The sequence below is a fragment of the Frieseomelitta varia genome, unplaced genomic scaffold (genome assembly GCF_011392965.1).
Source record: "Frieseomelitta varia isolate USP_RPSP 00005682 unplaced genomic scaffold, Fvar_1.2 scaffold_607, whole genome shotgun sequence".
Lineage (NCBI taxonomy): Eukaryota > Metazoa > Arthropoda > Insecta > Hymenoptera > Apidae > Frieseomelitta > Frieseomelitta varia.
In genome coordinates, this window is record NW_025110376.1 from 1 (window position 1) to 143,823 (window position 143,823).

General features: G+C 41.0%; 7 protein-coding genes across 16 annotated transcripts; 2 read left to right on the forward strand and 5 right to left on the reverse strand.

The window, feature by feature from the left end:
• Window positions 1-793: 793 nt before the first annotated feature.
• On the reverse strand, window positions 794-10,091 carry LOC122534508 (DEAD-box ATP-dependent RNA helicase 20-like). Of its 3 annotated transcripts, XM_043665206.1 has the most exons (5): window positions 9,989-10,091; window positions 9,721-9,849; window positions 8,540-8,990; window positions 6,499-8,211; window positions 794-5,138 (listed from the first exon to the last, which is right to left on the reverse strand). In XM_043665206.1, exons 2-4 carry the CDS (start codon window positions 9,750-9,752, stop codon window positions 6,520-6,522), a joined length of 2,175 nt encoding a protein of 724 aa, XP_043521141.1. In that variant the 5' UTR covers window positions 9,753-9,849; window positions 9,989-10,091; the 3' UTR covers window positions 794-5,138; window positions 6,499-6,519. The 3 variants fall into 3 exon arrangements, with proteins under 3 accessions (XP_043521141.1, XP_043521138.1, XP_043521140.1); XM_043665203.1 differs by having other exon boundaries at window positions 794-8,211; XM_043665205.1 differs by having other exon boundaries at window positions 794-8,211; window positions 9,935-10,006.
• A 4,436-nt stretch (window positions 10,092-14,527) lies between these two features.
• LOC122534509 (intracellular coagulation inhibitor 1) lies at window positions 14,528-22,871 on the forward strand. The gene is made up of 6 exons (XM_043665207.1): window positions 14,528-15,000; window positions 19,269-19,483; window positions 20,332-20,664; window positions 20,763-21,019; window positions 21,108-21,237; window positions 21,352-22,871. Exons 2-6 carry the CDS (start codon window positions 19,271-19,273, stop codon window positions 22,336-22,338), a joined length of 1,920 nt encoding a protein of 639 aa, XP_043521142.1. The 5' UTR covers window positions 14,528-15,000; window positions 19,269-19,270; the 3' UTR covers window positions 22,339-22,871.
• Window positions 22,872-23,893: 1,022 nt separating this feature from the next.
• Window positions 23,894-44,938, reverse strand: LOC122534510 (GTP-binding protein 2). The gene is made up of 8 exons (XM_043665208.1): window positions 44,832-44,938; window positions 27,737-27,984; window positions 25,869-26,147; window positions 25,499-25,789; window positions 25,107-25,367; window positions 24,650-25,040; window positions 24,280-24,565; window positions 23,894-24,205 (listed from the first exon to the last, which is right to left on the reverse strand). The coding sequence occupies exons 3-8, from the start codon at window positions 26,143-26,145 to the stop codon at window positions 23,921-23,923; spliced, it is 1,791 nt and encodes a 596-aa protein (XP_043521143.1). The 5' UTR covers window positions 26,146-26,147; window positions 27,737-27,984; window positions 44,832-44,938; the 3' UTR covers window positions 23,894-23,920.
• Window positions 27,994-48,890, forward strand: LOC122534507 (BTB/POZ domain-containing protein 7). Of its 6 annotated transcripts, XR_006307918.1 has the most exons (13): window positions 27,994-28,722; window positions 30,595-30,691; window positions 31,682-31,942; window positions 32,137-32,501; window positions 32,654-33,204; window positions 33,336-33,499; window positions 33,591-33,975; window positions 34,054-34,206; window positions 34,568-34,724; window positions 34,844-35,022; window positions 45,730-45,942; window positions 46,191-47,472; window positions 48,036-48,890. XR_006307918.1 is itself a non-coding variant. In XM_043665198.1 (12 exons), exons 3-12 carry the CDS (start codon window positions 31,701-31,703, stop codon window positions 46,476-46,478), a joined length of 2,697 nt encoding a protein of 898 aa, XP_043521133.1. In that variant the 5' UTR covers window positions 27,994-28,722; window positions 30,595-30,691; window positions 31,682-31,700; the 3' UTR covers window positions 46,479-48,890. The 6 variants fall into 6 exon arrangements, 5 of the variants coding, with proteins under 5 accessions (XP_043521133.1, XP_043521136.1, XP_043521137.1 ...); XM_043665198.1 differs by having other exon boundaries at window positions 46,191-48,890; XM_043665201.1 differs by having other exon boundaries at window positions 46,194-48,890.
• On the reverse strand, window positions 35,633-42,796 carry LOC122534511. Of its 2 annotated transcripts, none has more exons than XM_043665210.1 (2): window positions 42,772-42,796; window positions 35,633-37,293 (listed from the first exon to the last, which is right to left on the reverse strand). In XM_043665210.1, exon 2 carries the CDS (start codon window positions 37,284-37,286, stop codon window positions 36,045-36,047), a length of 1,242 nt encoding a protein of 413 aa, XP_043521145.1. In that variant the 5' UTR covers window positions 37,287-37,293; window positions 42,772-42,796; the 3' UTR covers window positions 35,633-36,044. The 2 variants fall into 2 exon arrangements, with proteins under 2 accessions (XP_043521145.1, XP_043521144.1); XM_043665209.1 differs by lacking the exon at window positions 42,772-42,796 and adding an exon at window positions 37,387-37,634.
• Window positions 48,891-53,313: 4,423 nt separating the features above from the next.
• LOC122534506 (apolipophorins) lies at window positions 53,314-84,476 on the reverse strand. Of its 2 annotated transcripts, XM_043665196.1 has the most exons (28): window positions 84,470-84,476; window positions 77,748-77,750; window positions 74,771-74,803; window positions 74,484-74,668; window positions 73,714-73,896; window positions 68,787-73,325; window positions 66,524-67,030; window positions 65,381-65,567; window positions 65,080-65,296; window positions 64,660-64,952; window positions 64,201-64,395; window positions 63,893-64,119; window positions 63,120-63,612; window positions 62,834-63,018; window positions 62,527-62,747; window positions 62,095-62,136; window positions 61,356-61,929; window positions 60,752-60,993; window positions 60,109-60,352; window positions 59,766-60,002; window positions 58,917-59,050; window positions 58,074-58,231; window positions 57,775-57,958; window positions 56,796-56,934; window positions 55,875-56,063; window positions 54,673-54,918; window positions 54,361-54,552; window positions 53,314-54,008 (listed from the first exon to the last, which is right to left on the reverse strand). In XM_043665196.1, coding segments are annotated over exons 3-28 (10,041 nt in total). In that variant the 5' UTR covers window positions 74,772-74,803; window positions 77,748-77,750; window positions 84,470-84,476; the 3' UTR covers window positions 53,314-53,981. The 2 variants fall into 2 exon arrangements, with proteins under 2 accessions (XP_043521131.1, XP_043521132.1); XM_043665197.1 differs by lacking the exon at window positions 62,095-62,136 and having other exon boundaries at window positions 53,314-54,013; window positions 54,360-54,552.
• Window positions 84,477-104,930: 20,454 nt separating this feature from the next.
• Window positions 104,931-108,134, reverse strand: LOC122534505 (opsin, blue-sensitive). Its single transcript, XM_043665194.1, has 8 exons — window positions 107,714-108,134; window positions 107,036-107,227; window positions 106,538-106,753; window positions 106,331-106,461; window positions 105,835-106,007; window positions 105,588-105,745; window positions 105,419-105,514; window positions 104,931-105,316 (listed from the first exon to the last, which is right to left on the reverse strand). Exons 1-8 carry the CDS (start codon window positions 107,773-107,775, stop codon window positions 105,205-105,207), a joined length of 1,140 nt encoding a protein of 379 aa, XP_043521129.1. The 5' UTR covers window positions 107,776-108,134; the 3' UTR covers window positions 104,931-105,204.
• Between the last annotated feature and the right edge of the window lie 35,689 nt (window positions 108,135-143,823).

The window sequence follows — 143,823 nt, forward strand, 5'->3', positions numbered from 1 at the left end:
ATAAATATTTGACTCGTAAACTGCATTTACATCGCACAGTTTCGTAAAAGTTTGCACAGTAAATTTTGTTGTCGTGCAGTGTGCAGTGTTCGACATTCATGCATACACTAACAAGTCTACATTCGACGTTAGGAGAGAAACTAAATTTATTAACATTAATTAATTAAAATGAAATAAAAGAAAACAAACGATATCATCGTTTATAACGAACGATATTCGTAACGAAACAGTTAATAAACAATTTCCACACATATTTCGCAACATCAACAAAACAGAAAGCCATTAATAATATTATGAATAAATAAATGTGGTTAGTGGCATAAATTTAGTTTTCCTAAATTTATATTTTTTATGTTTGCTTCTCCATGTTAAGAATCAAACTTTCGAAATCAGCGAAAGAAAAACATACTTTAAAGATCGACGATCTTTAGGTTAGTACATTTCTCGAGAAACTGACGAAAGATGATTAAAAAAAAAAAATTACAACAATCGTGACACTGTAAGCCGCAGAAATAATAATTACAGACTTGGCAATGCACACATGTGACAACACCAATAACATATTGGCAAGTATCATATCATCTTTTTTTCTTCCTTTCTTTTCTTCTTCCAAAAATCAAACGGAACAAATACGCAGAGGAAATGTATGAAAATAATGTTTGACTGATCTCTTAGCGAAATTTAAGCTGCAATTCATCCACGTTACAAAGAAGAATGCAATATAGGAACTATCATGAAACGGATTGTACTGTTGTTGTTGTTGCTGTTGTTGTTGTAATGTCCCTTTTTTTTATTATTTCACGAACGATCTAATTGATAAATCGAAAAGCGAAAAACGTGGCAAGCGATCGTTGGAAACCAGGTAAGCGATTTCTCTTTATTTTCTATCTCTTCCCGATCGAATCTCCTCCCTTCAATTCCGATCGAGAAACGAACAACTTGCAAACAGATACGGAAGAAAGAAAACAGGAAACAGGAAACCAGATTCGTGCAACCATTCCAACACCTACGAAAAGTGAACGCGAGAAGTCTGGCGAATTTCTTGTCGCGACACACCGAAGAGATCGATTGATTCTCGATTCAGAAAAAAAAAGAAAAAAAAAGAAAAAAAAAAGAAGAAAGAAAAATGCACAATACGAACACGCACCCGTTATCGAACTATAACATAATAGTACCGCGTCACCTCAATAGTCCCGGCACTACCCACGTAAAACATATTGTTACAATTAATAATGTACAAATAGTCTATCTGTAGTCTAGACAGTATACGAACGTATCTGCGGCTGGCTAAACCTGTGTATAAGTTGGCGAGATTCAGTCTTCACATATAAAGGAGAATAGTACTCTTCATTTTTTTTTCTTCTTTTAACATTACAATATGCACATTTACGTTTATCATAATAATAAAAATGTTTATGTACGCGATATCACAGCGTTCAGCATTAATCATTAAAAAGGTACTCGTGTTCCCGAGGCTATATGCGCGTTAGTGTCATCAACGATCGTTCCGGCACGCAAAACCCGACACCATATTGTTCATTCGTCGGCTCGGACAAATCGCGAAGAACTTCGTGCCAATTACCGTCTCTCGTTGACCCTTTCTTTTTTTTTTTCCTTATTTTTATTTCTTGGGTTTCCTTTTTTTTTTTTTTTTGTCGAGGGGAAACAAAAACCGACAGATTAGTACGCAAACAAATGGAAAAATTGCAAGTTCGATCGGTTCGACTAGCACGATTCTGGGCCGGAGTGTTTTTTAATGCAAGCGTTAAGAAGATTCCACGATCATATTTCTTTCTTCGAACCATTTGTTTTTTTTAAATAACAGACGGAAGGCGTGTCAGAGATATCTTCGAAAACTACCCATCCACCCTCTCTCCCTCTCTCCTACACCTATCCCATCGTTCGACCTTTTACTACCAGCGTTGCAAACTTACTTAAAAAAATATACACGGATCGCTAGAAATATATCCTAGACCAAAAATTGTTCGAGTTCATCGATATTGCAAGAGTTTATCGAACACGCTACGAAAGTTCCCTTTGACGCTTTTCCCATCTCTGTAACGACGCAAGAGAAGCAAGATTTTCCCCGCAAGAATCTCCCGTTCATCGACGAAGGATGACTGGATCTCGTTTAGAAGTTCATATGTTTAAAAAGTGTACGATTCGATGGACGTTTTCCTATAACAACAAGACGAAATGGAATTATATAATACAAAATACGAACGGATGAACAATTGTCGACTAGTAGAAAGAAAACGATATAATTCCACTTTGCTCTTTAGAGAATTGAACATATACCACATGTCCTGCTACTCGAAAGGTACGCATCCACGTTTTAGTCTCTGGAATATTGTACTTATATGTAGTTAGTACGGATATAAGTGAACATAGAATTTATAACTGCTCGTTGACGCAGATAACAAAGAAAAATAGTACAAAAAAAAAAAAAAAAAAAAAAAAAGGAAAATTAACAAAAATACTCATAGACTGAGCATCACTCAAGTTCCACAGTTTCTTTTAATTAACAACACGTAAATATTAAAAGACTATATTCTAACAAACAAACGTACAAAACAAAATCAAACCCTGATAACTCGAGGCTAAGGAGAAAATCTTCGAATGATGATGGATGGTTTCGTTTTATCGAGTGATAAATGAAAGTTGAATGTTGCTATGCTATATATAAACAATTGCAGATCGCAGAGCTGTTAGTCCTATTAGATCGAGTTACTTGGTTTTCGCAGTGGAACGGAAGGAAATGAAGAAATTGTTCACCTTACCGAGATTCGAGTTACCGAGGTTCGATTATAAAAAAAAAAAGAGAAAACAATTTCACGATAATCGAAGGAAAAAAAAACACATGAAAAATATCATCACGTTTATACTCGCGTAGGAGATGAGTTTGTCAGACTACACAGTGAAATGAAAATAAAAAGTAAAAAAAAAAGACTTGGATATTCATGAACAGAAAAACGCTCAGAAATAATACACGTTTTCATCTCCCAATTTCTTTTGCCCCGTTCTTTAGCCTGACAATACACGAATTCGCATGGCAAACGCAAAACAAAAAGATTGAAATAAAAGAAATACTGATCTTTCGCTTTTTCCTAACAACTTTCGTTCCTCTTTTCTTAAATAGACAGCGAGCTCTCGCAGTACACGTCGTTTACACATGATTTGTATACCATGTATAAAACTGATAAGATACGTTCCTTATTTTAATCATGATGCACGATAGGTAGATCTATAAATATGCTACATCTTACATATCACAGAGCTACGCGTACACCCACTATCAATTTTCAAAATGCAAGCTGCATTTCGTTAAAAAAAAACAAAAAAAAAAAAAAAAAAAAAAAAACAAGAAAAAACCAGAAAAAAAAGAAAAACATTTGTTTTGCTCGGGAGGAACACAAAAGCACACAGTTCGTCATGCGTCACTGTTAAATGTAAAACGTGTTAACCCTTTGCTGCCTAATGTTTTGGTCTCGGTGTTTGCTCTGTATTCATTTCGTTTGCACTTCGAGCCAAGTGTAATGTAAAAGTTCCTAAGTTTTTACGATTATTCGTTAGAGATTCGGTTGTACAAAAGATATGCATGTTCGATGATCATCGATTCTTACTCTTGCCTTCATCCCATTGCAATTTATGCAAACAAACGCAGCACAGCTTAAAGGGTTTGCAATCCTGAGACTTTCTGAAACACTTGGGAAGAATCTGTATATTGAAATCTGTATGTTGAAATGATGAATAGTTGACAACATTGCTGACCTCGAAGGATGGAGGCGAGATTCAGATTCAAGTTACAGAAGACTACTGTTCGACAGACAAGGATTCTCAATCGATTGAGCAAATGCCCATCCTGATCGGACTTACTCAGAAGACACTGAGAGGAATTGCAACAAGATCTTCGATTTAGAAAGAAAAAACGAGAATGGCCAATTTCAATTTATCTGATATTCGAATCTTCATAAAAGGACAAGGTTTATCCAAAAGCCTCAGTGATTCGTAAATGCACGAAGGATGCATCGCTTACGACATAATGGAATTGAAAAAGACGAAGTTGCGCTAGAACAACAGACAATATGCTCTAACTTCTTTACGAGGAAGCTATCATCGCTAAAGGAATAAATAAAAAAAGAAATGTTAATACATTTTTCACCGACTGCGACGAAAAGATATAGAATCTGAAGAAAAATAAATTCAAAGCGACAGGGGATGATTTAACAGAGGGCGTACGCAATGTATGAGTATTCAGAATTGTCCAATACTCGTAGCATACGCGTTCCTATTATTTATACCGCTATTTGTTCCGACAACGCAACGTGTTGCAGTCAGATCAACACAGTAGGAGCGTAAGCATTTACAATTGTTCAAAAGGGCAAATACAACAATATACCGCGAATGCCTAACTTCTGTTCGCGACCCCACCACACACATTTTGAATGTATCCGATGTCTATCAGCTCAGCGAAAGAAGAATATAAAGACTATATCACGTGGAAACTTAGAAACGAATCGACAGAGTTCTTTTTTTTTCTCTCAACCCCTTTTTATGTCGAGCAAAATCCGCTTGAAGTATGCGTGTGACGCGCGGTTCGAATGCTATTGTGCATACCGTACTGCTTCACAACATTTTCTACTGTGCGTAATTAAGTAACGAACTGTGAGACCATTTCACAAAAGCGTTACGTATAATTATCACATTATAATGTCGTTCGCAAACGAGTCCTTGCTCGAGTGTATATTTCGAGTCTTGCATTCTTCTCTGTTGGCTCTTTTTTTTTTATTTTTATTAGTATTATTTTTTTTTTTTAATGTCTTCGCTATTCGTTTATTCGAGTAGTGACGTGTACAGAGTAATCTGGAGGCCCGCAAAAAATCGCTATGCGCTGTCGATAAACGGTTCCCGTGGTTTTCATCATCACGGAATGAATTTGTAGTTTTTCGTATAAGTTAATAGTTAAATAAGTTAAAGTTCGTATATAAGTTAAAAACTTTCGTTACGCGTTTCTTATTCTTTTTTTTTTTTTTCTTTTCATCCTCCTTCTTTTAAATATATGTTCACGGCAGCGCATTATTTCTTACAGATTGAACGTTTCGATAGAAAAATGTCTCTCGGATAATCTGAATCGTTCCCTAAAAATAGCAAGAATTTCAATGAGTGCGAACTAAAAAACAGGTACAACTAAATTTCATTCGATTCGCGGCCAGCCTGCGCGTGCACCTATACATTGTACACAGACGCGCAAGGACAAGACCACTCAGTGGCCAATTGCATAAACATCAAACAACAATGTTTCTCTTATTTTTTTTTTATCTTCGTATAATCATTCGTTGGTTTAACAACAAATTACTTTCGATATATATTATAAAAATAAGGTATCAAACTTTGCGCCAAGGTACACAGCCATTGTGACTACATGCTTAATTTAAGTTGTCCCCTAAAGCCCAAGTTTTCCTTTCTCTTACCCGTTAACCGGCTTCACGCTTTGAATTCATTCCAAAGACACCGGTGACCAGGATAGTCTCAAAGTACTCACTTTTGTACGCTATATAATTATGCTGGGATTTATCCTTCATCAAAGTTCTTTAATTTAGATGAGATTTAACCATTTCACTCCCCTATTATCAAAGAGACACAAACATCCGGTTCTCATTACAAAACAGAGGACACGATGTTTTTTTAATATTTGTCGTGCGCTTTGTAAAAACGGATGTACGGCTTAATTTTTATGCAAAAGGCCTTACATTTTGAAGAGCGTTGCCTGTACACACGTATTTATGTATATATGTATATATACATATATATACATGTATGTGTGTATATATATACATATACATATATATGCAAAATATAAATAAATTATCAAATATGAAAACATTAACCACCCCCCTTCTATACGTTTCGTGCATTTCGGGAAAGCATTAAATGACGTTTATATAGTTTTATCGCAAGAAGATTAATTACTTTTCTTAAGGATATGACCAATGGTTACAAGCCTACACATTTACTGGTCATATTCTACATCCAGTAATGGTTATATCAATGCATCGGTGCTAAATAACTACTGCTACTTCAAGAAACTCGACTGGAATGTGCCTTGTGGACTATCGACAAGTAATCATTCTTTCTTTCTTTCTTTCTTTTTCAATTTCTCTTTTCTCTTCTTTTTCGAAACATTTCACAGTATTATTTAAATTTTTGTTCTCCAGTCAAAAGAATAAATCATTCGACTATTTCTTTTCTATTTGTTTGACTGCTTCTCTTTCTCTCTTTTTTGTTCTTTCTTTAAAACAAACTCAAGTAATTTTTTATTTCGTTTATACGTTTTAACCGGCACCATTCCAGAAAAAGATAATAAATGACAAAGAAAAGAAGAAACATTATGTTACTTATATATTCAAAAGAGACCCAACCGTCTACATAAATCGTAAATATTTAGTGGGCCCGATATAAACAGGAAAAATTGATTTTTTACTTAACCTGCACTCTTACCGATTTATAGTCTGAAAAGCCTTACTGCTGCACCGGCGTGGGCGGATAAGGATAACTATACGGCGGTACAGCTTGGAACTGGCTGTATCCCATCGATTGATATGCGCAGGCGCCGGTATTTGGTGGTGGACGATTTGTCTGGAAAAACTTGTTGTTAACGAGGCTTTGCATTCCTGAATCGGTGTGTCCACCAGCAGATGGCATCATGAATGGAGGTGGCATAGAATATACATTTTGTCCTCCAGCTGTTTGATTAGTACTATATGCATTCTGACGATAACGATTGCCTTGAAAGCCGCTTGTTCTTCCATGATATCTAGGTATATTTGCATTCTGATAGCTAGCTTGGTAACTGTTGCTAGTTTGACAGCCATTGGTATAGGCATTCGATTGCCGCTGATGTTGCTGCTGTTGATGTTGATGTTGCTGCTGCTGCTGCTGTTGTTGTTGCTGCTGCTGCTGCTGCTGCTGTTGATGTTGATGCTGCTGATAATTAGATTGAAAGCTATTCGGACGACTGGTCTGGTATCCATTTTGTTGGCGTACAACAGTCCTTTCTTGACTGTTACCGTTACTATGTTGAGTATTTTGAACATGTTGAGTCTGCCAGTTGTTTGAAATTGGACTGCTGCTATTGTTCCTTGGGCTACCAGTTGAACTATTGTCCTTGTTAGAGCGTGAATGACTCCAACGTTGACGGCTCTTGCCGTACGCAGACTTTATCGAGTTTGCTAAATCGGCCAGTTGCGGATTTATCACCTGACCGGCTTCTTTCAAAACAGAAATTAATTCCTTTGCTTGTCTGGCATTGTTAGGTGTAAAATAAGCATATGCTGTGCCTGCACTTTGGCAACGTCCAGTTCTTCCTATTCGATGAATATAATCCTCGGAACTGTTCGGGTAATCAAAGTTAATTACATACTTCACATTTTCAACGTCCAAACCACGAGCAGCAACATCTGTAGCAACAAGAATCATTGTTTTCCCATTTCTGAACTCAGATAATACATAATCTCTTTCAGGTTGCGATTTGTCACCATGAATAGAGATAGCCGGCCAACCTTCTCGTTTAATAGCTTTGGTGATATCATCCACCTTTTTCTTTGTTTCAACGAAAATAATCGTCTTGCTTCCTCTGTCCTTGCCAATCTGTCTCAATAAACTTGAAAGTTTCGTCTCTTTCTCGTGCTCCTGACAAATCTCTATGATCTGACGAATATTGTGATTGGCGGCCAATGTAAGAGAACCTATGTTAATTTGAATGTAATCTGAGAGAAAATCTTCAGCCAGTGCCTGCACTTCTTTTGGCCATGTCGCAGACCACATTAGCACCTGTCTATCAGGTCTAATTTGTTCAATGATTTTTCGGATTTGCGGCTCGAATCCCATGTCTAACATTCTATCTGCCTCGTCCAATACGAGGTATGTGCATCTGCGCAAGTTCGTGGTTCCCTTTTCAAGGAAATCGATTAGTCTACCAGGAGTTGCGATACATATCTCAACGCCGCGCTCTAGATCACGAGCTTGAGGCCCTTTCGGGGAACCACCGAAAATGCAAGTGTTACGAATGCACGACGAGGAACCAAACTCCCTAGCAACAGTCTGAATTTGCTGAGCTAGCTCTCTTGTAGGTGCGAGTATTAAAACGATCGGTCCGTCTCCCCGGTTCAAACGTGGTTGATTGTTAATGTGTACCGTTGCTGGTAAAATATACTGAAAAATACCGATAACAAAATTCGCTCAATTTGTTTGACCAAATACATTTTGCCTCGATTTTTTATGTAAAGTGTACTTTAACTTTCAAAAAGATAAAGCTCCATGTTTTTTTCAACATGTATAAAAAAATTTAATATCTTGATTTAATATCTTTTATAAATTTTAAATACTTTAGATGAAAAGTAAAATATACTCAATGTTACAATAAATCTTAAATACTACTTTTCTGTTTTTTCTTAATGGGCAATGTAATTGAATCATAATTGTATATCAAAAATTTACATATTTGATGTAACACATGTACAATGTACGTTAAAATACGTACAGCTAGAGTTTTTCCAGATCCAGTTTGAGCAATTCCAACTAAGTCGCGTCCACTAAGTGCAATGGGCCAGCCCTGTGCCTGAATTGCTGTTGGTTCAGCAAAACCCTGCTTTCTAATCTCTTCCATCACATAATCTGGGAAATTACTTTCTTCAAACGCTTGAATTGGAGAAGGAGTATTGTTTCCCTTCACAGTGATCTCTTTGCCAATGTGATATTTGTGAACATCATCGGTTGATCTTTTCAAAACATTGATATGTGGAATATATAAATTTTTTGTGATCACCGGTAACTTGGCCAAATCCCACATAGGCTTTTTCAATGAATCCCCAGGAATTCTCCTTTGGACCTGCTTCTTAAGGGACTTTTCCTTTTGTGTATGCTGCTGGCTGTTCCAGTACGTTCCTCCTCCATTACGACTGCTACAATTTCTACTTCCCCTGGGTCTATAACTAATTAATCAACTAATTATATTAATTTTTATTACCTTTAAATGATATTATGATATTAACATTTATATTGAGTATTTAAAATTAACGGGGTCTTAAAACATTGATATGAAACAATAAATTGTGGTATCCAGTATGATATATTTTCTAAAAAAATATGTTGAATTTTAAATATTTGAATTCAATATTGAATTTTTCAAATTAAAAATTGTATTTGATGAAAATCTGTTCTCAAAGTGATATTAGAGAACACATATATATGTACATATGTATGTACATATCATATGTAACAAGATAATAGCCTGATGTAAAAAAAATCAATAACACGTAGCTGACGTAAAAGTATCAGGTAATGCAGATTTTTGCAAAAATAATTTTTATTCTTTGACTTTACGACTGTGCGTAGCTTTCCATTAGATAATGATACCGCCATTTTGCTTTTTTTATGACGCATTTAATTCCATAAATATGCATTTTTAACGTACGCAACGTTCCGCCCTGCCATAATTCGGAATAATGAGCTCTCGTAAGACGTGAACTCGTTAGTTCAACTTCTAATTAGGTGATTCGGCAAAAGCTACGATCAAGAATGTCCATGAATAAAATGGTGGAGAACACGATATTGCAAAAAAAAAAGAAAAAAAAAAAAGAAAGATTTCTCCAGTTTCATTATTTCGCATCGTATGGTATTGCCATACTGGACATTTAAGAGGCTCAATTTAACACAACGTACCTGGTATGATTGGAATACGTATTGTTATACATGTCGGCGAAAGTTCAGAAGAATCTGGCTGACACGCTAGTAGGTCCCTAGGAACGGTCTTCGATTTTTCGGAAACTATGTCAGTTGTACCAGTTATACCTGCGATCAAAAAAGCGATTATGCGAGAAACCTAGTAAAAACGAATATACCAACGTATATATGTGTTTCGCAATAATTCTTGTACCGAATGACAAAAATATTCGTGTGGCAGAAATTAGGAATATCTGGGCGAACTTACCCTGCAATACCCGGCGAGCAGAGCAGTAATGGCTGACAGGCACTTGGAAGACGGAAACGAACGACTGGGCAACGCTTCCGTTTCGTACTATACAGGCTCCGTGCACACACAGAAACGAAGATCGTTCATTGGCTCGTTCTTCTATAAAGTTGTGACGCTAACACGTAGCCCAATCGCAGCACGCCAAGATAAATCAATAAATTCTACTGTGATATATCTATCGAACGTGAAGGCAAGTGCTTATGACAAGGATGAAGTGAAAGCTAAATCGAGTTGCTATGAAAACGGGAAAGGCATTTTCATCGTATAAAAGTTTTGTAAAAATATAATAATTTTAGAAGTAAATTAAGATTATATTTGTCATGTATTTATCAGTGATTTGAGGTTAGATGGTATATCCATGAAGTAAGAATTAGGCAAATGAAAAAACGAAACGATGAAAACCAAGCATTAATTCAAACGTTCATTGCGGAAAGTATTAAAATCATATTGAAATCATATCTTAGAAATAGCAAGTAAGTGTAATTATACATAATAGAGATGTTCATCAAAGCATATGTTATAAAACGTTTTCGTGCATGCATAATAATAAAAGAAAGAATTCCACCTCTTTGCATATAAAAAAAATTTATATTTAACTTTCAAAAATTTATATTCACTTTCTTTAATTTTTTCACTTCTTTCAAATAACATTCTTTTGATCGTTTCAACGATGTAAGTATTACTGATATTCGTCGATAATTAAAAGCCTACGTTTAATGAATAAATTGCGATCGAAATCCACGATCGTTCTCTCGAATAAATAAACTAGTCGTTTAAAAATATTCTGGTTTGATCGAGACAATAAGGCAATAAGAAATGAAACTTGTATCGATAATAGAACATTTTTATCAATTATGAACGATGATTAATCTTCACTGCATAAGCGTCGTAATAACAAAACTTGGTATTCCCAAGTATTTGTTTTCAAATTCAGGCACGAATGAAATTATATCTAATTTTTGTCAAACGTACATTTGCATACGTACATCGAATACTTTTTATCATGTAAATGCAACTTTCCTGTTACTTCCTGTAACGTTCGATTGGCCCATAATATTTTACGTAAGAATGTACCATTTCTCATATGTTCTTCTTCCTCTTTTTCTCAAAATCGGACAGCTTCCATCGAAAAGAGGAGCTTTACTTGTTTCCCATTACGTAGATTTCTCTTAAATCAAAACCGATTCCATATAATTTCAAAATTAGTATCGTAAATACGGTAAAGTTTCGCGTAAAACGCGAGTGTTAGAAAATTATATTTTAGGAACTGTATTCTTAGACTACGGATCGTCACACAAGTTTAAATACTTATGAATATCATTACGAGTATTATAATATCAAAATAGAGATTTCTTCCCTTCTCTTTAAAAGTCATAATGATTAGCTACATGGAATTTGGTATATTCATTTCACAGATTAGAAGATCGAAGAGCAGATAAATATTAATTTCCCTCGATCTCAAATGTTAATAGGATAGTAATCCAATTATTATTTTGTTAAATAATAATAGAAAAATGAGAAACAAACAACTATTCTAAGAACGAACGTAAGCACGAATGACTAGCAAATAATTGAACAAAGGATCAAAGTTGAATAGTGAATGAGATGAATAAGAAAATTTGAATAACGCAACCAATTCTGACCAGGGAGAGTAAAAATTGAGTGAAAAAAATCATTTGCATCATGAGTAACGGTAAAACTATCGATATTGCTACGTTGAGAGGAATAGAGAGAGAGAGAGAGAGAGAGAGAGAGAGAGAGAGAGACGTGCTGCTGATCGATCTTTTATTTATATGCCTGGCGATCAGTTATTATCAGTAGAATCTTTTCTGCGAATTTCTTATCTAAGTTTTATCGATTGTTGCGGCTGAATTCGAGATACCTGGATAAAACCATGTAACGCTGTATAATAGGCATGCATCATTGAAGATATAAGTGGTTCCCGTGGTTCCGGTGACCCGCGTAATCATCGATCGTTCGATTTTCTCGATAATATGTAATTAGTCACCTGACCATGAGACTTTCATTCACATCTTATTTTATTAGCACGCAGTGTGAGTTGTATTTTGTTAGTAATAAGTGACGAAAATTAATAATTCACGAGTATACTGCAGAATTTTTATCATTTAAGTATCTTACATTGTACTGCGACGAATTCCAAAAACTATGGAACTATTTTTAAAATATAGTTGGCCTCCCGTCAAACTTCGGGAGGCCAACATTGTTTGGAAGGTCATTTTGAGCAAAAAATATTATATGCATGATATATGGATTGATTCGTCTTTGTTTTCGAGATGTGAAAAGGAAAATACATAAGCATAAGTGACAAGCAATCGAATATTTAACTTTTAATTGTTATACTGATTTATACTAATTTAGACTGATTCTATTTTTGATGGAAACAGCAGTCTTTCTGATTTTTGTTATCAATTTATTACGTGTATAAATAGGTTTTCCATTTAAATAAATCCCTGATTTCAACCTCATATAAAAAAATTACATACATTTCAATGAATATGGGGATAATGCTCAAATTTGACAACTATTAGTAATATATCTTGAAAGAAAATAGGGATCAATCCATGGTGTATGTAACATTTCTTGTTCAAAGTAACCTTCAAAATATCTGACAATTGAAATCTAGGACACCCTTTATATATTATATCTTATAATCTAAAACTACATAACTTTCGTCACACAAGTCACGCAATTCTTCAATCATATCAATTATTTGCTGCTAATAAAAGAGGTCTGATGACATAATATTTGCTCTTTTGTAGCTACCCTACATTTTTTAAAATCAATAGTGAATATTAAACTTTATTTTTATTCACAGTTTATTTATCTTTAATATAACGTAATGCAACGTAATAATAAAAATTTTTCGTATATAATGTGTATTTCTTTTCGCATAAAATTTAACTATGTTTTTTGATTTCGATGCGTCACTATTCTCGTCACTGCCGAACCTAATCAACTAAAGTCTCAGAATTTATTTCTCCAAGAAGGTAGTTCATTCATCACTAAGGTGTATCACTATTGATCGATGATATCTCTTTTGTTGAATTAATGTTTAAGAAGTTTACGGTGGCGTGAGTCTACACTTTAAGAATTTATTTCTCAAGAAAATGATTTGCAACTATTGACAAATACGATTCTAACGAATCTCCTCGTAAATTACCCACCCTTGGGAAAACCCATAGGATCGTCTAATATTTTTTTTAAGTTATCAAAACAAATAGTACCTACTTTTCAGTGATAATCCATCTACATACATATATATATAGAAAGATAAGAAAGAAAGACAGAAATTACATTGCTTATGTAAAATTGAATAAAAAATTCAGCGTAAACTATATTTAGAATAATGAAGAATAAGATTATATTAGAAGCTTTTAGTGAAAAGTAAATTAAAAAGTTTATCCACTATGTATATGTGAAAACAGGTTTCAATTGATTGTTATTCTAAAGATCATTGAGGTCGTTTACGTATTATTTTTATATCCAAACAGTAAGATACAACTCTATCTTAATTTATGGGCGTTTATAATTTAATATAAAATTTCGTTGGAAATCCCACTGAGATACGTGACATACGTATATATTAGATGGTAAAAGTGTTCATTTCACTAAAACATACACTCTATCTTCTCTCCATTATCTTTACTTTTTTTTATTAACTTTCGTCCTTTATATTGTATGATTGGAGACTTTTTATGGGACCTGTATTTCAAACTTGTCAGTATTGATTGATTTAATTAATTATATTTCATAATAGAAATGTAAAAATTTTCTAAATAAGTGAAAAATAAGAATAATAATAATGATAAATAATAACAATGAAAATATTGAAGAATCCCTTCTTCTGTTATATTTTGACAAGCAATTTCTCAGTGAATTATTTACTTTTTGAAGAACAAATGAACCAATTAAATTATTACTAATTTGAAATTGGAAAAATATTTTTCATAGCTTTGAAAATTTGTCGCTTATGCATACACATACCGATATACGTAATTATATTCATATGTAAAATACGGTACAATGATATTGTTTCTACGTGAAACAATGACCGTCTACGCGACTTTTATAAATTATTAGATTCAAAGGAAAAAGGGTACAAAGAGTACTTTATATTCATTAATTATCATTAATAATATCATTCTTCTCAAAGATCGAAACATGAATGAAAAGAAAGAAATTCATTCCACATTCATCATTTATTCTTAAGTCATCATTCGACTGCGAATATTTACGCAAATTTATACTAAGTAACTAAACGTTTATTTATAACAAATACTCTATTCTATTTCTATAAATAATCTGTTCCACGTATTTTTACATCTGCCTATTTACATTTACATTGTGTATGTGTCGGCGTAACCCCCGATTCCGAGGAAAAGATATACAAAATCATTGACTCTCACCCCCCCCCCCCCAAGTTGCTATCAAAACATGCAGTGTATATAAGTCTTGCTGCAAAACGGTTACGGCCTGGAAACGTAACGTATTGGCCGGAAGTCAACGTTATTCGAGCTGAAATCTCGACAAGTCGACCGAATCTAAATAGAAAAGTGTCTCAGCGAAAAGGCTTGCGCATCATCGTTTTTGTATACTCGATCTGCAACAAGCAGTCGCGTGACGGGAAAGCAGTAGAGACGACGAGTCCGGTAAATACAACATAGTACAACGGAGACCCAGTCGGCGAGTCAGTCGTCTTGTAACTGTTGATCGATTCGCACGTCGAGGATCGCGTTTCTTCACATGCCGGCGGAGACGACGCATGCAGGAGAAGACCTTGCCCTTTTCGTAAAACGCACGTGACCATTTTCTGACGACACTTGACGGTACTTGGTGAAGAGCAAGTCGATCTACCTTGGCAATTTCGACATCGACTAGAACAAGACGACGTTCGGACAGAATCCGCAGGAGAAGAAGACTCGTCACCTCGAGGAGAGACATTTGACAAGGTATGTAAGAGAGTATAGTTCATGACGACGGGAGGAAGTTGAGGAAGGTCGGAGTTTTCATGATTGGAATGCGGAGATCAAGCGAGGTAGACACGACGGCGTGTGTCTATTTTGAAGATAGAAACGGGCGCTAATAAATCTCAAGTATCGTGATAATTGATGATAAAAATCTTATGGAAATTTGAAATTTAAAGGTATACTTTGAAGGTTTTGGTAATTTTTAGCAAGATAGTGTTGGAGGATCCCCAAATGATCTCTCACTAGATTATTATAGATTAGATTTCTCCAATTTTCAATTCTTCAGTTCCTATAATTCTGTAGATTTTCCGTAGATTTTTCAGTGTGTTTTACAATATAACTGAAAATGACTAAAAAAAAGTAATGTTTCGCGTTGAACGATAATGTCGTGAAACGACATAGAGACGTGGTAGTGGTCAGCGATAAACCGGCGATAGTAAACAGAAGTAACCGTAATAATGGTAATTCATCACGTTTAATATGAATCAGACGACGCGAATTCTGTCAGATGAATGCAAATTCCGCGGAGTTTCCGAGAATTTATGAAATTCCAATACAGATATATTGTATTTGCAGAACCAGTTTGAAGAGGAGCAAACGTATCAGCGATGATTGTAGTTTTATGTAGCAGAACGCGCAACGATTATTTTGCTCTCAAAGTTTCAATTCAAGGGCATCAAACAATTCGAAACAATTTGGTTGTTTATTATTCTCAAGCGACAATTATTCTCACCGTTCGTTCTTCGAGTTAACTTGCAATGAATCAAAAAAATATACGCTCTTTCTATTGAAATATCTTTACCACATCAGAGTAATGTATTAATCTCTGTTTCTCTTGCATAATTGAATTATTATTATTAGTAAAATTTCACAAATGCAGGCGTAGTAAGCGACCGAAGAGAAATCTACATATAATCTATGTACAACTGTTATTTGAAACTTGTCAATATTGTCGATTGGTAAATTATTGAGTATAATTTGACTGTGGAAAATTCTAAAGTGAGAATTTCAGCTCAATTTTTTGTTTTTGCAATTACTGCAAATATGCGCGAAATATTTTTGATAAAATTGTTTGTTGGCTTTTGCTGACATAGAAACATGGTCTTACATATGGAAGAAACAAATAATAACGTTTTAGCTTTTTTGCAGTATTCCGATTTTCATATTCATATTCATATTCATATAGTGGAAACTGTTCCTTGCTCCTTCTAGCATTTCTTTATTGTAGCACACATCGCAATTTTTTTATCTTCTTATATGAAACATATATTCCGAACACTCAATAGTGTAGTTATAAAAGATAAAATTGCGAAAGAAAAATAGTCGATAAAGTTTGTCATTATATAATTGGGCCACTTAGAACTCAGACTAATTAATTACATCGAGGTTAATCGTTTAGGTCAGGATATTTAATAAAATAATTGTGTGGTCCGACACAAAAATAAAAGAATTTTCAGAACGAGCGTAGAGTCAATTAATTCGACATTTTGGTTTTTTTTCTCAGTCGACATTGACATTGAAAGTAGATATATATAATTAAAAATTTAAGAATCATAGCTGGTAATAAAACATCATACGTGTTTCATAGGAGAATACGTAAATTATAAATAATTGATTACGATGGTTAAATTGTACAGTGCACTTGATTGTTTCATACTTGATCAAGGATAACAATTAGATTCTATCGACTGATTCTTCAACAACGACTAGGAACAATCCTTTCCAATAGAGATTTTTAACCAAGATAGATAATTATGGAGAGTCGTCAAGCTCAAGATAGTCGTAGAGTTACTTACAGTCGAGTGTCAGGGTGCGTTTGTCATGACTATACACGGTAATAAAACAGAGAAAGAGATCTAATTGGAAAATCAAACTTCCAAGGAGTATAAAGCTCGATCATCGACGTAATTTTAAGATAGACACCTGCTTCCAGGAATGCAGCCACTTGATATCGAAGGTTGAGCCATTCTCTTTTTAAGAAATCGATGTTTTTCTTACTGTTTCAATTATTTTAATTAGTCGTCATCTTATTTTGCACGAATTGCATCGAAAACAACGTGCAACACACCTCGAACGTAGAATTTTCAAGAAATATTCTAATTGAAAGGAAAGTTTCTAAAATATTAGAAAGCATTACCTCATCTTGTACGAAATTATATTAGTTAATATTTTATATACTTGTAGCATAATATAGCATATAAATTTGCGTATTGGTTCTATTTATAAACTAATCATAGACAGGTCATCAAGTATTTTAAATCATCTCTTTTCCCTCCAAAAAAAAAAAAAAAAAAAAAAAGTAAATTAAACGTATGAAGCTTTGCTTGATACCATATAATTTTTTCTCATTTAAACGTGTTTTAACAACTTAACGTTTTGAAACATAAAGCCTCGCGAACAGTCGAGTACATTTATCTTTCCTGACTCCCCGGAAACGATCATCTGTCAGAGGCAATTTTTATCTGCCTGTTAATACAATTTTACAACGCGTCTCCGCGTTCATGTATTTTTACGCATTCTATGCTGAATGTATTCTGCCCTCTTCTATTCCGCATCGCGCATTCTCATTCAACTTGCAGCCGAGTAAGGATGACACTCGATGTGGGTTTTCCCACTGTGTCCACGAGATTGTCGCCTCCAATTCAATGACGCGAGCAAAAATCTTTCACGATATAGCTCATACGGGTCGATACTTAATGCGACCTGCGTGTGACAAAGGGAACACATTAGCGTCTTTTATTGTCTTCGTGTCAACGGAAGAACGACGCGACGTACTCGTTGAACGATACAACGAGTTTGGATCTGAAATTGCTACCGTTGCTTTCACAGTCGCTTAACGATGATAATAATTTGCGATTAATGTTGAACACTGAGTACAGTAAATATCTCATAGCCATTAGTATCGTTAGTAAATGTTTGTATAGGACACTTGCAAATTCTGAGATCAATACTTAAACTGAATCCTTTATGAAGATTATCCTATTTTTTTTTTTTTTTTTTTTTTTTACACAACCTCTGACGATTTTATTCGAGAAAGAGAATAATAAAAATGCAATAATCAATTGAATCAATGCACTATTTTCAACGCTGGATGAATTAAACTATTTTATACCGCAAGTTTGCATCAATCGATAATACATATCATAACCGGATTTTTATTTATGATATTTATACAGATTATTAGTAGGAATATGTAGATAACGTATGCAAAATAGGAAATTTGCACGATTATTTGTACCGCAATGGAACGATAACGTTCAAATTAATTGCAGCATATCGTCACAGGAATACGATTAATTAAAAATGAAACTGACCGTCCAGTTTCCTTTTATCAGTTAATATTCCTGACTAACTATAATGTCGAGGATAATGTTTTTTAATTAGCATCCTTTTCCCTTACTTTAATGTGCAGAGACTGAACAAGCTCTGCATCTTGAAATTTAAATTTCACTTTCAGAAATAGATGGATTAAACGAATGGGTAAATAAAGTTGGGTGGTCACATGAATTTTATTTGCATAAGCTGCAGAGAGAGAGAGGCGCGTGGATGTTAAACGAGTTTTTCGAATGAGTACATACTTATGATTCAGAATCTAGTTTATTGAGTATTCTCATTTTTCTTTGTCTTAATTTTATCAAATATTTCTCATTCCCTCTCCATTTTTTAAGAAAGAACAAAGATGAATATTTTAAGTTGAAGTAAACTTCTCTGAATATCAGTGATATTTGACTGTAAACTAATTTTAAATTAAAATTAATAAATTGGTAGTGAAGCAATCGTTAACTTTTTGGGGAATATTAGCACAGGTATCTTGTTTGATAAATACAAATGTATTTTATCGAATCTTAAAGTTTTACTAGAAAAAAAGTGATTTATAATAATATAATATAAATATAATACTTCTAGAGTATCTAATATATTATATTACGCATATAATATATTATATACATACATATATGAACGTATATTAAACTGGTTAATAACAATAAAATTCTAAAACCGGTTTTTCTCAAAATGTTACAGCTCTTCTCTCGTTATAGGGCAGTTTGTAAACGATAGATTATCCTTCAAAGCTACGACTAGGCTGCAGATATTCATGGAAATCTATATATTTACGAATGTAATTCAAGAAACAGAAATTAAGTTCAATACGAAATTTCAGTGATATTTTAACTTCTAATTTTTGCTAAAAATGATTACACATTTATCACAAAAATATATGTAATTACCATTATCTATTCTTCTTGCAGCAATGGCAATTACACTTATAATCCTGAGCCTCATAGCTACTTGCTTTGGTCAACTGATATATCCAGATGATAAATTACTCCAGGCTACAACTGTTTCTCCAAACTATTTTGCCTATTCGCAACTACAAAGTAGTAGTAGTAGATTACGACCTCTTGGTGCAGCTCTAGCGAGTCAGCCTGCGACCCAGAAGACGTTGGAAGACTGGAAGAATCATGTAAGCATGAAAATATTTCTCTCTTTAATTTCAATCGGGAAAAAGACTGTCAATGCTTTAGAAAAAGTTGAAACGAGACTGTTGTCCTTAAACGTGACACTTCAACTTTATGAATGTATGATGCGTTTCATACAAAACGGTTTGAAATTTCGTTGGCATTGTGGATTTCGCAATGATTAGTTATTTATTAATGTTTAGCAAAATCATTCTCAAAAGATGAAATTTGATCGAAGATGAATATAAAAGCATTAAGAACAAATTTAGTGGAATTTCAACTTTTAACTTTTAACATCCCGTTGACGAGAGTTTCGAGCGATTACAACTTGATTTATTCTCATATAAGTCATGAAGAACTTTTTAAATTGTGAAATATACTTGAGAAATTTTGCAATGAAGAACGCTATCAATGATGCAAGTTGGCCGGTAGATATTGGTAAATGGGTAAAATTTCTTCATAGAGACACAGTAATCTGCAAGTTTGCATTTTCTTCTTTTTTTTTGTTTGTAAGAATTATGCGAGGTTTTCTGAAGTGTTTCTGAATTTAATCGTTTTCTGCGCGTTGCACAATACACACTAATTGTAAGATAGAGGAAGTTCATTAGTAAAGGCGTCATTATCCAACTTTGATTCCATGTTTCTCCTTGTTGCCACTGATGACGCATTCACATTCCAATTACATTTATTTAAATTAAATATCCAGTCTGTTATCAAACAATGTTTTCACTTAAACAAACATCCATTCTTATAAGCAGCCATCAGTTATAAATTTAACTGTTTTTTTTCTTATGTACTTGAAATATATGTTATTAATGAAAATGGATAATAGCCATGTCTGGAACGATTACAGGTAAACGATATCATCGTCAATGGAATACTGAAATTTACTCTGGACCTAGACCGAGAGATCTATAAAACTCGAAACACATCCTTGATAGAGGAACAGGACAACATAGTTTTCTCGCCAGTCAGCCTTACCGTAGCATTGGCACTCGTTCTCGCAGGCTCTGCTGGAAGAACCTTCAATGAAGTGTCTAAGGTCCTTGGATTGGAATCTGGAGTTGACATCTCACGAAATTCTGAGATTGTTCATCAAATGTTTGGCATGCTTACGAGCGAGCTTCAAAGAAAGAGAGATGCCGAGATACCACGATTAGACTTCGCTACGGCGATATACGTGCAGGTAGAATTTTGTTTCACGAGCGAATTGCATTTAAAAAAGACAATCGAAAGGGAAATTGAATTTTATTAAAATCTGTAATTTGAACGGTTATGATTTAGGATGGGTATCCAATACTGCAGCAATTCAAGGCTCTTAGTGAAGGAATTTATCAGACTGAGGTGTTTAACGTAGATTTTGCTAGAAATAGTAAGGCAACACAGGATTTAATAAACACGTGGGTGCAGCAAAAGACGATGGGGAAAATTTCGAATATCCTTGGTCATCCGCCGGGACCAGAGACCACGTTGATTCTTTTATCAGCGCTTTACTTTAAAGGAGAATGGAACCAATACTTTATAGATGGAGCTACGAAAAGGTACCATCAAGATCAAGATTTTTAAATCAGGATAGAAAGTTTGCGAAAATTTAAGTTGCAACTACAGTAACGCATTGTTTTTATTCAGGAGACAATTTTTCATTGAACCAAACAAAGCAATTGATGTCGACATGATGTATAATGGAGGAACATTTCCGTTTTACGAAGACAAGCAATTGGGCGTGAAAATTCTTGGTCTGCCATACAAGGGTCGTGAAGTAAGTGTTTAAAAACTTCACATTAAATGCAAGGTTTTAAATTGTTCTCCATTTCCCCAATCCTCTAGAAATTTCTATTACATTTTATCAAATTGTTCCATTATTCGTTTTCAGGTGTCAATGTACGTTCTACTTCCAACAGAAGAGGGTGCGAAAGCACTTCGGGAATTCGAAAACAAACTAACAGTCGACATAATCGAGAATTTGATTAAGAATACGAAGAACGAAACTTGTATCATCGCTTTCCCACGAATGAAGCTAAGCAGCAGTCTAAGTTTAAAAAGAACGCTCGCTGCGCTGGGTCTCGAGTCTTTATTTGACCCAGCAACAGCAGATTTGAGTCTCATATCTCAACCAAATATAAACAACATAGATAATAAAAATCCCATGAACATGGGATCGTCAGGATCATTGGCAAGACCAGCCATGCAACCACAGTCTGTTGCAAATGGCAACAAAATGGTCACGCGAAATCCACAGTCATACAAGGACATAGTGTATTTTCCTCCTCGTTTCGATATTAACGAAGGCCGTATGGTAAAACGAAATTACTTCATGTACGAAGATAAAGCTCGTAATTACGCAGTGGATCAATGGGCGAATGGATTTAACCTTAGAAAGATTCGTGACACCCATAACGCCAAGGGTAAACAGGAGAGAAATTCGTACACGATGGATGACAAATCTGAGGGAAATCACGATAACACGAAAATTGTAAATCTTGAAGAAAACAAGTATCGTTTCCAAGGGAAGAGACAAGCAAGAAGCAAAAGACAGAGCAGGCCAATGGATCAGAATTTCTTAAACCTCATGAGACAACAGAATTTTCCGTCATACGGATTGGATAATCTTAGAAATAGTGCCAATCTGGTAAATCCGCATCTCTTTGCTGCAGATGTCCTTCAGAAAGTAGAAATCGACATCACGGAAAAGGGTACCGAGGCCGCAGCCGTTACTTCTGTTGTATTGGAGCGTGATGGAAGTCAGAAAAAATTCATAGCAAGACGACCCTTCATCTTCTTTATCAGACATGATCCATCGAGACTTGTGCTCTTCTGGGGCACGTTAAACGTTCCAACTCCAAACTACCCGCTCACGTAATCTGAAACATAAGTTTTCTTCAGATTTGTGACGAAGACAATTGCCGAAGACAGTGATTATATTGAACAATTACACTAGCTTCTTTTTTCCTTCCAATTTATATTATTTATCATAGCTTATCCTCGTAATAATAACCGTGCTCGCGTTTCTTTATGAATACTGCTGAATCATGCGGGTATCATTCTCGAATGAGTTTGATGGATCGATAAAAGAAACAAACTGAGCCGAAGGACGCACTTTTTCCTTTCCATGTGACAAGTTGATATTCACATGCTATTTATTTATACAATTCTCTTGCTGAATCCACCTTTATAGATTGTTACTGTACGTGTAATTATAAAAATAATCAAGAGATATATATATAGATGCTAAATCTGTATTTTCTAATGGAACAGTATTTTCCTAGAATTTAATATTATTTTATTTCCAAGTGTGATTTGACATTACAGTAAGTTGCATGCTGATAGTGTAGGATTAAATTATTGAAAAATTGTAATCGCAATAAATAAATATTTCCTTTTTTATATATAATACATGTCAGCTATTGCTTTCTCTGATCTACTTATTTCTGGATAATGTAAAAATATAATTTCATTATTTTAAATTCGCTTAGACAGATGTGTAAATTTTTCTGTTTTATTCAAAATATTTTACAGTTTATAATACAATGTTACATTTGAGATTTAACGTAAAACAAAATCTTTCTTTTTCGGACGGTTGCATAATAATTTGCATAACACAACGTTTTAACATGTGTTTCACAAGATATGTAGCCTTACGCAATCTTGCAAAAATCATTTGCAATTTCGACACATATATAAATACAACCGTCTTAAGTAACATTCTTTGACACACAAAACTTTGTATACATGAGATATAACATAATTTTTTTTTTTTAATCCTAATGCACTCGATACTTATCATGACAATAATCAATTACGAAGATATCTATTCTGCAGTTAAATATAATCTTTTGTTTTTTAGTAGCAGAATAAATAGATACGTAGTCAAGATAGAGAAACATTGCATTATTATAATGATTGTTCTCACAACGAATTTTTAAACTTTCGTCACACACAAAAAGATGACACTAAAGAGTTAAAAGGATCTTTTATTTCGTAACACGAAAAAAAGGATAATTGTCAGTAACTTCATAAATATTATAATACTATAATTTAATTTAAAGTAAATGAAATTTTATGATTCTAAAATCTCTTTCTTTCTTTCACTCTTTTTTATAAGAAAACTTACTTCTGTTTGTGTCTGAACATTCTTAACAGATAATTTACATTTACTATTACTCTGTATTGCTTCGTTTGTTATTAAATTTTAAATAATATATTTTTTTTAACACGAAAAAAAATATTCTAGAAATCAACTGATCTTTACTTTTTTTCAGATAAAAAAAAATTTCATTTTAAGAATACGGAGAACTAAATTATTCGAAATCTGACATATTTTACAACAAATACCGGTATTTTTAAAATACTAAGTGCATGACGTAATTATATCTAATATTTAAGTAACTAAATTTTTTATTATCTTCGTGAAGATATTATATATTGTAATACTTTTATTTAATTTATTGCATACTGTTTTGCTGATCTAATAGTGGAAATATCTGTGTTATTTTACCAATTCCTTTTGTACGACCTTCTCGCAATAGTAGTCGCATACCGACATGTAAATATTCTGGATGATTAACAAATCTAAACAACACAGATGCCGTATCGTTTGTTTGCAAACCTCTGTCTTTTGCATCCATTATTCCTTTAATGATACATGTTTGTCTTACATTTCCCACATGTACGGTTGTTTGAAAACCAGAGTATATTGCCGTTGCGTGGTATACTATTAATACAGTAGCCTATAAAATATTTATTAGTAATTCATTTAAATTCTATATATATTTTATATCAGATATCATTATGTTAAACATACTTGGAAAAAAAGTGTCGCATGAGGTTGATCCCATAACGATATTAAAACCATTCCAGGTCGTAGATGAGGCAAAGGAGGACTTCGATTTGTTGGTGGTGCTAATGTTAGACTAGCGCTCTGCGATGCTCTTACTAAACAACATGGAGCTTTGTTTCGATGTAAACTAACAACTTTAACGGGACTGAATTCGCCATCTGGTAAAGGGCCTACCAATAATCGAGTTCCAGGAGCAATTGCTCCTTTCACAAGCAATCCTCCTAAAACAGGTTCATTCAACCCTGCTACTCTATACGAAATAAAAAAAAAAATCTTGGCTTTATACGATTACTATAATGATCTTTCAATTACATTTTTAGGGAAAAGTATGTACCTGAAAGTTTCATCAATTTGAAACAAACATGATTCAGAATCTGAATCTGTAGAGTTTACGTCATATGGTGATAAATTCTTGATGAAATTTGTCAAATCTTCTAAACCTTCTCCAGTAACGCAACTTACATTGAAAACTGGTATTATATCTGATTCATAATCCCATGACATTTGATTTTTATTACACATTATTAATTGTTTAGAATATCCCTGTGCTTTAATAGCGTTTTCTAACTGATTTATTGTTTCAGGTATACTGTAAAAACCGAGATCAATTTTGTTTACAACTATAAAAAATGGAAGTCCTAATGTAAGACACAATGCCATATGTTCTTGCGATGCTTCATTCATAGGCGGTGCTACGACTAACATTACGTGATGAGGTGAATATCCTGAGAATATAAATCGTTTTGGTAAGTAAACTTGACGATTTAGTAAGGTAAATCGAGTTACTGTACCTGTGAGACCAAGTACCGTAGTCCTTAAATATTTACGATGGCCGGCTAGATCTATAAATGTAACAACTTTTGATGCATGTTCACATATTTCTTCTGCGGTTGCCATTTCCGCATAATTTAGAACATGTCCCTCGTTATCAAAGCCTATAATTTCATGCGATATCGACGATGTACGACCTGTTTTTATCTCATGAAGATGTCGTAACATATTCAACCTTGCTCTCCCTCTACCGTTATCTAGTTCGCCCTGGGTTAATACTCCTACATACATTTCAGATACATTAAAATTTACATTTCAATTGAAATTTTATAAACTAGACGAGCAACAAATTTAGCAGAGTAAACTCTAAGTATATTTCTCTACCTTAAATGTCCTCTGCTAATCCTCTCACCTAAGAGAGTTGATTTTCCAGCATCCTGTGCACCAGTGACTGCAAGTCTCAAATCAACAATGTCCTGATCCTCTCTATCACCTTTTCTTAATTTTTTCACTAAAACTTCTGCTACTTGTCTTTCCTCTCTATTGTGACACGCGGTCATATCTTTGTTTTTAGAATTAGCGTGTCGTTCACGTAGTACACTTGTCGTCGCGCCTAATCTAGCAGCCATATCATTTAAAGTTTTCAATGATGCTTTCATATCTTCTCTTGTTAAGCCTGTTAATTTCCCATTGTCTTCCACGCCTAATAATTCAACAGTGATTTGATAAATAATGTAATCATTAAAAATAATTATAGTTTATGATTAATTATAATTTCATACCAATTTGATAAATAGCTTCTCCATGGCCTTCTCTGAGACGCCATTTCATTTGTGTTACAAGGTGTTCAAATCTTTGACTAGACGGATTTATTAATTTTAATTTGTATTCAATGTTACCCTGTTCGGGTTCTGGTGGTAGCCTTTCTTCTTGATCATCATCGATACTTGAGTTTTCATAGTCTGACATTCGATTACCTTCATTTTCTGAATCATTCCAAGTATCTCTCCTAGTAGCTTTGTTATTATCTGAATTAAACAATTCCAAGAACGAGTCCATATCTGTAAATAAAAATTGATAATTATCATAAAATATACTTCAAGACAATATTTTTTAATCAATAATTAACAATTATATTTAATATTTGAAAACAAAATAAATTGTTTTATATATGTTATATATAAAATTATTTTGAAAGCTTCATAATTATAACATTCTTCTGTTATTGTGGCCAACAAAATGTCTAAATGAAATCTAGTTACCAATTCATAAATTATAAATTGCATCACATGATATTGCATCATATCTTGAATCACATATATTTTATGTATAAAGTACAATATTACAGCAATCGGTGTTCATATATATTATTCATTCACATTGTCTATTATAAAATTGTGCTTAATTTAATTTGCCACATGAAGATAATAAAAATTATTTTAATAGAGAAACATTTTAATTGTCGTTTGTTGTTTTTTTACAATTCTATTATCTATCTAATGTAAACGTATAATAAAACATATTTAACATATTAGTCACTAATGAAAACGATTGAAACTTGTGCCCTTTGGTCTTAAATTTCAAGTCCTAACCATTCTTCATTTGTTTATGTTTGTATAAGATACTTATACAGACATAAACATATCGATTTTCGATTCAGACAACGAGACATTGTTCTGAAATGAAGCGATAGGACTGATATATTCATTTCTATATAAAATCGATGTAAATCCGATGTACTATCGCTTTTGTGAAATCAAAATCGAACCTGGTGTGATTCAAAATCTTTTTCATTCATAACTCATAATTATTTCAAGATTATTACGATTATTTTAAAATTGTTTGAGTCAGTGTTTTTTTCAGTGAAAAAGTTAAAGTTTTTTTTTTTTTAAATCGTTTCAATCCTCAATAATACTTAAAATACACAAATAATTATTAATCAGGCAACAACTAGACAGTAATTATTAATTAGAAAACAGTAGATACAATTTATTTCTTTGCTAAAATAATTTTATACATCACATACCTATACACAATACATATTGACCAACATATAGAACAGTATTAGTCAATAATTGTTTAATCTACATTCTGCAAGTAAACATTACGTATAAATTATGTTATACGTAGATTTGTATTTATTTTATTTGTAAAATAAAGTCATATAATTATGTAAATGATATATTTTCATTACAAAACTAATTTTATACAAATAATGTTTCTCGAAGCACGTGTTAATCCACATTTGTATTCACATTTGTGATTTCAAGGTTTGGCAGCGAGTTTAAAATATATTGTATAAATATTCAAGCGCGCCAAATCAATGAATCCACACTATGACGCTGTAACAGCTGTACATACATGTATGTATGTATATATGCAATATTGCTTGATGCAACGAAAACGAAAACAAAATTACACGCGAGTGAAGCGTTCGTGACGTATAAGCGAGAATGTGTTTGCAAATTGCGACTGGTAGTTGCATTGATTGCCAATTGATTTTGCCAAAATCGATAATTACGAAGTTAGATGTTCTCGTCGAAATAGCAGCGTATTGTAAAATTGGAAACGAATTATGTATATAATGTAGGAAAACGTCATGATTGTACACCGACGATAATGCGACGAGAAATGTCTCAAAAAAACTTACTGCATTTTACAAACAGATGTTTGCTTTTGAAATCGAAATCACGCTCGGCACCCACGTCAAAGTTGAACAACACAACATGCAAACCTCTCACTTTCTCTCCCGCTTTTTTCCCAACACTCGATCGTGCACGATTTACTCAAGATTTGTTACTAGCCTTGCCAAACCATTCTTCTGCGCTTGAAACGTATTTAGTTCCAACCACGCACTTTTCAGAGATGGCGCCGCAGTCGCCTTCATTGTGGCTCCACCTTTAGGGTAAAGAGTTCATTAGTTCCATGGAAACGCAGGGTAACAGTTCGTGACAACCGTTCCGATCATGGAATTCGCTTGAACGAAAACAAAACGCGTTGGCTCTTCGATAATAAATCGAAGAAATAATCGCCACTGCCGCCGATCAGTAAACCTAACCTCACGAACGCCCCGGCCCTGTCAGGATTCGGTCACGAAGCGCTTGATCGCGGAATTGTGTATTCGCGCATGATCAGATGTAATATAAATCTTTCTGTGTCAAAAGAAAAATTCCTCCGCTGTGTGTATGCCTTGAACGATACTGTTATCTGTGAAAGCGTCGCGAACGTAAACAATACTATTTCACACGTTATTTTTAACATTACGCGTTATTTTCGTTTCGCCTATTGTCGAGCCTGCTACAGTTAGCAATGATTACCGTCGAGGTTTGTTTTCGTGCGACCAGACGTACCTCCGTGTTCTCGATAACGCGTCGTCGTCTGCATGGCTCTATTTACCTAACGTGTCTAAATACCCGTTCCTCGTAAACCACCCCCCATAGATTCCGTTGATGCAGAAATGCAACGTACGAGTGATACATATCGCGCGGCAATTAAGTTTTATTTACATGCAGACTGAGCTGACGAGCATAAACATGGCCGTCGCGTTTTGTGATGATTACTCGTGCCAGTTTGAATTCAAGGAAGTCCTCCGAGAATGAAAATAATGGATGGAACGCGTGCACCCGAGATATCCAGGTAACAAGACACTTCCGTGCTTCGTAGACGTTCACGACGCACCCTGCGATTATATCCCGCTTTCTGATCTCATTGTATCTCGATATTATCGTCATACACCACGTATACCTGCACGTTCGTTATTAGATATGTGTTCCTTTTTCCTTTTTCATTCTCTTCTGTTTCTGTTTTGTTCTTTCATTCCTCCTTATTTTTTCCCTCGCGTAATCGTGGAGGTGACTGAACTTGCTAGGGCGTACGTCATACGCTTGTTAAACACGCAACGCGATCGCTATCATAGCTCAGCTGACTACTATTGACCTATTGATGCGTTGCTGTCAGTAGAAGTTTTTTTTGGCTCTGTTTTGTAATGGAATTACTGAATGCTCTGCGTTCCGATTTTCTCGCGTATAGTGTCTTCCATCCTTGTCTCGTCGAGTCAGCGATTTTTCAATACATTTTGCGTTATATTTTTTTAAAAACAGCAATTGAATTTGATTATACTCTCAATTGCAAATGCTTTATCTTCATTTTGCAGTACAAGCAATATACGTATTTTTATCATAATCCATATATAATTACAGTAATTCACGTATAATGTAGAGTTATCAGTAGTTATTGCTTCATCACGTTTCTCATTTTCGTTGCCCTTTTCACTTATATATGTATGTAAAAATTAGAAGCATATATTTAAATGTAAAAGAGCTATATCTAAAGATATACTTGTTTTTAGATCATTTTTATTGTATGTTATAAGCTTTTTTGTAATTATGCTTATGTAGATATGAGGTGAAATACTTTGATCCATTTTGATATTTGCAAATGCTCCACTTATATTTTGAATTTGTATTTGTGCTAACCAAGAATGTATTGAATGTATGTTTATAACAAAACTGCTTAGTAAGAGGATATAAATGATATTAAACTGAATAAGTAATGCATATTATAAAAACCAAATCTCACTGTAACAATATATTTAAATTTGCATTTCTGTTTTAAATTATAGTTCAAATCATGTTTTATAAACTTTTATAACACTCCAGTAAGAAGTATTCATTGTTTTATAATGATAATAAGTTTTGCTCCTGTTGCTCTTTATGTATAAACTAGATTAAATGTTAAAGGTCATTCAGATATTTATAAATGATATTATAAATAAAATTAAACCTAAACTTTATTCTATATTCTTTCATTTATTCACTTTAAGTTTCAAAAGGGCAAAGTGGATTAGAGTTGTTATTAACATTAGCATTTCATCTGTTGTGTTCATAATGAATACAAATTTCATTTTTAAAGATGTAACTTTATTAATGTCTTTATTGTTTAATATGGATGGTTAATTTATTTTTTTCTTTTTTACCATCTGGAAAGAATTATGTGTATAAAGAAATTTCTACAATGATTATAGTTTTTATTAAAATGTTATGTTTAAAGATTTCTCACAGTCAATAAATGTTCACGATTACCATATAGCAGAATTCAGATGCTATGTATAGTATTTGGGAAAACCAGTTTTCATCATAGAGCCGTATTTGTCACATGAAAGTTATCAAATAAAGATTGCAATTGCACTAGTGCACTTGTGACGTTATATAATAAAAGAAACTAGTCCAAAGAGGTCACAAATACATAAGTGTTATCACTATTCTGCTACCAAGCCAATCCAAAGTATTCGTTTCATTGCACTTGCCTGCAAGCAGTTACTTTTAATAGAAATTAGTGCTTATTTTTCAAGCTTCCGCATAGATAAGGTAAATTGGAGAGTTTTAAAAAGGAATCTTTAACTCCCAAAACAGCTTGATAAAAGTAATCCTTGTAAGATTACTATACACATGACTGTAACAGCGTCATAACAGCGTCTGATGTGACTTTCAAAAATTTGTTCCTTTCAAGCCTCGATAATTTCGTCGGAAATGGGTGAGAAAAGTATCGAGCATTGAGCGTGTCCATTTAAAAGGCGCTACCGAATTCAATGCAGTGCACTTTCTAGGTAAATATCGTATGTTGGCTAAGAAAGTGAAAGTTTAAGATGCGATCAGCAACTTTCGTTATTTTTACGTAAATCTTTTCGTCACGTGATTGCACGCTCTTTCTTTTTTTCTTCTTCTTTTTTTTCTTTTTTTTTTGTCAATGAAAAAATTGGAGCAACATTCCGAATAAAATTTGAACGATACACTCGAAGGTATTTGAAATAATTCAAGTAATTTTTCAGGCAGTAAATTCGATGAAATGAATTTTTCAGGTAGTACATAGAATCGATCGTTGTGCATGGTAAAAGTTTTAATTGTTTACTGAAAACGAGACTGCATCTGGCACTGTTCGTTTGAAATATTGACCTTGATATGTGTTGATTTTTGGCACCGTCATAAATATTGTATATATGGATAGTGAACAGCGTTTACAAAAAGAACAAAAAGAAAGGGAAAAACGTATTTTAGAGAAAGGAAAATAAAATATTTGAAATTTTTTTTTTACATCATTATTCGATATGTATAAATTGCATATTTGGTCAATGTTTAAAGCGACCCGTCTGGGTGGACTTGCAATTAGATAAGAATGAGACCGGAAAGTAGTACTTTAACAAACATTTGTCCATCGCAGACGTTGCCAACTTTTTAACAAAAGTAACATCGAATAAAAGGATTTTGCAAATGTTATTTTCGTCTCTTATCTTCGAAGCATTCTTCCGTGGTGAAATGAATGTTTAATATGTTTCATGTCGCTCGAGTCAAAATTCCTTGTTCATGATAAAAAATAAAAAAGAAAAAAAAGATAAATTTAAAAGAAAATTTTCAATGGAAATGTTATTACGGCGTAAGACATGTTAATATTCTGATAAAAACGAAACAGTATCTATTAGTCATCGAGGAGAATCGTTCGAACAAATTTACAAAATAATATTTGAAGACGTTCAAGCGTGGTACGATTACGTTCGATAAGCACGAGTACGGCATGTAAAAAGGCGCACAAATGATTTCAGGCTGTTGTCTGGGTGAGCAATGAATGTATTCCGAATTTTGACACCGTGTGTATTGCAACGTAGACGACCAAAGGAGGTTGATAATTCCGATAAAAGGGATTGCTGGTTCGTGAAAAGACGGCGTGGAGATGCTTCCTACATGATACATAGAATGGGTGCTTCTGCATCGTCAAGCATTACCAGTGTAGGTGGAGATTCGGTCCAAGCAGCTAGACTTTCATCCTCTGGTAATCCACCTGATCAACATGGCATTGCTATCAGGTATTTAAACATTTAACATCGGATCTTGTTATCTGATTCACTGCTTCGTTTCCTTTTATCAGCCAGATCTGCACATTATAGAGACCACGCTTTAACGATGCACAGCTGCGAGTATCTTTAGCAGCATTTTAACGAGCTCTTTGATCGCGGATCAACGATTACGGAACTGATAAAAGCCTTATGTCTATTTGCAGGGAAAAGAAGAAGAAAATGACGGGGTTCGCGACGTTACGGAAGAAATTTATTCGAAGACGTCGGTCTTCAAAGGCCTGCGACCATGGCAGGATAATCCGAGATTTGGTCTCAACATGGAGCCATTTAGAAGCAACGGCGCTTCTGGAGGAGTACGAGGCGTTGGCTGCATTAAAGGATCTCCATGTCCAAGCCGAATTAGCTAGACCGCCGGCCGCCACATACAAACAGGATTTGTCGATGTTGTACGACTATAAACATTGTTCTGATGTGGATCTCGTCTACCGAGGAGCGTGCTTCCCCGTTCACAGAGCCCTGTTGTCAGCCCGTTGTTCCTACTTTAGGGATTTGCTGGCTGGATGTCCGGGTATATAATTTCTCTTCTCTCGTTACAATCGTTTAACACGTACGAAAATAATACGTGGAAAAGTACAAGCTCATTTTTTTTTCCTTTCTTCAATTTCCTGACATTGTTGTGTCGTTCATTGAAAAGTTAATTTTAATTTTATTGGATCGTAGGATACGGTGCTAGGGTATGCTTGGAGCTGAGAACACCAAATCTCGAAGTACAAATGTTTTCGGCATTATTGCGATATCTCTACACTGGTGATATTTGTCCACACGATGCAGCCCTGGAAGCGAATCTTTTGCGGCGACTGAGCGAAGAATTCGGCACGCCAAATCCGCTGGAACACGATCTCAGATATCTGTTGGATACCGGTGATTACGCGGACGCCGCGTTAGTGTTCACATCGGACAGTGATTACCAGAGACCAGATAGTGGAAGTTCAGAATATGGATTCCGGCCAAAGTTAGAACTGCCATGTCATAAAGCGATACTTTCTGCGAGATCTCCGTTCTTCAGGAACTTAATACAAAGACGGACTAGATCTGGGGAAGATCACACAGAAAGAGCGCTTCATATACCCACTAGAATAGTTTTGGATGAGAGTGTAATACCGAAACGATATGCCAGAGTATTGTTACATGCAGTGTATTTAGATACAGTTGATTTATCGTTAATTATGAGAGGTAATGGTTGCGGGAACAGCGCTGGTAGTCTCGGCGAGGTAATTATGTTATTTCCCATATATTTTTTTGCAGCGGTTGCACTATTTATTAATTATTATTTATTAATTAATTTCAGAAGAGATGATTTATTATTCACTTGCAAATTATTTTTGTCTATATGTTTGTTCAGGTACAGGCTCTTACTCATACTGGACGTGTTCGACCAAGCCCCTTAGAAGAAGCAATGGAATTGTACCAAATCGGCCGATTTTTGGAGCTAGATATATTATCACAGGGTTGTGAAGATCTTATTTTAGAATACCTTACATTGGAATCGCTTCCAACCGTTTTGAAGTGAGTTTCCGACAATTCAAAGCCTTGTTAATTAAAGTGCACTTTTCAGAAGCACGTTGTTCTTACCGATTTCTAATCATGTTTTTTACAGGTGGGGCAGTCAACCTCACGGATCGGCATGGGTACATAGACAAGCGTTACATTATTTAAGGGAAGAATTCCAGCCAGTCGCTTCGTCTTCTATTCTCCATCAACTGGATCACGCGCATTTAGCGAATGTCTTGCAAAGCCATTTCTTGCAAGCGAGTGAACTTGAAATACTGCAGGCGGTACTCAAGTGGGGGGAACAAGAATTGGTGCGTCGTATGGAAGATCGGGAACCAAATTTGCTCAGTCATACGGTGCACTCCGTGACAAGAAAGGGGTTGAAGAAGAGGGATCTAAGCGACATAGAGTTACGAGAGATACTTAGCGAACTTTTACCACTTGTCAGAATGGATCACATATTACCTCCAAATAGTGAAGCGCTGGCTCAGGTACGGGACATTAAATTCGTTCAATTATTATAGATATCTATCCTCGTATGGTACTCAATGAAACTTTTACATATTTAGGCTATTAGAAGAGGATTAGTTTCAACTCCACCGAGTCATATGATAGGGGATGAGAGGGAAAATTTACGGATGAATGCATGGATAAGGGGAGGGAAGAAAAATGGATTTTTTGTAAGGCCACGCCTGTTTATGCCTTATTACGAAGAAATAAAGGTAAGTGTAAGTTGCAAAGAAAAAGAAAAAAACAAATAAACTCCGCATGAAAATTAATTTCATTGTCAAAAGTAATAATTAAATAATAAACTCAAACTCGTTCATATTGTGCAAGATCAGTTACGATGAAAATGACGATATTGTTTGCTAATCTTATCATTTAAGTTCATTAAGAATTGTATTAATTTTCACGTCGAGATAATTAGTTGTGAATAAAATTGTTAATTTGGAAGTATTATAACACGAATGAAAACAGAAATATTTCTTCTAATTAATTTTCTGTTACTATCTAATAATTATCATGGTATAACAAAATTGGTCCATGCTGATATTTTCTAATGTTGACTGAATTTCTTTATAGTCTTTAGTTGAGGAACAAATGGTCCAAGAAGCAGATTTAGTGAGATTACGAAGGCCACGATATGTGGCCGATATTCCCGATGCCTTGTACATGGTTGATGAGAAACCAAGACCAATAGGTACAGCCGGCGTGGATGTTTTAGCTGCAGCGTTTCCAGGTATTTTGATCGTTATTTCCTTATCAGGCTGTTTTATAGTTTTATTGCGTTTTCACAAGATATGAAGAAATTTACTCTTCCAGAAAAAGATTGGGTATTTGGTATGCGTTCTATTTAAGTTCCAGATTCCGCGACCTTGGCAGCTATGATGAAGCGAGAGCAGAAATTGAGGCAGTCTCCTAGTTGTCAGAGAGCTATCAGTTTGCCGCTCTCATCGCGACACGAAATTAATAGGCAAGTGCGACTACGTGTTGTGAGAGAGTTCAACTTACCTGATACGGTGGCGGATCTGCTGGAAGTGAGTACTTTTTTTTTTTATTTTTAATAGCGTTATTTGTTTAAAAACAACTTACTTCGATAAAGTATTCTGAGAAACATAAAAATGTATGTACACTTCATATTACATATGGCAAGCATTTGGCACATATTATTGCCAAACATTATTCAAACTTTGTATTCATAATAACAAATACATCTGCAGTTATTATTTGCTGCTTTTATCATTTTTCATTCTTTAAACTATCAACGTGGATATTCTGAATTACTGTTTGCTGTTTTTATTTTTCTCAGTTTTATTAACAAACGTGATTCATGTAAATACAAGTCAATTAATGTTTTCGTGCAATCAAGAAGCTGATTGTTATTGTAATTGACTATTTAGTGTTCCAACATAGTTAACTCGATTGATTAGGCCCGATTGGGAATAAATAGTTGTGATTGATGCATTTCAATGTCATGTTACATAAAATACGTGCCATTACATCGGATATCTATGGGCGTATGTCGAAACGAAATAGGACCCTTCTTGATTTACATATATTTCATTATACTGTGAATTGTCTTAGGAACATAAATCAGGAATTTTACATAACTGTCACTATTCAGGTTCAGTAGAAAATAAATATGAAATTGTGTTTATATAATAAAATAGACTCTTTATTTCGAAAAACAAGTATATGTACAAAGCAACGTGAGGCAAGTGTCTAAAATTATAGAATGAATACCCGTGCTATGTTCGAATTTGACTTTTAAACAACTATGTACTTGTATTTTAAAGCCTAACAATATAAGGTTCTCATAAGAACGTATTTGGTGTTTCTTTGACATTAAATTCTCATACTCTACAAATCTCTAACTTTTTTAACGTAACAATTTATATACACTTTTGTATAAAAGTATCTTACACAAATTCTAACATTGCATCATATATTAACATTCATGTATATAACATTCATTCAACAAAATATTTTGTACTTTGTGACTTCCATGAAAACTTCTACTATTGAATATTTAATAAGATAAAATACTACGGCGATAATATTATTTTAGCAGCCAACCTCTTTTATCAAATAGAGTCACAATGTGCGTCAATTTTTGCCTATATATTTCATCGTCAGATATATTTACGAAAACGTCGCTGCCTTCCATACTTTTCGACTCTGAGGAATTTCTTTTAGGCGCTTGAATTACTTGGACCATCATGACGCATTGAGAGAATTTTTCAGGCCCACAGCGATTGAGAATTTCGTCGAACTTCTGCTTTGAAAATCTTTCCGTGTCCACATTCAACTTCTTTAACATTTTAATGAAACAGGAATAATACAACTCGAACATATCGTCTAAATTGTTGTCCAAAATCTCTTTATTTGCGCTTGATATGAGAAAGAAGATGAGATCTTTCATACCGTAATCACGTAAACACAATTGAAAGTCTACTATCTTCATATCGACTGGTTCTCCTTTCTCATTGTGTCGAAACATCATGTTGTTCACCCAGAAGTCGTTGTGAATCAATGTCGGCCATGGTTCTTCGAGTTTTTCAGGATTATTCTTCGCTTGGTCATTGCGCTCTATGGTCCTGTTAATTCGATCCAAATACGGTTTTATTTCCTCTATACTCTCAAAGTTCGATTGAGTTTTCTTCACCATGTCGTTCACACATTTTTCTGTCGTCTCGTTTGAAATCTCCACCAACACCTCCGCTGCTATTCTTTCGTACAATTGAGGTTTCTTCATTCTCAATGCAATGGTGAGAGCGTGTAGCTTGGCCAGGTTATCGATTGCAAATTCCGTGTGCTTCCTGTCCAATCCAAAAATTCGATCCTCCGTGTTGTAGCCACTGAATTTCAGGTTCTCCAAAATGATGACTGCCTGTTCGTCAAATTCTCTTGGATTTTTCAAGCCTATCCTCCCTGCAATGAACTTTGGCACGAGGCTGTTTAGGTCCTTCTCGCTCAGACCATTTTCTATCTGAAGATTAATGAACTCCTTTGCCATCATGTCGTAGAAGTGTAGCTCCTTCTTGAACGTCACTGGACTGTTGAACAAGTCCAATAAATAGGCGGAAGTAGGTGGAAGTTTCGCCACTAGAGTCAGAGTCACCGTTTTGTTGCTTGGTCGCGTTAGAGTGACAGTGATGGCCAGCATGACGCTTCCAAAATTTTCCCCCGGCGCGGTTAGAGGTTTCCATTCGAGGTGCTTTATTCGAAGATCATTACCAAGAGCTTGCGCTAAGAGTGTGTCCAATTTCTGAATTGGCAACGGTTCGACCGACGGCGACATTGTCTCTCTGAAAATTCACAAAAATTTCTATAACGAGATCGTGCATAATCTATCGCTATTCAATCGATATTCTTTAAAGCATAGATAAGGACACACATACATATAACTTAAGAAGTACGACCTGCCGTTCAGTGCAATGGTAATGTTTCTCTTCTGTCGGCGAAGGTGTTACTATTTTATCGAAAACTCGCAAGATTTTATCTTTGCAACGTTGAAGCTTCCTTAAGCCTTGACTTATCTCGTCATATCGGGAGTACGTTACTCACAAAACCATTGTCGTAGAACTATTTATACATACAATACTGCATCACATTAGTCATCTGTTTTGCGATCACTTGCGACGTCTTACACTCAGAAGTTACTACGTAATTTTTAATGACTCCACGCTGTAATGGGTGATAGCTGTTTTATGATAACTTACTCTTTCTTTTTTTACGGCTTCCGTTTTTATTTGTCAAGTAGAACAAGCAAGTTTATTGGAGTAAATATCCCAAGTTGTAATATTTCATAGAAAATGGAGACGGCCAAAGCCAGCCGAGCAGAAATGATAACACTCTTATCAGTAATATTTTTCTTTTAGCGTAAACATTCGCGATTTAGCGATTACGCGTAAGGACTGTACGTGTTGTATTGTCATTAAATTTTAAAACCGATTCGGTTTGTCAAGCGAGTAAATAACAAATGCAAATAACATGAGAAGTTTCAGAGAAGAATAGATGATTCAATCGCTGTTCATTATATCAATGCGGATATTAAATGTAAATCAACTTTATAGTTCGAGTTATTGATACCCGAGACAGATAAACGCGCGAACGTGCGTGGCTTTGCGTGTTGGTAATTTTGAAAAAAATTGCATCATCGAATTGTCATGCATGCGCATGTGTTTCCGCGGCAAATTACATTGTTTACAGATTGTCTAACGTGATACAGGTAGAATGAACAACGAGTGAATACGTCAAGCGTATGTCTTTGCTGCTTAAGTATAAATAAACAATTTGCAATGACACAATTTTATTTAGACAATATAAAATATTTGCACGTTTAAATGTTTCTCTTTTATTTATGGCTGTTTGCAAATTGCAGTTATGTAGGTAACATTTAAGACTTGCTTCATTTTATTAGTTGCTTGAGTGCTTTGTTTTATCGAAATTTGTACAATTAACTTTCCACTCTATTATTATCTGAACAATTACTTTAAAACGCTATATATTTCTTATTGGCGGGATACAACGGGATATACTGGCGGGATATAACTTCTACGTACTATACAAATAGAGGTTTGTTTGATGCCGAATTCGAACAATCTAGTTAGCAGACTGAAATTCAAAAGGCCAGAAAAATAATGATAAAGTTACCTATTTTATGAAGTAAATCACTTAATTTTGGAATTGATTGAAAAATGCGTATTCGAACAAAAACGGCTATTGTTCTTCGAATTGTGTTAAAAGAATGAATTTGAAAAATTGATATTTAAAAGGAATACGAATATGACAGGGTGAGGAAAAGAAGAAGGAGATGCAAGATTTCTATTGTGTTCATAAAAATAACATGCAATTCAACATCTATCCAATCATCCATTCAAGTTGTCCATTGCAACTCGTTGTGATATGTGAAATAAATTATCGATTTTACGACCAAGGAGTGTGACTATCCGATGCGAATTAAACGCATCGCATTTTCATCGACTTAACTGTAGAAAGTATCGAAAACTGCAGTCACTTCTTTTTTTTTTTTTAACGCGATTCCTTCAGATCCCCGAGGAGGCCAACGAAAATTGATTTTCGAGCTCGTTACGTTGTAATACTCGGTGGATGAAACTTCATCGCGTTCCGAAGTTATTATCAGGTTCAATATTTGCGTATAATTCGGAGTAAGCCAACAAATCTGATGTTATCGTGACTATGTTAAGCTGTTAATTAAACAATTCGTTGATGTAGCAAATGTGTTTGGAAATAGTTCAGGGACCGATGTTTGAAGTGTGTTACGTATCTTTGAAATATTGTACAAATCATCGTTTGATGACTCAATGTCCACGTTATTAATTTATAATAATGTTTAGTTTACTCGTTCGTCGCTTTATCCTCTTCAATCTTCCACTTGCATTTAATCTTCCACCTGTCTGTTTCATAATTTATCTTTTATCAATTGTATTGTATCTCATTTAAGACGATATTTATAAAATACGGATATTTCTGGTTACAGAATTATAAATGATTAGTTGCTGAATTTATAATCTCTCAATCAATCCTCGTTCATTCCATTTAAAAATATTATCGCCTCCAAGCAATTGATAAATTTTTCGCTCGTTCCCCCGTCGCGTAACTTCCTTATTAAATTCAATTGAGCTTGCCCGTGGTAGAACGTAGCAACGAATAGATAGCAAATATGCCGCATACTTTTTCTTGGAAATTGCTAATTCAAGAGCAAATAGAAGTTATCTTTGAAAAGTTTCGATCACGTATCGCTCATTTTGCATAAATTATACGATTTATATTCATGATAATATGTAAAAATGCACGATATGCATTCGGTCGTCATATCTATCTCGTAAAATACATTTGACATTTATCGAATTCGCCGAGAGAGAGGCAATATATGTCAATTGAAAGCTATTAATTAACTCATTAAACGACGTTTGAGGAAGTTGTGTAATGGACACGAGTATATTTTATTACTGTTCTTTGACATATTTTACGATGGATAAATATCTGTATCTCATTTGTTTGTACTACTCAATTTATTTAATGTATCCACTAATACAGTAATATTCGTCGTCCGATAATACTGGAAAACTATGCACGTGTGTGTATGTGTGTGTGTGTGTGTGTGTGTGTGTGTGTGTGTGTGTGTGTGTGTGTGTGTTCTCTTCATTACCATATTGCTTGTACCGTGACAAAAGAGATCCTCGCCTTCCGTGTTTCGTGTACGCGAGAATTAACTTTAAAGCGCGGCTGTGAAACATCGACGCCCCGTTTCACGACCGATCTCCACCGAGTTTTTCCACGGGAGTTTCCGGGACACGGGCTTCCGTTACACGCGAGACGTCGAGCGCATCGCAATACCCGCGGGACGAAAATTGCAACAACGGCGATAATCATCGGGCCGGTGTTTTTCGGACGCGAAACGCTCGCGACACAAATTATTTACTGACGGCAGCGCGATATTTATCTCGAATGACTTCCGCAACGCTTCCCAAATGGCGTTCTCGCACGCGAGTGTGTACCGATTAGAAGGAATATCCGGACAAAATTACTGGGAATCCTCGTTCCTCGGCTGAATTCGTCATGCACGTGCACGTCTTCATTGTATTGTCAACGAATTTTCATTTTTTTTAATTTTTTTTGTCAGCGTTCAGAGGCATATTCGTTGCGTAACGCGATGACACGCCACGGGGCAGACCGTGTAATTACGCTCTTGTGCTAAGAGATCAATTATCGTCGGGCCACGAGATAAACCGCTCGCGGCTTAAATTCGACGAGAAAATGAAATTCAGAAAGGAAATCGTGTTTTATGTATGTCTGATTTATCCACCTAAATAACGAACGATTAATTTACTCGTTGCTTGGAATCATCTGTATTATACTCAAGATTCTGTCACTGGTAGATTTTTCTGAATTAATGATACTAGCTTTTTGAAGTACTGTTATAATTATCATTGGTAGTAATAACAATGGTAACATTATATTTGAGATTTTCTAAATTAACGATAGTTTTTGAAGTAAGTTTTGGTACTAATTATCATTAATAATAGTAACAATAGTGATATTATTGTTGCAACGACCAGTTGTAATTAAATTAGTTCACCAATAGTAATTAAATTATCACGGTACGACAATAACGTATAATTTTTGGACTACAATTTTTGTGACGCTGCGTTCGTTTTAAGAGATTAAGGGACGATAATATACATAGTTGTCTAACCTAATGCGCAAGATCGAAACCCTATTTTGTATCCTATCACGTCTTCTTTCCAAATTCTTCGCTGTCGCGTCACGTTAATTGTTGTCAAAAGTATTTCGATTTTGCATCTCGGGAACAGATGCTCGAAGGAAATTAGAGTTCGTAGTAAAAATAGTAGAAGGCAGAAGTGATTGTTGCAATTTTAAGCCCATTTAGAACAAAATTGCAAGATAACACGCTCGTTATTGTATTATACTTGATTTTACGTAAGTTCATGGTACGTCTATAGAAAAGAAAACTGAATAAAAAAAGAAATGAAAATTCTCTTTTGACACGTTTCTGTCTTGTTAGTTTGGAAATTGCCGACTAATAATTGTTTCCTTCACGTGTGCGTGTCCGTGAAACATTGCTATCGTTTTCACTTTGCTCGTTATAAAAAATTCATTTCAATTGGATAATTACTTCTTTTTCAACACTAACGAGCTATTTAGTTCAAAAATAGTTCGTATTGTCGTCAAGGTGATATATTCCCTTAAGTAGAAAAGCGATCGGTAGCAGCAGGCGGCAGTTTCAGATTCAATCTTCAACTCGATCCCTGGTAGAACCCGAGGAAACGTGGTAACGTAAAACGAACGACGAGTCTCCATTAAACGATATTATCTTGCATATTTTCTGCAAACGTTGATTTTTCAAAAAAAGAAAAAAAAAAAAAGAAAAAAAGAAAAGAAAGAAAGATCGTTTAGACGCCCGTTTTCACGTGTCTTGCGCACGATCATCGGCACAATTTTCAACCTTGAATTTTAATACAATTATTCTTTCACTTGAAAAGAATTTCAAATGAAGTTGGAAGCAGTCAATCTTCTTGCTCGCGTATCGTATACATCTACTTTCCATTGTATTAACTGCATTTCCCTCGTATTCGTTGCGACATTTCTCAACTTACATTTCATTCAGCATTCCTTCATCACAGGCAACGATTAAGTTATTAGAAACGGAACAATCACGCGGTGTCCATTTGATTTAAAGATATTGTTAAATCTCGATCGACGTTCCAAGTTACGCATTTCTTTTTTTATGCTCTCTCAAATTTTTGTAAAACAATGTTAGATACCAGACACTGGAAGATTTTTTTTGTTATAATTATCAGCTGACTAAAACTAAGCTAAAACTGAAACTTTCGGTATAATTTATGTACTTTATCACACTCTTTTCTTTCAAAAATCTCCCCGATTAATTTCTCTCTTTTCTACGTACGTAACGCATTTGCGTGTGTTAAAAATCTCACGCAGAACGCACGAAATATACATATATACAACAAACGCACACAGTTAATGGCATTTATTTTTGTCATTATTATTTTTGAAAAACAAATTGATTAAAAAACAATTTTCTGTAAAAACGGATGCATCCGCAGTAAACGTGCAAAACGTCTGTAATTATCTGTTATTAGATGACGAGTGCAGTGGTGGCATCTTTTATCAAATCTTATTGAAATAAAACTTTTTCACTCACCTGCGATCAGTCGATCGACGAAATACAAGAGGCTCTTTATTTTGCGAAAAAGGAAAAAAAAAAGAAAATATTCCTTTTGAGCTTGAGTCGTTATTCAAAATCGGTCGCACTGTTCGCGTTCGATGTTGCGAATAAATGAAATGCAGCCACGCCGAGTGCTCAAAAAACACTGTTGAACATTGTCGTTTGGATGAGATCAAAGCCGTTTAAAGTGGACTCTATTTATAGTGTGCACAGCGCATCAAGATATCCAACGTAATGCAATAACTGTCGCCGGAAATGATAACGACATAATATTCTTTTCTTTTATAGGTGTAATTTGCAAAAATGGGAAAGATAGAATATATAAGAGAGAATGATAAAGGAAAAGAGAAATATATCGAATCGCTTTTCAAAGTCGCTGTCGAAACGAATTGATGGCTGCCTTTTGAAATATTTCCACAACATGGAACGACAATCGCTTTACCGATGGATCACCTCGGTAATGTGATTTCTTTTCTTCCATGAACATTTTCAAATTTTCTCTCTTCTCTAGAATCTTCTTTTCTTCTAGTTTCCACGTATAAATAAGCGAAAACGTTCGGAACAACTCTCGACGCGATACAATAATAGACGATCGTTTCACTGCTTTGCAACTCGTTGAATAAACATAAAAAGCGACTCGCTGATTTCCTTTTCGCTGCACTCCTCTAATTATAAAGATATTGGACCGAGAGAAAGTGTCCGGACAGCGGAATTGTGACAGTTTTTGCTATTCGATCGATGTATTTTCTCTTTTCTTTATTATCATTCTCATTCTCTGTTCGCGTACGTTTGCGTTTGACTTAGTTTCAGTTTCCTTACGTCAGCTGTGTGTGAATGGTAGGCAGCTAAATTTAAGTTTCGAGGTTGGTCACTACCGATCGCGCCGCGCTTTGTACAACAGTGTTTTTTCTCTACTACGTTGACATTTGGGGTAGTTTCTTGGTTTTTAGGGGCTTTGAGGCTTCAGGCGAGATTTAAACGTAATGAAGACATTATACTCTTTAATTAGATTCGTTCTCCAGTTTTCTTAACTCGCTTCTTGTCTTTAAGTTAACGAAGCGAAGACTTTCCATCGCCTGTATCAAATTATTCCTGGTGTAAAATCACTTCACTTCGCTTCCTGCTAAATCCGTAATTTTTTATTAATTTACGAACGCTCTGACGGCCAACATTTACGGCAAGGAATAATTTTTAAAACGCGATCAAGAAATCAATTTGTACTTGAATTTAATTTAAAATTAATAAAGTTAGTTTTTTCTTATTTAATTAAATTCTCTTAATTTAATTAAATTTTCTTGTTTAATCTAATTTAAAATTAATAAAATTAGTTTTTTCTTGTATTTTGATGTTTTATTTAAAAAAAAAAAAAAAAAAAAGAAAATAGGTAGGAAACTTTGGTCCATTAAAAAGAAATTTCATTGAATATTTCTTATCTCGATCAGTCGAGCAGAAAGGGTTTGTTATTTGTTTCAAGAACAAATTTTCACTCGCGAGGAACATCGCAAAAGATCAACCTCTGTTCGGGAAATTTCTGTGTGTTAAACGATATGCATTTGCATGCACTTGAAACACGGCTAATCAATATTCGTATGTAAATTTACCGAGCGTAATCTCAAAGATTCCGACGTGGCGTCGTGTTTTTACAGACGAAAATACGGAAGTCTTTTCCGCTTGCGCTGCCGTCGGTAATTTTCCAATCGATCATTTACCTATCTTTGTATCAATTTCGCAATTACGCAGTCGCGGTCAGACAACTGGTGGTCACACGATCTGCGATTACGTCGGTCAGCATCGATCATTCAATGTGTAACGATATCGAGAGCGAGAGGTCGTCTGAAAGTTTTCGAACAGCTTTGGAAAGACGTGATAAAATCACCGATGCTCCGAGAAACTCGCAGACTTCGAATCTTGGGCAACTCGTTGCAAAAATTCTCGAGAAGATGAATTCAGGAAAATTTAGCAAAGCGAGAAGCCTCTATCAACGGTAGAAATATTTCAGGAAATAACTGAATCGTGTTTTCAGTTTGAAGAATTTTTAAATTCCTAATCTTCCCCTTCACGTTTCACTGACAAGAGACGAATCCGTCCTGTTAGAAACAAGTGAAATACCTGTTGCAGCGTCGAACGAATTGGCCGGATGATAGTCACAGGAGCGGCTTAGAACGCGGCCGACTGTCTCAGCGAGGCCGTGACAACTGAGCCGAGCTTCGTTACCATTTGACTTTGATCCCTATTCTCCCTCTTTTCAACGCTCATTGATGGTATCCCCGTCTTTCAGCTTCGATAAGAATTGAATTCGAATGATGTTGCTGCGTGTTAGGAGGAAACGTGGGTCACGCGTAGAACCGCAAATCGTGCATCATGATCGACAGATTTACTAATGACCATTTTCGCTTCGACGGAGCTTCCGTCCTCACGGGATATTAGTATTATTTTGAATGAAAACGAACAATGAAACATACATTGTATATGATTAATTATTTATTACATTCCGCGTGGCATTATATCATCGTTTACAGGCGAGTGACACTGCCTGGTTGGACGTGTTTAGCATGATTTTCTAATCTTTCGAAAAGGTTAAATAAGAACGGCAAAGCTTACGGGAGTAATCTAATAACGCAGCACTCGACGTTTGACGTCAGGCTTTAGAGGAGCTTTTAAGTCATGGGATTTCGTAGACGGTCTCGCCTGTCGTTGAAATACCTTGGATCTCGGTGATTAATGAATGTCGCTAAAGGTGTAAGCTATCCTGCGTTCAAGGTTCTAGTTGGGAAGTTTGTTAAGCCCCGCCGCTACGGTTTACAAATTAAGCCCGCTTTTGGACCCGTCGTAACTTTCGACCTGTCCTCTTGTTAGGGAAACACGATTTCGGTGGTTTCAAATCCGGATGAACATCGTTCAGCCAACAACGTTGTCAAGAATAGAGATTGAAAACTTGATGAACATTTTTTTTTTTTTTCTCTCGTTTTCTTATCAAAGTAATTTTTCTGTCTGCTTCCATTCGCAGAACACAGCCGCGTACAACGTGAAGGAGCAAAACGAGAGGCTGACCGACATCGAAGACATGGATTCGCCGGGTGTGGGGATCAACGCTAGAACAGCTCCGCCATTGTGCTACGGAAGGAATATGACGTTCCCGCGGCCAGCCTCTTCTTGTACCCACAGGCACGAGCTTCCAGCTATAGTCACCGAGGGTGAAAGCTGCAGACGTCTTGCGGAGGTAGGGAAATAGCTATACCTTTGTGCCCCGAAGAAGATTATTTGAAAACAAAAAAAAAAAAAAAAAAAAAAAAAAAAAAAAAATGACGAAAGATTCCGTACAATTGATCTTCGATAGGCTCCGAGATTAAATGTAGAAAGAAATCCCAAACCCTACAAAAAAGAAAATTACCAATTAACAGTTTTCTCAACTATTTCTGATAATTCATCGTTCTGTTTCTCCATTTTTTTTTTTCCATCTCGATTCAGCAACAAGAGAACAATTCGTGTAGCGATGGACAACTGTCGGGTGTGATGCCAGACGTGGCGATGGCGACAGCGTCTTTCGGTGCGTTGCAACTGATAGAGGAACAGGAACTGGAGTTGGATCTTGGAGACGGAGCTTCTCATCTCCTGCAGCACGTGTCATCGTCGAACGGGACAATGGGTTCCCACAGGTCGTCGCTTCCTCATCCACATCAGAGGCACTACACCGGCCCGCCTCCTCCACCGTACATGTACCATCGAGCTGGCACTGCCTTACCAAGATTTATTTAAGATTTCTACGAGATAAGAGGACTGTATGTATGGCAACTGTAACCAACCCCTTAACCGGGTCGTTCGTCGCTCAACGAACGAAATGGAATCACCAGGTGTACTCTTCATGTACTGCCAAGCTTGTTTTCTCAGCAGTTAGACTAGCAAAAGAAATATCTCTTGGTTGGTCTCGCCGAGGATTCGAATGAAATTCGATGAATTTAGAGGTTGGATATTTTGATTAAAATCACGCTGCTTTCCGCGACCGTGTAGAGAACGCTTCTAAAAAACGTAGTCGTAAATTAGTTTAGAATTATCATTCTGTACTCAATCAGATCAGAGAGTACGTGTGTTACGAATTGAAAGGTTCATAACAAAAAGGACCCTTGTCCACGTTTATCTTTCTTCGGGATAGCAAAAGAATACTTTAGCCCATATTTAACATACTTCGAAACAGCAGGTCACTTTGTTAGCTCCTCGGTTAATACAGTCGAGGTTCCATTGTATTCAAAAGATCCGTAACCTCTTACTCGAAGCATTCTACACACGGGTCGCATAGTCAAAGTATGCATTAAAAATGGAATATTCTAAAAGCAATTCGTCCAAATTTCAATTGCAATCTTCGACACCAATCTCAGGGCCTTTTTCTTCGCTAAAGAAGTTCAAATATCCTAGAAGTATTTCATACTTCAGCGAACGCGAGTACCCGGCCCGTCACCTGCGCCAAGTGTTTGTCTTGAATTAATTTGTAAACGCCTAAAAGGTGAGACACTTTGTGCAGGCGTCGCGGCGGACATTCGCGCGACGTGTGCGAAATTATTTACGGTCAACGATTGACTCGTTGACGCGTTCGGTATTGGTGGGACGTCTGCCTGGAGGCACTTCTGTGATACACGAAGACGTACTTCTTGTGGTTCATGTCGCGGCAAAGATTAAATCGCGCAACGTGTCGATAAAAAGGAAACTTCGTTCTCGCGGGTACAAATTTACTGATACGACGAAGAAAGGAACAATTGTACGTACTGTTTTATTTAAGCGCAGCTTAACGAACGTAGAGGACCCCTTGATTTCCACGATACATATACATGTACATGTATATGTAATATATCCATACATGTGAACATATTGTATATAATATATAGATGTACATAGATATGTATCTATATACAGAGTGTCTCGGGCTTAACAGGCTAAACAAATTTTTTTCAATATTCTATGGCTGCAACAAGGATATTACACATCTGTTTGTTAACACTTTGTTTCGAAAATTGAAATTATTACCTTCTGAAGCCCGTTTTGATTTTGCTTCGTCATGTCAGTTAATACTTGTTCAATCTGTGTCTATATCCTTTGAGGACATTTAAATGTGAGAATCCAGTGGCGCGAAATTTTATTAGAACTTTTTAACAAAGGCAAAGTTTGGGCGTTAAATCTCGAGACACGCTGCATATCTATAAATATAAATATATATATATAGTATATATATTTATAACTGTAAGCCGGATTCGGGAGACAATTCGATCGTGGAAAGTTCATGCTTGTTAGGTACAATCATGTAATAATAAATGTAACTTCTAGGTGCAGACGCGTGCGAGATGCAGTTATGCAGCTGTGGTTCATATACGTACGGACGTCGTGTATGCGCATAGGCGTGAATACAAATTGCGTGTGACTGTGTATGTAGCGTACACGAATGCGCGAGCTCTCTAAGTACCATATAAAGTGTTAATTAGACGATTATGTCGCCGATGTTGCGAGAGCGAATGAATGAATTAATTGCCGAATAAAACAATACGATGGGATCGAAGTGTGTGTGAGAGAGAGAAAGAGAGGAACGAATGAATCTTTCGAGGGAGAACGAGAGAACGAGAGAAATTGAGAAAAATGAAGTATATGAAGTTGTGTATCGTGATGGAGTGGAAGAGAGAGTGAGGAAGAGGGAGAGAACGAAGGCCACACGGAACGTGCAGGTATATATGATCAGTGTTTCCGAACAGTCATTGTTCTTTATTTAAAAGGAGACGCCGCTACGGGGTATGATCTTTGCTAATTCATATTACCTATGATATTCAATAAAAATTATTTAAATATTAGTAGATGCACTTTATCTTCGAGCAGCGTTATCGTTAATAAATTATTATTTTTTACGAATCGATTTCCGGTGCGTGATTTTTGCGTTTACAGAGAGGCGCGCGACAGGTCTCTGAACAATCCTTTTTTTTTTTTCCGTCGATTTTCCCTGTTGTTGAAACTTATATAAACGTAATGTTTCGTATTGTCTCGCCCGCTGTACAATATTTCGAACATATCGTGTTCAGATAGTAGCCAAGATACGTCGATCCCTTGTTTTTCAATGATAATTCGATAGTTTGGTTCGTATTTTGTCATGGAAAACAACAAGACAGAAATAAAAGGACGTTCGTTAAAAAAAAAGAAACAAACAAAAACGGCTCCGTTATTTTTACATGATTTACTCACAAATTGAGTCAGAGTTCTATAATCTTTTTCTTTTTCTATTCCATTAAAATTGAAACTGAGGATAGAGAGTCAAGGACGTGCAATGGTCTTTCGCGCGACACTGCAAGAAAATTGTATCTTTCTCATTAAATCAGTGAGTCTGTTACGTAATATCGAATTGGAATTAGAAATTATATCTATACGAGATCGACGAGATCGATTTGTGGGTCTATCATCATTGTATCCACGTCCGTTTTATTCGCTGGATGACATAGTTTTTCCATAGTTAGCTAGTTGTTTCGTGTCTGATTTTTTTTATTTTATTTTTTTTTGGTCACATTGTCATTTATCTATTTTTATCATTCTGCAGCGAAGACACGAAGTTCTGTGTGTTATTTTAATTTATAAATTACAAAATCGATTTTCGAAATTCTCGGCGTTCTGTAATCACTCGGTCCAAATCAAGTTTCGTTCAGATTAATTGTCAAATTCAATTGAATTCAAGTCGAGATAACTTCTGCCCTAGCCTCAGCAAAATCTCAAGCTTCGCTTGGAGTTTCAAGCTTAAACGGAAATTAATTGAAGTCAAATGTAAAAGAAAAAAAAACTTGAATAGATATTTCAAATTTACGTTCGACGATCGCAAAGAGGTTTCAAGTAATTTGAATTTAAATAACTTGACTGTTCTAAACGATGCTTGAACGTTCGTCTGTCAAACGTATAAAGACAGTTCATTACGGAGCATGAAACATTGCTAACATATCCAGCTACACGCTTCCATAATAAGAATTCCACAAAAACTTGTAAATAAAGTTTCGAAATTTATGACTGCGTCAATCATAGTTTCGGAATTTATGACTGCGTCAATCATAATTTCGAAATTTATGACTGCGTCAATCATAGTTTCGAACGCATCGAATTCATATCATTTTGATCTACGACGTTCTTCCTCTTCGATCATCTCGTCTCGGTTGCAATGGTTGTAAATAAATTTCTTACAGTTCTTCCTTTCGACATTTGTCGTGCGATTCATTCACAGTTCCACAATCAAGCGTGCGTATTTTGCGTAATTTGATTTGCACGTTACTATCTCCTACTTTGATCCTCCTTTCTTTCGTCTTGTCCCAGTTTTACCAATTGTAAATGAGTTTCTTTGAAGTTTTTTTTTTTTTTCGAAATCTCTATTACCAGCGATCTACTCGTTGATCAATCTCGTTTCAAACAGTTTCGACTACCAGAAATGGCCACTATGCCATTTCGATTCACAACGTTTTCCAACATTCTCCTTATAACTTCACTTTCCGTTCTATTGTTTTCCCAAGTGGATTTGTCCGTCGAATAATACACGGAGACAGTTCTCTGTTGTGAAACGCGAAGAAGAACTGCCGACGTATCATCTTATCCTAGTTTCAACGGGTTGTGAATACGCGGTTTCTTGCATTATTTTCTTCTCTGTTTTTTTTTTGTCTTCTGCGTCGACTCGAGCTCGATACGGCACGCGCAGTTACGTATCGTAAATAGAACAAGCAGCTCTAAATGGTAAATTTCAATTTAACTCGTACACAGCCGCGAAAGCGTCGAAGATAGTTGCTGTCGGCAGAGCTAATTGCGAACGTGCAATGACAGCGCCCGATAAGCTCGAGAAAGCAGAAAAAAGAGCAGAAAAATTTAACACCAAATAAGAATCGAGTAGATAACATCAAATAAGAATCCTAGAATCACTAAGAATCGAAAAGACGAGACAAGTTTCGACGCTTATTCAGTCGGTTATTCGTTCGTCCATTTATTTAATTTCTGTATTGATAAGATTTTTTTTGGAAAAACGATCTTATTAAGAATCGATCTGCCACGTATGTATATCCCGCGTAATAAACGTGGAAGTTTTATTAAACGAACAGAGATACCTTTCACTCAGGTTCGAGAAGATTCGTCGTTCTTTTCTTACCAAATACATCTGGAATGTAATTTCTTCGGTGCAACCGAAACGACCGATTCTTTTTCGAAAATTTAAACTTTGTCGCGGCCTATGTATACACATTTGAAAAAAGTATAATCTGTTGCGTGGCAGAGCGAGCAAATGACAAAACGGACTCGCGAGGCGATTGGATTTACTCGTGAATAGTTTGAATCTGCAAACTGTGTTCATCGGTGGATCCCGGATAATTTCGTTGAGAACCTAGTATGTAGTTGATCCAGGCGATCGAGAAGTTTTTATTAAATTGCCCCGTTACTTCCTCTCGCCATGAACTTTCTTCGGCTTCGCAGTGCCGAATGCAAACCAATTACAGTCACAGTTGCCAAACTTTTGTCACCTCCTGTTTTCACTATGTTTCACAGGATCTTTCTCTGATCGCATAATTTTGACGATTATTCGGGAGAAATTTCATTTCGTAAGTTATCGGTAAACGCGTTTTTCTTTTCTTTCCCGTTTTCTTTGAAAAAAAGGTGAGAAATTGTGCGATGCAAAATTGCTGTTTCCAACTGGTAGAAATAACTGCACGGATCCATAATGTGTGCAGAAGAGAAGGTTCGCGCAAGTTGCAGTGGTGGTCATCAAAGGGTTAAGTAGTCTCGCATTAAACCAAGTAGGTCAGCGAAGTAGATTCTGTCTGCCGCGGATTGCACAATGCGTATCTTGTCCAGCTCTATTTCTCTGTCTGCTTTATCTGGAAGTTTCTACCGTCGCTATTTCCTCCCCCCCCCCCTTCTTTTTTTCCTTCCTTTTAATGATAACGAAAAGGTTGATACGCCAGACCTTTCCTTTCGTCTTTCGTAATTGTTACTTTGTCGTCGTCGTAGAGCATGTTGTATGATCTCTTCAATTAAATTTCGCTTGACTTTAGAAGAACAACGACGAACGATCCTTGAGGAAATATTCTTTAATCACGCGTTAAAGTTATTGTTACGATTTACTTTTCACGCGTGTACAAAATTTCAATTTAATTGCTGTTGATTTTTCAACGAAAAGCGGACACAGCCGAAGAAAAGTATCTGATGGTGGTTTGCAAATAATTCGATTTGTTACACGACGTATTAGCGTAGGGTTTCTCGAATTGAATTGTCTCGAGTACACTCACGCTCCATTTCTCAATTTTAATTCGCGCTTAGTGATACGCATTATCGCGTATATATGGGGTGTACGTTGTCGCTGTTGGGTCAGTAAATTTTCTTCTGCTACGATCAAAATGCTACAGGATAAATAATGTAGATAGAACATTGCTAATTTCGAAAAGACTTGGGACAATAAAATGAAAATAAATGAAGCAACTCTGCTGTCATTTTCATTCGGATTAAAAATAAATGAATTTGGTAAAAGTACGATCGAAGATTTTTTTTTAAATAATTAATCACGTCGCCAAGAGGGCGATAAATTTTTCCTTATAAATTTTTCAAAATATTCTCATCGCTGATTGCGAAAGAGCAATTTACAGATAATTAAGGCAAACATTTTAAAAATAAACACACCACCGGTTCGGTGGTCGTTGGGAGTTATCTGATGAACCTCCCTCATTAACCAGGCAAGGAATTTTGATTTCAAATACAGATACACCACGGCGGCAAACGTAAATAGTGTGTGCATGCACACTTCGCTATCGTGACCGACGTGGCATTAACGTCATCGCGAGAACGATACGTATAAAAAAGCCTCCTCGATCACGTGAATGTGTCTAAAAAAGAATCCGTAGCCTCTCCGCGGCTGGTCGCTTGGTTTTGCGACATTGTCGAAATCGCAATTTTTCGAGTGTGACGAAATAGACATTTTGGAGAGGGGAAAAAAAAAAAAAGAAAGTCACGAACTATCGAGACAAGATTCTGTACAATGCGAGCGTGACGGTAATTGTACTTGAAACTTGGGTTACGTTCAACAAATAAAATCAATGACAAACGAGAGCGGAGCGTTTTATTCGACGAATTCCGTTGAAACGCGATCAACCCTCCCGGGTTTTTGTCTCCGAGCCCGTTGAATATTCATTAACGTGACTCGATTTCCTTCGTTTTGATAATCGTTGCCCTCGGCCACTTGCCTTTTAGCCAATTGCTCCTCAATTTCTGGCATTCGCGATATATTTCACATTGCCACGTCTCGATTCGATGGAAACGCGAAGCGAAATTTCATTCCGCGAGATGAAATTAAACGCGATCGTTCTTGTCTATGATATAGTAATTCGGGCGAATGTCTCTTAAAATTAAAAGGAGGAGAGATTAAATCGAAAAATCGAAGGGAACATTCCGCGGGCAATATCGATCGATCGATCGACTCCAATTTTGACGATAATCTTATTATTTCCCTGGCTGGAAATTTTCGCGATTGCAGGATTCAGCGGAGAGAGAGAGAGAGAGAGAGAGAGAGAGAGAGAGGTTTAGGGGCGAACAAGAAACGTCAAACGTCAATAATATATACAAGAACAGTGTACGTATATTTCTTCACAAGCCATAGTATTGTTTAGCGCGTATGATCGTTTTCATTCGCATCGACGATAAACGGTACGTCGGTCGGTATTGAATTCAGATTAGCCTCGAGTTGTACAGCACCGGTATCTTAATTTAATAAAGGTAAGCCGTACAAATCGTACCGTAAATCGAATCGATGTTGTTCCGGTGTATCGTTCGCGGTGTCGGACGTGCAGGTATTACGGTTGCGTTATTCATTGCGGTTATTATTTCCTTTTCTTTTCCTTACATTGTCACCCGTCGAAACGTTATTAAATACCTGATGCGTTTGTAAAGGCCGTAATAAGAGCTGATTTGCCAGCGAATTTTCAACGTTTACACATTACACAACGTATACGTGATAACTAGCGAAGAAATATATAAAGGAGAAAATAGGGACGATCGGTGTCGGACGAGCCTCGCCAGAGAGCGAATCTCGACCCAGGGAAAGTGAGTTTCTCGTGATAATTGTGGCCTTCCCCGTCGCTGGGAAGTACCGTCGACCTTAATTTGCTTACATAGTATATCGAAAAAAAAAAAAAAATAAAAAAAAATACGACTGCCGTATCATAACAAAGTAACAAACACAATACACCTAAATTAATTAGTAATGATAGTCTGCGCAACGAGCTCGCTTTAATCCTTCGCTCCTCCCTTGGGTCTCTGAAACATAAATACACGGCTCCGGTCATTCATCAGGCCAGAGAAAGATTCAACTCCGGCTTCTCACTGGGGTGACGCGAATTACTCGGCTCAATGGTATAAATTCCAATTCGCTCCAAAGCGCAATTAAAACGCGCTGTGGATTTTTCGAGTTGTGTTAGATTTTTCGATTGACTTTATTTTACTTGGTCTTGTTGAACGCTTCGATTCGATAGAGAAACTAGTTGGCGCGATTATGAAATTTTTACAGTCGATTTAGAGATGAAACGTTAGAGGAAAAATTCAAATGGTCGCAACTTCTAAATGTCTCTGATTCTCTGCTTTACAGAAATTTGTGAAATCTGCTACTCACCTCCTTGCGTGCTACGATTTTGCACTGAGCACGACCGATCATACCGTACTGGTATTCGCACGAGCAATCCTTCTCCAGCTCTAAGTTAACGAGTCCGTCGGCGACTCTCTTCGCGGCCACGTGGACGAATTGCTTCTTCTGGTTCGGCTTGGCGTCCAGGAAATTGTTCGAACTGAACGCTGCACCACCAGACTGGAAACATGATTCTCAGGTAAGCTTCTCTCTCTTTGCTTGTTACCGTCTTTCGAAAACGCTCACGGAATACGAACTATACAACTAATAATAGACGAGGATCACTTGTTGAACACTTACGGAAACCGCGAAGTCAGCGCAGACGTCCTTGATCGCCGGCGAGAGATTGCTCTTCATGTCGGTGCTTCCGGTGAGAGGCTTCTTCTTGCTGTCAGCGAACGTGTACACGCTGTCCTGGTCGTAGCCGACGATGTTCTTCTGAGCTTTGCCCGAGACAAGCAGCTCCTCGGGGTACGACACATGGTAGTAGGTGAGTCCCAAATCACGGTATATCTTGTGACCGAGTAGAAGCCTGATTTGTTGCAACTGAAACAGTCGGAATAAGTAATTCTAGTATTCTAGCATGATTGTGATAAGTATGCTTCTTTGCGATACGATTGCCACGGTTTTGCTTTTATCAAACTAAAGGAATGAAATCTGAATCGGGATAATTGAATGAAAGGAAATTATAAAAAGAATGTATCACCTTCGTCTACACTTCTACAAACAATCACAAATAAATTAGGAATATAAATAGAAGTATTTAGATTAGAATACTATAATTTTAAATCGATTATCTATTCAGTATCTTTATCCACCCTTCTACAAACAGTCACAAACAAAACAGGAATATAAGTAAAAATATTTTTTTATCTATGGTATATTACTTGTTCAATACTTTCATCTACATTCCTATAAACAATCACAAACAAACTAGGAATATAAGTAGAAATATTTAAATTAGAATGTTATAATTTCAAATCGATTACCATTGTTCAATATCTTCAACCATACTTCTACAAACAGTCACAAACAAAATTGGACTGTAAGTAAAGATATTCTTTTATTTGTTGTATACTAGTACTGTAAATTTCAAATCAATTACTTGTTCAATACTTTCATCTACATTCCTACAAACAATCACAAACAAACTAGATATATATATAGAATATAAATAGAAGTATTTTAGATTAGAATACTGTAATTTCAAATCGATTACCTATTCAGTATCTTCATCCACCTTTCTACAAACAATCACAAACAAAACAGAAATATAAGTAAAGACATTTTTTTATCTATGGTATACTAATACTATAATTTCGAATTAGTTACCTATTCAATACCTTCATCCACACTTCTACAAACAAATGGAACGTGTACAAGAGTATAGATTTCGGGCAATTTAGATTTTGGAAGCGTGATTGCCCCTGATTCTAGTTGATCTAAATTAATTACTAACACAACGCTGCCTCGTTGTTGAAGATAGTAGAAATCTAGCTTACCGAAATAAGGAACGGGGTCTTCTCGCAAGGGTTGGCAATCACTCCAATTACAGCCTTGGCTGCGCCAGGTCTGAAGGGATATCGAATTGCCGCCTCGTAAGCGTCGGTCAATTTGAATGTACCCAGCTCGACGTCCAATTTCTGGTGTAAATAATCCAGCTTCGTCTTTGTATCGCCATTCTTTGCTTCCTGGAAGTCATTATCCTTTTTACTTGGCGCATGCATGAACGACGCCAGTTGCAAAAGAAAACAAAAAAAAAAGAGAAAAAGAAAAAACGACGCGACTTCTCGTGTCTCTATGAAATTACGATAATAAATACGTTCGTAATTGAACGCAGCGAACGTGTTACACGAAACAAAGAACATTGAGATATCGCACGTAACACGCGTTTGATAGACACGGATTTCGCGTTTTAATCGCGTGAATATTCATCGAGCAGCAATTTGCCACCGCGAGTATGTTTCGTTGTGCCGGTCCACGTGAATCTATTTTTATTTCCTGATTTATCTAACGATCGCTCTTTACGTAGCTAAATGATTGCTATTCCGATATATCCGTTAATATCCAATGTTTTACAACGAGGAAAATAATGAGCAGTGAATCAATTTCTCACTGCTGTAAAACGCGCGAGGCGCCAACTACGTGATTTACACGCGCGAGCGAAGAAAAAATGTTGACGAACGACGCGCGAAAAAATGCTCGTTACGTCAATCGGAGGTGTAATTGAACTTTTCAGTGATCTTGACACTTTTGTTACGTCAGCTTGTATTTATCACACCGTACTTTTTCTTTTTCTTTTCTTTTTAAATGAGCGTCGCCACTATTCACACGCGGAGCAAACGAAAGGATAAACTCGATTTCGATCGAGCAGTCGTAACGTGATCGTGTCGTTTTCTGTGTCGACCAGAAAGCATGGTTACCTGCAGAGTAATTGTTGGTTTCTTCTCGTCGAACTTCATGTTTTTCACCTCGCCCTCGATGTTGGTCTCGCCGTTTAACGTGTAGTGCAACGGCCACTTCATCTTCTCGCTGTATCCAATAAGTCCGATATGCACGTCTCTGTGAAATGAATTGTAACAACGACGGTAAATCCGATGTAATCCGATAAAATGGCGGTACTGTAGACGTATTCTGAAAGCTACTGCGAACACTGTACCACTGGCGATGAAATATCGTCGATAATTTAAACTGATGTAACTTCGTAAAGAAAGGAGAAAACGAGCCACTTGGTTTCGTTTAAAACTTTTGACAACCGTGATTTTGTTCCTTGCAAGTCGCGCAAGGATACTTTCTTTTTGGAACATTGAATTGTAAAAATTCAAGCGTACGAGACAATTTTTCTTCGTAACTGGGTCTATCATAATTTTAAGAATTAAAATCCGATCAAACGACAAAAATTCAAGAAATAACGCTTTGTTTCAAGTTCAATAAAGCGGTCAAAAAATCGTGTAGCAAGTTTTAAAGAATTCTTTGTAAACGAAAAATTTCAATCTTCAAAACCATACTGTTAATTAATTTACTGGTGAAAAAAATTTTTCAACATCCTTGCACGCGTTTGAACTTTGACGATTTTCGAGAGAAAAAGTATTCTCGTATTTTCCTGTATCTCACTGCATGATGTGAAATCACTTAAAGAAAAAGAAAAAGAAAAAGAAAAAGAAAAAGAAAAAGAAAAAGAAAAAGAAAAAGAAAAGAAAAGAAAAGAGAAACGGACTCACGTCTGTCGAGACGTTTAGAAGTTTCACGCTTTAAAACGAGACCAAATTGATTGTTTCACGAAGTTTAACCGCCGGTTGAAATTATCGACAATTTCCTACTGTCATCGGTACAGTTATGGTCTTCACTGTACGTGAGCGAAAAGCCAGATTTGTTCCACGGTGAATCGAACATCCAACTCACGTTACTCCGTGCTGTTTCAATTCCGTTCTGAGTTCGGACATCAAAGGTACAACCAATTCCTTGTAAATTTTCTCGTTCGGCGTTTGCTGCTCCACCACGAAAATAACGTCGGCCTCTTTCTTCGGGATTTTCACGCTGAACGTGTCGCCTACGTCGACCTTGTTAGCTCCAACTTTGCAGTTCGCTGATAACAACGGGAAAAGTATTTAGCTTTATTTAAGCTCCGTCAAAAAAAAAAAAAAAAGTAAACGCGTTTAGTATCGCGCGTAGCATCGAAATTAAGTTCAGAGAAAACTCACTGCAAGACGCTGGGATACGGGTGCTCATGACGCCTTGTTTGTAGCAAGCAGTGTGATAAGCGCTGGCGATTATGCAAGCGCCTGCTGGTGTATTACCGGCGACTGCATGATCGCAGGCATCGCGATACTGTGCCGGATTGACGATGTCGAAGCACGATCTGCAATCGTATTTCATTAGAAGCTAGAGGCATGTATCGTTTTCACTATAGACACTGAAGAATGTATCATTTTTCAATATTTCGTTAGATATTAGAGGAATATATTATTTTTAATAAATGCTAGATAATATATTATTTATATTATTTAATATATTATTTTTAATAAATACTAGATATTAGAGGGATATATTATTTTTAATAAATACTAAACCATTTTTGTATAATAATATTTTCGTATAATAATATTTTTGTATAATAATGTTTCGTTAGATATTAGACGAATATATCATTTTCATATTTCGTCAGATACTAGAGAAATATATATTATTTACAAGTATATTATTAGATGGAACATTATATCATTTTCATTAAAAATTAGAGGAACATATTTTCAATATTCGGGTAGAAAAGCGCGCGTGTAATTGACAATGCGATTGGAAAATTTGTATTTGACACAGGGAAGAAATTGAATTCGAATTAACGTTAACAGAGAGGAAAGTTAAATTGCTCGATATCAGGGAGTGTGTTGATCCTTGAAATAGTAACTTGGTAAAGAGAAAACGGAGTTGTAATGTTTTCCAGCTCCGGCACAAGTCTAATATTGTTTCAGTAAATGTACGTTTTTCGAAAAGATTTGCACAAGTAATGCAAGTAGTACAAAGTCTATTTAAAAAGAGACACGTACTTCAAAGATGTTGCGGTGCCGGTGAAGTAGTCGGTACAGACCGGAGCACGCGCTGTGTGGTCGACTGCAGTCGCTTCTGAACATTCACCCTTCAGCTTGTACGCGTTTCCAAATTCTGCTCCACTTTCGGTGATCTAAAAACGATAAAAAAAAAGATCCTCCTTTTCGAACTGTTCGTAAAAAAAAAAAATCGCTATTTGTCGACCAGTCGACAGACGTTCGTCCAAAAGATTTCCATTAACCGCCTGCGCTGGCAACTGATTGCGGACCGTAACGAGTGACCAAACCGTAATACAATAATTCGTCGCTTTCTCTTCGAACACGTCGCCACGATATCACCGGATAGAAATTATTGAGAAGTAATATATTTATTGTTTGTCTCGCCTATTTCGTTTGACTCTAAATATACTTAAAACTGAGAAACTATTACAATTTTGGGACAAAGAATCCGCGACGTGCGTGACACGTTGTTCCAGCGCGAGAGGTTAAAAGGAAAATATTTGATATGGGGCGACGAAAGTTTTAGTAATGTCGCGTGTCTCTTAGTCTCTTAGGGGAGTGTTTTTCAATCTCTTCGACGCGAGTCTCGTGAAAAATTCCGCGCGCGTAGTTAACTCTTTTTCCCCTGGAAATATATTCGACGGGCTGGAAGCTGCCTCGGAAAAAAAGCCGCCGAGTCGACGCGCACGCTTGAGGAAGGAGCGTTACCCTTTAAAGATCGAACGATACTCCCCGGTCGGCGAGGCACGTGAGCGCCTCGGTGTCCGGGCAATTTCCACGAACGCCCCGCTTCCGTGAGTAAACGCGGGAAATACCCTTTAGAAATCTCGCGATACGCGAGACGCGTACCTTTCCAGAGGGCAGAGTGAAGTCGTCGTAAGGCTCGTTGTTCGCGTCGCCGAAGATTCCACGGAGTTTACCCAGGTAGAAGCCGGAAACCTGGACGGTGCAGATCATTGGCGCTTTGTTCGTGCACGTGAGCCAGACACCGTAATCGGACTTGACGTTGCCGAACGGCTGGATGAGAAAAGCGTGCAGGTTGTTCGTGTTCGCTGGGTAATCGGCCGGCTTGTTGTTCACCAAAATCTGAAAGAAACAAGACACAGTTACCATTTTGCGACATTTGTCAAAATCGTTGCCCTTTGATCCGATCGAATCGTCGATCGGAATTTTTCTCTTTTGTTTCACTTACGTTCCCGTTGTTCTTCAGCGTGATGCTCTCTTTAGGCTCGGTGATCGTGATACTGATCAGATTCCCGTTGTTGAAGTTCGCCACGACGGAGAAGTTCCCATCCTGCATATCCTGCGCCAGAATGTAGGTGCAGGTGCCGCTCAAGCTCAAATGGCGTCCGTCGAACGTGAAGAAGTGGCCTCCGTCGGTGACTATTCCCCACTTGCTGAACGGTGGCACGATATCTTGCACGTACAGAGTCGGTCTAAACGCCAAATTTAGAGATTTAATCTAACGCAACTTGGTCGTCTTGGTTCGTCGATTCTCGAAATTGTTCAAAAAGTCTCTTTCAGTGTTAAGTATTCTCTCAAGACTCTTCGAAGAGTCCTTTCCTTCAAGCTATGCTATGTAATGTATGGCTTTCGACTGACGCTCATAGAAGGCGACTCGTCTTTCGCGTAACAAAACGATTGTTAGTACATAATCGCGATCAAGAGCGAGAAAAATTGAAAACGTGATTTATATCTGTCACTTTGATTTATCGTGTAATTGGTCGTGCGCTGCGTAACGATTAATTCAAGCCTCGCGGAATCTTCTTTCCTCACAGACAGATATTCGAACGCAATTTTGCAAGATTTCATCCGTCTCGGATTGGCTTTATTACCTGTAAGCGTGGTACAAGTCCAAAGGCGTCGGTAGCTCTCCGTTACGCAAGAGGTTCAAAACGGAGAATCTAACGGTGGGAATGCCTGGAAGCCTGTACCACAGGCTGAAGTCGAGTGGTTGGAATTGAACGTAGCTCAACAAATTGTCCAACGTTGTCTGTTTCTGCACGAGACCCAGGAGCGATTGGATCGCGGCAATCAAGTGCGAGTAGAGCCTCTTCAGTTCGCTCACCTCGTCCAACTGTGTCGTAAAATAAAATCGTGTACATTTTCTGAGCTTTCGGACAGTCGGATCTCTCTTATACTAATATACAACGTGACAGATAGTATTGACACTAAGAAGTGGTCAAAACGACCAATCTATAATTTTTGTAGAATACGAAACAGTGAATTTTTAGAGATTTAAATTATTTGTGATGGAGATTGGACACTCTGTTAATAATATTTTAGATGCACTTTCGATTTCTGCAAGAAGAATACTTTTGTTTCAGAGAAATAGCATCCGCATCCTTGTCAAACACACTGTACATTTTTCTTTTCGCGTCAATTTGCGTCAGGCATTTCCCTTCGTGAAAAATCTTTCAACCGTAGATAAAGACGTACCTTCTCCTGTTTGAGATGCTTGACGACGTACTGGCAGCCAGCGTCGACGAGCTCGCGAAGTTCCTCAGTAGGCAGAACGGTCTTCGTGATCTTGCACACTTCCTCGAGCGGGCCCAAAACCGTTTCCGGCACCTCGAAGTTCTTCAGTTCCTCCAGCTTCTCCTTCAGCATTTCGTAAACAGGCAGGGCCTTCAGCTCGTTCACCAGCATGGTGTAAAACTCGCTGACGTTCCGTTTGATCTGTTCGAACGCCACGAGCACGACCTTGGCGAAGTCTTGAGACAGCCCGGTGACCACGTTGATCACGTCTTTTATCTCCTTTTGGTGCTGATTGATCAGGTCGAGGACCGCGTTGAGATAAGTGTTGGCGAGTTTCACCGCGGTGTCGACGATGTCGACGACGTGACGGAATATTTTGTCGTACGACTCCTTTAGTTTCGGGTAGATTGACCTGACAGCTTCCTTCAGTGTGGCTGTCAGCTCGTTCAGCTGTTGTTGAAGCTTCTCGACCCCTTTCGCGACCTGTTTCATCGTCTCGGTGATGGCTGAGATGATCGCGCCGAAGTATTTGTTCCTTCACAACAGAAGAACGAACGATCTTTTCTTTACCAATTTTCGCACATCGCTTTCTCTTGCTTTACTTTCGTATCGTCATGACTGACAGTCATCGCAATACACGTAGATCTACGTAGATGGATATACACTCTATGTAACATGGAATACTACAACGTATACGTACACGATGTCCAAGGACTTTTCCGCCAAAGTGCGCCAGCATACTCTATGTGTAAAAAAAAAAAAAAAGATAAGAAAAATAGTGTCATATAAACATAGGCTCAGAAATGTTTTCTTTATTTTGTAAGATCATATCGAGTGAGTACGAAGTGAGGACGAATATAATCGGTATAACATTTTTGAGTCTGTGCTTGTATGTAACAGTTTCTTTTTTTCTTTCTTTTTTTTTATTTTTTTTTAATTTTTTTCTACCCATAGAGTGCACTAGCGTTATAACAGTCCCATCTAACCTTTCCCTTGGACTGGACATATTACACGCTTAAACGTAGAAAAGGTGTCAAAGTAATTTTTCAAGCATGCTTCCGTTAGGTGTCGTTCCATTACTAAAGGTAGGAAAATGGAAATCCCTCGGGGGGGGAAAGAGAGAAATACTCACAAGGTGGCCTGAATTTCTTTGATGGTCTCGTCAGCGCTGAGCTCGTTCTTTATCTTGTTCAGTTCTCCCTGATAGTAATCCACGAGCGGCTTCATGTTCGGCTGTGCCTTCTTCAGATGCTCCACCAAGTCGGTGCCTTCCGCCTTTACTTGCTCCAACGCGTACTCGTTGATCTCCTTCAGTCTGTTTACCAGCGCAAGATTCTTGTTTTTAACGACTTGCTGTGAAAGGATATTCAAATCAATTTAAACAGATCAATTAAACAGATTTTTATCGAGCGTGAGCTTGTGTGACTTGATCAACTTACCAACAGTTCGACAATGTTCTCTTTGCTGTAACCAAAGTCGGGCTTCAGGAACTGTTTCTCGTCCAAATGGACCAACGCGTGGAACAGATTCTTCTTCGTCCCGTCTTTCAAATAGTCCGCGTGGATCTGCGCCAATTGACCGAAGACCATTTGACCATTGACGATCACTTTGTCCTTGGGGATGTCTGAAACGAAGAACACGGTTGATGAAACGAACCTCTCGAACGTCGACAAGTTCCAACCGCGCTTCAAAATCGAATTTCATCTCATTAAACTGTAAAATCACCTTTCAGGTAGACTTCGAGTTTGAATTTGTTGAAGTCACTGGCCTCCAGGGATAGAACGCGAGGAGCGTCGCCCAACAGAGACAGTTCCCTGTCGATCTTCTGCTTGTTCTTCGAGATATCGAGCTTCCACTCGTCCCTGATCAGCTCCCGATCAGGCAAAGTAACCAGCAGGGAGACGTGGCTCGCGTCAGCGGAGAACAGAGCTCCCAAGGTCTTTGGTTTCTGCTTCACGTCGTTGTAAGTGAACAAACTACCGAATCCTATTTGCTTGCTCGACACGGTCAAGTGAGATTTCAAGTCGAGCTTCAGTTGTTGACCGCGGCTGTTCACCTCGATCAGGCCGGTCACGTTTCTGCCGTCTGGGATCTCTTGCCTCTGTAGATTCGCCGCGATCGTGATCTTCTGGGCACGCTTGGCGAACACGTCGACGTCCAGATTGGCGTTGAACAGTTGCTCGCCACCGTATTGGAGATTTCCTTTCACCACCATGTCCTGAAAATCAGATTTGGAAAATTCAATTCAGAAAAATTTTTGGAAAGTTCGAAATTTGAAAGTTGAAACATTTAAAATTTAAGAATTTGGAAAATTTAGAAGTGTAAAATTTAAAAATTTGAGAATTTTGAAAGTTTAAAATTTAAAGCTTTGGGATTCGAAATTTAAAAGTTTAAAAAGTTGGAAATTTCGAGGTTTGTAAGATGTAAAAGTTTGAAATTTAGAAGCTTCTCAAAGATCTTAAACGCCTTGTACAGAGATTAGGAAAGTTATATTTTACCTTTGGCTGCGTTGGATACGTAAACTTTGTTTCTCCACTGAGAGACACGCTGTTCTTTTCGACGTTAATGTCTCCGATGACAGACAGGCTGGTCTTGTCGGATGGTTTGTTCTTTCTGTCCATGTAAAGAGACGCGTCAATCTTGTACGCTGCTGTCTGCTTGCTCTTTGGCAGATCGTATGTCAAAATGGTGGCGACCTCGCGAGAAGGCAACGTTAATATGGAAGCTGTAACCAGAAATGTCGTAAATAAATCAACCCTGTCGACGTTTCAAATCACTTCGATAATCACGTATCCCTTGTTCTTACCTGCTTCTTTAGGATGAATGTACAGTTGATAAGTGTATTCAGTCTTGTCCTTGGAGGAATGAAGATAAAGGTTCGTTGTGTGATCGAAGATCGGGTTTTTCAGCTCGGTACTGGTCTTCAGGCCAAACTCCACTGGCACGTTGAACTTCTTCAAGTCTACTTCCACCGTCACTTGATGTTTCAGTAGAGCTTTCTCTGGAAAGTAAAGCGAAATTTTGCGTATTTAAGCGTATTTTAGTTGCCGCAGCGTTTAGTCGCGATGCTCAATGTACAATATGCTTCGATATGTCGTATCAGTATTGAAGCTTTCTCCCCTAATTACGTGAATGTGCTTTCGCCAAGTTGTGCGTCAATCGTTGCACTATCCAACACTATTTTTGAAACAGCCGAACTGAAACAGCCGATCAACAGATATCGCGCCAGGTTGAACAAATCTGAACGTCACTTCGCGTTACTCACGTTGAACGTTGACGATGGACTGCAGCTTGAACAGAGCGCAGTCTTTGTTCTGCTCGCAGTAGCTGTTGAAAATGTGCAGCTCCTTGTTGGAGAGTTTCAGTTCGCCGACGATGGCGGACGGGCCGAAATTCGCGTTCAACACCATCGCCACGCCGACCTCCCCGTCCTTTTCACGGCTAAGTTGCTGACGGGTGTACTTGAACGAGGAGCTTCGGGTGTTCTCGCCGATCTTCAAGTTCCCGTTACCCTCTACCACGATCTTCCCATCTTCGTCGCGTCGTTTGTAGTTCGTACTGGATATGTAATACAATATTAACCTATTGTGTTTATATCCTGATGGGGTATTAACCTACGCTCACGTCCTGGAATACTTTGAATTTTCGTCTGATCTACTTAGTTAGATGTTTAACATAATGGTACCTTCCGGTCACGACGTTCTTTCCGTCGCTTGTCACGGTGACGGTGATGGTTTTCCCGCTCTTCGCCGTTGGCTTGTTGGCAATCTCCGCGTGGATCTTGCGGTGCTTGACCTTGTCGCTGTCGAAATTCGCGTTGATCACGAAATTGTCGATACTCTCGAGGTTCAAGTGCGCGTCCGCCTTTACGAATCCTTTCGGAGTGTCCACTCTCCACTCGCCTGCGATCATCAACGAAATCAACGTAGTCATCAGGCATGATTCTCGCGGGAAGGCACACTGTGTCGAATGTCTCGGGTACTCACCTTGGTACTCCTTGTCGTTGAGTTTCTGGAATTTCGAGAGCACCTCTCGTTTCCCATTCGGGCACGTTGCTATCACGTGGAACAGGCTGTTCGTGTCCAGATGCTGAATCTCGCTATTCAGGGTGTACTTGTTGCCGTCAGCAACGACTTTGCTGTCGATCGACACCTTGTTCTCCTCTTCCGATCTCTGTAAATACAAAGTTTGTTAAGGGCAGTCACGATCGTATAATCACTTGGGGTTCAATGAACCATCCACTGTTGCAGAACGTCAATAACTATCGATTGATCATGCCTTGATTTTATATCGTGTACCAAGTACCAACGTACCGTAATTATTCAAGCATATGTTTTTCAATTTTATTAATATTATATTTTAATGAATCAAATTAGTATTTTATAATGGAAAAAAATTTTCCATTTTTTTTAGTTAAAATTAGACCATGACCAATTATTATATCAATAAATTTAATAAATTTATTAATTACAATTGTATTATGAATTAATTTTAAATTTATATTTTTAATATTAATTATATTTATAAATTTAATTACAATTAAAATTTTTTATGATTTCGAGATATTATTCGTGAAAGAACATTTATAGGATATCATAGATTTTATATTAAAATAATATTAAAATTTAGAATAATTATATTTATTATTTCTGAATTATTTTCTTTTTTATTTCATTTTTTGGAACATTTTCTCATAGATCAATTTCTCCTTCAATTGAAATTAATATAATATGACCTCCTAAAATAATTATTTTGATTTGAAATAACGATTTTGATGGAATTTGGCATAAACGTAGCTTTCGAGGAAACGTTTGACCTGTATCTTTTTTTATCGTCAATCAAAGTTGGGCGTGCGAATCATATTTTGTCAGATATCTCCGAAATTACCGAGGAATTACATTTTTTTGCGTAGATCGATAAAAATAGTGTTTTTTCCTCACGACGAATTTAATGGCGTATACCATTTTGCGAAGAAACAATTTACTCAAACAATACGTTAAAGAAACCCTTGATCTTAACAAAGGCGAAGTGAAATGAATTCTCATTGAGCAAGGATATTAAATCCATCTCGCGATTTTCATTCTTCACGTCTGTCATTCTGAAATGGCAATATTTTAATAAGAAAGTACCGTGTAGAGGAGCTGCAAGTCAACGTTGCGCAGTTTCTCGTGGAGCAAATTGCCTTTGGCCTTGATATTGATGGTGGACGATGCGGGCAGGTACTCGCTGTCGGACCTGAACGAGATCGCTTTTTCTCCGTACTGGACGTCCAAAACGCTCGTAGCCGTCTTCTTCTCGGACGTCGGGTTGAACTTGTAATTGCCCGACAGTTGTACGCGAGGAAGATCCAGAATGTTCACGGCTAGTTTCCCTTGACCCTCGCTGGGATTCGTGATCGTGTTGCTCAGTCCTTTCAGCTCCAATTCCGAGTCCAGTTCGATCTTTTTGTCGTTGTTGTACGTCAGTCTCACGGTGTCCGTTGCTTTCGTGATATCCGGCTCGTTGGAGTGCAACAAACTCGACGAAACTTCCAGTTTCAAGTTACTCAGCTTCTCGCTGGGTAGTTTCACCTCTAAGACGCCGTCTGCTCTCCATGGTTTGTCGACGTTGTTCCCTTCTCTTAGATCTACGTTGCTCTGTTAAAAGTTGTTAACGTTAATCAGCTGTTGATTGTCTCATTGATCGTTAAACTGTTGAAATTTTATGAAACAAAATTTTTCGTTATGACAATAGACCTGGTTCTGGAGATCGTTCGAGGCTTCATTTTTCATCACGTGGGAGGTGAGAAAATGAAAACATCTTTCTTCTCGAAAATACTATAAATTGTCAACAGTGTGTAAGGAATTTTTCACACGATTGAATCTCTTCACAATCGGACTTGAAGATCGAGTCCTTTTCTTTAGAGCGACCTCCTAAAACTTGATGCATTCTTGTATCGTTTCGTCATTTAAACCAGCTTTGAACATTAGAAGAATATATTTGCGATATTTGCGTCGTTGTGTGTTCGCCTAATGTTCAAAATCCGACAAAGTGGCGAAGAAAAATCGTACATCGAGTTTCAAAGAGTCATTGTAAATAGGAGGCAAATCTATGTCACACGTTCATTTGTGATGTAAAAACATCTTGGAATAAAATACAGATACAGTTTGAAAATAGAGGCTTCGAGTTTTAAATGGAGCTCGGGTTTATTGTCGTACGACTTTCACGAAACTGCAACAGTTTGAGTAATTACTGTTTGAATATTTAAGTAAATTTAACACTGGATTAAAAAACTAGAAGAAAAAGAAAGAAATAGAAAAACTTTACAATACAATAGAACACCCAAACTTCCATTCGTACACTGCTTTACAACTACTTAAAAATTTCCAAGGAAAATTATAAATTAATTACTTTGACCATTTGGACAGTGTGTTATCAAACACTATATAAAATTTAAAAAATAATATAAAATAATTATAATAAAAAAACACTATATAAAATTATAAATTGATTACTTTGACCACTTGGACAGTATATTATCAAACACTATGTAAAATTTAAAAAATAATATAAAATAATAATGATAATAAAAAAATACTATATAAAATTATAAATTGATTACTTTGACCACTTGGACAGTGTGCTATAAAACACTATGTAAAATTTAAAAAGTAATATAAAATAATAATAATAAAAAAACACTATACAAAATTATAAATCGATTATTTTGACCACTTGAACAGTGTGTCATCAAACACTATGTAAAATTTAAAAAATAATATAAAATAATAATGATGATAAAAAAATACTATATAAAATTATAAATTGATTACTTTGACCACTTGGACAGTGTATTATCAAACACTATGTAAAATTTAAAAAATAATATAAAATAATAATAATAAAAAAACACTATACAAAATTATAAATCGATTACTTTGACCACTTGAACAGTGTGTTATCAAACACTATGTAAAATTTAAAAAACAATATAAAATAATAATAATAAAAAAACACTATACAAAATTATAAATCGATTATTTTGACCACTTGAACAGTGTGTCATCAAACACTATGTAAAATTTAAAAAATAATATAAAATAATAATGATGATAAAAAAATACTATATAAAATTATAAATTGATTACTTTGACCACTTGGACAGTGTATTATCAAACACTATGTAAAATTTAAAAAATAATATAAAATAATAATAATAAAAAAACACTATACAAAATTATAAATCGATTACTTTGACCACTTGAACAGTGTGTTATCAAACACTATGTAAAATTTAAAAAACAATATAAAATAATAATAATAAAGAAACACTACATAAAATTATAAATCGATTACTTTGACCACTTGGATAGTGTGTTCCTTCTATGAAAGAAAAGCTGAAAAAACTCGTACCGACAATGACAGATCGTCTCCCAACGACGACTTGACGTTGTAAGTTCTAGCGCCGTCGCCCTTGACGGAGTCAGCCTGCAGTTGCAACTTCCTCGGGACCCTAGTTCCGTCCACTTCAACCCTCAATTCCGTCAGCCTCTTCTTGTCCGGTTGATCCAGGTTCTTCGCGTTCCACGCCAATCGCGCGTCCTTCCCCTCCCTGTTGACGTACTTCACGTCGCCGTTGGCTTTGAAGGTCGCGACGATCGGGTCGAACTCCAGCATATTGAAGTTGGCGGCCAACTTCCTCGACGGTCCGCCCTTCTGCTCGTACTCGTTCAACTCGCTCGACACCTTCACGTCGTATTTGTTCTCCCTCTTCGCGGCGTCGCGTCTCCCCTTGTACACGAGGTGTCGCCCGCTTGGCAGAGTGACGTCCGCGTCCACTTGCAGCTGACCTTCCCTCAGGCTGCCCTGCAACTGACCCTTGACGTTCGCCTCCAGCTTGTAGTTCAACACATCGATCACGTTCTTCGTGTCGAGGGACGTGGCGGTAATGTCGGAGACGCTGGACACCTTGACGCGTTTGCTGGGATCCTTCTCAGCGTCGTAGAGGAGCTCGAGGTTCAGCACCTCTTGGGTACCGGAACCAACCAGGGAACCAGTCGCCTTGATCTTGCGATTGATCTTGGGAATGTTCACGTCCAAGTTGGCGCTACCTTTGCGGTCCTTGTAAGAGAACTGGCCGGTGGCTATCAGCCAGTTCCTCAGGTCGACGTTCAGAGTGCCGCTCGGATTCGGGACTCGGGTGGTCTTCAGATTAAAGTCGACGTACGTCACGCCGTCGATTTTCGCGTTGACGGCGGCGTTGAGAAGTTGAGGATTCGCCTCCAGACCGGCGCCGAGCTTCGCCTTCTTCCCGTTCAGATCCAACTGTCCGTCCAGTTGCAGGTTCAGGTTGTTCCTTTCAACGACGTGGGTGACGACCGCGTCGGCGGTGTATTTGCCGCCTGGTTCCAGCCGAAGGGAATTGGTGAACTGGCTCTTGCGTGCCTCGAGAACCACGCGTTTCGCCTTCAGCTCGACGCTGTTCTCCATCAGCTCGGCCTCCAGTTCGATCTCGTAGTCGCCGGGCTTCTCCGTGTCCTTCTTGGCGGACAGCTCAGTCCCGTACTTGAACGTTTTGTACTTCGCTTCGAGGGACGCGCTGACCGACTTGCGGGTCAGTTTCCCCTCGCCTTTCAATTTCAAATTGACCACGGGGTACGTGAGCTTGCTGGACGCGCTCAGAACGAGATTCTTGGGATCCAGGTTATACACTGCCGACTGTATCAAAGACAGGCGATTGGTCTCGGAATTTGGATCGGCTCCGTGAATGAACACGAACTTGTGATCAATGTTGTTCTCGCCTCTCTTCAGCTCCCAGTTCAAATTGAATCCAATGTTGGGATCGCTGGACGGCATGCCGGAAACGGAGAGCTTGAAGTCGTCCTTGCTCCACTTGCCGTCCAGTTTGAAGGCCAAGTTCTTGTCGGTGTAGCCGACAGTGGTGTCCGCCTTGACGCTGCTGGGCGTCCACGCGATGGTCCCGTCGACCACCAACAGCTTCTGATCACCGGCGACCAGGGCCACCTTGTCCAATACATACTTCTGGCCACCTTCGTAATTCGTGACATCCACCGAGCCCTCCACGTTGTACTGTTGACTCGGCCCGAGGCCAGTTCTCGCGCTGGCCAACTGCTGAATGTGCTCGGGTAGCTTGTACTCGAACACGGGCGTGTACTTGCTGCCGCTGGACAACAGTCCTACGCGACCGCGGAACTCCAGCTGATCGTGATTGATGGTAACAGTGAGGGTGCGTTCCTTGGCTGTGTTTTTGAGTACAGCCTCCGCCGCGGCGGTTTTGATGGGCGAGTGGAACGCTGCTCTGACGTACACGTTCGGCTCGAGGCCTGCCTCCACGTTCAGCGCCACGCGTCTGTTAGTTTTGCTGTTCGGCGTGTCCAGAAGAATCTCGAACGAACGTTTCTTCTCGTCGCGCACGTTCAGATCGACCTTGAACCGATAGCTGGTGACGTCGTTGTTCTCCAGGCTGACTGCGAACCTCGCCGGTCCGTTCAGAGGGAACAGTGGCCTCGGATTGCCGATGCTGGAGTCTCTGTGAGGGTACGAAACCTTCCCGCAGACGGTTATGCCGAGAACGGTGGACAATTGTTCGAAACAGTCGGAATATTCTTTGCCCTTGACGAACTTGGGAGCCACGTACTCGTTCCCTTTGGCGCCAGATGAGAGCAACACCTCGCTCTCCACGTTCACGATTTCCTGCTTCTTCTTGGGTATGCCAAAGTTGACGTCGATGCCGTGCCCGTTCAACACGGCGACGGATATGTCGGAGCTGGTGGCCGTGTGAAGAGTGGTGACGATCCTCATGCCAGATTCGGCACCAGGTGCCTGCACCACCAGGTTCCCGGCGATTCTCACGGACACGCTCGGCTCCATCGCGACTCTGAAGTTGGCGTTCCTCGGGTCCTTGAGGATAGCTTGGAGATCCAGTTTCCCGTAAGTCTTCAAACGAAGCGCGCTCGTTCCAGTGAGACCGAGGCTCAGCGCGCTTCCCAACCCGGTCGGATACACGAGGTCGCTGTCGAGGAACTGCAGGTAGTTCTCGAGGTCGTAGTTGAGATTCTTGACGACGTTGAAACCCTTCTCGAGGTTGCTGAACGCTTTGTCGATGATCGCCTCGGGGTTCAGTTTGTTTCTGTCGCCCTGGTAGCTGAGGTAAGCGAGCTCCACGCCGAACAGTTTGACGGACAGGTCGACGTCCAGGTCTTGATCGACCTCGTTGTGATTCAGCTGAACGTTTCTCGCGAATTTGTCCAAGTCGGCCTGCTTCACCTCGCGCCTCGACCTCACCAGCCTCTCGTACCGTTCCTTCGCGTACTTACCGAGCTTGCTAGCCGCGTTCGCGCCCGTCTTCAAGTCCTCCAAGTCCTTCTCCCAGATCTTGCCTTTCGGCCCGAAGTACTGCTCGAGCAACCGGTCCAGATTCTCCACGCGCGTGTTCACCTCGAGGAAGTTGAAATTCCGGCCGAACAACTCCACGGTCATGTTCAAGTTCGTGGAACGCGGCACGAAGCTGTTCTGGCTGTATATCACGTTGCTCTCGAGAGTCGAGCCAACGCCGAGCGAGTCGACCTTGTAGGACAGCTCGTTGTTGAAGGAGAATTTCCGAATGTCCTCGGGGAACTTGCCTCGAGGCTTGATCTGTCCGAGGTGAGCCTTGGCGTCCAGTTTGCTAGGGTCGGTCGAGGCTCTCAGATTCCTCAAGTGACTCTGAACGAACGATCCGACCTGATTCACCGTCTCTTTGTCCAGTACCTCCTTCAGCTGATTGGCAACTTGCGGGCAGGGGCAAGCGACCAATGACAAGTACGTTTTGATCCTGACCTCGCTGTCCTCCTCTCGATCGGCCAGCACCTTGAGCAAAATGTTCTTCCACTTCATCGTGCATCTGTTGGGCAGTGCCTCGATGGCGGCCACTCGCACGCGGTTCCGCACGTTCTTGTCGGCGCCGATGTTGGCCAGTTTCTGCAGAGTCGCGTCGTCCAGGAACCGAGTGTTGCCCAACGCCTTCAGGGCAGAGATGACCGTGTTCTCCTGCTCCCTGGTCTTCGTCTTGCCGTTGCCCACCTTCTCGCGGATCTTGTGCACCGCCTGCTTCACCTCCGGCACGTTCTCGCACGAATGCTGCTGACAGTACTTGCCGATCACCTGTCCGACACCGAGGTAGCCGAGTCGTGGCAAATTGGGCTGGTCGAGAAGCGTCGCGACGACAGCCACTGACGGCAGATTCACGTGACGAATGGTAGTCAAGCCCGCGTAGAACAGAAGAGTCTGCACGCTCGAGAGTTCCTTGTTCTTGATCAGATCGACGCCGACCTCGGCGGCCTCGCCGCTTCTAGCTCGGAACAAACCGTCGAGGAACAGCTTTTGCTCGCTCTTGTCGGGACGAATTTTCTGGTAGACGGAGAGGATGTCGTTCTTGCTGCTCAGCCTGAGCACCTTCACCAGCTCGGTGAATTTCGCAGCGGCCGCTGGCTTCACGCCTCCGGCCACTTCCGCCTTGGCGGCTTTCAGCGCGTTGTTGATCGCTTCCGGTGACGATTGCAACACCGGGTGCGGTGCCTCGAAGATGAGGGACTTGGGCTGAGACACCTCCGCCGCGGGACTGTCGCCCTTTTGGTCCTTCAGAGTCAGGCTAGTTTCCACGATCGTCTTGGCGCCGGCGTTCCCGTTGCTGAACGGGAGCAGATTGTACACCTCCTTCGACACGGCCTTGTTCAGAACGCCGCGCTTGAATCGTTGCTCGATCGACTGCTGGGACGCGAGCAGAGGGACGGTTTTCACGCCGGCCGTTGTGTCCGTGTTGCCGGAGATGAGCGCATGGTTCACGTTCTCGCGGAACGCGCACCCGGCCAGGTTTCTGTTCTTGTTCACGATCACGGAGTCGCCCTCTTTCCGGAAGTTGAACTGCGTCGGACAGGATCCCATCACGTCCGTCTAGAAACAGACGAACGATCTATTTCGAACTGCGATCGCGACATGTTATCGCAATATCGAACAAATGGCGATAACATCGAGACTTAAATTTCGAAAACGACTTCGTTTCCTTGTGCTTGTATAGGACAGCTTAATTCAGGAGGAAGCACATTTCTGACGATGCATTTAAATTATAATAATTGTTGAGTTAATTAGAGTTAATTACTATATATTATTCGTCTTGTCTTTTCCTAATCTCCTTCTTATACGTTTACTATTTATAAACGCCACTGCTTCTTGTCGTTAAAATAATTTAGCGGCGCGCCGAAGCTCAACCGAGAGAAAAGAATTGGCACGTAGTGCTACGAAAGTTTGGCTTAATCGGATAATTGTTTCAGGTTTCACGAACCTCGTGGCGTGTCGTCGAACCGCTATCCTGCACAACGGTCGACTGGAACAGGGAGACGACCGCTCTCTTGATGTTAAGAGACGCTTGGGAGTCACCTGGTTCGGTGCAGAGCTGGGTGTCGATGTGGCCATCGTGGTAATTGAATTGGACCGCAAACCGTTCAACGTCTGGCGTCGATGGCGGCTGGGAAATGTATGTTTCTTCGTCAGCAAGTATTGTAAGTACGTTGAACAATGTTTTAACCTCAATTTTCCATGAAACTATTCTAAACGTATATCTCTGCGAGACATTCTTTGTTACAAGAAATTTATACATACCTGGGAGACAGGTACCGATATATAACTTGAATATTTAAAATGATAAATAATAAATAATGCGATTTGTATATACATATGTATGTGTATCAACATACGTGTACATACGTAAAATCAAAATAGTAAAATAAAATATTCAAATTGTATCAATGTTTTCCAAGTTGTACAAATTTATATTTCATACGTATGTAAAAATAAAATCAAAGTAGTAAACTATTCATATATATATATACATATATATGTGAATTTGATTTCATTTAATTCGTATGTTTATAAAAAATAAATTTGTTTTTATTTTATTACTTTGATTTTATATTACATATATATATATATATATATAAACTTTGTTAATATAATATATATATATATATAAAACCTTGTCGACTCTGAAGTTCATCACGCGATTATATGAAAAGATTCACGTCAGATTAGAATGCAAAAAGCTTAAAGTATTACCGCCCCGTTGATCCGGACGTTCTTCAACCGCAGTTGATGGATGCAATCCGGTTTCACGGACAATTCTACGGTGGCTGACAGTTTAAGAGTCGCATCTCCTTGCGCGTCAGTGACAGACGTCACCGACGTACCTTCCAGGTTGTATATGTACGTCTGCCCTTCCTGATATGCCTTGTTCGGGTGCACTGCTCGATAAAGCACAAAGGAACGTTAAGTCGCGTCTTTCCAAGTTAATTACCTTGAGAAATTGAAAGCAGAGAGATACGTAGTGAAAATTTTGTACTCACTTCCATGGCAGCCGGCTGTGCATCCTGATTTCGCTGCAACAACAGAAACGGAAAATATATATTTAATATAAGGATATGTTAAAATATTTTTTTTTTTTTTGATTTAATATATTTTATTATCAATATATTTATGTATATACATATAAATATAAATTTATATGTATGTATATACATATATATATATAAATATATGAATATTTATACATATATTTTTTACGGAAAATGTATATTTAATATAAAAATATATTAAAATATATATTTTTTTGATTTAATATATTTTATTATGAATATATTTATGTATATAGATATAAATATAAATTTATATGTATGTATATACATATATATAAATATATGAATATTTACATATATATTTTTTACGAAAAATATATATTTAATGTAAAGATATATTAAAATATATATTTTTTTGATTTAATATATTTTAGTATGAATATATTTATGTATATACATATAAGTATTTGAATATTTATATATATTCTTTTATAGATATGTGAATATATTTATATATATCTTTTATGAATATATTTTTTTGTTAAAAATATATGTTTTCGATTTCTCGTTCTTTATGAGGAAACGAGCAGGCTCGATCAGAAAGTATTATCTATCAGACTAACAATGGATCCTCCTCGTCGATGAATCTGCTCCCATTGTCGACTTTAATTTTAATTGCTCTCCCTCCCGTCAACTTATTTCATCGCTGGACGTTGTCAGTCCAATTTTGGTAACGACTTGTACGACGCTCAATGGAGTATCAGCAAGGGAGGGAATAAGTGCATTGAATAAGTCGGGGCCGGTCCTTGAAACGTTATTGCTTGAATTCGTCATTAAGAGGTCAATAGTTGGCCACATCGAGATTTGTTTCGACGTCGCATAAACACGGCCCAACCGGGTGCATAATAACGTGTAACAGCATAATCACCGAATCATACCAATCATCCGGCTAATAGCATAACAACGATGCTATAATCGCATCGTGATCGACGATACTCTATCGTATCGCTTCGTAAGTTTCGTTTTATTCTCTGTTTTAAATAACCACGTTCCTAATCAGGACGAAAGTATACTTTTTGTCGCAACTATAGGGTGCTCGCTGTAAGACTGAAAACAAAAGTAATTTTTAAGACAAACACGTGTCTTTTTTTTTAAACTTTTTCATTATTTTATTCGAAAATACAATTAATAGTCTTTTTCTATAATCTACAGAAAAAGAAAATAAAAACGATTGAAAATAAATGAGTTGTGACTTTTTCAAAAGCTTCAGTTTTTCAGTGGCCACCCTATACGATACCATGACATCGAAGACAGTGGAAAAAGATGGCTGGCGTAGGATGGTCGAAATTAATTCTTTCGCATTTAATCGGCTCGAATTGTACGATGCGCGGACTCCCTTGAGGGCCGTTTTGTTTCTTCCTGACGCGGGCACGAGGGACGCAATGAAACTTCTGCGTTTCTGAAGGATTTCGGCACGTGACGCGAAATCGAGACTCGCCTCGAACCGATCCTGATGAACTGATGGTTGGCTGATAAACGAGAGGGGGAGGGGGCGGAAATCCTTCGGTCCAGAGATGGTCACGTTCACGAAATTCAGTATCTGGTTCGACATCTCGGTTCTCTCGGCTAACACCAGTGAAATTTCGAATTCACTCGGGGTACCTCGATAGTTTGAATCATAGATTGGGGAAGGACAGTGTTGCTGACACAGAGTGTTCGCGTGATAAAGTTGATGAAACGGTGACACGATTTGGAGAACGATCCTTGCGATCTGAATGGGGATAGATGATAAAAAAAAAAAATGCTGAATTTCACAGTCGAAATTTCAGTAAGAATCAAAGCATTCGTTTCAATGCAAAATTCACTCTTAACCGAGTTGATCGAGAAGTAATTGCGTCTTTTTTTTTTAATAGACGTGTATTTTGCAATGTAACCAACTACATTTTAAATCGTTAAATCCATCGTGCAATCTGACATCCGATTGTTCAACCTTTTTTCAGAAAAAGAAAACGCATGATCTCTCGTTGACAGTTGTTTTTGTTTAACGTCGATTTCCGAATGGAAAATCAAAAGGGAACATGTTTAATTTTCGAAAAGGCAGTTTCAGAACCGAATTTGCTAAATTTCAATGCCGATGAGAATATCAAATCGCTCTTAAAAAATGTACGAACTTTTTTGAACGCGGATTCACGGAAGTTTATGGCCGAAATATCATGAAAGACAATCGAACAAAGTGGACAATATATTGCGAAGCTTTTGACGAAAGAATTTATCATGAAAAATTCGTTTATACGAATAGGAAAGAAACACAGTTACATTTTGGCCGGCCTGACAATTATTTTTATTAATTTCCAAAGTTTCCCAAAGTATATTTTATTATTTTCTAATGTTTCGAAGCGCGAATCTTCTCTCGCGAATTTGTAGGTGCAAGTAGAATCGCCTCGCTGTTAGAAAAGGCGGTCGCTTTGTATACTGTTGAAATAACGAACTTTTCGTTCGACGAGGAGGTGGTTTGTTAAAGCGCAGCGATGCATGCGAAAGATAGCTAAGGAAACGATATGAGAAATATGCACGGGGGAATATTTATGAAAAGTCTCGCGTTCTAGAAGCTTCTCTCTATCCCGTTTTTATCCACTCCGTAGATTTTCAGCGGATAATATAATGTAGATTCTACGTTGCAGAGGGCACGAATAGATAACGTCGTGGAAAGTGCACACGTAGAAAGTTTACGGTGGCTTCCGTCTGCCGGAGAACTTTTAATAACTCTTGCCTCCTTTGTCGAGCAATTTTTCGCCTTTCTATTTGAACGACAATTCCTCTTCGTTTGCTTAAACGACTGTTAAAAACGAAAAAGTGAAAAACTCGCAAGGAGTATTACATCTTTCAGCCGTTGGATGTTAAAAGGCACTTTAAATATCCATTTTGCGCTCTCGTTCCCTTCGTTTTGTACCTTCCATTTTGTAGTTACGTGCTTGGACTTGGGAAAAGATTCGAAATTGAGAGAAAAGAGAGAAAAAAAAAAAAATACTAGAAACCGTGACAGTAACGTGATTCGTAGTAGTAGAAATAGAAAGGGGGAAAGAAAAAAAATAGAGAAACGAGAAGTTCGTGGTAACTTGTGTACGCAGCGTGTTATGCCTAATTCCGCGTCGAGAGCCAATCGACTAAAAATAAGCGTTTCAAGATCGGGGGTCAGCAAAGTCAGCGATTATCGCGTTATCGACGTGACCTTACTACAAGGTTCAGGCCTCTTCTGCACAAATATATCGCGCTCCTTCCCCCCCTCTCCCGCCCTGAAGCTAATCAGCGCGCCTCGCGCAGAATATCATCGATTATAAAAACGAGTCAATAAGATTTTTCATCGTGCCTCCGTGGCTACTTCCCACCGCGAGGGAACAAGTCATCAGTCGCATGAACTTTTATCTCGCACGTCCGTCGAGATCGTCGGAAACAAACGAGACTGTTCAATGGCTGAGAACGATTATGCGCCACGTCCGTAAGTTCTACGTCTTTTTTTTCTAAATATCACTTTGCCGCCACCAACCGGCGGAAGGTGAACTGCAGGATGTAAAATTTTTTATAGTCGAACGCCTATATATTCCTACACGTTTTACGTTCCAACTTGGTTCAAGCAACAAAAACTTTTAACGCGGGATCTACGACTTTACACGGGGGGGGGGATCTAAAAATTTATCTCTCCGTTATTACGATCTCGCGAGAGATAAAATAAAGGTTCGGCGTAAATCGTCCGTGAGGGAAAAAGTAATTTTAATAGGATCGGGAGAATTTACGAAGCGTTAAAAGAAAGTCGTGACCGCCTGTTTGCAGCTTTGACTGTTGGATGTTGTTCGTTGAAACGCGAGGGAAAAATTCTGCCGGTTTCGTAATCTCCGGCAGCGGTGTTTCAGATTGGGATATCTTAACAGTCCCTTGGCGTTTATTTATAGCGTTGCCGTTCAATTTTCTCAGATATCGTGAGCCATTCGTCATTCGATGATGTACTTGCGAGTACAATGGCCGCCGATAATGGCCCAGCGTCTTCGGCACGCGTTTTCCCTTGAAATTCGAAAGTTGAATAAAAATGATTTTCACAGTCGAGGTTATTACAATAGATCATGTAATTTCGTGCGGATTTAAGGGATCGAAGTGCCCGTAATATAATATAAAATCGTCGTTCTTTTCTCCGTTCGATATTTGTGACTTTGTTTCGTTATGTACTTTCTCCGATCTCGATGTTCAATTCCAACGAGGCAAGAGGAAATCTCCTTTCTCTCTCTCTCTTTTTTAATAAGAACGACTTTAGAACGCGGAGATATTATTCTGGAATGTGGTATGCCGGCAACGTTCTGCCCGGGGAGTAAGTACAGTACATAACGCAACGTCGGCGATCTCTTTTGTACGAAAGGTCATGATAAATTACGGTGAAGCATCCACCAGACTTCTGAGCGTTTCCTGTCACGTAGCGCCCTCGCCATTTCTCCCTTTTACCCCGGATCCAGATTGGATTTACCTGGAGCCCGGAGGTCCGCCGGAAGATTGAAATTAATACCTCGATTCTCTCGTACAAAACCAATCCTATTAACCAACCCTGGTTACACAGATCAGAACTACAACCGTAGATCGTGCGATTTTATGGACTGCTCGTTTATTTCTCTTTCTTCCTATTTCTCTTTCCCCCTCCCTCGAGTTCTCTTTCATTATTTCTTCGCGAGGCAAATGGAAACGTGTCTTTTCTTTTTTTTTTTTTCTTTCTTTTCTCTTTCCTTTGTGAGATATATACACGTATTTTTGTTCACCAGAGTACAAAAAAAAAAAAAAAAGAGAGAACCAGAGATGGATTATCGAATGTTGTTGCACGGTAGAATTGGTGAGATATAAAATTGGACGGCTGTCGGTCGCGAATCAGTTCGGAACTCTCGTCGGTTGGTTTTTTACAATCCCGCACGTTCGCTACGACGAGTAAATCCCCCTCGCTCGTAAACTGTGGAAAAATGATTAAATATAAATGTACTTTCCCCTCGGGGGAATAATTCTTGCTTTGTCTGGCATCTTTAAATCGTCATTACAGTCTGATACTGGCGTGACAGCACCAGTGGAGGAGAATGACCCTTTCATTGTTTCATTGATTGAATGGTAATTTGCTGTCGAAACGGAATGCAATCTGTCGTTGAATATTATAACATTCTCGTCGAGAAGAAACGATCGAAATTCACTCGAGTCTTTCGAAATATCACTTTGGACGGAGATTTATGTAGAGATTAAATATAAATAATATTTATTCAATAACGCTGGCAATTAAACAAGTGAACACAGATCAACAATTAGTATACGCTTAGTCACAACTCAAATAAACTCTTTTTTTAACAACTCAATCGGCTTTCTCATGACTTTAAAATCGACTCTGATCTCAGCTCGTACTCTCCTTTTTTAAAAAAAAAAAAAAAAAAAAAAAAAAAAAACCACATTCATATTTTCTTTATTTTTACGTACTCCTATTATGGGCTATCTATTATAATTAAACGCAACTGAGTAATAATTAATATAATTATAAAATACTTAGTAGTATTTAAAAGTAATTAGTATTTAAAAGAAATAGTATCTAAAAAAATTTTTTAAAAATACTAATAATTAATGTAATAATTACAACTACAGGTTATAACTTAACAACGACACCTACGATACTACATTTATTATATACAGAGTTCTTTGCGTTCATCGTCAAAGTATTCTCAATCTGACTCTCCGATGGCGTTATTACTAATCTCGACTCGAACAAAATGTGCGAAGCAGAAAAATCTAAGGTTGGACCGAGTTAATCACTGATTGTGAGAGAATCTCCTGGGCAATTTTCCACGAATAAATCCAGAGACGCGATCCGCAGAGCGAAATGAAACGATTCTCTAATGTCCAAAGAACCTCGTGGCTTCCGTCGCGTTCAGAACGAGCAGCAGGGATCTCGCAATGGGGCGGCAAATTAATCGGTCGACCGCAATCGCAGTGTCTCTCTCTCTCTCTCTCTCTCTCTCTTTCTCTCTCGTTTCTATTCTTCCATTATCCGATTATCAGAGATTCGCTGGTCGGCGTCGCACATGGAAAATTGCAAGTGTCACGCGTCCAAAGCATTCGAAATTTCTTGCCACTGGCTATTGCAACTATGTGCATTAACTCGACTGTCTCTTCCGAGAGGACATCGTACTTAAATCTAGCCAACAACTCGGACTTTTTCTTTCTATAATTGGCTGATAATTATAACGAACGTATTATTGGTGTTGTACGATACGACCTATAATAGTATATAATGTGTAACCTGAACAGACTAGACGACGACGTATGTGAGAAGAACGAAAGAAGAAATTTCTGAACACTTTCTACGAAAGTTTAAAAAAAATGATGGAGGATTATATTTTTCCAGAGATTGAAACCATGTATCGTTAACTCTTGTATATTAGACTTGTATGTTGTAGGAAATCCGCGATGCACGGATCGATGATTGCTTTAAATTTAAACGATATCATAGTCAATAAAATTTCGCGGCCAAATACCATTTGAATTGATTATTTCCAATTCCGTATCATTTTATTTCAACTTGTTTCTTTTGTTTGACACCTTGTAAATAAATTGCTGGTAGATGATACAAGAAACGTTTGTTCGAGAGCAAAGAGTCAACACTTATTCATCGAAATAAATTTGCATTTCAGCGATCAGTATTCACCGCGTGTATAGACACGTTTAGAACGAACGTTTCGTAAATTTGAGAAGACACGAAAATTATTCCAATTTACCGCTAATGATTTTTGCACGGATCCAGACCAAAAGTAAAATTGTCCACAGACATTTTCCACCTAGCGATCACGGTGAGATTTCTGTTTAAGAGAAACGACTCGGACATAACGAGTTTTAGCCACTGTAACATAAAGTCGGCGTATATTCGTTAAATGTCATCACTGAGAACTATGGACGTACTCGATGCAGAGAACTATGTTTCATCTATTTCGTTTTGATTTCACGTAACAGGGGAATGATGGCCCGAGCCGTGTATCCGCTGTACATAGTTGATCGATATTTCGCAAAGTAGGTGAAAGCGGGATGAATATCTCGGCGACAGTGATGGCCATCGCGAATCGTGGCTATAGAATGCGTTCAGATTCGAGGCATTCGACGTTTGTTCTTTTCTTCCGCGAAAAAAAAAAAAGAAAAAAAAAGAAAAGAAAACGATACCTCGCTAGTGGTATAGCTCCGAGATTTTCCGAAGCAAAGTTAGAGTATCAAGTGCACGAAGAACAGATAGAAAATTGTATGTATATTTAATTTTAAAATATCTTTCTTCAAAGGTGAACGTCAAATATATCGGATATGGAGTAACATCTCTCTGTACAGTTTTCTTCGCGTTTGAAATAATAGTCGTTTTTTCTCTAAAAAAAGATGTTCTCCCAACAGTTGTGCTTCTACAAAACTCTAAAAAACATTTCTATTGAAAGGCTGGCGTAGCTCGAGGTTCGTTCGAGAGAGGCTTTTCTCAAAGCTTCGCGGTTGAAAACGGACGGCAGTCGGTCGTTCTAGGATTTTTTGAACACAGGGGTGTACACATGTGACGACGCAACCGGGCCCTATATCGTCTCTCGTTTGTTTTATTGGGAAGTAGGGACGTTCAGATCAAATCAATTTACCAAATGTCCGGTTGAACGTAGGGGACCTGTAATCGTTTCAATGATATAGACCTCGTTCCAGCCGGTTATATACCGCGAACTACGTGTATTAGCGGCCCGAGATGATTTTAGGTACTCTTTAATACCGTGTCGAACAAACAATTACCACAAATGGACGCTATCGTTGCTTCTTCGATTAGTTTGATTCTGTTGGTACAATCAAGCGTATCTTATGGCAGTACTTTCTTTTTCACGGGCCATTGTGAGCTAGGCTTCGTTATATTTTTTTCTGGGCTGAATTTTAGATTAGAGATAGAGGTTCTCTATGGAATCGAATGATAGAAAATTAAAAATTACCTTACTTCGGGATAATGTACACTAAAAAAAAAAAAAAGAAACAACACGTGAACTATGCTTTCTCTGAAGCTAATTGGAAAAATATTTTTAAAAAATTGGAAATGTAATTACATTTGTGGAGAATATTAAATAAATATCAGTAAAGAAGAGTGAGCAAAATCGAACGGGACATTTTCTAAAATTTCTTCTTTGAAACCATTTAGGAAGATATTTTAAAAAAATAAATAGAAAATAGAACAAATGAAAAGAAAAAATACAATTATATCGTGGAGAACATTGAACAATATCAGCAAGGGTAAAAGAGTGAGCAAAATCGAATGCAACTTTTTCTAAAATTTCTTCTTTGAAATATATTTAAAACGCGCACAAAATAGAATAAATAAAAAAAAGTGTGTAATTGTAATAAATGTAAAAAAGACGTGTAATTACAATGAATATCACAATAAAATTTCTTCTTTGAAATATATTTAAAAAAACACACACACACAAAATAGAATAAATAGAAAAAAGTGTGCAGTTGTAATAAATATTATAATAAAATTTCTTCTTTGTAATATGTTTAAAAAAACACACATACACAAAATAAAATAAATAGAAAAAAGTGTGCAATTACAATCAATATTATAATAAAATTTCTTCTTTGAAATTATTTAAAAACACACACATAAATTAGAATAAATAGAAAAATGTGTGTAATAGAATAAATATAAAAGTATGTAATTGTAATAAATGTAAAAAAAGGCGTGTAATTACAATGAATATCACAATAAAATTTCTTCTTTGAAATATATTTAAAAAAACACACACATACAAAATAGAATAAATAGAAAAAAGTGTGCAGTTATGATAAATATTATAATAAAACTTCTTCTTTAAAATATATTTAAAAAAAGCACAAAAATAAAATAAATAGAAAAAAGTGTACAATTATAATAAATATTATAATAAAATTTCTTCTTTGAAATTATTTAAAAACACACACACAAATTAGAATAAATAGAAAAATGTGAATAAATATAAAAGTGTGTAACTCGGGGTAGATATTAGACAAACATGAGTGAGGCGAACGTCGAGGGGAACGTTTTCTAGCATTTGCGAGCCATCGTTATCGATTAACTATTCGAGACGATGTGTCTTCATTACCGGAATTATAGCCGTTTAAAACGAAAGTTGGAGCTGGATTGCGAGGCTAAATCGTGTGCACGCGGTTCAGCCGTTATTCACCGCCACTTATAATTCTCGGGGCTGATACATTGTTGGAGAAGCGGCGAAGCTTCTCGCGTGTGTGCTCGTCGCGTGGAAAAATACACGGCAATGCGCATCCGCTTATCGCCGCGGCAATTATCCCGCGTCGGCTGCAGCCGCATCGAAAATTCATTTCTACCGTCACTCGAGACACCCTTAAACGGGGCGCTTCCGTTGTCTTCCCTCGGATTTTCCCCGGCAATTCGCGCGAAAATGTCGCAACAATGGAGGAAAATGGAACTGCCTCTCAGCTGGATACACGCGGATTTAATTTGAAGTGAATTTGCCGGATAAAACGAAACGAAATATCGGATGACGATCCTTTTATTTTTTATTTTCTCTTTTGTAAATTTCATTCTTCTTTCTAGTTGAAGGATAATACGAAGAATGATACGTCGCGGCGTGTCTCGTGGTAATTTGACAATTTTCTAGAAAATTCTACCAGATTCGGGGAAGAGAAATCTGTCTAATCTGAGGGAAGAGAAATCTGTCTAAATCTGAGGGACGAGAATAGCTATCGAAAGCGATAAAAGATTTCTTTGGCGGAGCAAGGACGTGATAAATGATTCATTCTCTAATGTAACGAGTCCACGGTTAATTCAAGATTGAAATTCTTCCAAGGTAACTTCCATTATGGCGTCCAATATGGCGTCAAGTGGCCTCATGAGCCACGCGATGGCTCCAAAGTGCTCTTTATTTCTTCGTTTGTTTGGACACCTGAGCTTTCTCGTTCCTCGTACGTTTTTCACGAGAAACAGTCACGGTCTCTCGTAAATATTTAAATGTCGAACGACGGAGGAAACACCGCTCGTTCCCTCCACCGCTCGAATTTTTAATACCCTTGGACGGCAACTCCCTCCTGTCCAGGCAAGTTTTGTTTTTAACAACCGCAACTCTTTACGTTCATTCGATTATTTCTAGAAGCCCCAAAGTTAGAATTTTCAAAGCGAGACGAAGCTTCGTTGAAGCATGGACGAACAGCAATATTATTATTCACGAAGTCGTAATCACCGTATCTGCCCCTAACGCGTGATAAAGTATACTTTGCTCGTTCCACGAGGCTCGATAAATCGGTGGAAGAGGCACCGTAGGGGAACCTCGATCCGACTAATCATGACGGGTCTTAATAACGGCTCCCCGCTGCACCGGCATTCATTTTATCCGGACCAGTTCGGAACTGACCTTTCTAATTCTCTACGATCACACCTCCGAGGAAAATGAAGCTCTGGTTAATTTGAAATTACCGCGCCGCACGGTAGCGCATCGATATTCATTTGATACGAATATTTCTTTTTTTTTTTTTATTCCGATGTTTACTTTGAGATACTTTTTTTTTTTCTTTTTTTGCTATTCCACGCTCCGCTGTTTGTTCAATTTTTATTGCCATTCCTCGAAACGATGCAGACGGATGATACGCCGCTTCCTGCGATTAAAATACAGCCATTAAAGAGGTACGTGTCAGAACAGGGCTTCTCGAACTTTTCCACTTGGCAACTCCCCTTTACTCGAGCAAATATTTTCACGATCCTGGGTATAGAGGTACATAAACTAGGAGTACATCAATAATTGAAACATTTGCTGGTAATAAATCGCAAAGAAAATTTATCCGAAGACAATTCTTCGTTTTGTATACGTACGAATTCACGTAATATACGAATACATACGTAATTTCACCATTTATTAAAGACAAAGTTAAATATTCTTAACTTTGAGAAATATTCACTAATCTTTTAGTTTTGGCTAAAATTTCTGCGACACTGAGTATAGAAAAATACAAATTAAAACATTTGCCTATAATAAATCATAAATTTATTCAGAAAACAATTCTTTGGTATACGTACGAACGTAATTTCACCATGCAGACAAAGCTAAATATTCATAATTTTTTAGTTTTCAGAAATAGCTATTAATTTTCTAGTTTTGTTAAAATTTCTGTGACTTTGGTTATAGAAGAATACAAATTAAAACATTTGCCGATAATAAATCATAAATTTATTCGAAAACAATTCTTTGGTATACGTACGAACGTAATTTCACCATGCAGACAAAGCTAAATATTCATAATTTTTTAGTTTTCAGAAATAGCTATTAATTTTCTAGTTTTGTTAAAATTTCTGTGACTTTGGTTATAGAAGAATACAAATTAAAACATTTGCCGATAATAAATCATAAATTTATTCGAAAACAATTCTTTGGTATACGTACAAACGTAATTTTACCATGCAAACAAAGCTAAATATTCATAATTTTTTAGTTTTCAGAAATACCTATTAATTTTCTAGTTTTGTTAAAATTTCTACGACCCTGAGTATAGAAAAATACAAATTAAAACATTTGCCGATAATAAATCATAAATTTATTCGAAAACAATTCTTTGGTATACGTACGAACGTGATTTTATTATATAGACAAAGTTAAATATTCATGATTTTTTTAGTTTTCAGAAATACCTATTAATTTTCTAGTTTTGTTAAAATTTAGTTACTTCGAGAAGCCCTTTATTAGAATACTGAAGGCAGTCATCTTGAAATCTGTCATTTAAAGCATCGCGTAATGAACTTTAAACACTATCTGGCTGGCGCGCGCGGAAGTGGGACAACAATAAACGATGGCTGACCATTGATAATGATTCAAACAACTCGCGGGCTAATCATTGTCCATCATCGTCCATCTAACTCCCGACAATGGGACCGCGACAAGTGGAGGAAGTCTCCTGGATCATTGATCCCGGTGTTCCGGGTCACGCTTTTGTAAACACGAGGCACCGAAAGAAGAAAAAAAAAAAAAAAGAAAACGATCGAGGAACGTTCGAACCTTTCAAATTCACGTTGTCGTACGTAATGCCGTACCGTTTCATTTTTCTGGGAGTTTCAGTTCAGAAAAACTGACAGTTTCGAGTTCCCGGAAGTCCTCAGGCCTTCGCGATCGAACGTGAGCCTAAGCTTCGCATATCCTCGGAGACTCGACCCGTTTCTTCCTGGCATTTCATTTTCAAGATGGGACTTTTGAAAAATTTATTCGAAACTCGAAGATGCGTCTCCTCCCTTTTTTTTCGTTTTTTTTTTCTTTTCTTTCCTTTTCTTCTTTTTCTCGAGGCGTTTCGTCTGAGGTTAATCCAAAGTCCATGTTTGAAATGCAAATTAAAGCTTCGTTTTGATTCGACTGTTTGGACATCGAGCGGTTGGTATTTCTCTGAATTGAGAGGTGGCAGGAAATTGAACATGATGTTTTGGAAGAGCTGACAGACTGTTTTCAAAACATAAAAGTTTCAACTATTGTTTGAGAATTGTTAATTACTAGCCGCACGGTTATTATATTCCCTGGCGAGTGTCTCACCTGACGGTCGTGAATTATATATCTCATTTTCGATATTACTCTCTGATAAACACGATGGTTTGTACATCGGTGTTTTACGATCAACGGAGATAATGAACACGCAACGCTGACGGTTCGTTGAAAAACGAAGCGCGTCGAGAAAATTCTTTTTTTTTTTTTCCTCCCCCTAGATGCATCGTTCCTAACGATTGTAAAAGTCTGTGACAGCGAGAGCGTAAATAAAGTTGGAGAACGAAAGCCATTTATTTCTCTTCTTCTTTCTTTTCCCAAATCGCGCGAGAATTGGAATTTTTTAAAAATTGCATTGCGTTGAAAAAAACCTCCCTCCGAATGGGAGTTTAGCGAGAAAAACGAGAGGAACAGAGGTTGCACGTTTTCGTCGAATTGAATTTATTGCCTCTTTTGAATTTCTCTTCGAAGAGTCCCGTTCAGATCAGTTTCAAAGTTCACGCCGCGATCTTAACGCGGTTCGAATTGTTTGCAAAAGCAATTTCGAAAAAAGAAATCGCAAGTTCGACGGGGTCAGAGATAATCGATTTTGCTATCTGCGTTTCGTTGAAAGTTGCTGGCTGCTACGCTATCCGTGTTTACGGTTAGAAGCGAGCTCCTCGAAAATCTGCACGTCGTTTGTCACTATAAACACGATCGTTAAAATCCGCCTGCAGTTTCTGAATAAAAGAGAAGAAAAAAGAACATAGTTAGCTCGCCCGATTCTATTAATCCTGGGGTAAACATCCAAGCTGCGATATATCACAGACGCAGAATATTTTAGTAGCCATTAACAGGAGTGACGCAGCTTATGCTCTATGAATAGTCTTCGCCGAAGCTAAACTACTAGACCAAACGTGACAAAAGACAAGACTATTAAAAAATGGCCTTTAAAACGAACGAAATGCTGGAAGAAGTCTCAAAGTCGTATCAAAAAAAAAAAAAAAAATTAAAAAAATAAAAAAAAAAAAAAAAAAAAAAAAAAAAAATTGGAAGCTCAAAAGAGTTTTTAAACTGTATGAAAAAAAAGGGAAAAATGTCTTGTAAAAAGCGCGTCGTAAAAAAAAAACCAAAAAATGTGTCAAACAATTTTGACAAAGATTTTCATATCGTTTGACAACTTTCATAAAAGTTGAAAGAGGCGTCCGTTAAAGTAGATACAAAATTCATTTTGGCGCAATCAAAGGGTCTTCTTGAATCGTCTGTATAGACGAACCTTTGAGTCGCTTGTTTCCGAATAACGTGTAATTCAGATTATGCTCCTTTATTGCATATTTATAAATGCTCCTTTTAGGTACATCGGCGAGTTTCCCCTTTTTAGATTTACATTATCACCAAGCTTGTTGTACCACAGTCTGATCCTGTTTCCAGATTGTCCACCGCTGTTAACAAGCGTCAAGATGCATTCGATCTTTTTACTGACTCTCAATTCTCGCTGTAATCTAAATTGCCTGTCCTAGATTCACATGTTGTTAGGTTTAATTGCCTTTACGAGTGACGTAAACTAAATTTCCAAACGATTTGGTTAGCGTTACGTTTGCAACGTGCATTTGGTCGGCACGATCCCTCGTTAAAAAATTAGACGTCTAGAGAGCCTCTGAGGACCCGGCCTGAAAGCCTAGAAGCTAAACAAGCCGAATGCAACTGGGGAATACCTCGTTCGAAACGATACTCGCACGTCGAGGGAATCGAAGCGTTCGTTCCTAATTAACATCAGTCCTTTACTCATCTCGCGGTAGGATTGAATAACGAATGCCGAAGAAGGGTCTTAGAATCCGCTGCTACGTGATCGATCGAATTGTCAATGACAAGATCTGAAACGTCAAGCTGTATAAAGGAGACATGAAATTCGCAACGATCATCTTTTAATCGACGTACAAGTAGCGCGATGGCTACGTAAAAGGAGATGAAACATGATACATTTTCTATCTTTTACGAGAAAGTGGTTGTCAAAATTCCATGGATTGTCGATCGATCTTGTCGAAATTATTCTATTTGATTTTCGAGCTAAAGTCGTGCTCCTCTGCTGTTCGTGACATTAAAAATACCGCTTAATATTTAAAACTCTCAAAACCTTAAATAATTACATTTTGTTGCACTTTCGAGACTAATTTTTTTGCTCAATACAATGGTATTGATACAACTTAAAATCTATCGAAAATTAATCGCGATAGTAACAATTTCAACGTGTTTTACGTAGGTCGCGTAATATGTATTTATTGCTTCCTAAGGTAATTGTTTAAATATTTTCGTCTAACAAGAGGGATCAATAGAAATAATAAATATTCAAGAACGTGGAAGTGCTGCCGATATAAAATTTACCAACATTCATACGCGTCGTACGATACATTAATGCTCTTCAATCTAATCAAGAAATAAATCAGAAAATCGACACGAACGTTTTCCTGTAATTTTCATTCGCATCTTCATGCCACGAAGAATTTCTCTTTGAGCGATTAACCTCGATCGCTAAACGATACGAATATTGTTTTAATTAAAAATCCTATTAAACCTTTGAAAAAGCGAGAGCAGTATAATCCGAATAAGCGGTATCTATCGTTTCATCCTGGTTAATTGCCAACTCTAGAACATCTGCATTAAACGGTTGCTATCGCTTGGCGTTGAAAAGAAATGGTTTTTTTTTCGAGGACTGCGTCCTGTTCGATTTGCTAAATTTTGTTTTATTGAAAACGGATCGGGTCCCGGCGTCCGACGAGGGAAAATTTCGTAATCGTCACGGTCTAACGACGATCAACGCTGTCGAAAATCCTCGTCTCTTATATTCTGTCGAAGTTTGCGGGCCGAAACAACGTAACGTTGTTAAGAGTTCTTGGGACTCGTTAACGAGTTGGAACGATTCTCTACGCGTGGTCGTGCCGCTGCTCTCTAAACGAACGTCTAGTTGCTTCGTGTTACTTTGACTCCGCTCCTCTTCAACGTTTCTAATTATACCAGCCAGCGTTCGACAAATTTTGCGCACAGCTTTTCCCGCTGTTACGTACGAGTGTGAAGAAGAAGAAAAAAAAAAAAAAAGAAAAAGAAAAAAACCGACAGCATGCAGAATACGTGTCTTTTCTTTTCTCACCTGTTCGAGGTAATCGTGAAACGAGGACGTGCGTTGGAGAGGGTAGCGAAGAAAAAAATTCACCGCTTCATCTTTCTAACGTGTGTTCGGCAAAGGTTCACGTGCCAGGCTACTGCCGTCGTCAGTATCACTAACACTAGTACACACTACCACCTAGCACCGACACCACTATACCACCACTGTATCACTATCACCAAGTACAGATATCGCCACTGCCGCCGGTGTGTCACAATTATCAGAAAAAATCGGCTCCGAACGATCGTGGCGCCTATGCATTTAGAAATCTTTCGTCTCTCTTTCTCTCTCTCTCTCTCTCTCTCTCTCTCTCTCTCTCTCTCTTTCTTTCCACGCTATACGCCTCGCGTTCAATTTACTAGGCCTAGAAACAGCCCTGGAAAATTAACCGGAGTGGAAACTGTTCGGTGTCCACGACATTACGCTCGAATCTGAGTATCATGTCGAACGTAAGCGGCACGTTACCACGGCTTGGGCTTCCTTCACCAAAATACGTAATAACACCCCTTCTTTGTCCTGCGGCGAGCACGTTGTCGAGCAGTTAGTCCGAGCGCGTTCTACCCCTACGGTTACCGGGGTTCGACTAAAGCGAGAACCGAAGCTCGTACATTTGCGATACGCGAGCGCATGCTCTGGCTTTCCTCGCTTATCCTCGCGCTGTGTAGGTGCTGCGGCGTACACGCACAGCCTGCCTCTGCAGCCAGTGTCTGTGTGTCGCACCTATAAAGGGTGGTCAAGAAAATTCTCATGGAATCAAAATCCCATCGAAGAAGTCGTGTCGGGCTATCGACACAGGGTTGGAGAACGGGGGGGGGGGGGGGGGCGGGGGGGGGGGGGGGGGGGGGAGTGTGGAAGAGCGAGGGGGGCCAGTCCTTGTGCCCGAGTCCTTCTTTTGCCTGGCTCTAACTCGATTCCAAACAAGAAAACCATGAAAATGTGGAGGGAGCTCCGCCTTCTTCGCGCGCCACCGCTCTTTGTACCTAAATGTCTTCGCTTGCATTTTTCCCTCCCTCCCTCCCTTCCGCCCCCCTTTCACCCCCTTGCTGCTTTCCGTTTCTCTTTGTATCGATTCCGGTTTCTTCTTATCGCCCGCGGAACAACCAGATGCGTTTTTTTACACCGGCAGTTACCGTTTTTTATTTATCCGTGTGTGCGTCCTCCTTCGCGGAAGTGGCAGGTGGGAGGAGCGAGAAACGTGGACGAGAAAACGAAAGGCGAGGGGAAAAAAAGAAGCCGAGGCGCGTATATATCTAAATTTTATCGCCGGTCGAGTAAGCCACGGCGTGTCATTTAGCAGCGTAGTCTCGTCAAACGATATTTTCACGCGCGAGTTGAAAATGTAGAACGCCCGTGTTGATTCCCGCGATCTCTCGCCGAATCCGCGGCAATTCGCCGCTTCGAGTGCCGAGTACATTTTTAGCTAGGTTTATTGGACGATACACGTTTGCGCGTGTGTATATACTACGTTTCGTGAAATCTCGAATAAAAAGAGCGAACCTGAAAGATGGTTAAGGAAAGGAATCGTTGAGAATTATTATATATACTTTTTAGAATTCATTCCGATCCGACTCGATATAACGCGTAGAATAAATGTTCTCTCTAGTGATTGAAATTGATCTATCACGTTTCCTACGTTTATTATAACATTTCCATGAATAATTCAAATTCATCCTATCTCTTCGACAGGTTTTAAATTAGAAAACTGTCGTGTTCAACGTGTAATGTACTCTGTATGGGCAAAACGGTGTGTATGTCTTCCTTGAAGTGCCGATAGTTCTCTCGTTCGGTTTTTTACTTTACTGGAGGTTTCAAATGACGGAATGCGAATATAGGTTAAACACTTATATTTAACAACTATATACTAGGTTGAATAATAACTGTGCGACTGTATGAGATTAGCTGATATCGTGACTGCGTGCCTGTGCTTATATAGGCGGTAGTATCAGACTCTCTCCATACCTCGAACAAAACAAATTTTGAACAAAATTTGTTCATGCCGATCCTTTCCATATTCCAGTCCCTTCTTCAATGCAATTAGACGGGACGACAGAGAAATCGGGAAAGTCGACATGGTTATTGCCTTGAAACCATCAGTAAAATTCCTTGTCAGATGTTGGAGCGAGTTATGGCTGTCGTAACTGTCGTTTACCTGTCTGAATAGCATGTTCTGTTCCAGAACATACTCTGTTACTGTGATACTTATAATCTTGTGCAAGTATTCTACGCGTATTCAAACATACACTTTTGTTCAAAAGTCTTAAGATTACAAGATTAAACGATACACGAAAGAATCTGTAGAGTGTTTATGTAACAACAATTGTATAGATATAGATTCACGCACAATTTGAGAATTTCCATTAGAAATGGAAAATGTTCCAAGAAATTTTGAACTGAAGTCTACGTGTGAAATTTCGTGTCTTTCATCAACCGTCGGAAATAAAGAAATCTCGCTCTCGTTTAAGATGATGACATGTTCTATAACCGTCAGATGCATTCATACATAATTGTTCTATTTGCACTTTCTTCCACGCGCGATTCGTGTTTCGTCAAATCGACAAGTAAAAATTGTTCACAATTGTAACAATCGGATATTCCCTGAATTGAACAACACGTACATATGTCGTCAATTATGTCTTGTTCAATGATTGCATGTCAAACATGAAAATCTAATTAGTCAGTCGTTGACTGAATATTTTAGACAAATTGTCAGGCGATGTCTTAACACTTACGAAATGCACGAGAATCTGAGAAAGTCAGTCGCGCCTGCTGGCAGGTCATAACGAAATCACGCCAAATTATGTTCGTATATTTAATTGCATCGGTTACAGGACACCGTACATCCGGTTTGGCGAATTTTCACCAGTAACTTTTAACGATTTCTCGCCAACAGCTCGTTAACTTTTATGGCCTCCACTCGTTGCAACTGCCGAACGTATTGCGCGGGGAAAAAGGACAGTTTCTAATTTTCGCGCGTTCACGCGTTTTTATCGGTTCCTCGCGAGAACGTACAATGCATCGTTCCGTTCTCTCCGATTTTTCTCGTCCCTCTGTTTTAGTCGATCGTCGATGAATTACGCGGACGCGGCTCTTTTTCCACGATTGAACTTCCTACGTTGTTGATCTTCGCTCGGAAGCAATTAATGATTTTCAATAACGAGATCCGAGCGTCGGATCTGCAATAAGGGATCGTGCAATAAGTACGTTCTTCGATGGCGCGTTTCGAGGGACATTGGCGAAAAACGTTGCTCGTGAAAAGTTCACTAAACAAAGGAAAATGTAAAATCGCCTCGCCTGAGAAGTAATTGTACGTGAGTGCCATTTGCTTTTTTCCTTTCGGAAACAAAATGAATTTTCTTCGTAGATATTCTTACTACCGAGAAATAAGAATATCATCACAGTTTGACCAATTAAGATTTCCGCGGTGAAATGTTCGTTTACTTGAATCTCACCGCTATCTTTAAATTTCCGCGCAGACAAATGGCAATTTTCAACTCTCTTTCGTCCGGCAGTGTATACGGACGCGAAAGATACGTATCTGGCGGCGGTATTATCGGCGAGATCTGGCCGTAAACCTATTTCGATCGGTGCACGCCAGCCGCGGACGCGAAGGAATTCAAAGGACGTCGAAAATACGATCGTGCATTGTCGCAAATTCGACGGTGAATTTCTCGCGGTCTTGCGACGAGCTTACACGCCGAGGTGAAAAAAGAAAGAAATCGTCGAGGTTTCGCAAGATGGTTTTGTTATCACTTCTCGTTAGCGGATGGCATCGACAAAAGGCGAGTGACGCGGTGAACGTGCTTTAACAGAGTGGGAGGAAAAGAGAGGAGGAGAGAGCTTCGTGCCGGCAGACTAATACTTTTTCCCCTTGCCAACAGTCATTATTCAGCCGTAACCTGCTCGGCCCGCGACATTCGTATTTCCTCGTGTTACCTTCCTTTTCTCCTCTTTTCTATATTAGCAAACGCGTAGCTTACAGCGGTCGTTTACTCGCTATTACGAATAATGGAATCGATTCGCTGGACGATTTGCGCTTACATCCCCTCTGCGCTCTCTCTCTTTCTCTCTCTTATTTCTACTTTTCTCTTCGCCAATTTTCGGTTTACCGAAGAACCGAGTTGGAGTATCGACAGCTTTCTTTATTCCCGCGTTCCCTCGGCACCCCGTGAATCGACAGCTCTGCATTATCCTATTTACAAGATCCTCCGTTCTTTCTCACTTTTTAGGAACAATTTATATTGCTCGAGTAGCACGGCTCATGGACAAACACGATCTCGAAACACTCACTCTTTCGGAATTCGTAGGGTCAGAGAGGAAATTGATTTGGCATTGTACGTTCAAGAGAGCTAAATTTCACTGTTATTTGCGATTAGTTTGCTAAATTATTTCTTCAGTTTTGTTTTCTTTCAAACTGCGAGCCTCGAACTGTTGTGTCCCAATCTCGTTCTCGTTTTCACGGACAAAATAGTTTTAGAAAAAGAAAAAAAAAAAGAAAAAAAAGAACTGATCGGATCGTGTATGTCGACAACAATTTTTTCCTGGAGCCAAAGGAATTCGTTAACGATGAAAGGAACACGGATGAATCGAAAAATGATGCAACGAACGCAACAGGATTAACCGATGCAGTTCAGTATTTCAATAGTTTATTAATTTGTCGTTCGGCTGTTTCGTGATACAATTCGCTGTTGACGATGTACCTTACGTATTGATCCCCTTATTATTCATCATACTCGTTTTTACCTTTTGCTCGGATGCGTGTGAAACGAGCCACTTCTCTCGAATTTCGGTGCCGGTGTGCAAGCGCAGAAATATCTGTACGTTTGACAAAATTAAGCAACAAATCATCTGAAAATTATTTAGGTGAAATTGTCAAATTGACAAGTAAATGGCTAGTAAATAAATTAAACGAAAATTAAAAGACGCGTAATTAGAAAAGAATTGAACGACGTGCACCGAAGACTACATCTGTGTTTTAAAAAAACACGTTTATAACACGTATTAAAAAGATAGGCAGTACTAAGATGTACAAGTGTATTACGAACGCCGGCCCTTAATTCCTTGATACATGTATCACGTGCCGCGCGTACACGTTCAAAACCGCGATCTCTCTGGAAAATACCAACGGCGGAAGATCATCGGACGGAAACTAGGCGAGCTCGGCCAGCTGCAATACCGCGATACACAAACTTATTGGCGAAACTCGTGAAACTTGCGCGCGAGGCTTCGAGAATTTCAAGATGGCCGAATATCCGCATTCCGGATTAGAAGAAAGGAGGGAAACACAGGTTCCGGGGAGAAGCTGCCTTCGCTTTATCAGCGAAGATCCTCCCCCTTTACCCCTCCTCCCTTTCGACCTGTGGGATCGTTCGAAAATTCGTTTTATACTCGCGACAAAGTCTCCGTTCGACCGTTTTAACACTTTGCAAACACGCGCCGCTATTGACCTGATCGAGGCCCCCTGCCTGCCTCGGCGCTTTCTAATTCGGCGCGATGAAATTAGCAGGGGGCTTGTTCGCCGCGCAAATTCCGATTGTAAATGACGCCGGTTAATTGGGTCGGCCATCTGACGATTCGGCGTGAGGAAAATCTAGCTCGGTCGCGATAATGAGCCGTATTAATTATAAACGAGTCGAGTTGGCGTTAATTATTCAACTAGGATAATTCGATTCTACAGCTTACACCGTTTTCGCCCGGTGAAGCTCGCGTCGAAGTCGTCGAGCGAAGGATTCGCGTCCGAGTTGTAGAAAGAAAAAGATATTTCGGGATACGAAAAGACAGGAATTACCAGAGAGTGTTCGAAACCAGTCAGTTAGTAAATCCAGTCGGACTACACACAGTGTACGAAACGTACGAAAATATGTAAAATATCGGATAGTAAGACTCTATTCGAATATTCCCTGACTTTTAGTCGGCCAAAATTGGGCGTGAAATTTTTAATTAAATCTTGCTTATCGCGGAAAACTCGAGCGAACATGTCCGACCCCGTTCCGATCTCAGCCGATAACCGATCGGATTACTCGACGCAATAGGGTTATTCGATTCTTCGTTGCATCTCGGGTACCCGCTCGAACTCGGCCGACTTTGCCGGACCCGACCCGAGTCCGAAATATCGGGTTATCCGCGCTCATCTCTAGAAATTAGACTCCACGGGAGTGCGCGGTTATTGGAGTGTGTCGGATATCCGGGCAGTCGAGTCGAGTCGGCTAATTTCGAGTCGGGTAGCTCATTCGAATCGAGTCGGACCAACGTGCTTGGTAACTCAGGTTTGCACCAATATTTTGCTGTAACATCGTATAAATTTCGTGAAATTGTAAAAATTTCGCACAATATTCCTTACAATTTGTGTTTATTACTGTAGAGTCATAATCAACTGTGTAAGTATCGTTATTTTCTTAAACTAAAACTACCAAACTGGTCGAAATGACCAATTTATAATTTTTTAGAGTAATTTTACGGATGTAATCTTGAAATATTGGATTCGTTAGAAATTCGAATGATTTTTATAAAATATGAGTAAAAGTTCGTGTTCGTGTTCCTGTTCTCTTGCATTCTAATTTCTTTGGTTCAATTTTTATACTTTAGTCTACTACGGTAGTTGTAGTAGTGTTAATGAAAAATTCGAAAATATTTACGGTGGATCGTGACATTTCTTTTTTTTTTTTTTTTTTTGAACAAAAATCATATTAATTCGTACGAGTTTAATTGTTCTTGATTGTATCGTAAGGGGGAAACTATCGCTTCAGTCTGAAATGTGTTAACGGTGTTCTCGAAAGACAACGCTCGTTGTTTCTTTGCTTCGTCCATGTGTCCGTAGCCGACCAACATGCTGGCGAGACACACCTAGCACACGCAACAAATTTTTACCTTACTTCTGCCCGATTAGATTCCCTCTCTCTTCCTCTTTCGACTGGGAGGCCAGGGAATATCCTAACGCCGCGCCTTTCCCGTTCGTCGCGTGTCGATAGTTCGTTTCTCTTCCGTCGTACCGCGATGCGAGATTCTACTTCGCGTTTTCTTATCTGCTTTTTCCGTCTATCGAGTCTGACCGAGAAGCGGATTATAAATCGGATTATTTCGTGCGAGCATCGAGTCCCAATTTTTCGCAACAAGTTCTTAAACAACGAATAATCGTAGAGGGAATCAAGCAAATTTCAAAGTAATCTTTCAAGAAACGAAAAATCAGTTGGACGATTGTTGATTCGAAAAAAAAAAAAGAAAAAAAAAACACGCCTGGTTGAAGAACAGAGATATCGTCGAGCCAGACGGCGCGAATCTCTGACGCACAAATCGTGACTTATTGCTCCTTGTGCGAGGTACTCGATCCCGTTTCTATTGAAGGGCCGAAAGAACACGATCGACCATCATTCACCGACCATGACGTGCCATATGATCGGCTTGTCGTTCCGAGACGCGCCCCAGAGCAAATCATAACGTTGGCGTATTTCATTGGAAACGCGTCGGGCAGAATTCAGCTGTAAAACTTGCTGTTCGAGTGGGGAATTTGCTTACCGCCGCGAACTCCATCTCCGACCATCTTCTTATCGGCACGGCCGAACGATTTATCTGCTCGGCGAGCGAAACGCCTGGTCTCGGTATCGCTGAATCGTACGGAGCTAAAGTCACGCAGAGGCGTTTGCGCGCCAGGATGTTTCAGGCGTTTCGCCGCTTGCTCTTTCTTAATCGATCAATTTAAGACGCTATTCAGTTAAATATTCCGCGCATCGGCAAGCATCGAGAAACCATAGGAAAGACGAACTGAGGAAGAGACGAGGCGCAGAATTACGAGAGAGAGAGAGAGAGAGAGAGAGAGACAGAGAGAAGTTTCGAAAGTGGAAAGAAAACGGTGAAACTAATTTCAAAGCTGTTAAGAGCATTACGAAAGTATGTCGTCTCGGCGGGCGTAGACGAGCGTGGACGCGCTTCGTCGTAGTTAGGCGTGCGCGCCGGTGTAACCGGTGTACCAACGGAGACGCGCGTATTTCTGTACAGATGCAGCATCCGTGCATAAATTTGCAACGGTTACGGCCGCGGCGTACGTGCGGGAAAAGTAGCGGCAAAAAAAGAGGGGAGACGCAGCGATTTCAAGAGCGAAGTCAATGAAAGATAGACTTACGTTTTGCAACGATTAGAGATACTCTCGGGTTAAATCCTTTCGAAACTGGAGGGTTGAATCCAGGGATTCCGAGACAAAACTGCGCGCTGAGAGAAAGAGAGAGAGAGAGAGAGAGAGAGAGAGAGAGAGAGAGAGAGAGAGAGAGATAGAGATAGAGAGGGGCGAGAGGGCAGAGAGAAAAAGGGGAGAAACAGGTGAACGAGTTAAATCGAAAGGACGAGAAGAGAGGAAAGAAAGGAAAGAGAGAAAGAGAGAGAGAGAGAGAGAGAGAGGGACTGATTAAAGCGAAAAGGGTAAAGTTGGCCCAGTGTGACGCAGCGTGGACAATAGTTGGCCGTCGCGTCGTTGAGGGGTTTGCCGGAGGAAAGGTTGGAAGAGGAATCAGCCAAGAGAGAGAGAGAGAGATAGAGAGAGAGAGACCAAGCACACAGGGTGGAGGTGGAGAGGTGGAGGGGGGGAGGAGAGCCTGTGAACCCTCTCTCCCACGGGCTGAAATACTAAAGCGAGCTTAAGTGCGTTGCCATAGGGACCAGCTGGAGTCGAGGGGGGAAGCGAGAGAACAGCGTGGATGGGGTTGCAGCTAGAGAAGGTCGTGCCACGTCCCGTCTACGCCGCGTAGTTTCCGAAACGCGCTAAACCGCTCGGAAATAGCCAACGTCGAGATTTCCTCGCTTCACTCCGCATAATTCTCGCGGCCGTGGACGCGCTTGCGCTCGCGCTTCTCCCAGCTTCTTAAACTCGCGCGCGACTCGACTCGCCCGCTCGACGAACGAAGAACGAAACCTACGTTCGTTTCGCGATACTCGAGCTATTACCGTTCGTACGCTTATTATAGACGTACGTTTTGCTCTCCCTTCCCTAAACGGTTTGTTTTCCTTTTTCTTCTTTTTTTTTTTTTTTTTTTCTTGAAGCGGCGGGCGTAGGTAGGACGGGCGGNAAAAAAAAAAAGAGAAAAGAAATGGAGAATTAATTTCACCATCCGGCATCAGCAACGATTCTAGAACAGATGCATGGACGTTGTACGAAATGAAAGAATAGCCACGATCAACGTTTAATTATAGGCTCGTAGAAATTCAAAAATGCATGAGAATTCATAGTCTGCTTGTTTCCTCTACGGCGAATAAATCGAATAAAACGAACGACGTACCAATTTGATTAAAACGGTCGGTCTAAACGTACCGCAAATTCAAAGAAACGTCGAATCGCCTTGCATCACCGTTGTTAAATATCACGTAACCGCGGCGTGGTATTGCTCGATTTATTATTTGCAGCGGATGCTGTCGCACGTCCGTAACAATACTTCCGTAAGTCTGTAATTTGCATCTCGTTGCAGATGTATTCCGTGTCGTTCGTGTATCAGCTCGCTGGCACGGTCGTTAAACGAATTTCCTCTTTCCTCGTTCCTCCTTTTCTCTTATCCGCTCGAGAACGCTGCTACAGCAACTCCCTTCCAACTCCTCCCGATGATTCAAGGATTCCTCTCGGCAGTTGACACAGCAGTCGCGCGAGAAAAATAAAAACTTGATTATTCGCTTCACGATTTCCCCGATCATAATTGCGACTGGCGTTCTCCTCGCTACGATCGATGCGAGGAAACCGTTCCTGGCTCGTCGAATGAGAAAGCTCGAGACTTCGAACCGAAGGAACCAATCAACCATTGAAACTGACGGAAAATTCGAAATGATACGCAACGACGTGTTTTGCAAAAACTTGCGGAAACTCGTAGAAACTCGAGTTGAAGTAAGAAAACTAGCCTCGAGCGAGAAATGATTGCGATTTCACTCCGTGCAATCACCGATTCCTGTAAAACGTGTCAATGACACGCCGTTCTGAAGCCGGCTGGGTACGCGCGCCTCTTGAAGCATAACCGCTAGACCGTATTAATATGCCTTCTGCGCGAGAGCCGCGCGAAACAAAGGTGGCCGAATCGTTCAAACAAAAGGTGAAATTTTTAACCGCGCCGTTTCTCCACCAAGTTTCGAGGGCCTTTCAGAGAGCAGCCGTCGCAAGAGTGCGGGAAAGGGGTGAGATGTTTTGCTCCCTCGAGTCGATACTCCGACAACGCCTCTTTCTCCTCTTCCTCCTCCTCCTTCTCTCTCTCTCTCTCCGCAATTCCACATTCATCGTTTCTTCTTCGACGACCGTCTCCTCCGCGTGTACAGTTGTGTGTGCACTTTCGTTTTCGCTCGCCGACCTTTTAGCTATTTCATCGCTTTAGCACATCGCCACTGTCTCATCGAGACGCGCAATGTACAACATTTAAATTTGTAACACGTGCGTATTCGAGTGTTCCTACTTTTCATGTTTCGTATTGTGAATGCACGCGCTGCCCTAACGAACGATTAGAACGAATTGCAGTGTTCGTTCGAAGTAATCGAGTAGTAGGTTCGAGTAGCGGTTCGATATCCATCAAACGAAACTCGACTCAGATTCGCAGATGCCAGGCATAGTGTTGAACCGGCGGATCCCATCGAAAATTCACCAAGTCTCTCTCTTCGGTGGCGTTTCGCTTCGCTATTTTTCGCGCTGGAAAATCAATACACGATAACAAGGTGGCGAAACGCTGCCGATAAGGATGATATTTATTGCCCGCGTTAATATACATCTCGTGCCAGGGAACAAAAAGACTATACGGTCTGCCTTAATGAGCACTGCAGAGTTTATTACCCCGCGCTTAACAGGGGATTAAGACAGCTTTAAAAGAGGACGCTTGCAAAGCGAAGCGCCTAAACGCTATAAAATACTATCTGTCACCCTTTAATACTTGAACGCGCCTAGTACACACGTCGTATTCTTTTTTAACTCATTTACATTAATTTTATTCCAGTCGATTGCTCGTGTATTACGTTTCTGAAAGACCGTAATCGACGTTTGAGTCAAAGCTTGCAGTTTATTTCGGTTTATTTTTTTGAATTGATTTTCTTTCATTTAAGTCTTTTCAGTATGTTTATTTCACAACTGCAAGCAGTAATATGCAGACATTTTGCGTTAGATTTTTCCTTTCTAACGATCGAAGCAACGAAATATTTAGAGATATTACTAATACGTTTCTAAAAACGTAAGATTGTTCTTCTTGAAACGGAAGAAATTTAGAGGAGAGTGGAAAATGCGATCGAACGCGTACGTGTGTATTTGCAAGCAATATTTGGATAGTGGACGTTACGGTGACGCGAAAATCGGGGACAGACGACGGGAGCCAGGCCATCCCTTAGAATGAGATGCTACGACAATAAATATGCCCAGCGTCAGCGGCCATAAATCCCACGTAATTGAATTTTCAACATCCATAACTGGTCGTCGCCGGTGCGACTTCAGGAAATAGGATGGGATGTATCTTAAACCGAGTGGGATCGTTCCTTTTCTACTCTCGGCCCCGGCGCAATCCCTTTCCCCGAGACCTGTTCGATTAAAACGCCTCCCTTATTCCCTTTTCTCGCTGCTCCTCGCTCTCGATTCTTCCCGTGTTCGCGGACTGGAACAATTTTTAATTCGCTCCCCCGAAACCGATCCCTTCGCTTCCCACGCTCGCACGTTCACCGTCGTTCGTTCCCTTCCCTACTTTACGCTCTAAGTCTGCATTCTTTCTTTCTTCTTTTTCTCCTTCTTCCTCTTTCTTTCTTTTCTTTTTTTTCTTATTCTCTCTCTCTCTCTCTCTCTCTCTGTCTCTCTCTCTCTTCTCGATCCTGAGAAAACGAAGGGTCCCTTTGACGGGAACATCTAATCAAGGATTTCTTCGAAGCCAGGACCCTCGTCCTGTCAAACTCCACTCACTTCCTTCTTCCTGCTTTTCCTTCTTCGCACCTCTCTCTCTCTCTTTCTCGCTCGCTCCTTTGTTCTCGACGCTTTTCTCCAACAGCAGCAGACGAGCCATGGAAAACTTTGATTGCGCGAAAGTCGCGCGCCCAAAACGGACTTCTCACGGAGAAGAGTAAAAAAAAAAAAAGGAAAAAGAAAGAAAAAGAGAGAAAAACAGAAAGAGGAAATTGTCGAGGAGCAGCGAATACGATGAAATTTCGGTTGATTGGGTATTCCCTCGTTGCACGAGTCGCGCGTGCACGTTCCGTTACGGATGAATCGAATTGCCACCGAGTTACCACGTGATTATCGATTCAGATCGGGTTAAAGATGGAGAGCACGATGAGCAAGGCAAATCAGACCCTCTCTCGATTACTTTTTCGATATCAGAAAATTGTTTCTCGTCGCGGCGTGGCTGCGCTTAATGTTCCCCGCGAATTTCGAGTCTGATCAGCGCGAGGTCAGAGCGTTGCTAACGCGGGAGATCGTGGGAAGCCATGACGTTCGAGATTACGATAAGCTCTCCAAGCGGCGAGAAACAAATGACGTACTAACTGCATATTAACTGAACTGTCGGGCTATCCGCTGACTCCGCCTACTGTCCGGGGAGAGCCACGCGAGTGCACTATCTACTGCGTGTACCTACACACGATCCGAGCCACGTTCGGGACTAAACTTTCACCGCTTCCCATTCGTCGCTGAACTAATCGTCTTTCGCCGTCCTCGATGGACCCAAAGTCCTTCCTGTCATGAGAAAAGAACCGCCGTTTGAATCTTCTCTGTTGCCCTGTCGTCGTGTTTCTCGCGAATCGACCGTGCACTCGTGAAAAATGATACTCGGGTTAGATGGCTTAGGAGGGAGTTCATCGCGGATGAAGAGACAAACGGAGAAAATTGTTTGCTGTTAAAAGTATTATTGAACGTGCACACACACGATTTTATTGGGGGAATTGTCGATATTTTAAACGATCGTAACCTTGCGAATTCCACTTTTCTAATCTTGTTAGCGAATTCTAAGATGTTTTCACATTGTGCATGAGGTGGGAATGTACGGATAGTTTTAATCCTCGAAAAAATTTAAAACTAGCTTAGAGTGTTATTTATTGTACTTTTATTGACCGTCAGGTTTAAGCGGCGAAACGAAGAACAGCATCCCTGTCGTTTAGTCGTAATATCCGAAGTTCAATAGAGCGACGACGAAAGAAAAATTGTATGTCGAGTTTTAAGGAGTTGTTGCAAATGGGGGACTTTAATCTTCGAGATCGTAGTCGGTCCAACGATGAAAAGTTATTATCGCGCACGTCGGGCCACTTTAATCATCTAATTGCAGGTAATGTCACTGACGCAACTGTTGCGTGTTTATGCACTCTGATAAAATTACTTAAAAAGACAAAGGAAAGCAACAGGCGTAGCAACGTGTTTAAAACGAACCCGTTTCCAGCGGGGCGGGGGGAGGGAAGAATACGCGCAATTGCACAGTTGGAAATAATTGCGTTCGCAGCAGCAACAGCGGCACGAATGTGTTAAGACGTTTTCTAAAGGGACGCAACATCTACGTGGCATAATAGTGGCTGCAAATCTGTGTAACGAAATAATTTCTTTCTCGGCGAGTCTCGCGTAAAATATCACCTTTCTGCGAATCTTAAGAACGAAAATTCTAGGCGAGAGTTGAGGGGATCGGGATAACGAGAATGTAACAAGATCCTCTCAATTTTCCGTAACAAGCGCCGACACAAACTACCACTACGCCTTTCCTCCCCCCCCCCCCGCCCCCCCTCTGTTGGCTAAAACAGGGGGAAGAAGAAGGAACTTGGGTGTCGCGGGAAAAGCGTTCGTTATTAAAAGAAAACTCGTCGTGTGTGCTTTGTTCGACAAACACGGCGCGCTGTAAATTTCGCAACGGCTCGCGGCGAATCGACTAGATCCTTTGAGAACATTATTATTCCAACATTATTCCAACGTGACGAGAGTCATTTGTTTCTTCGACTAGAAAAGTCGTGTAAAGCCGCTCGATATTTTCGTTCGGGCATTAACGAGAGTTAGCGCGAGGTTCGCTTTGAATCCAAGTCAATTATCGCGCGTCCATCACTGCGCAGGTTACAAGAGTTGTTGCGCAATCTCTCCTGCGCGCTAAGACAGACTAGACTACCTAGTTCAATTGATAATGGAATCGTAGTAGATCTCGTGCTTGAAACGGCACACTATGAAGTTTGCAAATATATATTCGAAAAGCGATCGGCCAGATGGGGGAGGAGGAACTTGCGTGACTTTATCTATTAAAATATACATTGGCTCTTGCATACGTAACTTCCTTCCGATTCGCCACCGATACTGAGAGAAATACAGCGAAAGAAACGGAGCTACTCTTGCCAATTGCAGTCTCGTTATATTTTCAAGAGTTTCGCGCTCCGCGTTCTCTGTATCCGTATTAAACAGTTTACGTTTAATGAAAAATTCTCGTTGAAACGCACGCGTAAATTGATACACAGAAAACAAACGAAGAGACAACGTTAAAGAGAAGAGAGAGAGGGAAGAGAAAGGACAGCAAGCACACTTTGCTCTGTAATTTACTTTATTATTAATGCTTCAACAACAGTACAATCGCGTATTAGCGTCGATGCACGGTTCAACATCGACTGTATAGTGATTCAAGATTTCACGTAGCCACGTAGAATCCTCCCGATCTCTACGTGTACCCTACATGTGCTACGGAATCGGGAGAGACCGAGATGACACTGGTGGTGGTTTTTCGCGTTTGTTGTTCAGTGTATCTCGATCTCGAGATGCTGGAGGACCGAACGTGCCCGTAAGCGCTTCAACGTGCTGGAAGTGCGGGACGCTCGATTTATGCCTCGTCCGATTTAATCTTCTCAGTCTGGGCAGACGCGGAGTCGTGGGTTGCTTCCGGCTCGTGAATGCCCATCCATTTGCATCGCTTTTGTAATTCTTGCCGGTATCTGCGCAGAGATGCGGAGATGCGATAAAGTATCGTTTCGTTTGTACTCAACGTTTCAAGCGATACACCGCCGTATCACGGGTAATCGCGAGTGATTAGTTACCTCGGATGATTGATCGCGTAAATCCACGGATCGATGCAAGACACCGATTTGGCGAACAAGGCGGGCAACATCGTGGCCACCGGCGTCAGTACCTCGCTGCAACGACACGTTATATAGATTCAGCGTGGAAAATGGTGGGAACGAGAGGAAAACATTCCTGCGAGATTACCGATTGCCAAATGCTCCGATCATGGCGACCGTCGCGTACGGCGTCCAAGCTAGAAGGAAGAGGAAGAAGATAGTGAACGCCACCTTGGCGATTCTTAGTTCGACGCTCCTTTCCTTGTCCTGATTCGACACCAACGATTTCACGTTCATCTTCTTGGCCTGTGGACGCAGAAAAGGAGAAATTGATTTGTAAGGAAGAGAAACGGATAGTCGGAGAAACGAACGCGAACAGCGTTCATTTGGCCAACCTGTTCCCGTAGCATTTTCTCGTGATTGCGAATGGACTTGAGTAACTGAGAGTAGAAGTATACGATGAAGGTCAGAGGGATCACGTAAGACCAAATGAAGATACACATGACGAAGACCTTGGTGTCTTGGTCGTCCGTCAAGAAGTCGAACGAACAAGTGGTGAGGAATCCCTCTGGAACGATTCGATTAAAAGAACACGTAAGTATTGCACTCGCGTATTGAGTACAATAGAATTCCATGTACACGAACTGGAAGAACTGGAAAAAATAGTTTATGTGATAGGAGTCCAGTTCAGTCCGCGTGTGTTCGCGTCATGAATACTTAAATTACAAAATAAAATTCCTTGGAACTCTTCAGACTGGTTGAAAAGCGATCGAAATTTGATTGAAACAAATGGAGTCCACGTAAATGAACCTCTACTTGTATCTTTTTCCTTTTACAAAAAAAAAAAAAGAAGAAAAGAGAAGCGAGAACTGCTCTTTGAGAATTCGTTACCGGTAGTGAATCGACCCCAGACTTTTAGCAGCGGTAAAACAGTGAACGGCGTCACCCAGAACCACGTGATGGCGATGATCACCGCGGCTTGTTTCGAGTTGAGCCGTCCATCGATCGGGCAGGAAATGGTTCTGCGCAATAGGGGAAAAAGTTCATTCGGTATCGTCACCTCGACGAGTGTATCACTAATCGTAATTGGATCGTAACCTGTATCGATCAAAGGCGATGGCAGCGTTCGTGATTGCTTGTCCCATGCCGGAGACCGAGCCCAACACCGCGTAGATGTCGCATCCGATCTCCCAGCCGATCATACGCTCGACGAAACTGCTCACTATAAACATCGGTATTTCCAGGGCCATTATTATGTCGAATATTGCCAGGCTGACTATGAACATGTTCGAAGCCGTCCTCAGCGATTTCGATCTGCAAACACACCATCTCGAGCATTTTCTGTCCTATCGACGCGCGACATATTCTACCGTACAAATTCAGCGCGACGCGCGACGCGCGACGCGGTAGTCGATACAGAGAGAGCGGTACACGGTATACGTTTTTCGAGAAAGGGAATGGCGACGATCGATCCACCGGGACGCGGGCCAAGCATTCCACCGTTTCTCGATGGAGGGCACCACGAGACCGACCTCTCTTTGCCGCGATTCCCACTTTGGCCCACATTCTCCTGTCGCTAGAAAACTCGCAACTTACGTGCTAAATATCCATATGACGCAACAATTGCCCACGCAGGACATTGCCAGCAGCATCGAATAGATGAGCGCAAGTCCGATGTGCCAATATTTTCCAGGTGCCATGAACCCTCTCCAGTGGGGGTGCACGAGATCCGAGTACTCCGGCGGTACGTTCCAACCCAGAAATCTTTCTCGCATCGACGGAACATACCTGGATCATTGGCAAATTAAACGTTTAATCGTCGTGCTCTCGTTTCCTTTCTCGCGAGTCTGGACTATTAATTTACGCGCGATTCAGGAGATTGAGCGTTTCTCTCGTACTCTCGTTTGCTTGTTCGCTGTTTAAATTATCTTTGATACTCGGGATTTTCTTATCACGCGTAATAATAATCTCTCAGCTGCGTGTACCATCGTATGCCGTCGCAATTTAGAGTCGAATCGTGAAATTTTTAATTGCCTTTCATTTTATTTCTAATCTTCTCTAATCGCGGACGATGCAAAGCACGTAGGAACGTAGATGAATTCTTTCCAGCGTCTGTTGCTCGATTTTATCCAATTTCGAAACAAATACATCTGGTGCTGGTTGAAAACGTAATAAAAGAAACCATTATTCGAATTTTTCCAATTTCCGAAATAAATACATAGGTTGGGACTTTCATTTTCGATTTCTCTCCGCAAAGATTACAGAGGTACACACCCAGCTTCCTCGCCGATGAAAGCCAATGGACCGCTAACGAAAGTCTGATTACGCAGCAACATCCCGGCACGACTCGAAAATTTCACGCTCGGTACACGGGATTCTGTAACGACGTTGGATTCGCAGCGATATGCACTGGATCGCGATAGCTTGGACGATCACGGCAGAGCCGGGATAACTGAATCGTCGAACGACGAAAGGAATATATGTGTGTATCTGTGTGTGTCTGTATGTTTCTGTATGTGTGTGTGTGTGTGTGTGTGTGTGTGTAGATCGGAAAAGATAATATCGGGAAAGGATAAAAAGTGGCGATAAAACCCGCGTTGAAAAAAAAAAAAAGGAACAAGGTGAAACGCGCGCACACACGGCTTGAAGTGAGACGCGGTTGAGAGGTTGTGAATACGTTCCGCAACTCACTTGACTTCGTTTATCGCGATCCTTTCCTTTTATACACGCTGACGAATCGCGGTTGGATCGCGGATGGCGTGCCGCCTGAGAGCTTAATTCGATTTGCGATTTACGAATAGGAGAAACCTTTTGTTCGGCTGAGTCTAGGCGGTCACGCGAGACCGATCTCCGTGCGAACCTATCCTTCGTGACGCGATGCCCTTTCGCGACCATTCTTAATCTCCGATCAAGGCTACGTTTTCGGAAGGTGAGACGCAGCAGCGATCGGTGAAACGCAACGAGCAACGTTTATCGTAGCGTTCTTCCAACTTCCCTTTTAGCCCTTATATTTGAATCCTTTGCAAGTACTTTCGATTTAAGTACTTGTTCTAATTCGTTGAAATCGCTTCAGACATGCACAAGTAACAGAGGAAATAATAACTGAAAACATGTCCAATAGTTGTTCGTGGACGTGTGAAAATCACGTATAGAAGAAAAACAAATCGATAAATAAAGATGGTTCGCTCGCCCCATTCTCCGAGATTCTTCGAGCTAAACGACTAGAGACGGAGAGACACGCGTGCGATATATATGTATAAAAGGACGTATAATGCTAAAGAGGTGAAGAGACACATATCTACAAATGATAACAACAACAATAATAACGATAACGGCGTTTCGATGAATGAAAGTTGGACGGCAAAGGCAGAGCAGAGATCTCCATCGTGCTCCGGCGAAACGGTCCGATCGGCGTAGTAGGCAGCCAGCCAAAAACTCGTCCGCTTTCTCTCTCTTCCGCGTGGGCCACGTCGGATAAAACGAACATTGGCCGGGGGAGGGAGACGAAAAGTCTGTGGTGTGCATGCACGCGAGTTGCCGCCCGAGATCGGCGAAATCGGCCGGATCGGGAGAGATTGTTTCCGATACACGGCGAGATAGAGAGAGGACAAAGAGGAACGACGACGCGCTTAGAAATATTCGTCTCTTCCGATGCGATGCGACAAGGCATTGTCCCACTCATCGACGAATCCCGTCTGTGTGGACGCCTCCGGGCCGATCCACCAGAGACAAAATTCGCGTAGGATACGCGCGCGCGTGCAATCAAAAGTACGAAGGGTGGCCCGACGGATACACAGAGACGGACGAGTGCTAGACAAAGGGAGCCCCGAGACAAGGAGAGCAATCAATGAGAGATGACGGACGCGACCGCGAGACCGCGGAGACCGGCACGACGCGAGATGAACGAAGAAAAAGAGAGAGAGAGAGAGAGAAGAGGGTGTTTGAATCGCTCGGTTGCGCGAGGCAGGGTCGAGGAAGCGAAGAGAGAAGAGCCAAGGACCGGCGTCACCGGTCGCGCTCCACTCACATTGTTACCATAATCGGCCTCGGTTGGGCCCATTGTTTGTCATTCAATTTTCCCGCTGGATTTCCACCGCGGACAATGGCAGGAACGCTTTATAAGTCGCGGGAATTACACGGGCGAACAAAGCTCGTAAATATATCCGTTGAATCGTGAAAAACGTCGCTGCTGCCGCTACGTCCCTCTTGCTGTGCACTCGGAATGTAACTCTCTCTCTCTCTCTCTCTCTCTTTCTCTTTCCACGCTCGCTAATCCTCTCTCGCCTCTTGTCACGCTGTTCTCCCGACGCGATGCGCCGTCCTGTTCTTTCTGTCTCGAGGCTGCGGTTGAAACGCGCGAGAGTTGTGCGTTTTCGCGCGGAATGACGCTCATAGCGGGAACACGACGTGACGCAGCGCAACAGAACGCAACGCGCCAACCAGCCGACTAAACTGGCCAACGCGAACGGATGGAAACGCAACGGCGGATACCGGAGGCCGGTGCCGAGCGCGTCGAGTGTACGCGCCAACGGACCAACCGGCCCCTCCACCCCGCGACCATTCTCGTAAATCAGTGGAATTCCGGGCTCCGTTCCGGGACAATTTTATGATTTAATCCGGTGAATGCGCGAAGGCTGTGGTCGCCGCCTAGCTTCGAAACAACCCGAGTTGGCGATATACACCGGCGGCTGCACTCGCCGAGATGAATTTCGCACGGCGCCAAATGGTGACCGCGTGTAAAAATGGTTTGCGGCGGCCGATGCCCGGGATGGTGGGCACAGTAGTAGTAGCAGGAGAGAGAGTGGTCGGTGAACAGCGGACGCCACGCCGCGCCGCGCCGCGCCGCGCCGCGCCGCGCGTCGAACGACAGTGGACCGGAGTGTGTTCCACTCCGGGGAGTGGAACGCGACGCGCGGAGACGCAACACGACACCAACCGGTTCGACGTTCGGCCAGCGTGAAATTTCAGGACGGTGACCGACGTGCGTCGCAATTTCTCCGAATTTTCGATCGGTTTGAGAGCGTTATTCGGTTAAACCGATAACAAAACGCGCCCTCGATTACGAGATTGACAGCGCGAGTCCAATCGATTCCCTCCCCCACCGGCCGGGCCTCTACACCCTCGTAATTTCCCTCTGACGAGCCTCTCTCTCTCTCTCTCTCTTTCCGTCTGCCTGCGCGATTTTTTTTCGCAAGCGAGCACCACAATCGCTCGTTCACACGACGACGCACGATTGTCTCTTTCTCTCTGTTTCTCTGTGCGCGAGCATTATTTCCCTCGTCTCGGTTAAGCGTCTTAACCCTCGTCCGTCAATTTGACGCCTGTTTCTTATAAAATGTTACTGTTAAGGGAACAGTCACGACCTGCGTCGATCTTGCATCTTTGCTGATATCCCTTGGGGTACGAAGGACCACCCACGATAACTATGATTGATCTTGTTTCGATTTTATCGCGTACTAAGCCTGACGGCTTCCACTAGATTCTTGCTTGAATCAAAATATTAAAGATTACTCACTACTGATTACTCTTTAAAATGCCACTTGCTGAGTAATACTATTAACTTTTGCTGTGATTCTGTTCTGACTTCTATTAACTTAAAATACTTTTGAACACTACTTGAAAGAGAAGAACCCCTTTAATTTCCTCAGAGTCTTTCTTTTACATCTCTCCATAGAACTCTGAGGAGTTGAGACCAGTCGGGAAGAATGGGAGGTTTTCAAAATTTTTCATTCCCAACTCACTCCCGCAAGAATGACTCGGATGGGACGGCATTTCTGAACGGTTGTCTTCTAAAAACTATCCTGTTGGCAACTCTATATGCGTATTGACTAATTTTGACTGTGTAATTGTGACTAAATTTATTAATTGCCTAAGTTGGACTCTCTTAAATGGTCAAATAGTTTAGAAATGATTTGTCAGGCTGGGTCGGAGCACGTCCATGTCATAAGTGTTACGTATTTCTCTTGACCTCAATAATGTTCGCAACACGGATAAGTACGGACGCCAGGACGGACGTTTATTTTACCAACATACAGCATACTTTGACGTTTTCGACATTTTTGACAAATAACAGATTTTATTAGAATTGCAATAATATTCACTCGACAGAGATTACCTTCCAATTGCCCTCCAATTATTACCGTAATTGCACGTTAAAAACAAATTGAGATTCGTTCGCTATATGCGAATGTAAAGAAATATATATATATATATATATATATATATATATATATATATATATATAAAATTATCCAATTTATACAATTATACTCGTGCACAATTCGATGTTTATTCAAAAGTTTATCCGCTGCAGTTTATCCGACTCTTTACTTCCGAGTGTCATTCATAGTCTTCAGGTAGCACCTTCATTCCTCTGAGGGATTTCGCGGTTCCAGAAGGTCCAAGGATCCTTCATGTCTGTTTTATGCTTTACCTTTAATATGAACTTCACTCGACTGTCGACATTCTTTACGCGAAATAGTTCAAATTCACACGATGCGTTACAGACTCCCGGAAGTTCACATTCTCCGATAATACGATACTTCATTGTCCAGACGCGATATTGTCTGGTGCACGCCGGCAGCCGTCAATGTATTAACGTTTTCGCCCGATTTCAAGCGGCGGGAAACGCGCGCAGTAATACCCGGCACGATACGCCGGTGGTCCGTCGTTCCAAGTCATGCTCGTTACCCGATATTTTCTCGAGTTCATCTCGAAGCCCCGCTTCTCGCCGCTCCCTCGTCTCGTCGACGGTTGCCTCCGCCGCCGCGCCGGAAGGATCGACAGTCGTGAATAAAATTGCCGGTGGAAACTCGCCGAGAGATAGGAATCCCGTCGTCGTTCCGGCTTACTTCTCTCCCTCTGGGTATCGGCGCTTTTCCACCATCCCTTCCCCCCGCTTCCACGTTTAGTTTTCCAGTCCCTTCCTTTCTCCCGTTCCCTCTCGCCGCTTCCGGCTGAAACCTTCGCTACCAACTCGAAATATTCCGCTCCGTAGTCGTAAACTGTCGCGATAGTCGGCCCGCGAAGCGGCCCGAACGAAGAACAAAGGAATGCAGATTGAAGAGACGCGGATTAACAAGGATTAACGCTAATTGGGCAGCCGCCGCTCGATGGTGCCTCGCTGTCGTCCTCGTTCTCATCCTCGTTCTCGTTCTCGTTCTCGTTCTCGTTGTGACGGAGTCGCCGCGCTCGCTAATGGCAGCCGCGGTCTGTGCGTTTCTCCTCTCCTTCCTCCGCGCCCCTTCCTCTCCCGCGTCATGGGCTTTCGACGCGCGTTCGCCTCGAGAAAGTCGCCATGCACCGAGCGTGCAGATTGACACTCTTTTTCCCGATTCAAGAGCCATCGTGATTATTCAAATCGCGAGCCCAGTCGTTGGAGTTTCGCTCCGAAACGAGGGTTGGGAGGGGGGGGGGGATCTCTCTGCGCCTGAGGATTCAACTCCTCGTTACGAGCGAAATCAATTCGGCATCCCTGTTAATCGTACCTTCTCCCTCCCCGAGGAATACAATGTCTCGCGATTTCCGGGTTCAATCGAAATCCGATTGACACTTGGGAAAAGTTGACGTTCTCCCGCGTGGCGACCAATTCTCGCGCTGGCGAGATCAATTTTGGAAATTGGGCGCCTGGGGATGTCGATTGGTTCGACTTCGTTAATTCTCCCGGTGCGCAGTATGCACGCATACATACGTCGATCAGGATGATTGAAGATTTCCACGACCACTTGTCAAGCCCAAAGACTTTACAATTTTTTCTTAAATCGGACGCGGTAGCTCCTAAAACTGTTGAGATTCCTAAAAATCACAAATGACGTCACAGTAGCGTCGCAATATTGAGAAACCTTTGACGCTAAAGATATTTAGCTATTTAATAGTTTCGTATTTTCCGCTTTTCTCGTCACTGTACGCCGAGAGTACGCTTGGACGATCGTGCGCTATTTTCTGCGCAATTACGTTCGTACGAGACACGGCGAAGGAAACGCAGCGAAGAAACGGAAAACGCACGAACCCGAGAGATCTTCATCTCGTAGACAATAAACCGTATTGTACGCGCTACTTGTCCCGTTCTCCTGATACGTACGCGGATATTTCCGCCGTTATCTTTCCGCGAGGTCGATCCTCTCTGGCTCTTTGTTCCACCGAGCACCGACAAAACGAATCAGCCGTATGCGGCGAAACATTAGAGACCAGCGTGATAACATCCTGCGTTCGCGAAAAATACGACACCGTGTCTCGTCGATGATAAAATTTTATTTTCGTTTTTACAGCTGTCTGAAATCGCGGCCTCAGGAATTTTACGACCAGACGATCCGTCGTCTAATCGTCTCGAACAATGTGTAATTGTTAGGTGTGAAGAAGTAGCAGTAGACTGTAATTAAATATACGAACGTTCTGCTTTCCGTCAGTTTTGTTATTTAAAGAAGATAGACGGGATTCTCTGATTTTAAATGCAGCTTCCCGATTAAAGAGAGGAATTTCAACGCAAGTTAATTGAAGATGTGAATATATTGAATTCGAATCTTGTTAAAAGGACTGATAAGTTGACGGCTGTTTTGTGCAGAAGATAGAGGGGCGTAATTAACAAGCTGGCTCTCGAAGTTGAAACAGTTTTGAAAAATTTTTAAATATATTTTTTCCGGCAAAAAGTATTTTTAATTAAAATTTTCGGAGCGGATGAAAAAAATACACGGTTCCCTACGAAATTAAACGAAAATATAATTCTAGTAACATTTTTTATTATCGATCGATAACGTACTGAATTCTAAAACTGCTTCCTTGTAGCGAGGGGGGAGAAGAAAAAAACAGGAAATGTGATTTATCATATTTTTCAGATGTAAATGCAAATGGTTGCCTCTCCAGTGTTCCACAAATTGGAACTTTTTACGAATATGTATATATAATAGCGAACGATAGAACATTATCATAAAATATTCATAGAGTGTAATAGACATTACGTTTGATTAACGCGTTAAGTAACGCGCTGATATTGATGATTTTCTGTTTGCGCCACGCGATGTGATTATTGTCAACAAACACACTGGCAATGAGCAATCTATTGCAAACTTGGAATAAACAAATCAATTATCGGGCTGCTACTATAATAGCTGCGCCAATTGAATACGTATTGTATCTCCGTGAAATAAAAATTGTCAATGCAGCGTGGGTGTAAAAACATTTCTCACTTTCGTGAAATATTTCTTCCATTCGATGAGTTGTTCGATTTTTCGAATCTTTCGGGTGATCCTTCGATCGTCGTCAAATTCCAGATAGAAATGTACATTATAATACAACGTTTGCGATATTTAGATGAAGAATTTTTTTAATTTAAGAGAAGAACGTTTAAAAATCTTTTATCTCTTCCATTTTAAGGCAAGATTTATTGATAGGCTGCGAACTTTTATATATTCATCGGATGTTTAAAATAGTGAAAACGCATTAATAATTGATAGCTTTTTAAACATAATCGAAGTATTACTTCTGAGCAGAAATATACTTGCACTGTAATCTTTGGATTCTCTTTATTCTTGTATCCCTGGTTTTCCCATAAATTCATAAAACTCCGCAGTCTAACTTGATAGACGAAAGATTTATTTCTTCTCAGGTATCACTTCGCTCGTACCTACGAAAATTTCCAGAGATCCAATCCATCTCGGATCTAGTCGTCAAGGAACGTGTAGCCCAAAATTTACTTAAAAAGCTCGTCGATAATTTATTCAATACTGAAAGGAAAACAGCATCGAGATTGAAACGTCGCGCGACACGTTCGTAAGAACGAAGCTGTACGCGTGAACGTGGAACCGAGCTGCAAGTAGATAAGGACGATCACTGGTCGGACGTGCTTCTCGACCGATTTACCGTCACCTCGCATTATCGCTACGCTATTTTTTCAGCTTTACACCGCCGGTATGTTTATTCTAGCGCTTATCCCGCTCTCGGAGGCAGCCAGTCCTCGCAGAAAAAGAGAAAGAGAGAGAGGGGGGGGGGAGAGAAGAGAGGGAAGAGAAGGCCAAGAGAGGTTTAAGAGCGAACCGCGAGTTTCACAGTAAAAATGCAAAGTCGAAAACTCGGGCCGACGCGGTTGAGACGGCGGTACCGAATACACATACATACATCGTACATACGTACGTACCTCTACCGCCTGAAATAACCTCTCATTTGTTCCAAGCCTGACTTTTTCTCTCCTCTCTCTTTTTCCCTCTTCCTCTTTCTCGTCTCTTTCTTCGTCAGCCTCGTTTCCATCTTCCCTTTCTCTCTTTCTCTCTCTCCGTGCCCTTCCTCGACCTGTGCCTCTCCGAGACCCGTTTTATACCGACAAAGAGGCCACGGTCCTCGGTAGAATACCGTCGATTTCGCGAAATTCTTCGGAAAAATCTCCATAATTTCAGGAATTGGCTTTTGATGTCGGAGATGAAAGAGCCCGGGCGAGCCCGGAGTGGTCTCTCCGAATCGTTCCGCCTATTTCTCTATAAGTTTAGCTCGTCTTCTCCCTTTTCTCCCACCGGTCGATTCTTCGACGTCGGATTTGAAATTGCAAAACCTCGAGGACAGAGACGCGATCAGAGAGACGGTCTGAGGGCACGGAGCTGCCGAAACGACAAGGCGAAACCACAGTCTCGGCCATGGTTCCCGCTGGATATTGTTCCCGCTTGGCTTTCAAAATTTCCTTCCCCCCCCCCCCCAACTTTGGAAATCTTCTTACAATACGCGACGAGCGCGCAAGGAGCTGGGGACGGCGGTGGCGGCTTCTCAAAGGAGAAGCTGAAAAATAATCAGGGAAAGGGTAACCAACTCGTCTGTAGCTCGAAGCGTAACGAATTCGCGTTGGCCGCGGGCGAGAGAGAGAGAGAGAGAGAGAGAGAGAGAAGAAGGAAGGAGAGAAAAAGAAGACCGGGTATTGTCGGATTGCGAAACTAACAGGGAGCTCGGACGACGTGCCGCGTAAACTCGCGACAGAAAAAGATAACAAAAGGTAGTGGCACAATGCGTATCGGAGCTTTCAGATACGAGCTAGAGAGAGGGGGAAAGAGAGAGAGAGAGAGAGAGAGAGAGAAAGTGAGGCAGGTCCGGACACGGACGCGAACGACGAAGGAGTGGTAGGGTAGCGCGTGCTTCCATTTGCAAGTAGTACGACTCGGCGAATATGCAAGCGTATCGTGACCGTAACAAACGAGAAGGAATAAGAGGAGCGAGTGTTTGTGAACGCTCGCGAATTGCCGCGCCATACCGCTCGGCTTAATTTTGCCCTGAGCCCCTCGTAGTTATTCGAGTGCCGCCCGCCGACTGGGCTCGTGTGGGACAGTTGAATCGCTGCCGGGGATTCGCCATCTTTTGTCTTAGCACAATGCCGGCCGAAGCACAAAAGTGACTAAGTGCCCGTAATACTCGCCATTATATGCCTCCTGCCGGCACTTTTCTCTCGCGTTACGCGTCTCTCTGCGTTCGCCTTCTCTCTCTCTCTCTCTCTCTCTCGTATTCTCTCTCCTCCCTACGGAGGGAGAACTTGCATACATGAAACTCTCGAACGCGCATCTTCGAGGAGGAAGAGACTGCGAACGGAGGAAGACTAACGTCCAACTGTTTCCCGATCGTCGTGTCCCATTTCACAATGGGATCCGTGAATTCTGCAAATTCTGACGAATTTCTCGTTGCATTCTGTCGAGTGTGATTTATTAATTGCAGTTTCATTCGGCCGTTCGTTACACGCAGCATACGTTGGAAAGGAAGGGTGTGTTTTGGGGATTCCCGCTTGAAAGTCTTAGGAGTCAAATTTCTTTCACAATTGATTTACTTTACTTACCGGTCAAGTTGCATGCTCCCTACCGACTTGCAATTGGTGGAATATGGAAACACGTCGTATTTCATTTTCATCGCTCTGATTCACTGCAGAGGGGACTGATCTCAAAATGTTTGAAGAGTATGGGGCGCTTGTAACACGATCAGTAGCCATTAAACAGCAACATAATTGACATATTGTTGATTCAGTCAGTAAGCACTAGTTTCGAGAAATCCAAAATAATCGGTTTTCAGTGGATAAGCTGGATCAAAATTTATTATTATTTGGATGCCGGTATTAATATATATATATTAGTAGATTAATATTAATATTGATATATAGTACATATGTAGTATAATATAGTATATATATATATCGTATAATATAATATATATATATATATATATATATAGATTAGTAGATTAATATTAATATTAATATATAGTACATATGTAGTGTAATATATATATATATATATATATCGATAATAGTGATGTCCCAACACTCCCTGTGGGTTCGGGAGGAGAATAGACCCAACGTAATCCCTGCGTGTCGTAGAAGGCGACTAAAAGGGAAACTCATCTGGAGAACGAAGACAAAATTATGTGATAATAATCTAACTAATTATATCAACATTACTTTCTACAGTCTGATTGATGTCTTCGTCTTCGTTCCCCAAGTCTTGCCGACCCAAGCGCGCGACAGTTCTTTCGCGATCATCCGGTCGCATTAATCGCGTTTCGGAGCGCGTTGTTAGCGCGAGATTATTTATGGCCGGTCGTTTTTCGTTCATCAGGCTCGCAACGGTTAGTTAGCAGCCGCGATGGCAATTTGTATGCGCGGCGGCGGCCCCGCGAAGGGCGGTGAAATCCGTTGACTGAAAATTGATACAACTACCGCCGCGCCGCGCGTAACGTTTCTATTCGTACAATGTGCCGAGCATGACGTATAACCGACATCTGGAGGCTTTGACCAATCGACGATCGCTGCAGGTACGTATGTATATATGTACGAACGTATGTACGGACGTACGATGCGCAGGGAAATTTTTTTAAATCTCTTCTTCGCTTTGAAACTCGCTCTTTGCCCGGCGTGTGTGCGTCGAACGATCGGTCGCGATCGGCGGCGGTGTCGCCTTTAAATTGCGAACGGTAATCGTCATCGATTCTCCGTTAGCGGCACTTTTAACGGTACTTAAGCGTTTTAAAGCGTCCCGGAGCGTCTCGTTCGCGGGCAAACGGGCAAATTGCTTGCAATTTCAACCGAGTCAGCAGGTCTCGATGCGGTACAGAATAGCGGATGGTTGAATCTTTGCGAGCAAGTACTGATAACGTCGTTGGAGAAAGTTTCGCGTTGCTGTAGCTGCGTTCCGCGCGTTGGTGTTTGCGTTCTGCGTCCGCGAGAAAACGAAAAAGCAGGACGAAGTTCTGCTTCGAAATAGTCTGACGCGAGTGTCGCGTTTTGCGTTTTTCTTCGTTGTCCGACGAGGAAAAATCGTGGAATCGACGGGTGACAGTGATCGACCGATTCTCACCCAGAACGTATCGGATAATCATGTGGAACAGGATCTTTCTGATTTCAACGACACATTCTTTCTTCATTCTACAGTAAAGAACATTATTGCATCAGTGATAATGAAAAATTGTTAACAATTTAAACTAATAGAATTTTACAAAAAAAAAAGATCATGTAAGATCCAGTTGGTTCATTGGAACATTCAAACGAGTGTGAAAACTTAAAAAATTAAAAAATTTGTCTTACGACTAACTCTAAAATGGCGTTGAAGATTGACATTTTTTTTCTTTACAACAACCTCTTAAAACTCGCTGTATGATTTTTTCGCCATTTTATTTTAGGGTTAGACGACAAAATGTTAGGATTTTCGAATTTTTGTCGTTTCAACCTTAATATTTAACAGTCGATAAAACGGTAATAAAGAAAGAATTGTAAAACAAGTTAGAGACTCAATACCAAGGAGAAACTGGATCTAATCGTGAGATTTTTTTTAGACACGTTTGAATCTTTGCAATTTTCAAGAAAACTCTGTCAGTTTGTCATCCGCTACCTGACGTAAAATCATCTTCAAAAGAAACGAACTTACAGCTGTCAAAATAGAAGCTTCGCACTTCAAAATAAGACCGAGCGGGCTACCAGTCTTATTTTAGTTACATCACCTCAAATTATTCACAGTTTTTCATTGTTATTGCGGTCGCAATTATGCTCTTCACTGTATGTCACCAGCGAGTTAAAGTTATAATCAATCCGAACGTGACGCTCTTGAAACTCTCTGAAAGTTTGGATTAATTTTGAAAACCCAGTGAATCTCGTCCAGGGATGACAAATATCGAGGGAGTCACAAGGAATATCGAGCGCGCGAGGACGCATTTCAAGTTCATCGAAATTTCCCTCTTCCTTCGTAATTACATCCGCGCGTAGATCCAAAACGCACGTTCCACCCGGCCCGATGTGAAAGTTTTTCCATCGCGACGCGCGAAATGTATTCCCGGCCCGTCTTATCCGGAGTTCGGTTAACTCGAACTAAACGCGCGGTATTCTGTCTTCTTGGCCCTGCAGCTACCTTCACCCCCCCTCCCCCCCTCTCCTCCCTTTTTAAACTCCGTCCTCGGCTATTTTTCCCCCCCGCGGAGGAGGGGCTGGAAGCACGTTTGGCTTTTGCGTCACGTCATTTAATTTCCGGAGTCGAACTCGAAAGTTATTGGACGGTACGTGCTCGTCTCAATTAGGTCTTCGACACGCGGCAGACACACAGAGCGAGCAAGCGAGAGAGAGAGAGAGAGAGAGAGAGAGTTGCGATCCAAAATTGTTTCTTCTCGCATTATGCGAAGGCAAACTTTTATTGGCCGGCGCTCCTAGTTATCCGGTGAGGGGGAGGAAAAGTTGCTTTCCGTTCGAGATAAGCCCGGGCCGGGACTTTGGCGCATCGCGTCGTCCCGCTTAAAAACAGTTTTGCTCGTTAACCATTACCGCGACGCGATTTCGAGGATCGTCTCGCCTTTAATCGGATAACCTAACGCCCGAACAGGACGACGCACCCTCTTCGACGAGCCACCCTCTCCCTCCTCCTCCTCCTCCTCCTCTCCCACCGACTATGGCAGCAATCGCTGTAGCAAAACTTTTCGCGGAGAAAACGTTTTCCCAAACTTTTTCTCCGTGCAGCGGTTTCCGCGTCGCGCTCTCGTCCGTCTTCCGGCCAACTTTAGCATTCGACGCGGGCGCGACGTTTCACGAGCGTGGCGTCGCGTCGCGTCGCGTCGCGTTCCATATCGCCAGCCATAAATCGACTAACCCACTCTGCGCGAGTTGACCGTTTAATTCGCGTCCCGCCGTTCTCGCGGAGTACAAAAGCGTCGGTGAGTTTCGCGAACGATGCGCTGCCGCGAGAATGTTGAGCATTCTCCGAGAAGTCCTTTCGATAATTTTCGAAAATACGTTTACGCGTTGGGATCAAGGATTCGAGCGTTTTTCAATATTATCGACGATACCTTTGACGCGTGGAATGATCACAGTTGCTAGGCAAATGTGATTAGCTTAGGACGAAATAAAACCGGCTCACGGACGGCCAATTTTTCAGAATTTCAGTGAATCTGTTTGCCTTGAATCTCGAAAGTATGCCGCGAAGTAAAATGTCCGTTTCGTTGATAAAGTAAAATATGTCGTATCTCGATTAGACGAGACACTGCTATTAAATATTCAACTACCATTTCCGAACACCAAACACGAATAGCTGGAAAGACAGTTAAATCCATGTCTTGAATCTGGCCGACTGCGTGCATCTGTGAAGTAAGAGTCTCTGTTTCGCAAGTGCCGTGTTTGTTTCGGAAATGAAACTATCATATCATAAATACTATATTTGCTTCAAAATTGAAAGTATTAAAGGATATCTCATGCGAAAGAAACGTGTGTCTTATTAGCAACTGTATTGGTACGAAATACACGCGCGACTCAAGTAATTACGTCTGGCAGGTTGGAGACGAATGAAAATTTCTTCCTCCTCAACTAAAAGACACACGTGCAAAAGACGTGCAACACGGATGCTTATCTCTTTGATACACTCTGCAGACACGCGTATATTTCAATGAACGTAGGAAATCGCGAAAGTCTGCAGTACGGAAGGCGAGTCGCGTTACGGAAAAACGAGGGTGGAAATTCTGGATCCGGGAATCATTCGAATTCGTCCTCTCCCGAGGCTATCTATCGATTTTATCGCGGGATGCGAGACAGCTTCCGAAAGAGATAAACGAAAGCGGAAAGGGGAGGGTAGCAGCGGGGATCAGAGTGGAAGAGAGAAAGGGAGAAAGTAGGCGGTAAGCGTTCGATTAGAGAGCGTCTGATCAGGCCTATTAATCTTCGATCTGTCCGATACTATGCCATGAATTATGCATCGGCCGGGTAGACGCATTGATTTCTCAGCCAGACGGGAAAATATTATTCGAATAATTCAAAGTAATGAGTCGAGAGCAGGCCTGGATTCGAGCGGTTGTTTTTTTTTCTTTTTTTTCTCTTTCTTCTCGTTTTTTTTCTTTTCCTATCCAATTCCTCTCCTCATCGTCACATCGTCGAACACGGTCGATTTTACCACCGGTGCAGCCTTCCATCCCAGATACTTACTAACCGGGTCTCTTTTTCGAGTAACAAGGAGAATTAATCGACCGCGAGTTCCTTACACGGCGTATCGACCATCGCGTGGAGCCGTCTCTCCTCGTCTCCCTATTCGTTGATTTCTCCTCCTTTCTCGTATGCAGACGCGATGCATCCGCGATGCATCCGCCGACAGACTGTCGCATTGTTCCCTGGTAAAATTGTCGAGGCTTCCGCGTATATACATATGTATGTATATATTGAAGAGCGCGAGTACAATTTGCTGAAACAGACGAAGAATGTCTGATCGCGAGGGTGTATTACGAAGGAGAGGAGGAAAGTGAAGAGAGAGATACGGATGAAAGTGCGAAGGAAGAGAAGAGAGAGAACGAAGTGGACGTGGGCGAGGGGTGGAGAGGAGAAGGAGGGATAGAATAAATCGGAGGAAGAAGCTTCGCGTATCGGATATCGTCGATAAATCGAGACCCGTAGGGGTTTCCAGGAGATTAACGGAAAAGTTTGTCGTGGCTGGCTGTGCACGGGACGCCGCGCGAGAACACTTTTCTCTAATTCGATGGGAAGTTCCTTCGGACTGACTCCACCGACTCGACTTCCGGCGCAGTTCGTCGGATCTTGGTCAGCCAAATCGCCCGATTCATTCTGCGGCGAAACCTCGTCGAATGTTTCGCCTCTCGTTTTTGATAACAAACCTTCTGCTCCCCCCCCCCTTCCTCTCCAGTATTGCACAATTATACTTTCCAAACTTTAACCTAGTTGATTGATATGTTGATGTATTGCACGATTCCTTTCTCATTGTTGGAGCTACTTTAGAAAGATTAAAACGAGATGAACATCACCGGCGAACAGACTTTAGGTAACGATAATTAATAGTTGTCGATGTGAAAGATCGTACTTTTACTGTAACATATCTTACGAAAATTAAACATAGCGTACATCAGGAAAATTACACAACATTACAGTCACGTTGACTGTCTTCTGTTCGTAGAAATACTTGAGGACAATCAAAATAAGATGAATACAAAACGCTGTCGTTGCGACGCAATAATTTATAAAAATTCAGTATCCGATAAATCCTATGTTAACCATTCGTATACGCCTTTCGAAATTACGCCTAGCGAAATAAACGAAGCGAGGAGTAGTATTGAATGAAGAAGTAATCGAAAAGCGATCCACTGGTGTAAATAATGCAACGCTGACCCCCGACTTAACGTCGCGGATGCGATCGGTTGACTTTTGTCCTAAGGAAAATCTATTTATAAGACATTCTGGCCGGCTGAACGATCAACTGAAATATTGAATGGATACGTCGGTTCAACAAATTCTATAAAAAGCACGAGTGACATTCCCGAATCGTGACATCCGCTCGTTTGATATTCCGGTCTTCGGCACTCGTGCATACAACGCTTTCTCACTTATGGAACAGCCTATGGTAAAATTCTGTATCGCCAAACAGTTGCAGGGATGCTGCTTCTACGCCAAATGTTCCTAATTGTTCGCTACACAATTTTAGTAATTTTCATCAAGACATTACAACGTACAATTTCGATACGATTATCGACAATCGATGGGATGGTTTGTTCGTGCTGTGCTCCGGTACAAAAGTTTGCAGCGTTCTTTGACCTCTTTTGCTTCGTACGAAGCAAGAGATGTCGCCCGATCGTAGCTTTGATCCCTTTGAATGCGATTAACTGAAATATCAACGGTCCGAGAAAGTAACGTAAAGTGAATAAAACTTTCGAGCGAGGGTGTACGTACGTACGAATCGCACGAAAATTCCATTTCACGAAAGAATTTTTAATATTTCTCTCTTACGTCGTTTCTGACAAAACGACCGCGCATTCAGAGTCGGTTCCCATAATGGATTGGTAATTCCCTATTCTTTTAATATTCGATTCGGCCGTCACGGCCATCCGAAAAATTACGGAGGAGTTTCTTTCTCCGCTGGATGTGCTCATCCGGTGATCCACTTGCAACCGGGTCCCAAAGGTAGTAAGAGCAAAGCACCGGGCGAAGCACGAAATGCGACGTGCATACACGTGCCGTGTTTTTATCCACGAGAAATATACCTCGGCAAGTCGGTTTTCCTTCTTTCGCGACGTCCTGTGTTTCCGCTTGGAACTCAACGACATCTGTCGTTCCTCGCTGCGTAAAACTCGGCCGGGAAATCCTCCCGGTTAGCGCGACATTGCTCGCGATTAATCAGACGACCGGCGTCCCGGCGGAGCAGCTACGAGCCAGACGAAATTTTTCCACGGTCCCCGTTCGGTGCTTCAGCGACCAGTTTTTCCGGAGTACTTCCGCAGTGATAATAGCGATATTCATTACCGGATAATTTTCCTTCAACGTCGTAACCGCCGAAGGGGAATTCAAGAATACGTCAGTATTACACCACGAAGTTCGGAGAAACTCCAAGTAATACAACATTGTGTACGATAAATTTCGCATGATCTTTCATACGTAGATTTATTATTCCCTCAGTGGTTCAATCCTCGTGTCTCGCGCACGTGAAATCAGGAAACGTTCCGGCACGGTTTATAAACGGGAGTGTACGCTTAAATATCTCGCCGTTCCCTCAGCGACGCACTTTTCGTCGTTTCCCCCGCCGCGCGCGACGATCCACCAGGAGGAAGCATATTCGTCGCGGCGCGAGCTGACGACGACGGCGCGAGTTTGTTATCGATACGCTTCGCTACGCCCGGATATTTCGATATCTATGCACTTTTCCTTTCCGCGGAAGGGAAACCCATTGTTAAGGGAAACGACGCGAGCATCACTCGCCGACACTGCCAATATAAATACGCGCGTCTCCCCCTTCTTATCGGGATACTACCGATATGTTTTTCTCAGGCGGGCGTAACGATAGCGTGCGCCGAGCGTGTATTAAATCTCATTCCTTGGGAAAAAGGGGTTGTTCGTCTCCCGGAGAGAAAGAGGTGGATCGCTCGCTCGTTTCGCCCCGGGTTTCAACCTCGTCCCTCCCCCTTCCCGTTCGAGTCGAGCTCTCGCGACTTTGCCTCTCGCGTTTTCCATAATATCGGCAACGAAGCTCGAGAGCCGACCAGCACACGGTAATCTCGTATCCGAACTTTCGCGACGAGGGCGCGAAACATAACTCGTTAGAGAGAAGGACGATGGGCGGACGGGGGAGGGCGGAGGCTGAGCGAGCCAGGGATCCAGCAGCTAGAAGGAAAGGTTGAAACGAGAACGGACGCGAAGCGGAACAGGGACCGGAGATACGAAGAGGTTATGCGCGTGTAAAGCGAGACTGGCGTTGCCAGAAACCGGCGTGCATGATGACGTGCACGGTGGTCAGGCTAGTATGCATGCGAGAGAGTGAGAGAGAGAGAGAGAGAGAGAGAGAATCGTGTTGGTTAGAGATGGGATCGAGTACCTCACAGGTAGCATCGAATCTTTTCCACGCGTCTGATTATATTCTCGAATCTGAGCAGTTATGTGTTGCTTCGAAGAAACGAAAACGATACTCTATTTGGCGAGCGGACTCGAGTACGTACCGGCGGACAGAGACTAGGTCAAGTATCTCGCAAGTAGTATTGAATTTCGATATGTAAGTTAGAAATTTTTGGCTCGATTCGATGCGGTCGGAAATGGCTCCCTAAATAGCTGGAGAAGGGTCATTTCTTAGTTTCTAAGAAATCGAGCTTGAGTTGCAATGTATTTGGAATGCCATTTCGTTTCAAGATGAATGAAAAGTTACGCTAAATGACGGGGGTGAACGAAATTGCGCGATAGTCATAGGGAAACTGATAAATGTTTCAAACTTGTTGGTAATAATTGAACGTTGGTCTAATTGAAAAACATCAAAAAGCTACGATCTCGTCACGGTGTTCCTCGTTTCGGGTCGAAACGTCGATTGAAAGTTTTTTCGAACGTTATCCACGAAACGAGAGCGTTTGGAACGTTTCACAAATTCATCTTCGACGCTCCAAACACACCGCGCTCCAAACTTTCCAAACCTGTAGCTACTCGTTCAAATACAAAGTGCCGATAGACACATTTTCGCTACATCTTTGCGAAACAAAATTAATGCAAATCTTCGACGATCGAAGTTCGGACTCGCGAGTGAATATCGGACTCGATCCCATCCCTAGTCGCGGTCGGTCACTGACGAAACGGCTAGGGAAATGGAGCGCTGTGTTCCGCGCTGCGCCAAGGGAATTTCCAGTGGTAGAAAAGAGAAAAAAAAAAGAAAGAGGAGAAACAAGGAGAGAGACGAGAGATCCTAAGGCTAAATAATGTACAGCCGACCAGAAAGTAGGAAACGAACGCGTCCTAAAACGAGTTAATTCGAAAGTTTTAATAAACAAGCCGCGGCTGCCGGCCAGACAGTTGGGTCAGCAACGCGGGAAACGGAAAGAAGCGGAAGGCGTAGGGATGTTGCGACGCTGGAGGAACACGCGCGCTGAGGAGGAGGGATGAGGGAGGACTCGTACAGACGTGTATACACGAGGCAGAAGGTATGGTTCCACGAGGGATGGTCCCGCTACAAAGGAAAAGGGAAACTCGGCAGCTGGATTGCGCGTCCTCGCGACGCAAGGGGAAGGAAGTATACGCCGGTAGTCCGCAAATCATTTGCATAATTGATTAAAGACTCGTGTCGACGCGGGGGTGGCGTGCGTCCCGGCGAGTCGGAGCGGGAAATTGCGCGGCGTATAAGTCATTAAGAACAACATGCGTTAGCAAGGAGAGTCAAAGGTGCGGCGTCTTGATTCTTAATCGCGTTTAAAATGGCTTTCATAAATCTTTCCGCGGGAACAAAAGTAAATGCTAACGAATTAAAGTTGGATGGTATGTGCGGCGATAGAACGTTCCTTCGTTCTCGTTTAATCGCCGAGTAATCTTTCCCCTTTTTTCTTTTTTTCATTTTACTCTCTCTTTCTCTTTCTCTCTCTCGGGTTTTCCTCTCTTTCTTCCTCGGTCACATTAGCCGGGAATTCAATCGATGAAACCGTTTTCTTCCGCTGCTTTCTTCGTGCGAGTCGATTCGACCTCGACAATTGTTTTACCACGCGGATCCTCGATCCTCGCCACTCGCGACGGACAAATCGGTGGGGAGAAGACGATCGTTTGACTGATTCTGAGAGTCGTGGAACTCTCATATTTCACGAGCATGGTTCGGAATAATGTTTAAAGAAGTATATTTATTGTAGGAAATGTAGTGAAATATAATAATATTTCTGTAGGGAAAAAAAACGACTGGTTTATTTAATGAAATAACGTGTAATACAATGAGGTAGTCACGCGGCAAGGATTGGCAAAGAACTGAACTTTCTGCTCGGCATTCAAAAGACAGAAAACAGATGACAACCGTTGCCCCTCACAAAGTCATTTGCAATGGGCTTACACTGCTGAATGATCGTTGTATTTCAACATTTATTAATATCACACCATGCACAAGAACATGAATGTCTAATCATTTCGTTTAGATATTTACAGTTTGACGTACATTTTATTTTCGTAGCGAAATTGTATTATGATCTTTCATGCGTAATCTACAGAGGGTTGGAAAAATATTCCAGCATAAATACATTACGCGTGTTGCGAGACTATTTGAAATTTCATTAGCAGTATAACGATACGAAATTTCAAACCAATCCGAAATTGTATCAGCAAACTGCAGACAATACTATAAAATATAATAAATACATATTTCGCACGATATACTTTCGCTACTCTGTAACAATGTGACGTACCAATTTTTGCCACTGCACAATCAGATTCCTCCTGCATTCTTTCGCTCAGTCGCGTCTCCTCGTAGGCATCCTCGGTATTAGCTTGTTGTTTAAAAGCGATGGAAGTAAATGGATCGAGCCCATCAACTTCGGCGGACCGGGTGGGGGACTGGGTCTTTCGTTTCGTTTCTCGTGTTCTTTCGAGGACGACTGAATGCCAGAAGGGACGGCTCGGCCGCGGAGAGGTCGCTTAATCTTCTTGTCGCCGGTACACTCGGAATCTCGTGCGCGCCACCGGAACATCCGCCATCCGGCGCTCTGTTTATTCCTGCAACCCCTCGGTCCCAACGAGCGTCGCAAAAAAAAAAAAAAAAAAAAGAAAAAAACCTCTTACTTCTCCATACTTTCTTGCCCGCTGGCTAGATTAATATACTCTCTCCGGGTCTACGTGTTTCCTAAAGAAAAACTTGTCCCAAGCGGGATGTCGCCGCAGCGAGTCCTTTTTTGCGAGAAACGCGTCGCTCGTTGAATCCACGAAGAATTTTTGGGGGATAGAGAGAGGGGCAGCTCTGCTGGTGGTGATGGTGGTGGTGACAACGATGTTGGTTGTGTCGTGTGTATACGTGTCGTTCGGATAGGCGAACAGCAGGTTCCCAGGCCGTGGGTCCGCCGCCTTCTGTCTTCTCGGTGGAACGGTTCGTTGATTCTTCGATACTTGGTAAAGGCACGAGAGCACGGTCGACCTTGCACGTTTACCTAGCCTGGTAGATAGAAGACGATCGAGAACGAGGGGACGTGGCCGTAGAAACAGGCTACGTGCGGCAAACGTGCTAGGAAATATGTATGCGCGGGCCTGATACTGCGGCGCATACAAGATGTACCGCGATAAAAAGTGCATTTTCGGCCTCCCAGAGGATCGCCCTCGACTCCCCGGCATCGCTCCTTTCCCGTGAACCGTTAATTTTTATTTCCTTTTTCCTCTCTCTCTCTCTCTCCCTCTCTCTCTCTCTCTCTTTCTCTTCGTGTGTGTCTTTCGTGGGCTTTATTTTTCACCGGTGGCACACACGATCGATGTCGGGAGCGCGACTCGCGGAGGGAAGCGAACGCGTTTCGAGGAGAGAATTTCGAGAATCGCGCGACAGCCAACCAGCGAGAGAAGAAGATGGGAAACTCGCGCGGCGAGTCCATCCAAGTTTTCACCTTGCACTCGTGGAGAATCGGCCACTTGTTGACAATTCGCGGCGACCGATTGGCACCGCCTATAAATTAACACCGGCGACAGGGTGGACCAATTAATCGAGGGAGGCAGGTGGGAATCGTGGCCCGATAGCGAGCGCTACCCGCCAACTACGTTGTAAATCAAGCAGCAAGTAGCTAGCAGAAATACAACGTGCACGGCTCGAGGGTGGTTCTAGCTTCGGATACTCGTGCTTCATGCCTCGTGCGCCTTCCTTCGAGCCTGTCATTGTTCGCCGAGCGAAACGAGCGAACTTGTTGATACTCTCTCTCTTTCTCTCTCTCTCTTGCTCTCTTCTCCTCACCTCTCCCGATATGGCTATACTTCGTAACTAGTTTTCACTTTTCTGGCCACGTTAGTGTGGTACACGACGCGTATAATGAAACGCGACGATAGATTATCTTCTACATGTTGTTGGTCGTGTATCACGGCGCTGCGCGTTTTATGACGGTATCTTCTTTCTATGGTCTTTCGCGGAACACAGCTGGCGATTTTGCTCGTAATTCAAAAAGCGAGCAGTCTGTACGAAGAGAGGACAGAGCGCACTTGCAGGTATGAAAGTGCGACGAAACAGGAGAATAATTTAAATAAAATAGAGAACGCAACTCGAACACAACTAAAATTAGAGCAAAGGACCTCGAGCTTTTATCGATGAATTTCGCGAGGAGTCGTTCTGCTGCCAATTTCCTCTCGTTTTCTTATCTAAACCGCGATCTGTTTCTCCGAGTTAATTTGGGAACAAAATTACTGCCGTTTCGTTGGCGATCGAGTAGTACGCGTGTCCGTTTCGAAACTTGCCGCATAGTCGCTAAAAAGTCCCGGCACCAAGCTTTAGATTCCACCTCGGAGCCACAACGATAGATGAATCCCCTGTTGGTATCCCGCAGCAACGTGCGCGTACATAGAATCGAAGGGGCGAAAGGGAAAAGAAAAGGAAAAAAAGGGAAGAAGAGAAACAGCGTTTCGATACCTGTGCAAACACGTATCGATTGCGAGGCAGAGGAAACGTGGCACGAGCGCGGTCGTGAAAAATTCGCGAACGATTCTCTCGATTACGCTCGATTCGGGAAGAAAGGTTTCGGACGCCAGAGTCAATAATTCGGAACCGATTCGTCGAATGGGAACAGCTGAGTGTCTCTCTCCCTCTCTCACTATCGTTGGTGGGCGACCAGGAGGGCGGCAGGAAAAAGAAATACATCGTAGCGCCGAATACACGAAGATTGGTCGGGAGTTACCTTAATTATTTTCTCTTCCCTCTCGGTTCCATCCGGGGCAACACCGGGGCGAATGAGTACGCAGCCGGCTCCCAAGAAAATTACAGGCAGCCTCGATAAATATTAACTCCGTAGCCTGGAAAGGTCGTGAAAGCTACACCCTCGAGTTCGGTCTCCGGCGCGGTCCCTTCGCAACACCCTCTCCCACTCTCCTTCTCCTCACCCACCGCCTCCCGCCAGGTTACGTTTCAGACGGTCAGGTTGCTGCTCGAGGTGGTGCAACAGGGCTTGAAGACGGAGGGTGCGAGCGAGCGAGCGAGCGTCAGCCAGGCGAGCCAGGAGAGAAAGCTGGAGAAAGAGGGAGGAAAGGCAGCAGAAGCCTGGGTGGCGGGAAAGGTGTAGAAGGAGGTGGAGAAGGTTGCCAGTGCGACGAGCTGGAAAGGATGGTCGATACTATCTTCCAGCAGACGCAGAACGTTCCTATTTATTCGGGTTAAGTAGCGCGAGAGTTGACTACGTACGAATGCGCCCGTTACACTCGCGAAAGTTTGCACGGGCGTGAAGGAATTGGTTCGGGAAGCCGATCGAACACTTTCGGAGCTGTAATCCGGAGCTGTTACCGGAGAGACAGAGAGAGAGAGAGAGAGAGAGAGAGAGAGAGAGAGAGAGAGAGAGAGAGAGTAAGGGAGAGAAAAGCTCGACGCGCGTCTAGGGCGTGCGTAGTTCCTGTTACGGGGCCAGCATGTCGTGTTACCGTTTCGCGTCATTTAGCAACTACAGCTTGGTTACCGGGTAAACGCAGTCGGCTAATTGCTACGGATGGTCGCCGAAATCGATTCTCGCGCCGCCGATATATTTCGAATTTCCATCGACGCGCGCTCCGTCAACGACGAGGCAGGTAACACTTACGCGCGGCGCTATTCGTTTTTAATTCCCTCGAGTATCTCGCGCACTGTCTGTCCACGGTGTCTACAAAGACCGTAGAGCTACGTTAATTCCATTTTCCCTTTACTCTCTGTGTTGCTTCTCGTCTTGAAACTTTCAAAAATCTACAAAGCGAAACAGCGTGTAATAAATGTATCCAGAGTAACGTTCGGTAAAACATGGAAACGAAATTTTCATCTAGATTCAGTTCAATTGTAATGAAAATTGAAGAAAATTGCACGAAGACAAACGTCAAATTTTTCTTTTTTCTTTTTTTAAATTCGACGAGCGAAATAATAGTTGAAATTTAGCAATAAACGAGTTGTCAATCTGGCAACAGTCGTGTAAATTTCAGTGTGCGTAGTATCTAAAGGGTTGATCTACAAAGTGAAATTTTCCAAAGCGTGTCAATCCCACCCGGGGGGGAAAGGTTGGACGCAACACGCCGTGATGTATCGACTTATTTATTTACATTCCCGTCTGTTTGTTTGTTTACATCCGTTTATTTATATTTTCGACTGGTTTATTTATGTTTGCGTATAAGCGACTGGAAGCTGATCGCGGCAGCGAGCCGCGCTAACGGCCGCGCGCTCCCGGTGAAATCTAGCTCGCGAGGTAGTTTTTTTACGCGCCTTAAATCACATTGGTGGCCTCGTTTTATGTTAATTTTATTTTTAACGTTGACCGTTTCTCAGAGCGCCGCCGCCACAGCGAAAGATAAACGAGACGATGAATTATTCATTCGAAGATAAGCGCGATTTTAACAAAGAACGATCGCAGTCTGCCGCTGGCCACCACCCAGCGGGTCTGTGTCTCCACCCCTTCGTGGAAGAGAGAGAACGGCGAACGATATCTCGCAGTTAGCGACGCGGCGTTCGAAATCTCGGAGATGCACTTCGAGACCGTTCCGATGCACTTCAAGACTAGCGAAATTCAAATCACTTCGAACAAGATTCGACGTCCACGAGATCTCGAAAGTCTTTTGATAGTCTTGGGATCCTTCGAACTCTCGAAAGTCTTTGGAAACTTTGACTCGGATTCTTGTCGATGTCGATAGCCTTGGAAAAGTGTTGGGGAGAAATTTAAAAAGCGTCGAGAGTCTTAAGGACTCGTGTATCGTGAAATACGTAGCGTTCGACACTGCAACGAGAGACGTTATAATTATATTACTGGTAAAGATCCGAGGACAATTTGATAGCGGATGGAAGTCGCGAGACATTCATCAAGTACGAAGAACCGTTTCTCCTGCGGAGTATTCGGACTTATTAACATTAACGAATTGCAACTGTTTGAGATTGTTATTCCCAAAAAAAAATTGTACGTCTTTGGGTTCCAAGGACTTGACCAATATAATCCTCAAGCAGCAGCATATTGAAATGTTTCGCGCAACACACACGCCTGCGATATACTCGTAAAAAGTTTCTACAAGTGTCGGGAATACTCTCGTAAGCCGCTGTATGAATACGTGTTCGCCGCGTTGTAGTGGTGCAACGACACCCCCCCGGTATATATACCGAAGAGAACGAAAACGAAAACGTAGAGTGGTGAAATTGCGTCGATATTCGGGACGAACCGCCAATAAGAAAGACGTATATACACGATTTTATCCATCCCATTCTGGGAACCGGGTATTTCCACGTAATTTCCGAGCGTCCGTCCTACCCGGTCCGCCGGGTTCCCGCGGACTCGATCGTTCATCGTGCGCGCGTGGGTCGATTAATGAACGGATAATCGATTTACGCCAATTTCGTAGAAGCTGCCGGCCAAAGTACAACGTCTTTGATGGCGTAACCGCAAATCGTCGGGTCGACCATATGCGCGGTTTTGAGCGAAAACAATTTCGCTGTCTTCTCAATCCGTTGCAAACCACAATGGAATTTATCGTCTATACCTACGTACCGGGGGATTTGTACCGCAACTGTTTTCAAAGGAGCACCGCAACGAGCATAAAGGGAGCCGGGATTTCGATGTGTACCCGCTGTGCGTTTCTTCGCGCTCCGATCCTGGCTTTCCCCACCCTCTACCTCTTCAGTGCCCGGATATAACGATTTTACTCTCAGATAACCGTTGATTGCGCGACAAACGCGTTATCGTGCACCGTAGCTAGGGTTATTCCGACTCGGCCGAGCTTCCGCGGCAAAATAAAATTCAATCTTTCGAGCTTCGAGCACGAGAATAATCAGGCAGCGTCGTTGCGCGTTGTGGGACATTGTTGGGTCTTGACACGATCGCGAAAGAATGTGAGAATATCTCGAGGAAATGGCGTGCTTTGGATCTTGCCGGAGGGAAATTATCAGAAAAAAAAAGATATCCCGTGAGAATGATTCTGCATTAAGTATCAAGGACGAAACGTCTCGTAGAGTACAGCTGGAAGTTGAAGTTACGATCGTTAGCTGTTCTGCGACATACTGCGACATCAGTGATGTGCTGGTTAATCCACAATTTTTAATACAGATCGCGTTAAAATTGTTCGCGATCGAATTCGGCGAATTACGATATTAAACAAATTACTCACTGCGTCCTTCATCGCGGAAAGGTTTCGATTTAAATTTCTGCAAGTCGCTACTTATCTTCTACCTATTTCGTCTGTAGAATGATCGTTGAATCGCATCTATGTAAATCGTTTAAAATTATCCGACAACCAAATTACAGCGAGCTGCAACCACGTAAATTACTCGCCTTAACCGAAATATCCTTTCCAGTCTGTGGAATCTCTTCTTACATCGCGTGCGTATCGGTTCGATAACTTTAAAAACCGTCACTCGTTTCCTTCTTGCGCCAGTCTTGACGTTTAGGTTCAAGTATCGACATCGATATCGGCGAGAGGTAAAAGCGGCGGGGTCTCGGGCCATCGAGGAGGAGAGAGAGCGCCCTGGCTTTGATCCTGAGTAGGAGGGTGTGTAGCCTCCTGGCCCTTCGTCGTCGCAACTACTCCGCCGCATGTAGAACGCGCACGGCTTAACAATTACCGTTATCGTTACCGTAACGAACGAAATTGGCTGTTGCGTCAGTTTCAGTTTGCGGAACAAAGTGAGGTAAAGTGGAGTGGCGAACGGGGCCTGGAAAGGCGGGAAGAAACGATTATCCCGTTAGGAAGGGAATTTTTATGCCGGCTGGATCCATACTCGGCGCTCGCGGGACTATATAACGGGCCGGTAAGATCCCGCAACGGTACGGGGAACGAACGCACGGAGAGAGCGGGCTCTCCTTACCTCTGAGAAGAGAAGAGGGAACTCGCGAATCGTCAAGGGGATGGAGAGACAGAGAGAGAGAGAGAGAGAGAGAGAGAAAGAGTGGAGCAAACGGTGGAAAGTTAATTTCCCCTCTTTTTTCCATTTGCGAAGATTTCCCCGCGGCACGCGTTTACAAACGACCGAGCTTATTATCGCCTTTAAAGTACCCCTCGAATCCATTCGTGCGCATCCGGGTTTCCCAGAGATACCGGGGATACAACTCGGAATAATTGTTTCGTCTATCGGCCTATATACGATGCTCTTCGATCCCGCCAACAATTAATTCGACGTACAATCCGCTCTCTGATCGGCTGAAAGAATTTGGAGCACCGGCGTTCGAGTGGCTGGCGATTAAACTGCCGATCTTTTGCAAAGAGATTTCAAAAATTGGAGTAGAAATTCGTTTCACCTGTATTAAACGTTTTGGATATTTTATGTACACATTCTTTTATGTACAATTTCAGATGCAATCTTGCATCTCTTCATTCCTCGGTAAAAATCCGCGGTCTGCTAACGATGTGCATGAAAGTCCAGGTAGCAACCTGGTATCCTTAAATCTAATGTAAACTTTAATGCACTTTCTTCTCATCTAAGACATCTCTCGTTGTTTCACCCTTTGCCGGTACACGTCCAGATTACCAGAATCTCTACACGTGTAAATTCAGTTTGCCAACCTCTGTGCCCCTTTTCTCTGCTCGTTTGAAATCTTTCGAGAGTGGCACGCTCTTGCATTTTGCTCACTCGTCGCAGCTAGATTAATTACTCTCACGTGTTTAAGACTACCGATTTCGCACGTTCGTTAACTTTTATATTTCGCGTTCGACTCCGGCTGCAATTATTCCCTGCAGTTGTACGGATCTTCGTGTCAAAGGGTTTTTATCGTTCGTAGTATCGAACGCCAAATGCCGCGTTCACTTTCAATTTTACCACCACAAAAAAGTGCTCGGCTCGGTCGGCGTTACCCGTAGCCGTGAATACTAATAACAATGAAAATGGAATTAATTGTTTGGTGTTGCATCGATCGAATTCGCGCGACCAACACCAGTTATCGAATATTGCAACTGGATATTGATAATTACGAGGGGCGATGTTATATCCATTTGTATATCGTTTGGAGGAACGACGTGCCGACGAGCAGGCGAACGAGAGTTAAGCTTCGTCGGCGGCGCGAAATATCGGAATGATCGTCGTGTCCGTAACGTTGGACAAATTCTTCGAAATGAAAAAAAAAAAACAGAAAAAATCAAGAAAAGAGAAGCACGCGATCACGGTTGCTTCGCCTTTCCGCCGACAAAGAATTCGATCGGACGTCGCGAGAAGAAAGGTAGGAGGAGAAGGAGGAGGAGGTGGTGGTGGTGGTGGTTGAGGATCGTAGAGGCGGCTCGGTGTCGTTGTACGCCGCGCGTGTCGGAGCTCTCGGTGTGGAAGAACACCACCGCGTGCGTTTCGCACCTGCTCGAGGCTCAACGCGCACGCGCCCAGGTACACGACCTACCGGCGCACAGACCTGAACTGGCGCGACGTCGAGCTTTCGTAGTCGGCATCGGCCATCCGCGACGCGAACTTTCCCTCCGAGACGGTCCTCGAATCAGCTCGTCACGCCGCGCCGCGTCGCGTCGCGCCGCGTCACGTCGCGTCCACGCTAATGCGAACCGCGCGTTCTCCACCGTCAGCGAGGACAAATCCCGACGTAGATAAAGAGGACGCCGATCGTCGTTGTTGTCGTCGTCGTCGTCGTCGTCGTCGTCGAGCTCGTTCGAGCTCGTTGTTTCGCGAAATTCAAATTTCGCGCGTTCTAGATCTCAAGTCCTCGACCAAGAGTTAGTAGCCAGTCAGAGCGGAAACACTCTCGAAATTCGTTTTCGACGAATCCATCGGTTCGCCTCGATCCGATATATTCAATCCCCGTCACTGTATTCACCTCTTCTCCGACGTAGATCGATCGATCTAATCGCAACGGGGGATCGCAGTGGCTTAACGAAAGGACAACGGACCGATGTGTACCCGATGAACCGGAAGTAGCCTTTGCTACCAGAAGTAGACGCTGTCGAAGGCGTTGCGGTAAGCCGCTCTTAATCCCGATCGAAGATCAACGTTTAGTCCTCCCTTCCTCCTTCTCCCCGCCACCCCCCCTTGTGAGAACTTGGGAATTCGATTAAGCGCGACAGAGTAGGGTAAGCGCGGGCGATCACGGCGAGAAATCTTGAACGATCGCGGGAGATCACGCGGGCGTTACGTGCGAGCAAATCGAATATCGCTGCAGGTACGAGGAGAGAATTCTCGATTGAGAGAGAGAGGGGCTCGGTGGATCCGGTTTGTGAGAGCGACGGACAGGAGGCGCGCGTACGTGCCTGGTTTAACGTTGTACTCCGTATCTATCGATCGATCGATCGGCGGTGCTAGCACGGCAGTCGCGACAAAAGGGTGTCGACTGTGAAGAATCGATCGTGTCGCTGCAATTATGTCAACAAATAAACGAACCAAGGTACACTGGCTAACGCTCCACCCCTTCTTTGAATGGATCCGAAAGGGAATAGTCTCGGTCAAATCAATACGCATTCGCGTCATACGGTCGGAAACGGGAGTGAGCCTTCACGAGGCAGAGAGAAAGAGACCCGAGGCAGGTTTGGAAAGAGGAATCGGATCGGTCTACACGCGTGTGTGCGTGTGCGTGTGTGTGTGTGCGTGTCCACCTGAAACACCGACCGGCTCTCCCGTCGTTGTGCACGTGTTACGAGAGAGAAAAACAAAGGATCGGCCGAGCCGTGTTCGCGAGCGTTTCGGTATCGTCGGGTAAACATCGCCGGCCTGGCTCGGTTAATAATTTGGTCGTTGTTTGTCCGCGCGAGGTCGAGACCTCGAGACCTATCGTTCTGTCGCCGGCAGACAGCGTGCGTCGTTACTCCGCATTAGACCGTTTAATACGTTCTCCGATTCGGCTCACTTTCACGAGAATCGGAAAAAGGACTGACCCGAGTCTCCACCTACGTTGCACAGAGTCTCGCGGTGTGATTTTCGTAAAGGGAGAATCGTCCGGATCGAAGATGCGCAATACGTTCTCCACGTTCGAAGCACGATACCGATCAGAGTAGAGAAAAACGTGCCAAAGGAGAAGAAGAATTGGAATTTCTCAAGTATTCACGCGAAGCACAGCCTCGTATCGAGTTAAATTTAGTGACGATTCGCGAATAGATTCTGGTCCCCGATTTCGGTCGTTTTCGCTCTGATTCCGGCTAGGATCAAAGTATCTGAAAAGTTTATACTTGCAACACTGACCACGAGTTTCGATATAAATTTTATATGCTAGGTGCAGAGGTCCTCCGATACCGATAGTGATTTTCTCGCCTAAAATATTTCGCTACAAATGAACGTGTCTGTCGTTACAAAGTATAGTCAAATAACACGCAAAAATAGACATTAAACTAACGATAAATGTAAAATACAAACGCGGTAAAACGATGTGACTGAGAGATTCATACTACCATAATTCGCTTAAAAAAAAAAAAAAAAAAGGAAACAATTCGTTTCGATCTAAATATTATCTACAGATAAATTTGCCGTTGACGTGTTTATCGATGATTTGCGCTTTCGATCTGGAACCAAAGAACCTAAAGTTATTTACTCTTACGTATACTTCTCTCGTGTAAATTCGTCTCGGCGTAAATATTATATAAATAAATTGCAATTCGCGAGGGGATGTTAATTCCTCGGCGTGACAATGGGTTCCCCGTATCGGAACACGCGTGCTCGCTCACGGAACGACACACGTGCGCGTTCCTAGTCGAAGGAACTCGGCAGCTTTGGGCGAGATTGCAACAAGTTGCATTTAAAAGCCGTACCTTCCGTAACGCCCGGCATACTTTCGTTTTTCTCTTTCCTGCACTCGCGCCTCGTTCCTTCTCCGGGTCCGCTCTCGCACCTTTCCCACCCTCTTTCTCTCTCTCTCTCTCTCTCTCTCTCTTCACCCTTCTTCTCCCGTTCGACGCTATTCAAACGAAAATAGGTAGCCAGATCCCCCCCTCCCCCGGAATCGATCAGTTCAACACGGGAGATTATTCCGCCGAAAACAGTTCGTTAATTCTGTTAATTCGTTTCGTTAAAGCTGCCTCGTCGTCGGTGAGGTCGATTACCGATATCGCTCGACGACGAGCGGAGAGAGACGGAGAAGGAAGAGCCCGTTGCATTTGGGGCAACAACTCGAAGGCAGAGACTTGGAAGACCGCTTATTCCGTTGATTCCCGGGGATTTCTTAGCTCTCTGTCGAGGCGGGCCCGACCATTTCGGATCGAAATATCCTCGGCCGTCTAGTTTTCGTCGACGTTGCGATCGCTGTCGCAGATTCCGCGGTGGAAATTACCCAACCCTCTTAAACGGACCTGTCTCGGTGCCAAACTATCGGGCCGCGCCGCCGCTATCGGACGGCGAGATCGGATGACGCGGCGCTATTCAAAAATCGCGGAAACTTGGGAATAGACCTCCACCGGAACGAGAAGGTGTATTTAACCGCTCGAGAAACGACTTTCAAACGAACGTGGCCACTCTTCTCGGCGAGGGTGCGATAGTTTGCCAAGTGTTCTGACGTCCTTCCCGTTCCGTTCCGTTTCATTCGCTTGTTGGAGACACTGGGGTCCTCGGGAATGTCTTCCACGACGGAAGCAAAAAAGGGTCCGCTTTAATCGTCGGTGAAAAAGTTAGCGAGATAAGAAAAAAGTAGACCGAGGCAAAGACGAGGCAAAGATCGCTGAGAATACTACTCTTTTAACTTGCCGTGAACGAGGCACGTACTTTGATCTGCTGTCAAATTTCGACCCATCTTTCGCGAATTGGAATTCCCTGTCAACGAGAAATGATAATTACACGAAAATTGTCGCGTGGTGTTTTTCTTTTTTTTTTTTTCTTTTTTTCTTTTTCGTCTCTCGCGACCAGTTTGTTCGAAATTTCGTTTACGCAGTGCTGTGGACGTACATATATGTATGTACGTACGTGTGTGTAGATCGTGCGGTAGATCGCAACTGGGAAGAGGAATTAGAAAATCGAGGAGCCGAACCGCTGACACTGGATAGACGAAGGTGAAGGTTGTCCCGAGGTTGGCCAAGGAACGTGTCCCGACGATGGATCTCCTGCTGCTCTTCGTCGCCGTGCTTCTCGGCCAGGAGGGTGAGTTGTTTCACGTCACATCGATTCAACCCATCGAGCGTTTAATAACGTCGTGTTAGAGCATCGTACGCGAATAATCTTACGATCGATAATTGAAGTAACTGATTCAGGTACTACTTGTCAGAGAATCAAAAGGAATAAAATAATACCAAATGGATCTATTAGGAATCGTACGTTTAAAAATGAATGCATCCTCCGGTTTCAAACGCAAATGCGGAGTCAAAGAATTGAACTCTGGATCGTGCGCGAAAGTAAGTGTGCGGTGACTTTGTGCCTCTGAACGGAATTTTAGATGTTTAATAATTTCACTTGTACCTTACTTTCTGGTTAACAGAATTAATTTAAGCGAAAAAATTCTCGAACCGTGCAGACGTTTGTGATAATTCCGCGTTACTGAAATTTAATGACGTTTCTTTGCACTTTGCTCGCTGTAACGGGTGACCAGAACGGAATTAAATCAAACGGCATGATTTTGAATCAAAGCTGAATCAAAACTTTTATAGTATTCAATTGCTTCTCGGTTGATGATAACTCTCGTGAAAAGGTAGCCGAGGGAAGTTTCTCGAAAGTCGCTGTTTCCTCCATCACTCGACCTCGGTTATGTTCTAATTATGCGACCGGTCGAAGCTTTCAAATACCCGGCGCGAATACGACCGCGAATTTTCTCCGTGTGTTTCTTCTCGCTTCCGGCTGGCTAATCTTCCCCCGAAGGACAGAGGGAATTGTGAAAACGCAAAAGTCCGGGACGAAAGTCGCGAACGTTGGCTCACGCCTGCACGCACAGAGGCGGGTGAAAGAGGGGCGTAAAGGCACGGTTTAAAAATGACACTTTTTCTAATTACATTCCGCGCGTTTCTTTCGCGTTGTCGCGGAGCTCTGTCCGCGAACGAGACAGAAACGAGAGCGAACGGAAAGAGAGAGAGAGAGAGAGAGAGAGAACGAACGAGAGTACAAAGAGAGCGAGAGAAGGGCAAAGAGGTGGAAAGGGGTCTGGGAGGAAGAGGAAAAGGAAGAGGAAGAGGAAGAGGAAGGGGAAGAGGAAGAGGAAAAGGGTGGTGAGTAAGAGAGTCGAGAGTAGGACGGCTTGGAATTTATGACGTTCCGGTGCAGCAAGTCTGACGAGCGAGCGAAAAAGAGAAACGGCGGCGAGAGAGGAAACAACGGGGAAAGAAAGGGGAAAAGTCGTCGGGAAGCGGAGAGGGGAAAAAAAAATAAAAGTGCTCGCGTCAAGGAGCACGAATGGCGCGAGGATGATAATTATTAAACGGGCGGGTCGCGAGATCGTGGAATTAAGTCTCATCGACTAATTGCCACTATTTAAAGATAATGGAAACGGAAGTGGAGGCTCCGGGGTTGGCCTCGTCGCGGAACAAAGTCGCGGAAATCGCGTACGAAATTCAAACGAACGACGTGCAACCCCGCACGGCGAGCAGCGGGGGGGTTCCGACTTTACTCGAGACGCGATAATTGGTGGAAATTATCGAAGAAACTACGCTGATTAACTCGGTTAATTGAGAAAAGTACGGTAAAGTGACGATGCAACAACTGAGTATTTTTTTTATAAATACACGCATCTTCAAAAATAATGGAATTGTTGCGTAATATCTGTCACGTATATATATAAAATATATACAATCTTAAAATATTTATACTTTCATCGTTACGTTACGTATAACGTAATATAGCATATATAAATCATACGATCAGCTGTTTGGAAAGAATATTACGCTTCGAGTGAACATTTCATATACTTTACTCGTACGTATCACGCGAGTATTTTGTGCACAATTCTTGCAAGTATATACGAAAAGTCGATCTCGAACCTTAAAGTTCGTCGAGCAAATTTCAAACGATTGAATTAAATTCGAAACTCAAAGAAATTCCATGGCGAGACCTGTAAGTCGTGTAATGAAAAAAAGAAAAAGAAGAAAAATCAAAGAAACGAACGATCTCTTCACTTCGGAATCAATTAACTCCGCGAGACACCAGACACAGAGGGGAGAGAGAATTTAATCTGACGATCAGAAAGCTGAAATTATAACGTCAAATACGTAGATCTATCTTAATCTAAGATTTCAAATGGAGTAATAATTCTCAAAGATTCCAATAACTCGCTAACAATATTCGAAGTTTATCTCATTTTCCGCGAACGTCTCGACACTTCTGCGCGGGAGGGTGGGAGGGTGGTGCGTTGGCGCGCCATACACACAGAGGGTCGGAAGAATTCCCGTCATATGAAATTTTCAGAGACGGGGTAAACTTAGCGGCAAGATGATCCGTCGACGAGAATGGATTAGCATAAATAAATAAAACATGCAGCTCGCGGCGGAGGTATCAAAAGCTGGCCCGAAGCTTTCGGAAGACACATCCGTGGGGGATAGAAATCGACGAGAGTTAATTGCGGCAGCGGAAGAGAAACTCGGTCGCCGCGCGCTGCTCCCGTTCATAAATTATCCGTATTATGCCGAACAGACGCGTCGGTTCTCTCGTTTATCAATACCTTCCCGTTATAAACGGGGGTGCCCTCCCCCTCCCCCTCCCCCTCCTCCTCATCCCGGACGGGACGGGACGGGACGCGACGCGGAACCGCGTCTGCTTTTATAATGGGATAATATTAACTGTAAATATTTCTCCACCGCTCCATTTGCGGTGGCGCGCGTACGGCAATCGAGCGTGTACGACCAGGCACGTTCGCCTGGTGTTCGCGGGAAACCTGCAATTTTGATTTTCGCGTCGAACCATGTGCGCGCGTCAATGATTTCTCTCTCTCTCTCTCTCTCTCTCCCTCTTCTTCTCTCTTTCTGTCTCTCGAGGCTCTTGCAACTTTGCCAAACAAGTCCGCAGGTTCGCATCCTGAGGGCGGAAGGGCGGAGGGGGCATGAACCGACGTTTGTTCCGACGAAACAGGCAAAGACAAAGAAGGGAGAACGTGCCACGCATCCTGGATAAAGAGAGAAGCCGATCGCTCGTCGGCGAGCGATCCTCGTTTTAAACGCGTCAACGGGTTCCGCTTTTACGGGGCGACGATCGTTCTGCATGGTCCTGTTGTTACGGAGCGGCAGGTCCGCCGAGAGAACGCATTGTCGCGTGTGTAACCTATCGATCGTTATGCAGCGCAGAAATGTGAAAAATCGACAGTCGCTCGCTCGCTCGCTTGCGCACGGGTCGCGGGGAAGGGCGGTTTCGGCGCGGCGGGACGCGGATAGGGATAGGGAGAAGGAAGAGTGATTGACGCGCGTAATGGAGACAAATTAAAAAGAAGGGGACGGATTTCGCGGCGTGCTCGGAAACCGTTACCGGGGCTATCGGAACGAGCACCGGCTCCAAGCACGTCCCGACCGATAGTTTGGCATTCTTTTTGCTCGTTCGTGGTAGCTGGTTACGCATTCCGGTTACGACCGGCTTGTATTTTTTCATTCGTCCGGTGCTCCTTGGTCGGGAAATTCTCGTTCAGAGGATCGGAGATGAAATTTCGCCTCGGGCAAGGGAGAAACGGGGAGAATCGAGTTGGATTAATCGAATTTCGAGAATATTCGTCGGCGAAACATTTTTTTCGAAATGTAAATTTTGGAAATGAAGCCTGCTGGCAATGTCGAGCATTCGACGAGTTCGATGCAACAAGGAGCTGCGCGTGTGTAACAGCATTTTGTGAGATATATTGAAACTTTTATGAAACAGAATCTTCTCTTTTTGTTTCTTTCTTCCACTTTGCCACGTACTTGTAAATGCCTCGGTCAGTAAGAACCTTATTTTTCGTCGTAATTCTCTCTTGCTTTTCCGACTCGTCGTGTTTGTCGATCATAAAAGACGCAGCCCCGGTCGCAGCGAATCCAACCAAAAATCAAACTAATTTAAACTATACGCGTACAAACGACACGGCACGAACAATACGATACGATGTACTTCCATTCGGTTAAAGTTTGCCCGTGTCGACTAGTCGTCGGGATACGTATCCAATATAACCGAACATATTACATATTACTCTACGTACACACACACATACAAACACACACACGCAGAGCGAGTGCAGGAAGAGCAAGTACGTGTGCACGGCGGTCCAAGCGTGCAGGACTCGAACGGAAAACGTTCTTGGGAGTAAACGGTTTGAACGGGCGGTTATATCGCTTCCTTGGTCGCGAGTTGTTCCCCCCCAGAGCCCACCCCTACCTGATGAAGATAAAACGGGATAATTATAGAGCCTATCGGGGATCGTGGCGCGGCTAAATTTCGTCGAGACACGCGAGATCGTCAAAAGAGGGGTTGGCAATAAAGGGAAACCGGGCTCAAGTAAAAAGGAGGGGAGGAAAAAAGGGAAAGAGAAGAAGAAGAAGGAAAAAGAAGGGAAAAAGAGGTAGAAAGAAGTAGCGAAGAGGGAATAAACTTGGCGCTAGGAAAGTGGTGGAGAGGAGAAGAAAAAAAAGGGTTGGGGGTGGTGGAGGAGTGGGGGGAGGGGAGGTAGGGAGAGATCGCCGGGAGAAGCGGGATGTCATTAATTTTTCATACAGACTTGGCACATCTGCGTTCGGTCGGCTGCGC

What these genes read in the sequence shown, in the direction of transcription:
- LOC122534511 (XM_043665210.1), bottom strand. Translation starts at nt 37,286, where the DNA reads ATGTCGCCGTCGGTCGAACCGTTGCCAATTCAGAAATTGGACACACTC.
- LOC122534508 (XM_043665206.1), bottom strand. Translation starts at nt 9,752, where the DNA reads ATGTATAACAATACGTATTCCAATCATACCAG. An exon ending in ACGTATTCCAATCATACCAG is followed by an intron (nt 8,991 to 9,720) that starts GTACGTTGTGTT and finishes TTGATTAATTAG; the next exon opens with TTATAGACCCAGGGGAAGTA. An exon ending in GATCTGGAAAAACTCTAGCT is followed by an intron (nt 8,212 to 8,539) that starts GTACGTATTTTA and finishes GGTATTTTTCAG; the next exon opens with TATATTTTACCAGCAACGGT.
- LOC122534505 (XM_043665194.1), bottom strand. Translation starts at nt 107,775, where the DNA reads ATGTTGCTGCGTAATCAGACTTTCGTTAGCGGTCCATTGGCTTTCATC. An exon ending in GTCATATGGATATTTAGCAC is followed by an intron (nt 106,754 to 107,035) that starts GTAAGTTGCGAG and finishes GTGTGTTTGCAG; the next exon opens with ATCGAAATCGCTGAGGACGG. An exon ending in ATCGCCTTTGATCGATACAG is followed by an intron (nt 106,462 to 106,537) that starts GTTACGATCCAA and finishes CCTATTGCGCAG; the next exon opens with AACCATTTCCTGCCCGATCG.
- LOC122534506 (XM_043665196.1), bottom strand. An exon ending in ACTTGCAGCTCCTCTACACG is followed by an intron (nt 65,568 to 66,523) that starts GTACTTTCTTAT and finishes TTGTATTTACAG; the next exon opens with AGATCGGAAGAGGAGAACAA. An exon ending in CGTATCCAACGCAGCCAAAG is followed by an intron (nt 63,613 to 63,892) that starts GTAAAATATAAC and finishes TCTGATTTTCAG; the next exon opens with GACATGGTGGTGAAAGGAAA.
- LOC122534510 (XM_043665208.1), bottom strand. Translation starts at nt 26,145, where the DNA reads ATGGACTCGTTCTTGGAATTGTTTAATTCAGATAATAACAAAGCTACT. An exon ending in TGGAAAATCAACTCTCTTAG is followed by an intron (nt 25,368 to 25,498) that starts GTGAGAGGATTA and finishes AAATGTATGTAG; the next exon opens with GAGTATTAACCCAGGGCGAA. An exon ending in CAAATTGATGAAACTTTCAG is followed by an intron (nt 24,566 to 24,649) that starts GTACATACTTTT and finishes TATTTCGTATAG; the next exon opens with AGTAGCAGGGTTGAATGAAC.
- LOC122534507 (XM_043665198.1), top strand. Translation starts at nt 31,701, where the DNA reads ATGAATGTATTCCGAATTTTGACACCGTGTGTATTGCAACGTAGACGA. An exon ending in ATAGTGAAGCGCTGGCTCAG is followed by an intron (nt 33,976 to 34,053) that starts GTACGGGACATT and finishes TTACATATTTAG; the next exon opens with GCTATTAGAAGAGGATTAGT. An exon ending in CTTATTACGAAGAAATAAAG is followed by an intron (nt 34,207 to 34,567) that starts GTAAGTGTAAGT and finishes ATTTCTTTATAG; the next exon opens with TCTTTAGTTGAGGAACAAAT.
- LOC122534509 (XM_043665207.1), top strand. Translation starts at nt 19,271, where the DNA reads ATGGCAATTACACTTATAATCCTGAGCCTCATAGCTACTTGCTTTGGT. An exon ending in TGGAAGACTGGAAGAATCAT is followed by an intron (nt 19,484 to 20,331) that starts GTAAGCATGAAA and finishes GAACGATTACAG; the next exon opens with GTAAACGATATCATCGTCAA. An exon ending in ATAGATGGAGCTACGAAAAG is followed by an intron (nt 21,020 to 21,107) that starts GTACCATCAAGA and finishes GTTTTTATTCAG; the next exon opens with GAGACAATTTTTCATTGAAC.